General features: G+C 36.9%; 6 protein-coding genes and 1 pseudogene across 6 annotated transcripts; 4 read left to right on the forward strand and 3 right to left on the reverse strand.

The window, feature by feature from the left end:
* The first annotated feature begins 5,557 nt into the window (after nucleotides 1–5,557).
* LOC130462217 (uncharacterized) lies at nucleotides 5,558–5,658 on the forward strand (annotated as a pseudogene).
* A 24,716-nt stretch (nucleotides 5,659–30,374) lies between these two features.
* On the forward strand, nucleotides 30,375–37,305 carry LOC110798340 (GDSL esterase/lipase At4g18970). Its single transcript, XM_022003519.2, has 5 exons — nucleotides 30,375–30,733; nucleotides 31,705–31,829; nucleotides 35,854–36,096; nucleotides 36,182–36,413; nucleotides 36,855–37,305. The coding sequence occupies exons 1-5, from the start codon at nucleotides 30,502–30,504 to the stop codon at nucleotides 37,127–37,129; spliced, it is 1,107 nt and encodes a 368-aa protein (XP_021859211.1). The 5' UTR covers nucleotides 30,375–30,501; the 3' UTR covers nucleotides 37,130–37,305.
* Nucleotides 37,306–54,908: 17,603 nt separating this feature from the next.
* On the reverse strand, nucleotides 54,909–57,620 carry LOC130461559 (protein FAR1-RELATED SEQUENCE 5-like). The gene is made up of 3 exons (XM_056829706.1): nucleotides 56,788–57,620; nucleotides 55,230–56,685; nucleotides 54,909–55,124 (listed from the first exon to the last, which is right to left on the reverse strand). Exons 1-3 carry the CDS (start codon nucleotides 57,618–57,620, stop codon nucleotides 54,909–54,911), a joined length of 2,505 nt encoding a protein of 834 aa, XP_056685684.1.
* Nucleotides 57,621–59,120: 1,500 nt separating this feature from the next.
* Nucleotides 59,121–62,081, forward strand: LOC130461560 (uncharacterized). The gene is made up of 5 exons (XM_056829707.1): nucleotides 59,121–59,155; nucleotides 59,244–59,291; nucleotides 59,591–59,671; nucleotides 61,402–61,518; nucleotides 61,819–62,081. Exons 1-5 carry the CDS (start codon nucleotides 59,121–59,123, stop codon nucleotides 61,979–61,981), a joined length of 444 nt encoding a protein of 147 aa, XP_056685685.1. The 3' UTR covers nucleotides 61,982–62,081.
* On the forward strand, nucleotides 62,005–68,765 carry LOC130461561 (protein FAR-RED IMPAIRED RESPONSE 1-like). Its single transcript, XM_056829708.1, has 6 exons — nucleotides 62,005–62,048; nucleotides 62,394–63,279; nucleotides 63,734–63,982; nucleotides 64,544–64,856; nucleotides 66,193–67,075; nucleotides 67,301–68,765. Exons 1-6 carry the CDS (start codon nucleotides 62,005–62,007, stop codon nucleotides 68,763–68,765), a joined length of 3,840 nt encoding a protein of 1,279 aa, XP_056685686.1.
* A 1,281-nt stretch (nucleotides 68,766–70,046) lies between these two features.
* Nucleotides 70,047–71,026, reverse strand: LOC130460684 (uncharacterized). The gene is made up of 3 exons (XM_056828090.1): nucleotides 70,979–71,026; nucleotides 70,590–70,793; nucleotides 70,047–70,195 (listed from the first exon to the last, which is right to left on the reverse strand). The coding sequence occupies exons 1-3, from the start codon at nucleotides 71,018–71,020 to the stop codon at nucleotides 70,073–70,075; spliced, it is 369 nt and encodes a 122-aa protein (XP_056684068.1). The 5' UTR covers nucleotides 71,021–71,026; the 3' UTR covers nucleotides 70,047–70,072.
* A 1,720-nt stretch (nucleotides 71,027–72,746) lies between these two features.
* On the reverse strand, nucleotides 72,747–81,537 carry LOC130461562 (uncharacterized). The gene is made up of 9 exons (XM_056829709.1): nucleotides 80,926–81,537; nucleotides 80,809–80,843; nucleotides 80,673–80,720; nucleotides 80,293–80,373; nucleotides 76,682–76,835; nucleotides 76,147–76,202; nucleotides 74,914–75,799; nucleotides 74,212–74,460; nucleotides 72,747–73,643 (listed from the first exon to the last, which is right to left on the reverse strand). The coding sequence occupies exons 2-9, from the start codon at nucleotides 80,841–80,843 to the stop codon at nucleotides 72,747–72,749; spliced, it is 2,406 nt and encodes an 801-aa protein (XP_056685687.1). The 5' UTR covers nucleotides 80,926–81,537.
* Nucleotides 81,538–144,179: the final 62,642 nt, after the last annotated feature.

Raw genomic sequence — 144,179 nt, forward strand, 5'->3', positions numbered from 1 at the left:
CAGCTCCTGGACACTAACTTCCAAAGATGTCAAGGCTTCAGAAACATTCTCGATTATAGCCCGCTCAGCCTCGAAGGCATAGGCAATGGTGGGAGACGGACTACTATCATCAACTGGACTAGGCACTGTTTCTACAGGCGGCTGAGCCTTCCTAACCCATACATTGTTCCGGCGACGATCTCCGCGAGAGCTTGCATTTCTTTTAACAACAGCAGGCCCCTTCATGTTAGGCATCTTTTTAGGCCTGACACTGGAACGGGGAGGAACTTCCTTTCGCTTTCGATCAGGACGAGCTTTCACAGTCTTAAAACTATAGGTGCGAGGTCTGGCAGAATCAGGACCCTCATACTTAACACGAATACGAGGTATCAAAAGCTCAGCCGGCTCCCCATTTCGAGCCTCGGTCCTCACATCTTTGTCATCGGAACTCATCCACAACTTATAGTTTGCAGAAAGACCCACAAAGCCATTTGTAGCTACGGCCCAACGCGGGAGACCATCATAATACCTAGCCCACGCTAAGACCCGTGTTTGTGAAAAGGCCGCTACCTTAGGTGGTACCGTATCAGAAAAGGGAATAGTCTGCCTTAAACCATATTTACGCATGACTCGGTAAGGGAAAATATAAATGGGACAAGATAGCCCCAACAAAGAAACATAAACCGATACATCAGACCCCCCTGTCATAGTAGTCAAACCCCACCATGGTACCACCCACTTAATAGAACAAATGCCATAAGTAAAAAAGGAGGTCCATTCGGCCTCGTCCTGGCCTTGGTGCAAGTATTTTCGGTTACCCAAAGCTATAGGGCGGTAATGTTTAGGATCGGCAGGAGCTTCCAAAAGTCTAAGCCGTTCCGCAAGCCAAATCTGCAAAAACAGGTACGATCGAATCAAAAGAATGAAAAGAAAGAAAAAAGGTTCCTGGGGCGCAGTTTCAACGCCCAGGACCAGGCGCCGAATATTCCAGCGCCCAGCCCTGGGCGCTGAAACTCAGCCCCAGGCAAAAAGAAATATATAAAAGTGGCGTATGTGTGCGCAAAGAAAAAATAGATTACCTGCAGTAATAGGGGGCTTCCCTTAAAAATTTCGGATTTGGCATCCTTCTTCAGCTCATCCGCACTCAGCAAAGTCTCAGCAACAACCAACGGCATAATAGAATAGCAACTTCCAATCTGGCTAATCAAGGGGATCAGCCTTATGTCACCGAACTAACCATTATTATTCGACAGCAAATAATGATTCAACAAGCAAAATACAAGGGCTCGAATGTTCAATTTTTGTTCGGTCATATTCTTACTAGGCCTAAAGTGATGTTTTACAAGTTTTGCCAAATTAACCTTATCATCTACAACAATCTCAGCAAACATGTTATCATCTAGCCCTAGGAAAGCCCTTATGGTTGTTTTACCCTCTTCTACAGTGCCAGGGGTAACAGGAGTAGCATTAGTAGGATAACCAAGGATCGCAGCAAATTCATCAGGCAAAGGACATATTTCATTGCCCCGAAAGGAAAAAACATGATGATCGGAGTCCGAAAAGCTTAGGGCAGCATGCAGAAAATTATAATCAATATTAATTTGTTGTAAACCTAAAAGTGCCTCTAAGTGGTATTCTTTTAACAAAGCTTTTTCTGTGGGAGTAAGGGCTCGTAACCAACGCCTAACAGTCCGTTGGAGTGAGAAAGTAGGGATCGACATGGCAAAAGCAGTAAATAATTAGAGCACAGCAAAAAGAGAGATAGAATTTGAGAGTGGTGGAAAATAAGGACGTACCTAGCCCTATATATAGCTGAACGCACCCAATAACATCCTGATCCCATTCTGAAACGTGTTTAGGAATCCGAAAATCAAATATTACCAGGAAAGAACTTTCAGCGCCCACCCCTGGGCGCCGAAATGTTTAACGCCTGAGCTTGGGCGCTGAAAATGCAGCCCAAGGCCCAGATTTCACAAAACACGGAACAGGAAAGGACTTAAGACCGTGTTACTAAAACACGAGGCCCCATTGCAAGTAAGATCAAGCCCAAAGCACCTTTAGCTCCCAAATATTAAAAAAAAACAATAAACATTAAAAGCTTAGTCGAAACTTAGACTCGTCTCAGAAAACGCTCATGTACACTTTCCAAAAAAAGCAAGTTAAAAAAATCATGGTCATTCTTCGAAACACCAAAAATACGTCGTTAAGTCATTGGTTTTCCAAATAGAAAATGTCTGTCTGTCAAAGGGATAATCCGGGCCAAGCCAAAACCGGATGTCGCCTGAAAACTAAAAGTCGCACTCCACGGCTTCGCTAAAATAGCACACTACTATAGGAGGTCGCTCGCACATACGAGCGTGACCCCAAACATGATTACAAGATGCAAAAAAATAACCGACGAGCCCCAACGCTTGGGGGCTCGCAAAAAGTGGACTCCAACAAGGAGCGCGCAATCAAAATCACATTTCCAGACTGCGCCACACACCATATCATGTTTAGATATCTCAAAAAAAAATATTGTTAAACAAAAATATACACATTGTGGACCCACTTATAGGACACATCTAATCAGGAAATATTACGACCCACCAACTGGTTGTAATCACAAAAGCCCTTCTACATAGGCAAAATAAGAAATTCAAAATGGGCTCGCCCACCCTCAGCGGGCGGGGTCTGCGTCACTAGCCGCGCAGGTCCTCAGTTTTCGAAAAATAAAGTCTTCAAATTTAAAATAGGCTCACCATGGCTTGTGTGGCGCACTCCGTCTAGTACTTTGACCATCGTCTTATGCCAAGACTCAGTCAAAGTGGGGGCTAACTGTAGACACCTACATTTGTCCCCGTTCCCGCAAGGGAAAGGTTCGATGATGAAAGCATAAAAACTCCACTTGACAACGCATCTCCTATAAAATAAACGAATCTCGATTCCCCATTTCATTTCACCCGAAACCTGCTATTTATGGAAACCTGCTAAAAATAGTAACTGCCGTAAAAGGTAGCGTCTAAAAGTGGCAAATCATAAAAGATAGAAACCTGTCAGAATTAGGTGTTGCACTCCAACATAAATCCTAAATGAGATAGAAAACCGCGAGAATCCTATTCCTAATAGGATTCGGAAATAGGAGTCACGTATTAATTAAAATCCTAACGAACCTAGAGTTCGTAACGGGCCCAGACGCATTCCGTCATAAAATTGATACGCGCTAAAAGACTCGAATTAATCTCAAACTCTACGGATTTTAGGAATCCGAATCTGACTAAACAAAACTGCCCAGACCCTATTTTCAACGCCTGGCTCTGGGCGCCGAAATCTTCGGCGCCCAGGCCTGGGCGCTGAAAATACCTGGGTACGTCTCTTTTCCTAATTCTTTGTGGATTAGAACTCTGCAATCCTATCTTTCCGCGAACTCTTCCCTATAAATAGGCCCCTAGTTTCGACGTGAAACAACACACAACAACACATAATTATATTCTGAGTATTGACTCCAACCCTTAGCCTAAGCCTCTCGCTGCGAAACTGTTCATGCGTTCTGTCGCAATCGATCCATAAATCGAACAGAACGTATCCTGTCCCATTATTGAGATTCGTTAAATAAAAAGGAGAAGTAGCAAAGTCAAAGTGGTTAGTTTTCTGAGAACCGTGACGCACCTCTCAAGGGTGCGTCGTAATGTGTCCCTTTTCGATGATTTAACTGCTTTCCTCGCCCTTTATATGAACTGTTAAACTAACATAATTTGATTGTTCTATCACGCCTAAAAAATATAATATTTTTGGGAAATCGGATTATCATGCTAGGTTCCTTAATGTTATTTAAATCAGATAATCATGATCAAATTAGTATTATATGTTGCATATTGCTAAAATCAACGTAAATCAGATTAGTTTAATAGTTAACGCATGTCCCTTCAATTATTTATGCTGAGCTAGTAAGGATATCCTGCCTCTGGAGTTATCGACGAGCGAATTACTCCTCTCGGTAGTTACAGTCCCCCGAACCCTCAATCTCTACCTTGCGGGTGTATATTGAGAGATCCCCACACCAGGGATCACAAGGGAACCTACGGCCGTCGTGGTCAAACATAATTGCACTCCCTTTATGTCACGATAACCGGGTTTTGTAAGTTTTTCTCATTGTCGTTCAAAACTGAATGGCGACTCCTATATTACTAGTCAATTGGGTGTATACTCACAGGAAATCCAATTACACTTGATTGAATAAAAAGAATCGTCACACCCACGAGGGACAAGGTCACGCATTAGCCTCGCGCTTTTTCGACCCCCTCACAGGTATCACCCACATTATCGATGGGAGGCTCCTCTTCTACCACATCATTGTCGCTAGACTCAACGAATCCCTCTTGATCCTTCCCATTGGACTTAGAAACCTCATTAGCTCTAGGAACATCATCTAAAGTCTTCCCACTCCGTGTCGTGATTGCATATATTTGCTTAGGAGGTTGACCTTGGGGTGGGAGACTAGTATGAACTTGTTGTTCCTTTAAGGTATTAGCGAGTTGAGCTAATTGGGTCTCAATCATTCTCATATGATTATTGGATTGCTTGAATTCATCCTCAAACTCAACATTCTTTTTGACTTGCGCCCTCACAAACGACTCCATGAGAGCCTCAAGATTAGACTTGAGAGGCGGGAGTGGTGGAGGTGCAACGCCATAACCACTAAGGTTTGCTTGATATTGGTTGCCAAAGGTCCTCGGTCCATTGAATTCGGGAGGTGGCAATTGAGATGCACCATAAGGACCTCCCGAGTTCAAAGGATAACCCCCACTTGAGGCACCCCTAAATTGCCCATAAGAGTAGTTATAACCCCCTCACCTTGATGGTTGGGATTATAACTCCCTTGGTTGTATTGTCCTTGATTGCCAAAACCTTGAGATTGATCATAGGGCGCTTGGCTTTGATAGCCTTGTGCTCTATAGCCACCTCGATTTTGGCTATCATACCCACTTCCTTGGCCATAGCCTTGGTGGGGACCATACATGGAGGGCCCTCTAGGTTGCTTAGAAAAATTAGGATTGTTAGGGTTATCATTCCTAGACCTCTCATTTATGGCATTAGCATACTGTACATCAAACTCGCCTTCATACGAAGGGCCATAATCCACAAATGACAAGTTATGAACTAAGGGGCATGCAACGGGGGAATGACTATAGTCTTGGCAATTTTCACAAAAGAATGTGCCCGGAGGCATTGAGCCATAAAACTAACCTTGCCCTTCCCCTTAGAGAGAAGAGTGGTCGAGGGAGGAGGGATTGTAGACGGCGATGGCGATTGGCTTGGTGTATTTTCGAGCTTCTCTAAGCGTGAGGTAAGCTTCTCTATCATCCGTGCTTGCTCTATGGCGTACACCGAACCCTTACCATCTTCACTTCTACCTTTCCCATCATAATTCCTTGTGCCTACATGCCAAGATTGGTAGTTTTGAACTACATCCTCAATGATTTCCTCTATTTGATCCTCAGTTTTATTCATAATGGGGCCTCCCGCGCCCGCATCAAGACTTGTCTTCGAACTTGGACTCAACCCCAAGTAAAATGTTTGGAGCAACAACCATTTAGGAATCCCATGGTGTGGGCATTCCCTTTGGTACTCCTTGAAACGATCCCAAGCTTCGAAGAGTGGCTCATCTCGCTTTTGCTCAAAGGATTGGATCTTGTGGCGACACTCCGCCGTCTTCCCATGCGATTAGAACTTGTTTAAGAATGCACTTGTCACTTCGGTCCAAGTGCGAAGTGAGTTGGGCTTGACCTCCTTGTCAAGCCAATCACTTGCTCGCCCAAGTAGAGAGAACCGAAACAATGTCAACCTCACATAATCCAATGTGACACCATTGTGCTTGATTGTGTCACAATAGTGCTCGAACTGTTTGAGATGTTCGTGAGGTGATTCATTACTCTTCCCACAAAAGGGGTGGCTTTGCACCAAATTGATCAAGGCGGGCTTGATCTCAAAGTTGTTGGCACCCGTTGTTGGGGCTTGAATACCACATTTAACCGGGAGCGCCATGTTCTCAAACACTTGCTCACTCTCTTGTTGTTCCTCACCAACACTCAACGATGCGAATCTGTTATTGCTTGATGAGCTAGACCGTACACGCCTTTGTCTCCTAAGTGTCCTCTCCAATTCAAGGTCAAGAGGATGGAGGATCCTTTGACGAGCACGCCCCCTAACAAGCATACAAACTCAAGAAAAACCATGAGCAATGCCAAGGAAAAAGAAAGCTAAGCGAAATTGCAATGTTTTTGTATTTTCTAATGATGAACTAGTCTCAACTAAAACACAAAAACAACAACTGTTCCCCGGCAACGGCGCCATTTTGATAGGTGTATTTTCCGTCGTTGATAGAAAACAACCTATGCAAACAATATTTATAAAACCACTCAACTAACCGGCTAGCGGTAAGCAAAGGGATCGTCCCAAAGAAACGGTGGTTATCGAGTTTGAAAGTCAATCTAGTTCGAACAAGAATTTGGTTTTGAATTGTCACTTTTAAGAATCTAAAAACTACGAATTATGCTAAATTGAATCAAGAAAGGGAGATGTTAGGGAGTCGGGGATAGACTAGGGAAATCGGGGGAAATGAATTCAACTATCTATCAATGATGATCATGCAACGAAGTGACGATTAGGCAAATAGCACCTAAAGACGAACCCGCCACCTCTCGGATAGGGAACGCTAAGCGTCTAATCCACGGAAGAGTTTTCGCCTAATCCTAGATTAAACTAACTAGCATATAATAGGCACCGCCATTTGATCACACAAGATAGGCCCACAATCTCTTGCCAAACCTAACCTATGGTTCCACGTGATTCTAATCGAATAGCATTTGCAACTACCAATCAATTAGCATGGATGTCCTATCATCAAATCATATTTAATCACATGAATCAATCAACAATCAATCATCAATTTCCCCTAATTAAGCCCCTAGATTCTCCCCTTTCCCTATACTAATTCTACTCACTAATCATTCTAGAAATTAAGCAATCCATTAATTCTAATCTAGCAAGCATGAAATTGAAGGAGTAAGAGAAGAGAATTTAAGAATTTAATTTCACAATCAACTAGGAATTAAGAATCAAAGTAACTTCAATCAATGAAATCAAGAATTCAAGAAATTAAGGAATTGAAGAACAATCAACAACAAAGCAAGAGCAAGAATTAAGAAACTAAGAATTAAATTCCAAAATTGAAGAAGAGTTAAGAAGGATTACAAATTGAAGCTTGAATGGAGGAGAGTTTCTCTCTCTAGAATGGCTGAAAATCTACTTTTAGAATCTCCAATTATCAACTAAAATTCTTCTCTTCACAAAATAAATCGAAAAATCTATTTATAAGTTTTCTCAAATAGAAGCCAAAGTTCGAAAAAGAGCAGCCCGCGCAGCGATTCGGTCGCACGTACCCACTGTGCGACCGAACGTAAATGACTTTGTTCGACCAAATGCAGTCCTGTGCGAGCGAAGACAGCGAAGATCATTTCCTTCGTCCTGTGCGACCGAACGTAAAATCCTGTTCGGTCGAATGGGGTTTCTTTGGCTCAAGTCTCCTTTGCAGCTCTATTCGGTCGAACAAGAAGAACTAATCGGGCGCACAACTTTTGTGCGGTCGAACTCAAAAAGTTGTGCGGTCGAACAAATGTTGTGCTGTCGAACATAAGGCCTTGTGCGGTCGTTTTCCAATTTTGGGGCATTCTGTCTCAGAAATCCATTTTGTGCGACCGAACAACAGAGGGCATTCGATCGCACAAAACTGGAAATTCCATGAACTCCATTTGCACTACTCTATTCGGGCGCACAAACCATCACTCGATCGCACAAGCCCTGTTTTGGCTCAAATCTACTTGTTTTCCACCACTTTTCATCATAATCACCTGTAAAGCATAAGATGGAACGAAACTTATAAAATGCACACAAAAAGCTATAAAAACTATAAAAAAAAAGCATAAAAACTAACATAAAATCCTAAGCTAAGAGCGATATAAATGTCGCCCATCAGCGACGAGCTCCCTTGCTCGTCGTCGCGTGCCCGCACTATACAACACCCCTTAAGGGTAACACGTAGCTAGGGATGGCAATGGGTAGGGTCTGGGTAGGGTCTAGTAATACCCGGACCCGGACCCTAACTTTTTGACATATACCCATACCCTACCCTTACCCTATAGGGTCTAAAATTTTAAGACCCTTACCCGGACCCTATGGGTCCGACAGGGTATGGGTAGGGTCTAGGGTCTTATGCGGGTCCGCGTTAAACTATAACTTTTATTTCATTTTTTGTATGCAATTATATGTAATATGCAAAAATAATACAAGAACAACGATTAATAAGACATTTTAAAACAAATAAATAGCTAGTCTTCAAAAATTATCCTTATCTTTCCTTAAACACAATACATTTTAAAGTACGAAGCTCATAAGTTACAAAATCCCACATTCTTAACTACACAACATTAATGTTAATAAATAGTCAGTACTTTAGTAGTAGTTATCGTCCATATCATCATCTACTTCATCATCAAGATCCTACAAAAAAAAGTGAAGTACATAAAAATAACAAAATTTAAGCGGGTCTACATATAGGGTATGGGTAGGGTATGGGTCTTAAGGGTCTGCGGGTAGGGTATGGGTAGGGTACGGGTCTGAAAAATTAAGACCCTTACCCTACCCTAAAAAAAACAGCATATGCCCATACCCTACCCTTACCCTATAGGGTCTAAAAAATAAAAACCCATACCCTAATTTTAGGGTAGGGTCCGACAGGGTCCGGGTAGGGTCCTGGACCCGCTGCCATCCCTACACGTAGCGTCCTTTACTTTGTGCGTGCAACATTTATGAGCGTTTTTCATAAAAATTTAAAATTTTTAATTCAAAATTAATGACAAATTAATAAATCATAATAATTTCATAATTTTAGGGCGAAAAATCGAAAATTTATTAATCAATTAATTTCCGATTAACATGGATTCAAGTCTAGGTCATAAAAATTTAAAATTTATCACAAATTAACAATTTTTATGGTGGTTTTTAATCATGGATACCTAATTAAATTATTAATTAATTATGAAAATCAAATCAATTCTAAATTATTCGAATTTCAACAAATTAATCATAATTACAAATTAGGTTGTATAATTAACAAGTCTAGGCATTCAAATTTGTTAAACATATACAGTAGGTCAATCAAAAATTCAAGATTTATCAACAAGAACCGCAAATATTCAATTTAACATCGTAAATTTACAAACTTTTGCGTTCAAAAAACTAAAACCTCCGAAAATTCATAGTTAGGCTTCGAATTTGGGAATTCTGGGTTCGACCGAAAAAAATTATTTTTGTCAAAATTTTAGAATGCCTTTTACATGCGAAATTGACACAAAAATCACTCGATTTGGATGAGTAACGAAAAACTGCCGAAAAACTGCGTACATATAATTAAATAAACGCAATTTGCAATTAATTAACAATGACGAAAATTAATCACCCCTTTTTAATTCTTTGCAAATTTGTAAAATTTAACCATGTTTAAGCAATTATAGATCATGCAATTAATAAGGGGCTCTGATACCACTATTAGGTTATGATACATATGAACAACATAAATCATGCGGAAAAACCCTAATGCCAGGAATCATATTAATTGCACATAATCATATAATTAGTCTAGGATGCATACACTTTGTAGCGTGCCCTCCCTAGCTGCGCCCGAACCGAACAAGAACAAGCCTTTAGGACTCCAAGTGTCGTCCCTCCGAAGAAAGTCCACATCACGTCCGGATCCGCCTTAAGATTGACCAACTAGAATCGCCCTTAAGGTACTATTATTTTCGGCTAGATAGGCAAGGTTTATGGCTGATTTTTCTGCTTAAAAATCCTAGCTTTTAATGTTTGAATACTTATTAAACTCGCGTAAAAATTTGTGACCCTAGGCACATATTTATAGAATCATGGAAAAGGATTTAGAATCCTATTAGAATACTAAATTATTTAATTAGAATCCCTTTAGAACTCTATTTAATTAATTTCTATCTTCTAGGATTAGGATTTAATCATAGCACGAATTCCGATAGTTTTAGGATTCGTATAGCACACGAGCACGAGCACCGCACAGCCCGCGCGCACGCCTTGCGGCCCACGAGAGCTGCACGGCGCGCAGCCCATTGCTCGCAGCCCACTTTGTTCCGCGCGCGGGCCATGCCTTGCTGGGCCTGGCGAGGCTTTGGCGTGTGTGTTGATGCGTATGGCTTGCCGGGCGAGGGGCTGTCTTCGTGCTGGGCCTTCGTCTAGCAAGTCTCGTCCGTTGCTTATTCGTACGATACGCTTCCGATTAAATTCTCGATTCCGGAATTCATTTCCGATACGAACAATATTTAACATTTCCGATTCCGGAATTAATTTCCGTTTCGAACAAATATTTAATATTTCCATTTCCGGAATTATTTTCCGATTCCGATAATATTTCCGATTCTGACAATATTTCCGATTCTGACAATATTTCCGTTTCGGGCAATATTTCCGATTCCGGTAATATTTCCATTTCCGATAATATTTTCCGATACGTACCATGTTTCCGTTTCCGGCAACATCTACGACTTGGATAATATTTATATTTCCGATACGATCCATATTTCCGTTTCCGGCAATATCATCGTTTCCGGAGTATTCATTTACTTGCCTTTGACGATCTCAGCTCCCACTGAAACCAAGATCTGTCGATTCCGAATATCCATAGATGGAGTATTTAATGCCATTTCAATACTTGACCCATTTACGTAGTATTTGTGTAACCCTACGGGTTCAGTCAAGAGTAAGTTGTGGATTAATATCATTAATTCCACTCGAACTGTAGCGACCTTTAGCTAGGCATTCAGCTCACTTGATCTCACTGAATTATTAACTTGTTAATTAATACTGAACCGCATTTATTAGACTTAACATTAAATGCATACTTGGACCAAGGGCATTATTTCCTTCAGTTCACCTATGAACTTCCTTAGTCAAATAACTTCCTTTGCTGCTTCATGTACAGCAATCATGAACTTTTCCAGCTTACTGCACCTCCGTTGAGGCATAAGACAAACCCAGATTGTGATCTGAAATCATCCTTTTCGGTTTGGAAACTTGCGTCCGTATAGCCTTTAACAATTAATTCATTATCTCCACCATAGACCAGGAAATCATCTTTGTGTCGTTTCAGGTACTTCAGAATATTTTTGGCAGCATTCCAATGTGCCTCTCCTGGGTCTGAATAGTATATGCTCGTAGCACTGAGTGCGTACGCAACATCCGGGCGTGTACATATCATCGCAGACATTATTGATCCAATCAATGATGCATATGGAATCCCATTCATTCGTGTACGCTCATCCAGTGTTTTTGGGCACTGAGTCTTGCTTAGAGTCATTCCATGAGACATGGGTAGGTAGCCTCGCTTGGAGTCTTCCATATTGAACCTTTCAAGAACCTTATTGATATAAGTGCTTTGACTGAGTCCAATCATATTTTTAGATCTATCTCTGTAGATCTTGATGCCCAGTATGTATTGTGCTTCTCCTAGATCCTTCATCGAAAAACATTTCCCAAGCCAAATCTTGACAGAGTTCAGCATAGCAATGTCATTTCCGATAAGTAATACGTTGTCGACATATAATACTAGAAAAGCATTTTTGCTCCCACTGACCTTCTTGTATACACAAGATTCGTCTGCATTCTTGACGAAGCCAAAGTCACTGACTGCTTCATCAAAACGTATATTCCCGCTCCTTGGTGCTTGCTTCAATCCATAAATGGATTTCTTAAGCTTGCATACTTTTTAAAATTCTTTGGATCCTCAAAACCCTCAGGCTGTGTCGTAAACACAGTTTCTGTTAAAACGTCGTTCAAGAAAGCGGTTTTGACATCCACCTGCCATATTTCGTAATCGTAATATGCAGCGATTGCTAGCATTGCAACTGGTGAAAAGGTTTCATCGTAATCCACACTATGGACTTGCCTGTAACCTTTTGCAACTAATCTAGCTTTGAAAACTTCTAGTTTCCCATCCTTGTCCTTTTTCAGTTTGAAAACCCATTTGCTTCCTATGGCTTGGTAGCCATCTGGCAAATCGACCAAATCCCAAACTTGGTTTTCATACATTGAGTCTAATTCAGATTGCATGGCTTCTTGCCATTGCTTGGAGCTAGGGCTCGTCATAGCTTGTTTGTAAGTCGCAGGTTCATCGCTTTCTAGCAATAGAACTTCATGGCCCTCGTTCGTCAAAATACCTTAGTATATTTCCAGTTGAGACCTATATCTCTGCGATCTACGCGGGGTTACATTTCTAGTTGGTTCTTGATTCTCACCAGATACTTCTAAAGATCTCTGAGTTTCAACGTGAATGTTATCTTGGGCATTCTATAGAGTTTGTTGTTCGACTCGAATTTCTTCGAGGTCTACTTTTCCCCCACTTGTCATTTTGGAAATGTGATCTCTTTCGAAAAAGATACCATCTCGAGAAACAAACACCTTGTTCTCAGATGTATTGTAGAAGTAATACCCCTTTGTTTCCTTTGGGTAGCCCACAAGGATACATTTGTCAGATTTTGGTTGAAGTTTGTCTGAAATTAATCGTTTGACGTATACTTCACAACCCCAAATCTTAAGAAACGACACATTTGGAGGCTCTCCAAACCATAATTCATATGGAGTCTTTTCGACAGCTTTAGACGGAGCTCTATTTAGTGTAAGTGCAGCTGTGTTTAGTGCATGTCCCCAAAATTCTATTAGAATTTCGGCCTGACCCATTATTGATCTAACCATGTCTAGCAAAGTCCTGTTCCTCTGTTCTGACACACCGTTCCATTGAGGTGTTCTGGGAGGAGTCAATTCTGACAAAATTCCACATTCTTTCAAATGGTCATCAAATTCATAGCTCATATACTCACCGCCTCTATCAGACCGTAGTGCCTTAATCTTCTTGCCTAACTGATTCTCTACTTCAATCTGAAATTCCTTGAATTTGTCAAAGGATTCAGACTTATGCTTCATTAGGTAGACATAACCATATCTACTGAAGTCATCAGTGAAAGTGATAAAGTAGCTGAAACTACCTCTAGCATTTGAACTCATTGGTCCACATACACCTGTATGGATTAAACCCAATAGATCAGTTGCTCTTTCTCCAACTTTAGAGAAAGGTTGCTTTGTCATTTTGCCAAGTAAGCATGATTCACATTTACCATAATCCTCTAAGTAAAATGGTTCTATAATTCCTTCCTTTTGAAGTCTTTCTATGCGCTTCATGTTAATATGGCCTAATCGATAATGCCACAGATAGGTGAGATCTGAATCATTCTTTTTGGCCTTTTTGGTATTTATGTTATAAACTTGTTTGTCGTGATCTAGTAAATAAAGTCCATTGACTAATCTAGCAGATCCATAAAACATCTCTTTAAAATAAAACGAGCAACTATTGTCTTTTATTAAAAAGGTAAATCCCTTAGCATCTAAGAAAGAAACAGAAATGATGTTTTTAGTAAGACTTGGAACATGGAAACACTCTTCTAGTTCCAAAACTAGCCCAGAGGGCAACGACAAATAATAAGTTCCTACAGCTAATGCAACAATCCTTGCTGCATTTCCCACTCGTAGGTCGACTTCACCCTTGCTTAATCTTCTACTTCTTCTTAGTCCCTGTGAATTGGAACATAAGTGTGAGCCACAACCAGTATCTAATACCCAAGAAGTTGAATTAGCAAGTATACAGTCTATAACAAAAATACCTGAAGATGGAACGACCGTTCCGTTCTTCTGATCTTCCTTATATTTGGGACATTCTCTCTTGTAATGGCCAATTCCATCACAATAAAGACCGCTTGATGTGGACTTGTCCTGCTTTGTCTTCTTTTTGGGAACTGACTCAACATTTCCCTTGGACTTTCCACCTTTCTTGATGGGTCTCCCTTTAGCCTTGAGAAAATCTTTGGCTTCACAATCGAGTACTATTTCAGCGTTTTTTAACTAGCCGAATAAACTCACCGATTGTCTCATCTCATGGTTCACTCATGTAGTATTGCCTGAAGCGTCTAAATCCTTCATGAAGTGAATTGAGTAAGGTAGAGACAACCATCCTTTTGCTTATTGGTGAACATAGCAGACTCAAGTGATCAAACAATGACAACATGTAGTTCACATGATCCCTAAGTGGTTTACCAACTCTTTGTTTAGTGCAAAGGATTTGGGCATGTGTTTCCTGGACTTCTTGCCTGCAACATCTGTTATGCAGATCAACCTTCAGCCCTTTCATCGATTCAATCAACTCGTGGACATTAGGTCTCTTTCTTCCGTGCTTCCACGACGGATATCCCTTACATGACCGAGAAGCATATATGGTTCGTAAGCTACAAACCTTCTATGCCAATCGTCAGGGATGTTGCTCAGCATGAGACTCATGACCTTCTTGAGATTCGCATCCCAGGCGGCGTGTCTTTCAGGAGTCATGTCTCTTGCATAATAGCTTGGCATGGGTTAGAATAATGCATACTCAATTCCATTGAGTTTCACTACTTCAACCAGCTTGTCTTGCCATTCAAGAAAATTTGTTAGGTTCAACTTGATCATATGTTCAGAACCCTTGATGATGTTTTGATTGTTGTTTGCCATAGTTAAAACTACAATTGAAAAGAATAAACAAATAAATAACCATTCATACTTTCTCTTAATAAACTTAAATTCTAGCATTCATGCATAATTCAATATTTGTTAAGCATTTTATTCGAGTTATGTGTTCCGACAGGTGTGAATAAAATGAATCCAATATCCTTAAATCTTTGAAGAATTAAGCACATTATGTATTTAGACTCAATTCTAAAATATTTTAGGTAAGCAAATCCTTTGCTAATAGTCTAGAAACTACTCTTGGTTGATAGGTACGTCCAAGAACTTATTAGGTAAACCTATCTGTTTTGCCACGACATAAAAGGACTCCTTACTTATATCGTTGACTTTTACCAAAACCAACATGTACTCACAATTATTTGTGTACATTACCCCTTTAGGATCAACAAATAACACCTCGCTATGGCGAAAAACTATTACTTAGATTGATGTAAAGGTTATCCAAGTAAGTGTTATTTTGGCATGGCACCTTTTAACTCAATTTTTAAAATTTGGAACTTAAGGCTCTTACTATGTTGGTTAGATTTTAAGTGAACTAAAATCCTTAATCATGCAACATAATCAAGCCATAATCTCATGCATAATTAAGACATATTTAAAGCAATAACTAACTTGAAGCATGCATAAGATATAAATGTGATCTAGTATGGCCCGACTTCATCCTGAAGCTTCAACTTCAAACTCCGTCTCGAAAATGGATTGGAAACTCCGTCTTGAATTTCACCATGGGAGGCGCCTTTTCTTCAAATAGGATATGCTATAATTAAAACTAATTACAACTATTTGATGGTACGCAGATCATATTTAAAATAAGACTTTGGTGCATTAGACCAATATTACATTCAAATTAATGGTACGCAGACCATATTTTCTATCCTATTTGGGCAATACTAGTCACTTTCCATAACCTGCAAAACTGTACATTTACAATGTACCATTCACCCATTCATTTATCAATGAATGGCCCATATAGCAAGTTAGTAGAACATATTATGCATCACATAAACATTTGCAACAACTAATCAAGGGTTCCAATAATCTACAAATTATTCAATCCTTATTAGTTTTATTCGAGTTGTTTTAACCTTAAAGGAATGTAGATCTAATCAAGAGCTTAATGAATAAAAGTTCCCACTAAAACCAAGAAATTTACATGCTTTACAAATTTTAAACATAAAATTGTATTTCCTAGTCCAACCGGACACTTACAAACTAAATTAAAATTTAAAGCTCATATAAAATAATATTTAAATCCTTTAATTTTATTTTCAGGTGATTAAAATTAATTAATTTAAATTTTATCAAGGTTTAAAATAATTAGTATAAATATATTTATAATAATTAAATTAATCAAAATTAAATTCCGGGAAAAAATTAAAATACGAATTTAAATTTAATTAAAATCGTTTTCAACCGAAAAATAAATAAAACGGCCCTTGCGTACTAAGGCAAGGCCTTAGGCCAAAGCCCAAGCAACAACAGCCGCAACGCCATGGGTCGCGTGCAAGAAGCAGCGCCCAGGCCCGCGCTGTGTGGCCGAGTGATGCCCATCTCTGCGCACAGCCTTGCGTTGTGCTTGCTGCTCGCATGCTCGATGGCTGCTCGCTGCAGCGATGGCTGCCGGCGCTGGGCAGTGGCATGCGCAGCGGCATGCGAGCTCCCTTGCTCGTATGCTGCTGCCTTGCCTCGTGCCTGGCGCTACGTAGCATCTTTGCCCATTGTTTGCTCGACCATCCACACGGCACACACGGGACAACCAATGCCTTCCGCAAATGCCTCGTTGCTCATTGCCTCGTATCGCATGGGCGACGAGCTCCTTTGCTCATCGTCGCATGCCCGCACAATGCATCACCCATTAAGGGTAACACTTAGCTTCCATTGCTTCGTGCGTGGAACATTGGTGATCGATTTTATAAAAATTAATAATTTTAATACTTTAATTTATTTGACAAATTAATAAATCATATTAATTTCATTAAATTTGGGCAAAAATCGAAAATTTATTATTCAAATTAATTTCCGATTATATTTATTTTCATGGATTCAAATCTAGGTCATAAAATTTTAAAACTTTTCAATTTTAACAAATTTTATGGTGTTTTTTTTTTTAATCATAGGATCCTAATTAAATTGCTAATTAATTATGAAAATCAAAACAAATTCGAAATTATTCGAATTTCAACAAATTAATTACAATGACAAATTAGGTTGTATAATTAACAAGATTAGGCTTTAAAATTGTTAAACATATACAGTAGGTCAATCATAGATTCAAGATTTACATACAAGATTCGCAAATATTTAATATAACATCATAAAAATTACAAATTTTGCGTTGAAAAAACTAAAACCTCCGAAAATTCATAGTTAGGCTTCGAATTTGAGAATTCTTGATTCGGGGACAAAATCTTTGATGTTTGTCAAACTTTTAAAACGTCGTTTACATGCGAAATTCACTATAAAATTATAAGATTCTGACCATTATTGACAAAACTGCCGAAAAATCTTCCGAACATATAATTAAATAATCGCTCGAATTTGCAATTAATTACATACACGAAATTAATCACCCCTTTAATTCATTGCAAATTTATAAAATTTAATCCATGTTAACTATAATTGATTATGGAATTAATTAGAGGCTCTTGATACCACTGTTAGATTATGACAAATATAAACGTGGACAATGTGAGACCGGAGCAAGATCTCTCCACAATGTTAGGAACACACCTAATGACAAGGTGGAGAGAGAGCACGTGGGATACGCAGCAGAGAGCTGCACAGCAGCCAGAGTGGTTCGCAACACCGTCTCCAACACCGCAAGCTCTCCAAAGTGGAGCAAGTGATCGCACTCGGATCCGAAGCTCGGACCATAGCAGACTGCGACCTTCGGTTCATGACAGGCTGGGTAGCCCCTGTGGATCCAGCAGACAACCCGAAGGCAGTGGCCAGTCGAGAAGGAGAAGGAGAAGTGACCGAACTCCTAGCCCCCTACACGCCCCCGAGCAGTCCCTTAGAGGAAACTCGAAAAGCGAAGGTATCAGGGCGAGGCTAGGAAAGAGAATCATGACTCCGGCATCTTCCCCATTCTCGGACGATATTGTCATGGAGACAATTCCCAAAGTAAGACTGCCAGCACACCTGACATACAGCGGGACTACGGATCCGAGGGATCATGTCATCTCTTATGAACAACAGATGTTTCTGAGTCCCTACTCCGAGGCCTGTTGGTGCAAATACTTCCCAACCACGCTGACAGGAGTTGCAGGAGAATGGTTCAGATCGCTGCCGAAGGGGTCGATCAAAAGTTGGAAGAAGCTGAAGAAAAGGTTTTGTGTGCAGTTCGTGAGCAACAATCGCCCATCACGAACCACAGCCGAGCTAACTTCTATACAACAAGAAAGGGATGAAAGCCTGCGAGACTTCATGGCCAGATTCATGAAGGAATCCACCAACATTCCAAACCTACAGCCAGACGTGGCAATCTTCTCTTTAAAGCACGCGCTACGAGAGGGAAAGTTTCGAGAGAAACTGACAATGAAAAACCCCTCCAAAATAGCGGGCGTGCTTCAAATGGCAGATGCGTTCATCAGAACAGAAGAGTTCAACAAAGCCGCAGCAAGGCAAGGAGGATCCTCGGATCCGAAAGATAACAGAACAAATCAGAGTAAGCCCGAGGGCAACTCAAGAAAGGGGAAAGAGAAGGTGGGTGCGAGAGAGGCAAGCCCCAAGAAAGATGGGAAGAAGGGTGAATTTCAACCCAAGTACACCAACTACACTCCACTCGCCATACCCCGAAGAGAAATTTTCAATCTCCACAAAGATGATGAAAAGTGGAAGCTACCAGACAAGCTCAGATCCAACCCTCTCCGTAGGAACAAGAACAAGTGGTGTGAATTCCACGATGACTTCGGCCATACCACTGAGGAATGCAACTCGTTGAAGGACAACATCGAGGACCTCATTCGCCGAGGCTACCTAAAGCAATACTTGCTCGACCAAAGAACGGAGAGGGAAGAAAAAGAGAAAGAAATATCTGGAAAGCAACAAGAGCAAGCCCAGAGAAGAGTCCATGAGACCGAGGGGCAAAAGAAGAAACCAATTCTAGTGGTGTTCGGAGGGCAAAGGTCCGGCCACGCCAGCAAGAAACATTTAAGGGCTCTCTCCCACCGAGTCAATTTCAGCAATGTTGGGGAGAATCAGCCCACCCCCCCCCCCGAACATGACCTGCACTGCTGATGACTGCCTCGGGACCCAGTACAAACATGACGACCCGTTGGTGATCGAAATGGATCTCAACAACCACAATGTCCACAGAGTACTGGTCGATGGAGGTAGCGCCGTCAATATCATCTTCAGGAACTGTTTTGAGCAGCTCATCCTCGAAGAGGGAGAAGAGTCACTGACCAAGGTCAGCTACCCATTGATCGGATTCAACGGATCCGCAGCTATTCCCCGAGGAAAAATCACCCTACCCGTCACAATCGGTCAAGGCCTGGCAGCGAGAAACGTCCGAGAGGAATTCTTGGTGATGGACTGCGACTCAGTGTATAACGTCATCATGGGACGAACCATGATCCACAAGATACAAGCAGTTTCATCCACATACCATCAGATGATGATGTATGTCTCGGATGCTGGCTTCGCCGAGCAGATAAAGGGCGACCAAGAGGTGGCAAGGTCAACCTGTCACACGGCCATCCGAAAGCCGAGGCTAGGAGACAGTCCCGAAGACAAAGATGAGAAGAGTTCTCCCCCAGGTGGAGAAAAAGATGCCAAGAGGAGAAAGGCGGGGCCGAGCAGCTTGATAAAGCCCGCAGAAGTTGATGCTCGACCAGAGACCCTTTCCCTCGAATCAGACCAAGAGATGGAAGACATTTCCCTAGAGGATGAGTCAGACAGAAGTGTCCGAATAGGCAAAGGCCTAGGCTCGGGACTTCGAATAGAGTTGATCCAGCTGCTGAGGGATCACAAAGACATCTTCGCGTGGTCGCCGGCTGACATGCCAGGGATAGATCTGAAGATGATATGTCACAAGCTGGATGTCAGTCCCGAAGCTCGACCAATCAAACAGAAAAAAAGAAACTACTCTTCGGAGAAGAACAAAGCTATCGCCGAAGAGGTGCAGAAGTTGCAAGAGGCAGGCTTCATCGAGCCGTGCATGTACCCCAAATGGTTGGCCAATGTGGTCATGATCAAGAAAACGCATGGCTCATGGCGCATGTGTGTCGATTTCACAGATCTGAATCGACCCTGCCCAAAAGATTGCAATCCCCTCCCGAGGATAGATCAGCTGGTAGACTCCACCAGTGGCCACGCATTGCTGAGCTTCATGGACGCCTTTTCAGGATACCATCAAGTATTCATGCACCCCGACGATAGAGCGAAGACCGCCTTCATCACGAGCGCTGGAGTGTTCAACTACAGAATGATGCCCTTCGGATTGAAAAACGCCGGAGCCACCTACCAAAGACTAGTTGATCACGTCTTCGCCGATCAAAAGGGAAGGAACGTCGAGGTTTATGTGGACGATTCCATAGTAAAAAGCGTGAAGGAGGAGGATCACATCAAAGACTTGGCTGAGACCTTCGCCAACCTGAGAAAATACAAAATGAAACTGAACCCGAAGAAATGTGTCTTCGGGGTAAAATCAGGGAAGTTCCTCGGATTCATGGTAAGCGAAAGGGGAATAGACGCGAACCCGGACAAGGTCCAGGCTGCGCTAGATCTACCCGAACCGAAGACAAAAAGAGACGTGCAAAGGCTAACGGGCAGGTTAGCCGCACTGTCAAGGTTCATATCGAAAGCTTCGGATAAAGGGGCACCCTTCTTCAAAGCTCTCAAACCCAAGACCCTCCCAGGAGGAGAAGCAGAACCCATCAAAAAGAAAGGCGTCCCGAGGAAGGTGGACCCCGAGCTGACATGGGAACAAGAGCAAAGAGACGCGTTCCAACAGCTCAGGGCTCACCTAGCTCAACTGCCGACGCTAGCCAGACCCAAGGAAGGGGAAACTCTGTACTTATACGTCGCAATCAGCCCCGGGACCGTAAGCACAGTGCTCCTCCGAGAAGAAGAAAAGAAGCAATAGCCAATCTACTTTACCAGCCGAACCTTGACGGATGCCGAAACTCGGTATCCACTCATTGAGAAGGTAGCATACGCAGTGGTGGTAGCAGCTCGGAAACTAAGGCCCTATTTTGACTCCCATCAAATAGTGGTACTAACTGACCAGCCACTGGAGAAAGTGCTAGACAAGATAGAAAGGTCGGGAAGATTGGCTGCTTGGGCTTTCGAATTGTCTGAATTCGGAATCAAGTATCAGCCGAGGACGGCCATTAAAGCACAGGCACTCGCAGACTTCTTGGCCGAATGCTCATATCAAGAGGTACTAGATGACACCAAGAGAACATGGGAGGTCTACACTGACGGATCCTCCACAGTGAACGACTCGGGAGCCGGAGTTGTGCTGATACCCCCAGTGGGAAAAAGCATAGAGTACGCCCTAAAGTTCGGTTTCAAAGCAACCAACAATGAGGCCGAATACGAGGCAGCAATCGCAGGGATAGAGCTATGCTTATCTCTTAAAGCCGAACATGTTTGTCTCAAGACTGATTCTCAGCTTGTAGCCAACCAGATCCGAGGGGAGTACGAAGCCAAATGGTCAAGCATGACAGCTTACCTAGCAAAAATCAAATCCTTACCGTCGAAGTTGAGATCCTTCTAAGTCATACTCATTCCCCGAGGTCAAAACGCACAAGCAGATGCGCTGTCCAAACTTGCAAGCTCAACGCTCTCTGACCTAAACAGGTCAGTCCATGTGGAAGTACACCAAGAAAGGAGCATCGACATTCCACCCCCTACAGTTTGCAATGTACGTCCCGAGCCAAGTTGGAAGGACGCAATCATTGCATACAAGGAGAGGGGAGAACTTCCCGAAGACAAGCTGCAAGCAAGGAAGCTGAAAAGGTTCAACCAGTGGTTCATCATTGACGCTAACGGAGAGCTCATGAGAAACTCATTCTCAGCCCCACTGCTGAAATGTGTAGGCCCAACCGATGCCGACTATATCCTAAGGGAAATCCACCTCGGCATATGTGGAAATCATATTGGAGGCAGGGCACTGGCACACAAGGCACTAAGGGCCGGATTTTGGTGGCCCCCCATGGTTTCCGAAGCAAAGGCGCTGACAAGAAAATGCGAGAAGTGCCAAAAGTTCGCACATGTAATCCACCAGCCAGCTCAAACCTTGCAAGCAACACTGTACCCCTTACCATTTGCGCAATGGGGTTTGGATATCATTGGTCCGTTCCCCTCGGCTGTCAATCAGAAGAAGTGGTTGATTGTAGGGGTCGACTACTTCAGTAAGTGGATCGAGGCAGAGGCAGTCTCCTCCATCACGGAGCAGCAGGTCCGCAAGTTCATTTGGCAAAATATCATCACAAGGTTCGGAATACCGAGGCTAATGGTCTTCGACCATGGGAAGCAGTTCGACAACACACCACTGCAAAGATGGTGCAAACAGTTCGGTATCCACCTCGCCTACTCAGCAGTGTGCCATCCCCAAAGCAACGGCCAAGCCGAAGCCGCAAACAAACTCATCCTTAATGCACTCAAGAAGAGAGTCGAGGATGAAAAAAGCAAATGGCTAGAAGAGCTCCCAGGAACACTCTGGTCCCTTCGGACCACTGAGAAGGAAGCCACGGGACAAACGCCCTTCCACTTGGTTTACGGTTCCGAGGCTGTCATCCTTGTAGAGATCGGAACAGAAATCTTGAGGGTCCAGGCATACAACAGGTATGATAGAGTCCATGGTCAAAGCAACGACCAACTTCTGTCCGAATCCTTGGATCTACTAGATGAAGCTCGGAACAAGGCCAGAACTCTGAACGCAGCCTATCAGCAAAGAGTCAGCAAGCACTACAACCGAAGAGTCAACGCCAGACCTCTGAAGGTCGGTGACCTAGTGCTCAGAAACGCTGCTGCAGTTCAGAAGGGAAAGATCCACGGGAAACTCTCGGCAACATGGGAAGGACCATACATCATCCACTCTGAAAAGAGGACTGGCACCTTTATGCTTAAACAATTAGATGGAACAATCTTGAAGAACCATTGGAATGCCGATGTTCTCAAGAAATATTTTGTATGATCTAACTTCCTTCCTTTTGTAATCCAAGTAAGTCGTTTAATGAAAAGAGGAAAGCCACTGGCGCCATGTGTTTCATTAAACATATCCTTATGTCCTTTTTATTCTATCACTATGCATGCAACTTCGGATCTGATCAATCCGAAGCTAAAATCAACCCGAAGTAGCCATTCCTTGGGTTCCAAAGGCCCAAGAAATAGCTAACTCAAAAACGACCCGCAAGGTACCGTCCAGAACCTCCGGATTCGCGGTACCTAGGGATACTCCGTTCGCAACAAAGTCTCTCGAATACAGTTATAGCAAGCACGGCTCAAATCCACGGATTCCCGAAGCTAATAACTAAGAGAAGACTTGCGATTTCTTGCCCAGATTTCCGAACCACAAGAAATCGGAAGAACGGAAGTAGACACTGAAAGAGCTCAAAAGTAGACTCAACAGATCCACGGATCTGATGAGCTCAAAAGAAGACTCTATACATGTCTACAAACGACAAAGAGCTCAAAAGAAGACTCTTAACAGATCTACAGATCTAGAGAGCTCAAAAGCATACTCTAATGTCAAATTCCAAAGAGCTCAAAAGCAGACTCTTAACAGATCCGCGGATCTGGAGAGCTCAAAAGCAGACTCTAATGTCAAATTCCAAAAGAGCTCAAAAGAGGACTCAACAGATCCACGGATCTGGTGAGCTCAAAAGCAGACTCTAGACATATCTACAAACGATAAGAAGCTCAAAAGCAGACTCTGAACAAATGTTCAGACCCTGATTCGGCAAGGCCCTGATAAAATCAACAAAAGAACGAGTCTCTTAGCAGATCCATAGATCTGAGGAGCTCGGAAAGACTAAAAGAGATCCGAGGACGCAAACAGAATCCAGGGACCCCAAAACAAGTTAAATACTTCGGAAGGGCAAAAGAGACAAAACGAAACAGCGAAGTCATTTTTATTCAACGTTTGGGGAGCAAGTGCGATTACACCAACTAAAGCTCGGATCAAACCGAGGAATCCTCAAAAATTGAAAGAAAAATAACTTAAAGCTAAATCGGCAGCCATCAGCAGACAAAACATCGGCCTACCGAAGTACACAGAAAAGAAAAAAATTATTTAAAGTACAGCGCAGCACCGAGGCAAAAGAGGGAAAGGCAAGCACATATTCGGAGGCCCTCAACTGGAACCAACCGACTCTGAAGAAGACGACTGCCCGAATCCCTAGCTCTTGGGAGCCTCAGAACCATCTCCCTGAGGAGCATCTTTGGAGGTACCACCAGCAGTGGTATCACCTTCGGAATCCGCCTTACGAATCCGAGCCTCCTCAAGAGTCCTTAAGCGCTCAGCGTCGGCTTCATCACGATCAGCCTGGCACTCCTCCAGATGGTCCTGGGCCCTCATCCAAATTGGAATCTTCTCATTCCAAGGGAAGTGAGGCATATGCTTCGCGAACATTCGCCGAGCACCCAGGATGCCATTCCAGTACTGCTCCCTACACTGATCAGCAGTGTAGAGGTCGGCCCTATTCTGCTCCAGCTGCCGAATGTACTCATTCTTCTCCCGGATCACCTGCTGAAGAACAGGTACCTTGTTGGCCTCACTTTGGATCATCTCCCGATTTTTTACAAAAGTTTGGAGCCTGTCCACCGCCTCTGGGCGCTCGGATTCCTTGCCTTTAAGCTTGGACTCCATGTCTTTGAGAAGACTGTCTTTCACCTCAAGATCGGCAGCGAACTTGGCAGACATATCTGCTTTCTCCTTCTCAAAGCCGGAAATCTTTTCGGCATCCTCCTCGACTTGGAAGGCGAGCTTACCGACTTCTTTACCAATGCCCTCGGATAAATCCCAAGCTTCGCGATTGTACTTAAGATACAGCTGCTTTACTTCGGTAAGCTCCTTCAGAATTTGCTCAGCCTTCCGATCCAAGACAGGAATGTCACGAGCATAAGCTTCTTGGTACTTCTTCAGCTTCCTCTCCTCCACCATGCTGCACTCAGCAGCAAACGAGGACCAGTAAACGGCCTGGAGAAAAAGACAAGCTAAAACAAAAAATCCAACGGAAACGAAGGAAAATGGCAATAAGCAAATGCATAAACCTAGTTACTCACCTCACCCAGGAAGAATTGGGCCATCATGGTAGGATTCCTCTCCTCGGCCCCAGGAACTCTCCACTGAGGATTAGCCCGAAGAAGATTCTCCCTAGCAGCCTCAGGACCAGCTATAGAGCCAGCATGGACCAAAAGATCCTCTCCCATGGTCGATGGACGAGCGAACCGAGCCATCGTTTCCCTCACCTCCTCGGGAATTCGCTTCAACGGAACGTCCGAGCAGGGATCGGCATAGATCAGTCTATCCAAGGACGAAGTGGAGGTAGAGCCGAGAGTCTCACGAACTCTCTTCGTTCCCCGATGTTGCTCGGCTTGCTCCTTCGCGAAATCCGCAGAAAGAGTAAGCTTCCCAGCATCCGAAGCTACTGGGACCTCAACATCGGGACCAGTGAGGTCCACCGTCACCTTCTCTGGACCCTCCCCCTCAAGCGGGACATCAGCAGATTTGTCTTCCGCTTCGGCCATGAAAATGACATCCAAACCAAGAACGGAGTCATTCTCAAGCGCCTCCACCGCTTCGGTAATGTCCTCGACCATAACCTCAGAAGGTGTGATCGGCTTCAGCGGAGAAGGAATAGCAGCCTCCTCAGCGAGCGGCTGATCGACAGGCGGCGGCTCCACAACCACCACACTCTTCAATTTTTGCCCTGCCAAGGGCATGAAATGAAGAAGATTTTTGGGAGGTGGCATGTCTTCCGAAACCGTTCCCTACAGAAGCAACCAAAGGTCAGCTTCGAAAAAATAAAAGCACAGACACAAGAAATATGCACCAAGGAAAAGAAATTACACCTCCTCTGAAGTATGAGACGCTTTTGCCTTCTTCGGATGCGCAGAAGACCTTAAAAGAGTACTTCCTTTCCTCTTCTTCTGATCCTAGAAAGGAGACTAAACGTCAGTGGACCAGAAGAAACCGAGAAAGAAAGAATCAAGACAGAAAGCGAAGTACCCGGCTCCTCAGAAGAGTGCTATCTATCCGAGCCGGGGACGAAACCGAAGGAACGGCACGCGGCGCAGCGTCAGTTCCAGGACCCTAAAAAGACGGGTCAGGACCAGGACGTTAGCCGACGGCCAACCCGAGACATGAACAAAAAGAAACAAAAACCGGAGTTAGAAACACATACCGGATCCGAAGTTGTCTGGAGAGGACGCAGCACTGTCTTCACCGGAACAGCCTCGGGAGAAGAAGCAGAGTCCCACGGATCGGCCCGAACTTCGGAAAGCCGAGCAAGGGCGGAGGGAGACAACACGTAATCCTTCAGTCGAGGATTACGAGGATTCTCTTTCCCGAACTTGTACTCGGGGGCCGAATCGTAGATGGTGCGCAAGTCCAAAGAGATGCCCAAAATCTTGGGGTCGATACGCTCGAAACCGTACTCTGCAAAACAAGTTGGAAAAGCAGTCAGGTAAACCGAAAAAGGAAAGGGAGGACGAACTCACTAAAACACGGTCCCAGCCGAAGGAAACCTACCCCTGTCAAAAACCCTGCTGAGACCGGCGCAAGCAAGAATGTCCTCCCGAAGAATGTAATGAAGGTTCGGAAGCCAGTTGGCGGGCAGTTTATAATTATCCTCCCGAGCCAGAAACCACTGCAGGAGGTCCACATAATGTCGGTGCCTCCGATCCGGAGCAGGCACCCCCGACATGTCAGGATCGGGCGTTACAAACCACTTTGGAGGGCGGTAGAAATTGGGGTGCTTCGGATCCGTGGGAACACGAACGAGCAACCATTTCGTCTTCCAATTATGGTCGAAACTGAGATACGAATAAGCGGTGATGTAGTTAGGCTCGCCCTTCTTCCGAGACCTCTTATTAACAATAGTCCACCAACCATACCTATCACCCTTGGAGGCATGGTTGAAGGACAGATCATGAAGATCTCTGAAAACGGCCACAGAGCAAGGGAAGTTCACGAAATTGCACACCCACCGAAATCCGATGATGTGCCGCATAGACTTGGGCGTGAGTTGAGCCAAGCTGATGTTGTACGACACCAAAAGCTCGGAAATGAATGGATCTAGAGGAAAACGGAGACCATTTTCCAGTTGGTGAGTGTACACAGAAATGAAACCCCTCGGCGGATGAGTCACCCAAGGACGCTCTTGATCAGGAAGTTCGCACCAATACCCCAAGGCATGCTGGATCCCATACAGCTCTTCGGCTCTCCGATGATAGGCTCCCAGCTTCGCCTCCACCAGCCAGTTACCATTCACTGCCTTCTCCAACGGACCATCTATTTTAGTGGTCTCATGCAAAATCGGAGCAAACTTGCCCTTCGGATCAGCCTCAGTCCAGTGAACAGGAAACTCAGGATAAGACTGGCGGTGACCCGAAGAGCCAGCTTTCTTACCAGAAGCAGCACGCTCGGATCCACTGGATCCCCCAGTAGCGCCATCTTTCGAGGCGTCCCAACCAGCTGACGCTTTCTTCACCGGCTTTTCCGAGGACCAACCCCTCGAAGAATTTCGCGCCTTCTCCGAGGGAAAATTTCCCCTCTCCTTAGAAGGACCACCAACAAACTTACCTTTACCCTTATCCCTAGCCATGGCTGAAGAGCTTAAATCTAGGGTTCAGAGGGAGGAGTAGAAGAGAATGCAAGGAAAAGAGCAGGATTCGGAAAAGCAAGAAAAAGGACAAGGCTCGCAAGCAAATTACCTTCCTCCGACGCGGAATTTGCCGACAAAGCGAACAAAGCAAGTTCCCGAAGACCAGAGATAACCGAAAACCGTAGATCTGAAGATATGTCAAGGCAGCGATTCACCAGAAAATGGAGAGCTTTTGAAAAGAAAGGGAAAGTAAAGGTTCGAAAAGAAGTCGCGTCCAGTATTTATAAGAAAGAAGGAAGGCGCGTCGACTTCCTCAAAACCCACGATCCCCACTACTCACAACAAGTCCCAACACTTGTCATCAATGCAAAAAATAACTTCTTTTTGAAAAAAGAGAGGGAACCCTTTTGACTTCCGACAGCTGGAAACCCACCCATTTACTCCAAAATGGGCCGGGTCTGGGGGGCATGTTGTTTGGGCTCCCAATTGAATGCCAATCGGGCCATTAAGTCCAAAGCCCAAAGGCTCACAACAACAACATCAAACCCACTACAGTCCAAAAGGCTATTCAACCATCAATCAAGGCCCAAGGCCCACTTGCAATAAATAACCTAAGGGCATTTATTGTACAAACACTATAAATAAGCCGTCATGGCTCACTTACCAAGGTACGTCCATTTCACGTCTTAAGACTACTCTTCTAGAGAACTTCTCTCTCTAGAATCCGAACATCGTTCTTACTTAGGCATCGGAGGGGCTTTCCTCGGAAACACCCCCGAAGCTAGTAACTTGTTTATTGTGCAGGTTGGTTTGGACACAAAACATTCGAGCTAGCAAGATCTTCAACACACACAAAAAGGGCCTTCATTCGAAGCCCATTGTTTCATCCACTTCAACACCGGAACAGTTGGAATTATTAATGATAATTTTTCCAATCTTATATAATGCAACAGGGCAATTTAGTCGATTTGGACTAAGTAAATCAAGGGCACAATAATAAACAGGTTCCCTAAACCTACCAGAAGAATTATATCCTATGTTACTAATTCATTATACTAACATGACATTAGTTAGCGCATAGTAACATTTAAGAACAAGTTCAAATACAAAGCTTGTTATTATTATATGTTAGTTATCTAACAGATAGCAAATTACTTTTGTTTAGTTCCCAAGCTATTATGTTAGTCACTTAGACAATGTTTGACAACACTAGCTGATATTGAGCTGAAACTGATAAGGTAACTGAAAATACTAAGGTATAAATTGAAACTGATAAGATACATGTTGTATTACTCCCTCCGTATTTATTTAAGGGATACACTTGCATTTTCCGGCCGTATTTATTTAAGAGATACACTTGCCATTTTTGGTAACTTATCAACCCCGCCATCTAATTAAATAATCTTATCTAATATATCATATGTCCCACCACCCTATTAAACAAATAATTTCAGAACTACACCTCACCCCCACACACTAAAATGACATGGTCCCCACTTGCTTTACCTATTAAATTATCTACACAACCCCACTTGCTTTTATTAATTTATTTCATTCAATTGTTCTTCTTAATACCCGTATTCGGCCAAATGTATCCCTTAAATAAATACAGAGGGAGTACTTGTTTGATACAATTAGTTTCTTAAGTGCTTGAAACTTTTAGTAGTTTAATCAACACCCTATGTACCTTAACACCTATAACTATTTTCTTTTTAAGAACAATTATAATTAAAAAAATAAATATGATTTAAGATTTTTAAATGTTACGGAGTAGTAGATATTATATGAACGATAATGCCCTTAATATGATATTTACATATAGCTAATACCATATCTGTTTCAAAACGATCTTTACACTTTTCGTTTTATAATATTTTTTACCCTTTGTCTTATTCTATTTTTGAAAATAAAAATTTATTACCTTTACTCTTCTTACCCCACAATATTTACGATTTTCACTCATCTTTTCTTACTTTTTTTTTTTTTTTTTTTATTACACTCACCGAATTCTTTACTCAGTTCTCTTACTTTACCCATATTTTCTTTATTATATTCATTCAATTTTTCTACTTTTGTCTTAATATTTGGACAAATAATAACCATAAATATTTTTATAAAATGGAGGTAGTAGTAAATTTTTTAATGAAGCCAATACCTTTTTTTTTGCTATCTGATTAATCATTATGAAGAGAGGAGAATGGAGTGAGTGATATATGCAGGAGTACACCAGGTGCGTGTTAATTGGCTAAACAATAGTGACATGTGGAACTTAGGAGTTGTTTGGTTGACATTTAAAAATGGGGGAAGTGAAAATTCATGGGATTCATAAATTGGATAGTTGTTTGGTTGACATAAAAAAGTAAAAATGGAGGAAGTTGAAATTCATGGGAATTTCGAATTCCTACAAAATATGGGAAATAAATTACCTAGTTTCTCCTTGGTCAATCAAAGTTCATACGAATTTCTAATTCCCATGTTGTCAACCAAACAATTTTAAGAAATTCCCATGAATTGAACATGGGAACTAATTTCCCTTGAATTACAACTTGTATGGGAATTTAATTCCCATGTCAACCAAACAAGTCCTTAAAATGTATAAACATGTAGAATAATCTTAAGAATTTCAGCTATTGAAACCCAAACGTTAATTACTCTGAATTACGTTTCAAAATCAGTGAATTATGTACCTTATATTTTTATTTCAGCTAATTATTAAACAATTTTAAATATTTAAGGTGACTTATAATATTACCACCTAATGATTTAAGTTAACCGAAAATACTTACCAAACAAAGTGATAGCCTACATATAAGCGGTTTTACTTTCCCATTGAAAAGAACACGTGAGGAATAAGTGGTTGCTTTCCAATTTCCAAATCATCCTAAACAAAGACAGATACAAAGTATTCACGGCCTTACAACATGACCTCTATAAAATGTGGAAATATGCTCCATAATATTACTACTTCGTATAATAAAGCTTCAGATATAGAGCTGTGTAGCTTCTAGCTCTATATAATAAGTTAATAACCAGCTCCTTCAATTCACATTTCAGTAACAAGCTAGCTACAATATAAATGATGAGGGGAGCAGTAGCAGTTCTTACCCTACTCATCATCATAACAATTGTTCGTTGCGAACCACAAGTTCCATGCTACTTCATTTTTGGTGACTCTCTGTCCGATGTTGGCAATAACAACGACCTTGTTACCAAGGCCAAAGCCAATTATCCACCTTATGGTATTGATTTTCCCGGTGCCATTCCCACCGGAAGGTTCTCCAATGGCCGAGTTTTCGTCGATAGAATCAGTAAGTTTAACTTATTCTTATGTGCGTTCATAATTTCGTAATGTCATTACTTGTTACATACTTACATATTTACATAATTACATACAAGCGTGCGATTGTTTGAAATGAAGTTTATTAGGCTTTTATAATGGCAAGCGTGCGATTGTTGATTTCTTGGAACTTGGAAATCAAGTTTATTAAGCTTTCATAATGGTTACAACGTATTAGTGGGTTCATACCATATTGTGAAGAAAAAGGTAATAAAATATTAGTGAGTCCATATCATATCAAAAATATGACAATTTAATCAAATACTTAAAAAAGAGAAGTGTGACAATTTAATTGAGACGGATGGACTACTAGCTAGTCGTAGTAGTCGACAATGACATGATTTGAACCCGTCACCTCGGATGGAAATTATATAATGATTAAGTCGACAATTAGACTCTAAACCGTTCCATGCAAAAGTGGTTAGACTAATGTCTCCAAACAACTTATGTGAGTGTTCTACGTTAATAAAATAAAAGAATTGAGTTCACTTTATAATGCTAAGGGACTATTCTCCTTAATTAAGCTAGTTCTTATTAACATACTACCTTCGTTTTATAATGTTCTTTAAAGATAAAATAAAGGACAATGTGAAAAACATTGTGAAACAGACTAAAACGGTAAATGTAAAGATAATTTTAAAATGGAGGTAGTATGATCTTAAGATGAAACCTAAATTTGTCGGGTGTTGAGAATACCCGTATATAACCACAACATATATTTAAGGGCAAGAAAACAATCTACTACGAAAGTAACTACGAGTAACAGTTTAAGAGTAGCATACATATATTTTAGTACAATTAAGAACACATCATACTAGTAACAAGCAACTTGATTTTCTTATATATAACATCCAACTATAAGATTGTTCTTATTATATCTTTTATTCAATTTTGGCCTTATAAACAAAAATTTAAAATGACATTTTGGTTGGTACGTTGCAGCTGAACTTTTGGAATTCGATAACTACATTCTACCATTCAGCTCAGCCAAGGGAGAAGAAATACTCAAAGGTGTGAATTATGCTTCCGGGGCCGCCGGTATTCGCTATGAAACCGGACAACATTTGGTAAGTACATAACTCTGAGAGCGCTCTACTTTTTTTTTTTTTTTTTTTTTGAGTTTGAGAGGTCTATATAAACATATAATACCTTTGTTTTAAAAAGATATTTACACATACTATTTGCACGGACTCCGGTACAATGATTTACCGTTAATACATCCAATTCTGTACGACAAAAAATTATAAAAATTTGATATTTATAAAATACATTTTTAGACAAATCTAACAAGATATCAAGTGATAATTTTTAATAGAAAAAATAATAAGAATTTATGGTCAAATTTTTTATTATTTGATACATTTTTCAAACCGTAAAGAATTTAATGAGACGGAGGTAGTACGAAATACGAAGTAGTACATTAATATAGAGATGCATGATTCAATTACAAACTAATTAGACAATATATGTCGATAAAATATCTATCATATTTTATTTTGAATATCTAGTTAATTGGCCGTCGTATTTTCGTATGTATTGGAATGGATGAAAGGGGAAACTCGCTAAGGTGATCTAAAATAAATATTGTGTGATTGTTAAAGCATCACTTTCGCTGACTGAGAGCCCCACAAATTAAGCGTCGTTACTTAAGGAACTTTTCCAAGCTTCTCTTATGTTTAGAACAACAACTAGATTAGATCCGGTACATACAAGAATAGTCAAAAATTATTATTTAACCATGCATCTTTTTAATAAAATATTTTTCCCTTAAAGCTAAAGCGTAATTATAAATCTTCAACGTACTCATTTAATCATCTCATGTATTTTATATGCTTAATATGATAATTTGACCAAAATATTCGATATTTTTAATATGTTAATTTGACTAAAATATTGATTATTTTTATTTTCTATTATTGATATGAATATTTGACTAAAATATTACCAAAACCGTCTAATACTGAACCCTAATATTTGTTTTTCCAAACATAAACAATTTATACAAAATCAGAGAAAATAAAAACTTATTTTGGGAAAGAGTTTTTTGGTGGAAAAATTTTGCATTCGGAAGTGACATTTATCATTCATGTTGTCTGTTTTAATATAATATAATAGATAAGGGAGACTCTTTAGTGGGTTCTAAATCTTTCTCTTATGTCATCTATGTACCAACTTAAAACAAGAGTCTCTTTCTAAAAATCGTTGAAAAATTTGTGAAAATGAACTAACACTTAACACTAGCTCTTATTCTCTCTTACAGTCTTACCCTATTTTATTTTATTTTATTTTATTTTATTTTATTTTCATAAAAAAAATGAGGTGGCACTAGCTCTTATTTCTAAGAGCTAGCTTTTATTTCAGAATTTTATTTCCCCCCCTAAGAGCGAACTCTTGTTTTTTCTCTCTTCTTAAGGGCTCTTAAGAGACTCCCCTGAAGAAATAATCAAGCATGGACTGGCACATATGTAAAATTATCATCGTGCTACTTGAATTCTAAACATATAAATGTACTTCTTCATCCGATTATTTTAAGTGAAACATTTTGACTTTACACTATTAACATATATACTTAGCTTACATATTTTTGCTAATACGTTTTGTAGTATGTAAAAACAAATGTTACTATGTAAATAGCAGTAGCATTATTCACGATTTATGATTCGTAAATAAAAAAATTTCAATACTAATACGGAGTACTACCTTTGTTTCTTAAAAATATATTCGATTACCATTCAAGTGGTAGAGGTTAAATATAATATTGAAAGTCGTGTGACTCGTGTCAAATATGATTCCGTATGCTTAAAGAACGACATATTCCGATATAATACCAAGGGATTTAAAAAGCTACCTCAACAATAAGGGGAAAGCCATACAGAGATAGATCAATGTGACCTAAGCATTAGCAATTTAGCATGGTAGCCCATCTTTTCCAAATATCAATTTTGTTGATGACAAGTTGCGTATTTGTAACTTCCACAAGCCAAAATACGAAAGAGTTGCATTTTACTTTTTACTGCACGTGAATAGAGTCCATCTTTTAATACACGATGGATTCATCATGTACTAGAAAATATGGTACTCCGTATATTGTTGTAATTAAAGACATACTTCCTCTGTCCTTTAATACCCGAATTATTTTGACTTTTTGCAATATTCACGTAATTCACTTTAACCTTATTTTATTTCTAGTATATGAAAATAAAAGTTAGTACATATTATGTTGTTGGCTTTATCTTAATATACATTTTCAAAATATTAATATTTTTTATAAATTTTTATAATAAGTATTTAAAGATATTTTTGATCAAAGTTATGCATTGACAAACATGTCCAGTTAAAACGGTGCGAGAATTAAAGACAGAGGGAGTACTGTTGAGAGAAGACGTGGTTACCGTTTAGGTTTATTTATTTCTATAAAAAGTAAAACAAATAAAATGATGCAAAGATATATATATTATAAGATGTAACACCTTTCTGTTAGAAATCATTGTCAAATTCTAATTAACTTTTGCAGCCATATTCAATTATGTTACCATTCTTCATGAATTAAATTTTGGATAACTAAAAATCTAATTAATATACATATATAAAGGAGGCATATTTGCTGAACTATTAGAGCGCCACCTAGGATTACTAATGGTTTCGGCCAATGAAAAATAAGATTTCTAATTTATTTTTGAATTAAAAATCGAGTGTCACGTAGATAATTAATTAGGTGCCACGTAGATATTTAAATTAATTAATTAATTACTAATATATACAATTCCATCCAAAATCAAACGCTCTAATAATTAAAAAATAAATCTAAAATAAAATTCATCCAAAATCAAACACTAATCTAAAATAAAATTCAATCCAAAATCAAACATTAATCCAATATTAGAGCGCCATGTAGGAAATCTAATGGTTTCAACCAATAAAAAATAAGACTTCAAAATTAATTTTGAATTAAAAAGTCGAATGCCACGCAGATAAATAATTAGGTGCCACGTAAATATTTTTATTAAATAATTATTAATATTTCTTATATACAATTTCATCCAAAATCAAACACTATAATAATTTTAAAAAAAAATCTAAAATGAAATTCAATCCAAAATTAAAAAAAAAATCAATTTAGTCTAATATTCTAATATACATATATAAAGGAGGCATATTTGCTGAAAGATTAGAGCGTCACCTAAGATTACTAATGGTTTCGGCCAATGAAAAATAAGATTTCTAATTTCTTTTTGAAATAAAAAAAATCAAGTGCCACGTAGATATTTTAATTAATTAATTACTAATATATACAACTACATCGAAAATCAAACACTCTAATAATTAAAAAATAATCGATTGCCACGTAGATAATTAATTAGGTGCCACGTAGATATTTTAATTAATTAATTAATTACTAATATATAGAACTCCATCTAAAATCACTCTAATAATTAAAAAATGATTCTAGAATAAAATTCATCCAAAATCAAAAAATAATCTAAAATAAAATAAATAAAATTCAATTTAAAATCAAACATTAATCCAATATTAGAGCGCCACGTAGGAAAATCTAATGGTTTCGGCCAATGAAAGATAAGATTTAAAAATTAATATTGAATTAAAAAAAGTTGAGTGCCACGTAAAGAAATGATTAAGTGTCACGTACATATTTTTTATTAATTAATTATAATATTACACATATACAATTTCATCCAAAAACAAATTAAACACTCTCATAATAAAGATGGTATGCTTTTTGAAACAGGGCAAAAGTTAGATTATTTTGTACAAATTTTGCCTTATATTTTTAGCTAGATCAAGGATAAATGTCTGTCTACATTATACTTTTTTTTCGTCTATGTCATTACTTTTTTGTGTCTCTGTACACCAGAAAAAGACTTGGAAAATTAATTAGATGAAACTAGAGATATACGTAGGAGTACATAATAACATAAAGAATAAAGTAGCAATAAATTTGTATGTTAAGTATGTTATTTGTACAACTTTGTCTCATCAACAAACTCAAAACAAATTAAACATTCGATCAGTCGCTCACATACGATCGACCGTAAATATTAAGGATGGTTAATTTACTTGATTTTATTTCAGGGTGAAAGAATAAGCATGTATGATCAGATAATGAATCACAACGAGACAGTTGCAAAAATTAAAGAGATTGGTAAAACTTCAGCAGTGCCAAAGCTAGAAGAATGCCTATACACTGTCAACATTGGAAGCAACGACTACATAAACAACTACTTTAAGCCAGGATACTACTACATTTCGAGCTCCCTCTACAACCCTGATGAATTTGCTGAAGAACTAATTAATCAATATGCTGCAAATCTCAAGGTCAGAAAAACTACTTCCTCTGTTTTTTCTTTTAGTCATTTCATTTTGTCTAGAGAAGTTTGAGAATGTAAAATTTTGAATGCAGATTTTACATTCTCTTGGAGCAAGGAAAATAGCGGTGTTTGGACTTGGTCTCATTGGGTGCAGTCTAGGAGAAATATACACCTTTGGAACAAATGGATCACTATGCGTGGACAAGATCAATGCTGCTGTCCAACCTTTCAACCAAAAGCTTGTTAATATGGTGGATGATCTAACTATGGAGCTTTCTGATCTACAACTTACATATATTGGTTCCGCAGCAAGTACTGACACAGGCACGTACACGTTTTAATTTTTCGCTTATTCTATCCCCAATTGACATAATTGTACATTAGAGCATCATCAGTCCCAAGTCTTAAGACTTGAGTTGTGCTGACGTGGCATACGATTCATCACAGTGAATTGTAATATTGAAGTGGACGAGTCTTAATAAAGTCTTAAATTGAGTCTTAAAACACTAAGACTCAACTTTAAGACTTGGTGTGTGAGTTGAATTAAATAATTAAATAATTAAATAATAAAATAATATATACATAAATTTACAAAGTCTTATATCAGTTTGATGGGTGAACAACTAAATTTAATTGAATTTTAAGGAGCCTTAACAACAATCTAATTATTAAATATTAATAAAATGCTACATGACAATTAACAAAAGTCTTTAGACAAGAACCCTTTGATCTTGCTCTTATATTTTTGTGGGTTTTTTTGATCAGGTTCTGCTATAGCAGATGCTCCTTGTTGCAAAGTTAGGGATGACTTCCAGTGTATCGAATTCGAAGCAGCTTGTGAAGGCCGAAACAATTACATATTCTGGGATGGTTTTCATACCACTGAAGCTGTGAATGTACTTACAGGAGAAATTGCATACAGTGCTCTTGATACGAAGCATATACATCCAGTGGATATCAAAACTCTTGTTTCTATTGATCGAGAATCAATGATCAACCAAGTGAAAAACAGTATGTCTTCTCTTGTAAGCAGTGCATAAGAACTACTACGTACATTTATTTATGGGCTTCCACGTCTAATTGTTGTTCCTTGTATCCTAAAAACTATCCTAAGCACATTGTTGCAAACAAATTGTGCATTGTGGGTATGCTAGTTATATGCATGTTGAAACAATGTTTCTTAATAAAAATCCTTGACGTTTATCGTGTATTAGAATTATGGGTGAAACTTTAGACTACTCATAATTATAGAAGATTTGCCAAATACAACGCCCATAAACTTTCCTTTTGACGGGTTACAACCTCAAATTGGGGGCTAAAGGCTCTGGGCCGGATGGCATTCCGGCTACTTTTGATCATAAAGCATGGGATATTATGGGCCAAGAAGTATCGGAAGCAGTTCTGAAATTTTGTAGTTCGGATACCTTTTGAAAGAATGGAACAAAGTCTCATTTCTCTTATCTCGAAAGTAGATAGTCCCGAGAAGGCAACCCAATTTTGGCTCATAAGCCTTTACTAAAGCCCATTATGAAAGATATTGTGGGACCATTTCGAAATTCTTTTGTACCAATAAGATATATGGGAGATAATTGTCTTCTAGCTCATGAAATATGACATATATACATTGAAAGAAGGAAGAAAGGGTTGGAACGTAACGTTTTGCGGTTCTAAACATTGACATGAATAAAACGTATGATATAGTACGTTGGAATTTTGTGGAGTGGATGCTAGATAATATGCAGTTTCTGGCAAGATGGAGACATTGGATTATGCAATGCATTACAACAGTGTCATATTCGATTCTTATCAATAGTGATCCAAGTCAGCCGTTCAAAACCAAATGTGGGTTACGTCAATGTCTCCATATATCTTTATCCTAGTTATGAAACTCCTCTCGCGAATGCTACTCAACTTAGAGCGTGAAGGCCAGGTTAAAGGGGTCAAAATTTTGAGATTAGCTCCTTCAATTCCCACTTGTTTTTTGTGCAGATGATTCTCTATTCTTCTTCAAATCTAGTCTCCGTCGGTTGTTGCCCCCATCGCCAGCTGTTGGCGAGGAACCACTAGTCTCCGTTGTTTTCTTCCTCGTCTGCCGTGAATTATACCGTAACGCCACAAGCCGCGATGGCAGCAATCAATGCCCTATTTTTTTTTTGATTAAGGTATGTTTAGGTTCGTTTAATTTGTTTCAAGTATTTTTAAATTGAAAATGCGAATTCAAAATCAAAGTATATTTGAGTTCATTTGATGTTGTTAATATGTATTGATGGTGTTGTTAACTTATTATCATGAATTGTTTATTTTTGTATGTTATTTCGTTAAACCGCCAATTGAATTGGCGGTTTCCTTTAAAACCAAACCGCCAATTGAATTGGCGGTTCAAAGTTGAACCGGAAAAAAAAACTATTCTCTATATTTTGCTGATGTGGACGGTATTTTGGAAATTTATATAACACTAGATTATATCCCGTGCAAGCACATATATTCTAAAATTATTATTTGACCATATTTTTTATCTCTCTCCCTAAAACTAATGTAGAATTAATAATTTTTGAACATGCATATTTTATTAATCATCTACCATAAAATTGTCTTCCTACTACGTATACATATTTTATAGGCTTTAATGTGCTAATTTGATCAAAATAATGAGTAAATATATTTTTCATTATTGATATACCGATTTGACTAAAATATTTCCAAAATAATTTTTAACAAATTATTATTACGTGATATCTATTATTGTCATATTCTGTAATCCAATATTTTTTTCGTATATATAGAAAATAACAAAATTAATAAAATAGATGTATTTTAGGAAACAGATTTTTGACGGGAAAAAATTACACTAGGAAGTGACATGTGTCATTCCTAGTGTCTATTTTAGTATAAAGTAATAGATTGAGCGTATTTTGGGAATTTGTGCAATTTCTAGAATTATTGACAGAAGTCTCTCCGCCAACAAGAGCAAAGGAGAATGTTTACGCAAAGGCTATGGATACACAGAGGGTAAGTGGTCCCTGTGTACCCTGGCCATATATTGGTTCAATCCACCTCAGCATCGCCACATCATCCCCCAATTTCAATTTGAAATTTCAGCTTCACTTTGAATTTGAAATTCAAATGGCTGAGGTTTTTTTTTTCCTTTATTTTCTGTCGATGATACCAAAGTTAGAAGGATTTTTTTTTTTTCCATTTCATCTCATCTCTGTCAATGGTAGGTGATGAAAGGCGATACACCATTTTAATTAAGGTCACCATGTTAATATCGCTGTAGATTGCAATTTCCGTCGTGTTTTTGGATTATTTTGTTCGAATTAAGAGCTGTGCTGTAGATTGCAATTTCCGTCGTGTTTTTGGATTATTTTGTTCGAATTAAGAGCTGTTATGGGCACGAAATCAATATTGTCGAATTGATTAATGTTTAATTTGTGAAAAAAAAATTCTGCATTTCAGATTTGATAAGATCCAATCGGAGAAGATGACTGCGGAGTTTCCAAAGTAAATATCTGTTTTAAAAAGCGCCCAAAAAAAAAATTGAAAAATAGTGGTTGTCAAGGCTCGAACCCCGTACCGCAGCGTGGATGAATGAAAGAGTTATTGATAATGCTAGTAACCATTGTGACAGTGAGGCAAAGCCATTGGCAATTGTCATGCAAATTTCTAGTTAAGCACTCCTTGTAGTTCTAAACGTTAATGAGTAATTAATTTTACGTTGTATATCAATATTGACTCCCCATCATTGTGTTGTACGTTTTTATATAATGTATGATGATACCTCCCCTATTATGTTATACATTTGTATGTCTTATAAAAATGATGCCCAAATTTATTTTGTATTTTATTATTTTATTTTTTTGAACCGAAGTTATAATTTAAATCAATCATTTCATTAATAAACTATAATTGCAAGTTATAAGAATACTCAATAATTAAAATTTCTTGTTAAACAAATAGTACATCAAAATAACAACTTATAATATATATCCTTTAGTCCACAGTCGTACGTTGTTATATACTAATTGCGTACACAAATGTTACATCATAGTACCGTACACAAATTCAAAAGTGTCATACCAAAGTCCTAAACCCCTCCGAAACAGTATTAAGTACCGTTTTTACTACTTAAATTAGACACTAATAAGTAACGATAAACAAAATGTTACATATTAGTCTATTGCCGAAAACCTATTCCTCAGCGAACAACCTACGCAACGACTCCCCGTAATCGTCGTCGTCCCAAATACGTTTCCATTCCTTGCAAACAGCTCGAATTATTTTCCCTTGACGGGCCGAAAAAATCGGGAAAATATGAAGAGCTAAAATGAGTTCGTTATAAAACACATCATGCGCCTACAACATTGAACATTTTAGTTAGGAATTGTTGTTTAACTAAAACTAACATTACGCAACCTAAATTAAAATCAAAATAAAGACCAAAACATAATTTTCAAAATTTCGGAATAATAACACTAACAAACATAATTAAAACTTCTCACCTAAATTATGTACCAAAACCAAAAATAAGAATAGAAAGTAACTAATATTTTCACCTTAAATTTTGTACAAAATATTATTTTCAAGTCAAAATTAACAATATAATTTAACTAAAATTAACACTCATTAAGCCTAATTGACCCTAAATAGAATTGAAGTAAAATTAACAAAAATAACCCTAAGTTTAGTGGTAAATTTGTTACGAAAAAAACTTGCCAAAATTACCAAAAAATGACTATTACTAAAAAAAATCGAAATCATGATCTTACAACCTCCCATTTGAGTAACTAAAAAAAAGAAAATGTTTAATTACCTTGATCTCCTCCATTGTTGAGTGGTTTTTGGTGGAAACTTGAGGGTTTTGGAGAGTGTTGGGTGGAAGAAAGGTGAAGTAGGATTTTTCAAGTGAACTTGAAGATCCTATTTATAATGTGTTTCCAAGTAAGTGTTTTAGGGCAATGTAAACTATAATGTGAGGCTTGAATTGTTATTGTAATACGAGAAACTTTTGAACTTCCGGATTTTATTTTCACACTGCCAAATGAGTTAAGTTGTATTGAGATGTTAGAGCATTCCCCAGCTGTGAACAATTAATTGTTGCTATTTACAGTTTTGTTGTATATGATTTTGAACAAATTTACTTTCGTTGAAAAACGAAAAAGTAAATCAGCTTTATTGATATAAGTGAGACGCGTGGTGCATGTAATAAATTAGAGGAAGCCAGCGCAATAATGCAATAAAAGTGGGTTCATTTTTATGTATTTTCTGAAAAAATTCGTAAACAATTTTGGTAAATTTTTTCACAATTGTGTAAAATTCATTTGGTTTATTTACTAGTAAAAGAAAAAATCAGATAAGTTGGTATAAATATTGTTTTATTTCGCATGTTAGTTTTATAACGACATTAACAATATTAGATAGATATAACAATGTAAATTATCGTAAAAAACTCATATTTTAAAGAGTGGTAATGAAAAATTTATTGATTTAAATAAGTATATAATTTATAATATATCTATCTAATATTGTTATCAGATCTTTTTGCATGTTATGTCAACGAGCCGAGCTCAACCGAGTATTTCGGTGTTCGACCTAGGATTAGGCTTGATGAGAAATTTCCGATCTCGAGCTCGAGCGGAGCTTAAATGAGCTTTCATTTTTCCGTTGTTTTAGCTTAGGTCACGAGTAGCTTGTTTAAGTTCAAGCTCGAGCCTAGCCGAGGTATTACCAAACGTGCCTTAATAAACGAGCGTTTAACAAACACGCCTTAAATTACCAATATCGAATTTAAATGATCATATGAATAAATTAAATATTATTTAAAAATATTGTAAAACATAAAAACATATCCAAATTAAAAGGTAGCACAGTATCCTATTTATATTTTGTTAGCTGAGAAGATTAATAGGACTAAGTTACATTTGCTGTGAGGCTTAAATTATCACTGCATGGCTCGTGTATTAGGGCAACTCGAGCAGTGTAAAACCCTTCGTAATGTAAATATTCAGTTTTAAAAGGTGCCCAAAAAAAAATTGAAAAATGTATGATGATACCTCCCCTATTATGTTATACATTTGTATGTCTTATAAAAATGATGTGTATTTTATTATTTTATTTTTTTGAACCGAATTTATAATTTAAATCAATACATTCCATTATTCGGTAATTAACAATAAAACTAGAATAAAAACCTGTAACCAAAAAAATAATAAAGAAATATATTGCGTCCAAAGAAACCCCTACTTTATTATCTACTGTTACACTCTCCAAGTATTTAGAGAAAAAAATAATACAAAGAATGTCAAAATAACGCACATTCTAAAACTTAGTTTTTCATTTGATTTTGATTCATAAAAGCGTAGCATGATATCCTCATTCCTTGCCTCCAAATATGCAACTTTTTCCAACAGCATTTTATTTTCTAGAAATATCTTTTCAACTTGGAATTTCAAGCGCACAGTTTCTTGCTTGAGATTACAATTCTCATCTTGTAGCTCATCTAGAATGTTACCGTTTACCTCACTTTCCCAAAAGAAAAAACCACAAGTATCATCCTGTAAAAAAACCGATCATCATTCTGAAAACCAAAATGTTGGGAAAAAGTGATTTAAATCTACCTAATGAATCGATTATATTACCTTCCATACCGGGCAAGAGTAAAATTGTTGGCCCTTGTTTTTTGTGTGTTTGCATGTTTGTAGCTTGGCCTTGTAACCATGGTAACATTGAACTTGCTGTGCCTTACAAGAACTGCCTCGCGAAGAATTTGCCGAATTGGGTGTTCCTTGCTCAATAGCCATATATATTCTTACTAAATGTTAATTTTTGTTTTTTTTTTTTTTTGGCACGTAATGTAAGTAGATATCCCACAGAAACGGTCATTATATAGAAGTCCAGATTGTTACCGTTGCAATGTAACTTGAATAAAAAAATAATAATCTAATAACAATACAACGAAAACCTAACCTAGTTAAATAATAAAAAATTAAAAAATCTAATCGTGGGAGATAGGATAACTAAAATGAATACAACAAATTAATAAAACTATAGGAAAGTTATTTGGACACATACTTGAAAATTGTTTGCAAACAAAGTCGACGACAATTATTAAATATTCCCATACACAAATTCTTCAATGACGGGTCCAAATCCGTAATCACCATTTGGTCCTTGATCTGCTTTTAATGTCCTGTCAATGTCCTGTTGGTCCCATACTCGTACGCGGCAGGCGTCGGGTGCCATGTTCAGATCAGCTCTGGACGATGCTAGCCTATCGATATATATGATCTGTTATTTTTAAGGGAAATAATTGTTGTTAGGTACATGTATACCTATGGTTTTCATAAACAAACGAGTGTTTGTTATTAATGTTGTTATAACTTACAAGCAGTAGTAGTGTGCATCCACCATAGCCCTGAATTGAATTTTTGAATTTTTCCCCGTATTTGACAAGCCAATCCAACACATATGCTGCCCAATTATACTTTGTTGCCTCTGAAGCTTTGTCTAAGACGGTGATATGTATCGGGCTTATCCAACCACATTTTTGTGTAGGACAAAGGAGAGTTCCTAAAGCATATAGTAAGAAATGTTTTTTGAAACTATTCTTGTCTATATGACAGTCGATTATTTTTGAATAAACCTCAGATTCTGTAACCGCACCATAAGATGTGTTTTGTTTATACTGCCTCTTTGTGTGAATATCTACAAGTTTTGAAGAATTATTTGGTAGCAAAAGGTGCTTCCCCGAATTTAAACCTAAAACCCAACTAATTGTTTCCTCGTCTATTTTAACGTAGTAATTGTCCCGTATCTTCAGCTCTAAGTTGTCCGGGTCAAACCTAGACATGATCCAATAACCAAATGTTGCGTCAATATGATTGACCCTTATATACAATAGTTCCTCGAAACCCATTTCCACCACCCATTTTTTTTGTGGTTCTGTTAATTTTGCAAGCATTTGTGCAAATTGACTTATACCACAACCCATTCCAGGAATCTGACCAAAAAAAAAAACAATACAGTACATGAATTTAGTGATTTATTTAAAACTATAAACATTTTAATTAAAAAAAAATCCATACATTTCTAATTATACAATCCCTATTTCTAAAAACGTCGATCATATTTAAATAATATTACATATGTAACTCATAAAATGTCACTAACCGTTGTCGAACATTGACCATAGTCGTTATGTTCCCCTTCATTAGCCTCCGTATGCTGTTGTGCATTGATATTCGGCTATACAACAAAAATGAATTTTAGTTACTATAATAAGACAAACTTTAAAAATCTAAATACCTTAATCGGCATAAACATACCTTTTTAATTGGACTTAGATTTGTAACATTTTTCTTTTTTTTCCCAGTTGGATGAGTTGCCGCATAGTTAGTGTGTTGGATAATGATGTTAACCAATCTTTTCTTCAGACCCAAATCCACCATTGCCTGAAAGTCTTCTGAATTTGAAAGTAACCTCCCTTCGCTGTGAAATTTTTTAATGTCGGCGACATACCAGATCTTGTAGTCATAGTATCCCATAGATCTAATTATATTATGCAGATAGTTGAAGTTTAATATGGTCGTTGCTATCATATACAATTTTGACGACCCTTTTCTATATTGGCGGCGTGGATGGAAAACAATTTTCCCCTCACGCCAAACTACAAGCCATATTTTGGCGGTCTGTGTTATTGGTTCTCTGCGATAAAACGATTCAATTACAAAATATTCAACAAATTAAAAAACAAAAACAAACCCAGATAAAGGTAATCGATTAACATACCTTAATAGCGACAGTCCTCTTTGATTATTCATTATCTGCCAAAAAATTTGAACTCAGATCTGGTTGTGTAGATTAATTTGAAGAAAGGAGATTTTGGTTTCCGGTAAACTAAGTGTGGTTGCTGGTGATATTTACAAAGTATTCCCCACAATTCCCGTAAATGTCGAAATAGTATATGCAAAAGCAAAAGCAAAAGCAATACGACGAATATAAAAAAAAATTATATTTCAATACGAAATAAACAAAGACGTCATTGATTTTAATATAAAAACTTTTTCAAGCCGTACAACGTAATATTTAAGAAAGTGCATACGATAAACGTTGCATGTAACCACTTCTACAACAAAATTCCCTAGTCTTCTTGTGTTAAATCAACGAACACTATCTTTTTCTGTTTCCCTTCCTTGAGCAAAAATTCGTCCTCTTCTAAAGGTTCTCGCTTTAGTAGTCGATCATCCGCTTTTGCTACCGCAATTAGTCGATCTCCCTTCTGGTTTGGTTTAATTTTTTCAAAAGACCAATTCTCAACTAAGTAATAGTCACGTTCTTCCATAAATACTTCACTTACATTAGGAGCGCATCGTAGATCGCTTACTATCTTGGAAGTTTCAGAAGGTCCTAAACGCTTGATAATGAACCGCATAAATCTCCTCCAATCAATTTTGAATTGCTCCTGTTGAAGTTCCACCGCCAAGTACTTACACCAACGGGGTGTAGATGGTACATCTACAACAAACATGTCCGAAATCCATGTTATATTAGGCTATTTTAAGTGTAACTCGCTAATAATATTAAAACGCCGTTTTAGTAGGAGTTAGCTTACCTTTTCCACATACTCGAATTTTTGATATTTCCTTCATTCTTGACGAACTTGTGACGCCATGAGTTAGCTTACCTCTTCGATTCACCGGTGCCATTCCCACAATAGTTCTTGATGTACTTAAATGTTCAACAAATTGTATTCGTGGTTTGTTTGTAGTTGTTGAATTGCTATTTCATTTTGTATGTCTTATGTATATATATGCACCAATGCACCATATATGGATTTGGAGCACATGTGTTTTCTGGCGGGAAAAGTAGAACTAATTAGGCGTAATTTAGTGTGTTGTTTATCACGTCGTTATGAATTTTTCAGACCAAATTAATAGTTTTGTTGTTAATTACGTAGATAATCGTAGACAAACATGGTTGTATGTAAAGTAGTTTCGTTATATATTGAATAGCGTAGTTTTCCCGCCAGACATTTGCATTGGTAGTCCCAAAAGCTGAAAAGTGGTTGCATTGTAAAATGTGCTATATAGCACTAGCTTCGATACTTTGCATAAGTGAAGTTTAATGGGTTAAAGGTTTAAGTTGTATAATATTATGTATGACTATAATGGGTTAAAGATTTAATTTGTATAACATCAGATCTTTATTTTGTATTTAACTAAAGTGAAATGAATGTCTAAAGTCTTCGTCACTTTAACATGATTTGATTGGGTTCAAGAGTCAAATTAACCTAGACAACCTTGGTAACCAAGATCAGAATGAGATTTGATTCGAGTATTCAAGACCAGATTAACACTTGTAACTCTTGTTTGTTCCTAATCCGTCGATACAATTGGTTCTACTTTGATCGGACCAAATGGCCAACTAAACCTAATCACCCCGTATTGAAACAAACCGTCTAGTGATTCGATTTAAGTGAGTGAAGTGTTTATTGTTTTGTTCAAGTGGTTGACCTTTGATCGGAACGAATGTTCACCTAAACCTAATCACCCTGTGTGGAACGACACCATTTAATGAGATTTGATTCGAGTATTCAAGACCAGATTAACACTTGTAACTCTTGTTTGTTCCTAATCCGTCGATACGATTGGTTCTACTTTGATCGGACCAAATGGCCAACTAAACCTAATCACCCCGTATTGAAACAAACCGTCTAGTGATTCGATTTAAGTGAGTGAAGTGTTTATTGTTTTGTTCAATTGGTTGACCTTTGATCGGAACGAATGTTCACCTAAACCTAATCACCCTGTGTGGAACGACACCATTTAATGAGATTTGATTCGAGTATTCAAGACCAGATTAACACTTGTAACTCTTGTTTGTTCCTAATCCGTCGATACAATTGGTTCTACTTTGATCGGACCAAATGGCCAACTAAACCTAATCACCCCGTATTGAAACAAACCGTCTAGTGATTCGATTTAAGTGAGTGAAGTGTTTATTGTTTTGTTCAATTGGTTGACCTTTGATCGGAACGAATGTTCACCTAAACCTAATCACCCTGTGTGGAACGACACCATTTAATGAGATTTGATTCGAGTATTCAAGACCAGATTAACACTTGTAACTCTTGTTTGTTCCTAATCCGTCGATACGATTGGTTCTACTTTGATCGGACCAAATGGCCAACTAAACCTAATCACCCCGTATTGAAACAAACCGTCTAGTGATTCGATTTAAGTGAGTGAAGTGTTTATTGTTTTGTTCAATTGGTTGACCTTTGATCGGAACGAATGTTCACCTAAACCTAATCACCCTGTGTGGAACGACACCATTTAATGAGATTTGATTCGAGTATTCAAGACCAGATTAACACTTGTAACTCTTGTTTGTTCCTAATCCGTCGATACAATTGGTTCTACTTTGATCGGACCAAATGGCCAACTAAACCTAATCACCCCGTATTGAAACAAACCGTCTAGTGATTCGATTTAAGTGAGTGAAGTGTTTATTGTTTTGTTCAAGTGGTTGACCTTTGATCGGAACGAATGTTCACCTAAACCTAATCACCCTGTGTGGAACGACACCATTTAATGAGATTTGATTCGAGTATTCAAGACCAGATTAACACTTGTAACTCTCGTTTGTTCCTAATCTGTCGATACAATTGGTTCTACTTTGATCGGACCAAATGGCCAACTAAACCTAATCACCCCGTATTGAAACAAACCGTCTAGTGATTCGATTTAAGTGAGTGAAGTGTTTATTGTTTTGTTCAATTGGTTGACCTTTGATCGGAACGAATGTTCACCTAAACCTAATCACCCTGTGTGGAACGACACCATTTAATGAGATTTGATTCGAGTATTCAAGACCAGATTAACACTTGTAACTCTTGTTTGTTCCTAATCCGTCGATACAATTGGTTCTACTTTGATCGGACCAAATGGCCAACTAAACCTAATCACCCCGTATTGAAACAAACCGTCTAGTGATTCGATTTAAGTGAGTGAAGTGTTTATTGTTTTGTTCAAGTGGTTGACCTTTGATCGGAACGAATGTTCACCTAAACCTAATCACCCTGTGTGGAACGACACCATTTAATGAGATTTGATTCGAGTATTCAAGACCAGATTAACACTTGTAACTCTTGTTTGTTCCTAATCCGTCGATACGATTGGTTCTACTTTGATCGGACCAAATGGCCAACTAAACCTAATCACCCCGTATTGAAACAAACCGTCTAGTGATTCGATTTAAGTGAGTGAAGTGTTTATTGTTTTGTTCAATTGGTTGACCTTTGATCGGAACGAATGTTCACCTAAACCTAATCACCCTGTGTGGAACGACACCATTTAATGAGATTTGATTCGAGTATTCAAGACCAGATTAACACTTGTAACTCTTGTTTGTTCCTAATCCGTCGATACAATTGGTTCTACTTTGATCGGACCAAATGGCCAACTAAACCTAATCACCCCGTATTGAAACAAACCGTCTAGTGATTCGATTTAAGTGAGTGAAGTGTTTATTGTTTTACCTATTTAACCCTTAGTGAACGATAATGGACTTTTAGTTAGAAATTTACACATAATTTCTAATCGGGCCTAATACTCACCTAAAATATGTCTTGGCAAGTGAAATTAAACGTATACATACAATTTAAAGTTAACGGTGTCCTTAGCTATGTGTATTTATAATACAATAAAAAACATTAAGACCGACAAAAATTAAATAAATTTGAATTAAAGTTAAATAAAAAAAGGGAAAGATAATAGTGTAATTAATGTCAACAAAACTACATTTTGCTTTTCTTTTGTGTATAGGAAGAATCAAACGCGTGCCATTCATTGCAAAAAGTGTCTCCGTTTTGAAAATCTGCCAAAAAAAAAAAGAAGCACTCAATCTTCTCATCTCTGTTCACACTCCAAAACCCACCCCAACAAGGTGAACATCCGATATTCGTTCGCCGAAAACATAGGAAAATTCGTCAAGAGTTTCTTTGAGCCAATTGAAATGTAAGTTCTTAATTTGTTTCAACCATTACATAATTGTGTAACCGAAGTATTAAATTCGCCAAAAAGTGAAGTGTTGAAGCTATGTTTGAGTGTTGCATGTAGCTATTCCACATTAAAAACCCGGAATTTATTGATTTGTTTGTGTTGCTCCGTTGTTAATGTTTGAATTGTGTGTAATAAAACCCCCAGGGAGGCAGATCCGGCGCATACGCACTACGATTGCATTCTTAAACTAGCGGCGTGCTACAGGGATGACTCCGACGACGATGACTCTAACTCCGGCCAGCCGCACAAGTCCCAATCCACCCAACCTTCTCAACTCTCAGAGGTACAGTATCACTTAACTTGTAATTTTAGATTTATCGTAACTAATTATTGTTAGTAGCGCTTCTCTAATTAGTGTTCCTATAAAAACCTTTGTTAGCTCGAACAAGAAACTGTCGATCCAATTGGACAGTTCGTGGGCAATGAAACTGAGGTATTGTTTGTAAAACCAGTGAGCCTTGAGTATGAATTACATGTTTATCTTTTTTGAATTTTTTATTCACTATGTGGATTGATTTTAATTTGTAGGATTCTAATTTCATTGATAAGAACACCCAGAAAAGTAGTGGAATTAACAAGTCCGGTGATGATTTCACTAGCAATGAACCAATTTGTATGCAGCCCTTGTTGGGGGTAAGATTGTGTTGAACTGGTGACTAAAAATTATTTATTGGTTAACTTTTGTTTTTCGTTGTATAGTTATACCTTCTTTACCAAAAAAAAAACTCTTGTTTTTTTCTGTTATAGGAGTCAAACACAATTAATAGTGTCACTGATGTTCGCGGTGAATTTGAAAACCCCGCATTTGCGGTGAACAATAGTCAACCATTAAATTTCAATTTTGATGATAATTTAACTTTCGAAGATTTCTCACAGGTAATGACTGCATCCCTATATTGATTTGGTTTGATTTATCCATACGAAATATTTAAATCACTTATTAAGAAATAATCACAACACCGCTTGACAACACATTTTATGTTTTGTAGGACAACATATGGAACGACATTAACTATTCCAATCCTGACAACCAATGTGACATACCTTATGAGGCTCCCACGGGCACGAACAGAGGGGTAGGCAACTTTTCATATATTCGTTGCCATTGTTTGTGGGTACAAAGATGATTATCTTTAACCAAACTTTTTGTTGTAGGATATCGAGGGTCAACAAACTAATAATACAATTGAAAGCGATCCAATATTACCCAATGCGGGTAATGCTGCTTCTGGAGTAAACAATGATCTGCCGGTTGAAGAGGGTAAGGTTCAAAACAAGCATGGTCGTCCACGAACGGTTAAAACAGCAACAGTTCAAAAAAAAAAAACGGGTGGTAAATGGGTAAAGGGCGGACCAGGTAGACCACCAAAGGAACAGGGGCCACGAACTAAGGTATTGGTCGTACAACATTATCTGTACTTTGTGTAAATTTTTGATTGACATTATCCTAACTCATTTAAACTATTTTGATTGACATTGTGTTGTAATTTTTGAAATATTTCAGCACACTGCCCTACGGACGTACCCTGGCCTTGTTTGTGACATCCTAACCGAGTTGTGTCCTATAAGGAAGGATTGGGTCATAGCTGCTGGTTTTGGGTCTATTTTGAACCTAAAAATAAGTAAGGTAGATAGATATTTCATTACCTGGTTAGAGAGTAGGTGGGATTGGAAAAGACGAGTGCTTCGCATACGCGATGATTATGAGATAGTGATTGATGAGAGAATGGTTTCTTGGATCACTGGAATTCCTGTAGGGGTTTATAGAATCCCCTTTTTAAATAAGACCGATAAGGAACTTGGAAAATTGTTTAAGGAGTACGTCAGGGAAAAGGATGGAGGAATAGACTATGTCTGGTTGTATAACAAGTGTTTATGGGAGGTTCAGGATGAGATGGTTTTTCTTCGCGATTTCATACTACTGTCATTTGGTTGCTTGTTTTGCATGACCAAATACAACTTCATATCCATCAAATTATTGGCACTACTGAAATCAACATACTTTACAACACCCCGAGACTGGAATTGGTGTGGGTTTCTTTACGACTGGATTGCAGGTCATGAGAAGGAGAAGGGAAGACCATCTTCGATTATTTTAATGGTTAGTGAGGATAGACGTTGTGCGCATCGTCCGTGTTTTTTTTTTTTTTTGTAATTACTTATTCCTCCCCGCGAATGATAACTACTCCATCTTTTGGCAGATTGCTTACCTGGACAGGTTAAAGTATGGTGTTACTCCGTTGGCTTGGAAAACTGATACACCTAGATTAGGGGCATGGCTACAAGATGATGTCACAAACGCTATTGCACAAGATTTGGGACCGGATGGCGAATATGGCCATGCAGAGGTAAAAACCAATATCTAACTTTTTTGTTGTATTGAACAATATATGTTATTCAGTAGTGATCATTTATACGCCTATTTAGGTTGTACTGAATGTTGAGTATGGGAAACCATACCCCATTGGCAAGCCGTTAGAGCGGACCCCATGGGATGCCCTTGCTGAACGAACACTTCTTAGTAAGAGGACTGGTACACCAATGTTACCCTCTAAAGCGTCAACCAAAGCGGATAGTCGATCAAGGAACGTGGATTATAGATGCCGGGGCAAGAGGAAGAGGAAGGTACGAGTCTTTATTATATTATTGTTTGTTGTAACTGGTTTTTGTTACAACCTACTTCACCGTGATAATTATCACTAAACTACACAGGCCACACTTGAAGGCTCCGTACAACAAAATGCTTATGATACAAGGCGTGGACGAAGTTATAGAGCTGCCAATAAAAACATTGATGACCTTGATGGTCCTCATCAGGACGAGGAATACGCTACGGGGCCTGAAAACAGAAACCTGAATGAGGATGATGGTGTTGAGGAACCTCAAAACAACACGGGTGATGACATTGACAGTGTTGGAGTTGTTGATGATTACACAACTGGCAGCGATGATGGACTTTCCATGCCAGATGCTTTACAGCATAAAACTGTCATTGAACCAAGAACGTTAAAGATTTCAACTATGATTTTGACCGTGAACAAGTTTCCAAACCAAATGGTGTTTAAAGCTGGTGATATCACGATTGATCGGATCATGCTTCAAACGTCCTTTAAGTCCAAAGGCGAAGTACATGATAATGTATGGGGGTTGCATTTTGTAATTAGTTAATAGGTCTCTGGATTAGTTTTCTCATACTAACATTGTCTTATTGGTTAGGTGATGTCTGCATGGTGCGCGTGTTTGAATGCTGATACGACCTCCGGAGTTGGCATAAGGTCTTACGTGCTTATGCCAGATCTCATGGTAAGCTTATTATGCAAATACATAGTAGTAGACACCCATTAACCTTATATACGAAGTAATGCTATGGATGTTTAAAACGTAGGGTGAATTGTTAGACCTTGAAGAATCAAGTGAGAACTACACAGAAGCTTTGTTAATGAAATCAAAGCAACTACTTGAGGACATCAACTACTACCAGATTGATTTGGGTGCAACACAAAAGGTAAGTAGTCTTATTTTCGCACAGAAATGGTGGTTTACGGCTATTAACTCTATGTTGTGCAATCAGCTTTATGTCCCGATTAAACGCCGAGGACGGTGGGTGGTTGTTAAAGTGGACCGTGTTGCGCATAAGGAGGATCTTAACTCAAATATGTTGAAAATGACTATTTTTGCACCAAGGCAAAAGGTTATGGGTTTAAATGCTACGGATAAATTCGTATACAAACTGGTACGTACTGCTATTTTCGGGAAACATACTTCCGCCTTAATCTCGTATTAATTCGATATAACCCAATTGTAACAGGAACGTATGTTTTTGGGTTTTCAATCGCACTTGGGATTAAAAAATGATGAATTGACCTTAAATACTGCCTCTTTTGATCTATGGTCAAATGGACCAAAAGAGAAATGTCGCCAGGACGGGGGTGTACTGTGTATGATCTACCTCTTGTCATCCGTTGAGAACGTGGCAGAGTGGTTGGAGGTAAGACTATTTAATTTACATGTGGAAATAAGTTGTTTTAATTTTTTTTTATTAATCACTACACTAACCGTGTGTTCATTAATTATGACTAGGGCTACGTAGAGGAGGTGAGGGACGTCCGGAATTACATGCTCGGACGGCTAGTTACAAACCCACACAATGAAATCAAAGTGGACGAGCTAATAAGGAAATTGACTGACGGACAATGATGGTTATTGATTTGGTTGTATGGTAGGATTTCATTAACAAAAAATTTAGTAGCGTATTACTCGCAGCATAACTGCGTCTTTTAAACATGTTAAACATTTTCTAATGTTCATTGGTCTTATTGGCACAATTTCTTAGTATCTTTTAACTACAAACACCGACAATCCCCTCTTCAGTGATGTTGAACATACATGCATCTACCTCTAATGATGGTGAAAATGCAATGTTTATAAATCTGTCAATTTGTTGGGTAAACGAATTAAATCTTTTGGACAACATTAGACGAGTGCGTACATTGCGTGTCCATGAGGCGCCCAAAGCCGGACGGACCTTTCTCCCGGACGATATAATGAAATTTTGCGTTGTATCGTGATCAGATGGAAATACGTCAATCACATTGTTAGCCACAACAACGGCAACATGATTGGATGCGGCAATTGTACGTAACCCATAACCAATAGCTTGTATAAGATCCTTTCTTTCGGTTGAGCCAACAACATTGTTTTCAAAATGACCAGTGAACATACTACCTATTTAATCAATAACAACAACGCGGATTGGCATTGATGAATTTTGAGACATTTTAATAAGTTTTACAGTCCATTCTAGCACATCCGGTATTTCATGAGGAGTGTCAACTTGCTTTGTAGTTATGTAATCCAAAGGATTTCCATTTAATGTTTCAAGGTCCCCTAAAACATATGGAACTAATCTACTTAAACGACGTATGGGAAAGGGACCAAGTGAATGGATATATATAGCCGAGGAACAAATACCACCCCTTGAAGGCGGCAATTGACAAGAGAGACTAATTTGAAGGCAAAATTGAGTCTTACCTGATGCATTTTCGCCACACACCTCAGTCACTTCACCGATTGTTATTCCCCCACTCAACATCGAATCGATTTCACTGCATCTCGTTGTGATTTTGTTTACACTAGTAGCCATTCTTTGTGATGTAGTAATCTCTTATAATTACTTTTACTTTGAAATGGAGGGATTGAACACACCCTTATATTCACCTAGTTCTAACATGTCATTGATGGATCATGTTGTTTCCAATAAATAATATTCATATATTACAAAAAATAAGGGGCTGAGTTTAGCATGACATGGGAATGCATATTTTGACTACAATGACCAAACACATCATGTTTACATTTGGTAAGACTAGTATAATGAAGTCGTTGTTTTAATAATTGTTTCCCAGTGTAATAGATTCGTTGTATGTACATTATTAAGTAATATAAAGTATACAATAAATAGTATTGTTGCCCACAAATAGCACTGGCTTAGCCTCACTGTCACAATGGTTACTCTTTCCTCCTCATTTCCCATATTGTCTACCCGTTGGTTGTGGGTTCGACGCCTAATACAACTCATTTTGTATTTTTTTTTTTTTACACTGACAAAGTAATTGAGGTTACATCAATTACATATATGGACATAACGTAAAGTACATAGCAAAAAGGGAGGATTGGATTAAAAAATTCAATTCTTAAAATACCGTTTAAACGAAAATATATCTTTGAAGAAATCAAATTAAATTACATTTACACAAAACATTTACAATCTGGTGCGCCAATCGTTAATATCAAATTCAAATGACTGTGAATAATCCTGAGACAAATGTAATTGGGACGGGTGTGCTTGAGAACTTTGAGAAGGATGTACATTAGAACTTTGTGGGACGTTCTCCGCATATGTACCCCCAACGTGATTCGCGTGTTGTTGCCTAGCACGGTAACTTGGAAGATTTCCAAATGCGTTGCAAATAAGTTCCTACATTGCACAAACAACATTTAAGTAGAAAAGTAAAGTTATATTTCCTAATGAGGACTTGCATATACGATACGAATCACCAAACAAATAAAATATAAATTTTACCTCATTAGCAATAACTTCCTCTTCAGTAACCACTTTTTTGTTCTTAGAATTCCCACCGGCCTTTCCACCAAAAGGAGCATTCCTTTTTGTCTTTGCCCTACCAGTATGCCGTTTGTCAACCGGTGTTTTGATCCTGTTCTCGTCCACGACCGGTTCTACATCCCTTAATCTGGCTCTCTCACCAAATTCTCGTGGACGTAGCCTTCGACGACCAAATACATTTCTCGCATCTGGGTCCCACCAACATATAAGGTCGTCCCCTTTTTCCCCAGTCTTTCGTATTCCGACTACATCCTCCATTTTTAGCCGCACAACATCCATAGCCTCCTTGTACAACCGAAGTGCATCATCATTACGCATAGCTAATTCAGACAAGTAATTATGCCGTTGTGAAAGCTCTTTGGCTTTGCCCAATCTGATAGATTCAAGAGGGTCGAAGTAAGATACTCGAATGCTCTCGTACGACCTAACACACTTCATCCACCGTTGTAGTATGTACTTTTCTGGAACAAATTGAAAATCCTCTACATCCATTGCACGCATTATATGTCTACAAAGTATTCCCGTAAATTCAAACAAGTTACAAGAGCAATGTAAATCACCATTTTCCTTATCCACCCTAACATCATAACTTTTAAACCTTTTCCGCCAAAACGGTGAGGTTAGTTTTTCATCAGCTCTATACAACACCACTGATCCATGACATGAGGTTTTCGTGACATTTGTGTGTGTCAATCCTCTACGCTCTTTAACAACCTCAGCAAACTTCTCACTAGTGTACGTCTTAACCAATACATACTCAACTAAAACACTCTTATCAACATCAATCTTAGCAGGCTTATCAATGTTATCAAAATTATCCTGTTTCTCTTCCTCAGCTTTTATCCTCATACAATATTCATAATTATGAATGAACAAAACTAAACCACAATCTAAGTTCACGTGAGTTTTAAAAAATCTATTCATACCCTCACTCCTTTGTGTAGAAGACATACCTGCCCAAAACTTTCCTCTATTATATGCCGGAGCCCACTGACGCCTGTTATCATACGCGTCCTTCATCCACCCAGGACCCCTTAAACCGTACTCATCCATCACATGACACCAAGCTTCATCGAACTCATCTGGATCAATCAGATCATGTATTGCAGTTCTGATCAGGGTGTCTATTTTCTTCCAATCACTGAGACTACCTAGGTTCTTACTAGCATTCTGGAGCATGTGCCACAAACATAGTCTGTGACGGACGCCCGGGAAGACTAGCTCAATTGCTCTACAAATTGCTTTGTCTTGGTCGGTTAAGATGCCTAGTGGTGCCTTCCCCATACACTTCAGGAATTCTTCAAATACCCAAACAAATGAGGGAGTATTTTCATGGGAAATTAAGGCCGCAGCAAATATAATTGATTTGCCATGATGGTTTACACCAATGAATGGAGCAAATGGAATCCGATACCTAAAAAAATATAAATGTATTGGATATTACTTTTTCAAACAAATGGACCAAAGTACAATTACAAAGAATTTTAATCAATAAAAACTTAATTAAAACACGTACCGGTTGCATGCGAAAGTAGTATCAAAAGTAATAACATCCCCAAAATATTTGCATGTACCCCTACTACGTGCATCCGACCAAAATGCATTCGTAAAAACACCATCATCATCTACTTGTATTGAGCTATAAAACTCGGGATGCAAATCACGTTGTGCCTTAAAGTAAGCATCGAGTCCTGCGGCATCCGCAGCACTAAATCTTGATGAACGACGTTCGACGTTGATTGCGTTCCTCAAGTCTCTATTATTAAATGTAATATTTTCATAACCTCCCTTTTCAATTAGATGCGTACCAAAGTTCTTACTTATGCTAACACCACCCATGTCATTGATCATCGCCCTCTTAAATGTAGTACCGTCTATACATCTATAATTAACCATCAGTCTACTACAGTCAGGATTTAAAGGATGATTGTGTTGCAAGTCACAAGTCAATATAGTAAATAGCCCATCTCTACTTACACCGTAAATATTCATCTTACAACCGGTCACATTAGACCCAACACCTTTTTTCACCCCTCCCTTCTTGCATTTTAATCTAATAAGTTCCATCATATGAGGCTTTGCCTCATACTTTCCCACACCAGACTTAGATACTCCCTTTTCTTTGTACTCTTTTTTCAGCTTATTACTTTTGATAAACATCTCAAATCCTTCTTTGAAGGCATACAACTGACAAAATTCGAAAAACTCATGGCCCGTTGTAAAACACATCCCTACACTAGGAGGGTTAACGATAACTTCTTGTCCATCAGTTATTAATCTATATTGTGAGCTTTCAGGAACATTTTCATTCAGATCAGGGACACTTTCGTTTAGGTCTACCCAAGCCATACAGAACTCCCACGTATATCACTGTTGTACAAAATACGAAAAACGTTTAGGGTTTTATACAATGCTGCCATACACCGAATTATCTGGCACGGTATTTATATATAAAACATACAAACATAATATATACAAGGAAATTTATAATAAACTAACAATTTATTGTTTAACCATATGGGGTAGCATACAACTTATAACGTTCTTAATACTACGTAAATATAGAATTTGTTGAAATTATCAAAGAAAAACGCCTAGTTATCTCCGTCGTTCAGATCTACGTTCTCACCAACAACAAAGTATGATTCATCAATATCAAGCAACTACAACTTATCATCAATTCAAACAAATTTAATTACCATTAAAAACACATTCATATACCATTGTTTTTTTCAGGAATTTATGAGCTAGATTTGACAAAATCACTTGAACTAAAAACTTACATTATCTTCGATGCGGGATCTCGAAGCTGAATTTCGAAGCTGAATCACCATGTAGCAGTTCTACAGTTCTGCTAAAAACTCTCCTTTGTGTTTTTATTTGTGGCAAGCTAGATAACATGAGTCCAGCTTTGCCTAATTTTTTTTAAGAGTGATTTAGGGTATTAAAATCTTACCGTTGGGTTTTTGAAATTGGTATATTATGGTTTTTTTTTTTTTTAATTACTTTGATATATGGGCGGGATAAAATTAGGGGAAGCAAAGGGCGCATTATTTCCCGCTTAGCATCCCTAAATGGCGCAATCAGTGAAAAATTTTCCCCCTAAAACCAATTGCTTTTCCCCCTAAAACTGAATTCCTCTTTGCCTACTTGGACCAACAAGCTTGCAGTGTACCTGGGCCCCAGTTACACCCAGTGTAACTGTATCAGCTCCCGAATGTTTAGGATGTGCAAATTTATGGACGATCAACGAGATTAGACAATTAGGGAAGACCTTTGACTGGTGTGGTATCTACATCTCTGACCGCGACATAGTCTAGCAAGCACATGATCTTCCTAAGGAAGCATTTAAATTTCTTATTTCTTTTTGTAAACCTTTTTTCAGTTTTTTTCTTTTAGCACATGTCAACAATAATAATAATAATCCTATATATATATATATATATATATATATATATATTTATTAGGTTCCTATGTGAGTATACTACTTTATATGAGAATGAATCTAATCCGTAGGATTAGATTCAATCTAATGGCTAGGATTAAATGTGAGCAAACCCATCCACCTTCCCCATTAAAAGCCACGTCTCTATCACTAAACCCCACCCACTTTCTCTCTCTAAAACCTTTCCTCTTCTTTCTCTCTCCCGTTCGAGACTCTCTCTATTCTCCCTCACGATTTTCTCTCTCCTCTCGCGAAAACCGCCATCGCAGCTTCAAAAACGGCCGATCAACGTCCTTCGCCACCGGTGTATTGCAGATTTAAGGTAAATTCGAGTTCAATAGTTCTACATTTCTTCTCTCCTTCTACAATTTTTTCTAATTTTAACCTAATTTTTTCAATTGAAGATGACTGGAGTACGAAACCAATACGAACGACGAAGGTAAGCGAATTTGTAACCTAATGTCGAACTTCGTTCGTAGTATATATACATTAATTGAAGATAATTTTTGTTAAATTTCGATTTTCAGCAAACACAAACACGACAAACAAGCAACAAATCCAGTCGATACTGAAGAGTAAGAATTCGGTGCTTTAATTGTAGCGAATTTTATTTATTAATTCCGTAATTTTTGTAATTTTTTCGTAATTTTCGGAATTATTTTTGTAATTTTTAGTCTGCGAATTTTTGTATGTTTCTAGCGATGTTGATATTTTTTATGAATTTTTATTAACATCATCCTATATTATTCTGAAATTTTTTTATGAATTTTCAGTATTTTTTAAAAGAAATTAATTTGTAATTTTTTGAATTATTTTGAGAATTTTAAGATATTTTCAACATTTTTTGATATTTTTGATTTGAAATTTTAAACAGAAGGAATAAGAATGAACGCGCCAAAGAAACGGAGCCAGTTGTCCCGCAATCACTTCTGAACGACATCATGAACAATTTAGAGTAATACTTTATACTCTCAATACTTTAGAACATGAAGGTTAAGAATGTAGAACATCATAGATCATTGTGTAGAACATCATAGAAATTGGGTGCTTCTTGTTCTAGTTGAAGATATATCATGTTTGTTTGATGATAATATTGAGTAATACTGTTTTTCTATATAAGTTTTACTTCTTGATTTATATGTTTTCATCTACATAATGTTTCCAAATGCTTTCTAATTGCTCCTATCATCCAATGTTTAGGAATAATGGGGTGGTTTAATTGCCATAGTTTTCCTTTTGATATTGTTGTTTGTTGGAGTTAATTGCTCCAAACTTGACTTATTTATAACATTGTTAATCAGAAAAGCTTGGTGTTGATTCCCCGGTAGTTATAATGATGGATTTGAGGTTTTGTTATGGCGGTGATGATACTGCATTGTTGAAAGACTCAAAATAGAGCGGAGAGGCTGAGCCTAGGGGTATTATTAGGGTCTTAACAATATATTTGGCACTCCATTTGTTAGTTGCAATATTAGAGTCAATTTTCATTAGTTTTATAGAGCCGAATTTGTTGCGAGTGAGCCATTTATACGAAGGCATGTTACTAGTTGTGACTGGCTGTGTATGAAGGACTGTAGGTGCTTCTTTGTTCCTTTGTTCATCAAGGATTGATAGTAATAAGATTGAGATGTTATCCCCGATTGAATAATGTGTAGGATTACTAGGATATCAGTTTTCCAGATTTGAAGAAGAAGCTGCAAATTTGATAAATGAATATAAACTTGGCTATGGTCCTCTACCCACTTTCTTGTGGCCTATTTAGCTATCTTGATTCATGAAAAATAACCTTTGATTTTGAAGTTTTTGTGTTGCTGAGGAGTATTAAGTCATCATATTTTCTATTTTAGTATTGTTTTTGGGAGGTACATTCCTTGTGTTGCTGAATTTTGGCCTTGTTGCAAGGTGTGTGATTAGTATTTTATTTTAAGCTATTCGACGTCTATTTTCTCAACTCGGTCCCTGTCTTTGCCCAATTTTTTTGTCTTTTCCCTTCAAAATGGTTGTTCTATCTCCTATTTTCTTGTCTCTCTTTCAGCTTATTCCTTTTTAATATTCCCTCCATTTCCCTATTCTAACCTTGGTCTCGCATATATTCATAAATTCATCTCTTCTCTCAAAAGGAGTCAAAACCTACTACCTCTCCTCAGTCTTTGTCAAGCTGGTATCAGGAAGTCAGGGACTACTACACTAACCATGATGTTGCTAGTGTCTTACAAAAAATGAATAGGTATATGAGGATGCTATATTTTAGAGAATTTCTGTCAAGGGAAAGGAATTTTCTTGCTAAGCATGGGATAACTGTAGCGGATACAAAATGATAAGTTTGAGGAATGTAAAGTAGTTTTATGTTGAAGTGAATTGGCTGAGAATTTTCTTGTTGATGATGTATGTTAATTGGTAACCTTGATAATAGACAAGGTTAAATGCATGTCCAATTGTCTGAAACAATGTTGATTGACAACTATTTGGAAAGAGAGCATATCAGTTTAATGGGGTTAGCAAACAGGATTTACCGCTTTGCTATAGTACCATGGGAGATTGATTTGTGCAGAAGATTGATTTGTGCAGAAGATTCCCAAATCAATTTACAGAACATATAGGGTCACTTATTAGAACATATAAATTCAATTGTTAAAATATTTATACCTTTTTAAAAAAGAACTAATTTTGTTTCATATTTTGCAGGGATCCCGAACATCACACCAATCAAGAAACTGAAGTTAACACCAATGAAAAAAGCAATGATAATGGAAACCAAGAACAAGAGTCTGATCTCACTCAAGGACGGAAAGAGACTGTCAGGTTTAAGACAAAACATAATCTCTCAAATAGAAAACTGGTAGATTAATTAGACTTGAAATCAATAACATGTATGTTGAATGTATCTAATTTTTGTCCAAAGATTGGTATTCATGTGACATGACAACAAAATGACAATCCCGTACTAGGTTGAAAGACTTATTAGAACACCTAGCTTAATTGATTAGAACATATGGAACAATTTACAGAACATATAGGTTCACTTATTAGAACATATAAATTCAATTGTTCAAATATTTATACCTATTTAAAAAAGAACTAATTTTGTTTCATATATTGCAGGGATCCCGAAGATCACACCAATCAAGAAACTGAAGTTAACACCAATGAAAAAAGCAATGATAATGGAAACCAAGAACAAGAGTCTAATCTCACTAAAGGACGGAAAGAGACTGTCAGGTTTAAGACAAAACATAATCTCTCAAATAGAAAACAAGTAGATTAATTAGACTTGAATCAATAACATGTATGTTGAATGTATCTGATTTTTGTCCAAAGATTGGTATTCATGTGTATCAATATGCAATAAGCTGGGACCTACTAAACTTTTCTATGTTTTTTATATATAATTTGTACCATACCCATTCCCAAAATGGTTTTTAAGATTCTAATAATAGTTATAATCTGTGTTCATGTTGCGATGTTCCTATATTGTTGTTTTGTTTTGTAGTTCTATGACTTAAGTAGTTTTCAAGGTTTAATCCAAAATAAATTCTAAACATCACCTCTCACTGTGCTAGAACATATAAGAATAACGTACAGAACATATAGATTCACTTGTTAGAACATATAAATTCAATTGTTAGAACATATAAACATATTTATAACATTAAGTTAATTTGTTTCATGTGTTGCAGGGAAACCGAAACTCAAACCAATGCAGAAACTGAACCTATCATCAATGAAGAAACCAATGCCAATGTAAATAAAGAACAAGAGGAAGTGAATCAGAAGAATGACAAAAGAAGGAAACATATTGCAAAAAGGAAACAAGGGAATGAAATTGTTGTTAGAGATGTCAAGAAGCACAAGTCTGCAGTTGTTGTGCACTCGGGATCAAAAGACTGTGTAGAAGTGGATAACAAATCAAAACCGGTGGAGAAGAAAAAGGCTAGACTTTTGGTCCAAAGAATACCACCAAATTGGTTCATGGCACTTATTCCTAAAATTCCGAGACAACACAGAGCTGCCATTAGGAAAATAGGCTTTGGTGCCTTCCTTGATTTAGATATTGGTGCCCATAAGTCTGCGTTTTCTGCTGAACTTGTAACAAGCTTTGACGCCAACAGAGTTAATTTGGTGATGGATAATAAAGAAGAAATAGATATTCAGTTGAAAGACATACACCTTGTGTACGGGCTTCCAATAGGAGGAAGGAAAATAGTGGAACCGAAGAAGGAAGAAGATGAAGAATGGGTTTCATTTCTGAGAACATGGAGGGGATTCTTTAACATGGAAAGTGGAAGTCCATACCTGTCAAAAGTATTAGATAGGTTGAATGAGTTATGTGAAAAAGACTTGTGTGATGAATTTTTATGGCATTTCGTGGTGTGTGTAGTGAATACTTGTATATGTTCAACATCAAGACCGGAAGTGGCATACAAGTTTCTGTATAGCTGCATGGACATACAGAAAATTCATGAATTAGACTGGTGCCATTACACTTTTGTAAATATGAAGATAGCTGCTGAAAAATGGAAAGGAGGAAATGCTTATTTCACTGGACCATTGCCTTTCTTACTGGTATGTACACTGCCCATAACATATAGTTTAAAAGTATAGAACAATTATGTTAACTGGTTAGAACACATACTTAAATGTTTAGAACATATTCTTTTTCTGCTTAGAATATATATCTTAAGTTGCAGAACATATTCCTCAATAGGTTAGAACATGTTAAATAATTTTGTTAGAACATATTGATTAAGTTGTTAGAACATATTGATAAAGTTGTTAGAACATATAATTTTAATTGGTAGAATATCAATCTACAATGAAACATTTACTTAATTGAAATAGCCTATGAATTTGCTAGTTTGATCTTAAAGTCTTAAACTTGCTTGATTATTACAGATTAGGATTAAAAGTTGCCCTTCTTTGTTTTGAAAGTCGCTCTGCTTTTAGCAAAGATTTTTGTCATTGCGTATGTCTTAATTACTTGAAGAAAAATATTTATAAATATTCAAACTCTATACAGATTACATATTTTGACCGGTTGCAAAGGGAGAAGATTGTGCAACCAAGAGAGTTCCCTCTCCTTTCAGTCTGGAACAGTGAGAGGATAGAAGAAAGAATGAAGATTGAAAACAAGAGGGGCTTTGGAAAGGGGGTTGTGCTCAAAAGAATAGCTTATGAAGGATTACCAGAAGAACAAGTTGAAGAACACATATACCAGAAAGATCCTCACTTGCAAGCAGGCTCATCAACTTCATCCTACAACATTATGGTAAGTAACTGGAAACATAGAATTTAAATACTTACCATGCAAGTTAGTACACATGGTTAGAATATACAGAACATATTACTTAACTAGTTAGAACATATTGTTTGGTGATTCCAACATAATTGTTTTACCATAGAACAAGATAGTCTCTGGTTATGATTCTAGAATGCATTGCCGTCTATGAGATTTTGTATTTTCCATTTTTCTCACCCTTGATTGATGGTAATTGGTAATTTAGAACATATACAGTAACATGTTAGAACATATAGGAGTAATTAATAGAACATTTGGATTAAATACTTACAACATATTACTTAACTAGTTAGAACATATACAATAACAGGTTAGAACATGTAGGTTTAATTATTAGAACAATTAGATGAAATACTTAGAACAAAGTGTATTGGTTGTTGGAACTTATATTAAATGAATTCAAAAAATAGTTTTAGCACAGTTCCGAACATTGAATACATTCCTTAGAACATATTATAGAATATTTAGAACAAATAGACTTAATTCTTAGAACATATATCTAATTAATGAATCTGTTTTACTTGAATGAAGGGCTTTCTGGACAAATTTGGGGATTTGGCTAAGGCACTGGCTTCAAATATCAACGAGATGTATGTTATGGTAGATAAAGCATCTGACCTTTTCAAAGAAGGCGATACAGCAGAGGAACTGAAAAGGCTGGTCGATAATATTTGGAGCAAGTACACAAATAAGCCAACGGAGCCAATTTTGCCCGAAGCACAAGAAAAAGTCAAGAGTCCTTCAGTTCTTAGCCAGGACAAACAAATGTTTGATGAACCTGGATTCATTGAGGAATTGGACGTGGTAATGGCTAAGGCATGGGAAGATTACCAAGAGAGAATAGGTATGAGAATAGGTATGGGAACTATATATATATATATATATATATATATATATATATATATATATATATATATATATATATATATATATATATATATATATATATATATATATATATATATATAGAGGAAGGCTCTCGTGAGAACACCTCCTTTATGTGAGAACACAATCCTATGTGAGAATAGATCTTGACCCTTGAATCATCTCTAATCTAACAGCCTGAAATGAAGGATTATTAATGGCAATTTGGTAAATTCTTTTAAGATATATTCAGCCCATAAAATTCAGTTTTCACGTAATTAGTTTCTCTCTCTAATCTCTGCTTTCTCTCTCTGCTTTCTCTCTCTGCTTTCTCTCTCTTTTTTCACGTAAATTCTTTTATGCTGCCGCCATTACAGCACTTTAATCACGGTCCAATTCATCTCTAAATTCGCTTCAGAATTCAATTCAATTCTCGAATACATTCATCTACTTGATTATTTCAAGGTATTTTTTATCAATTTTCGCAATTTTGATTTGTGTATTTTGCTTGATAATTTCCCAATTTCTGACCTAGTTTTGATTATTTATTCCAATTCCATTAGTATTGAATTGAAATTATTAATTGTTGATTATCGAATTCTTTATTTGCTGAATTTCGTGAGCTGCTTTTATAATTTGAATTTGTGAGTTGTTTTTTATTACCAAATTGCACTCATATTTGGTGAGTTGTTTTTGTTTTGTGTTTGATATTCTGATTTGTTTTTTATTTTGATTTTTGATTTGCATTTGTTATATATTTTAGATTTTTGATTATCTATTTGTTCCTTTCAATTTGTGTTTTTAATTTATGTGTTCAAATTTTTATTCAATCATGTAGTTTTTGATTTACAGATCAGTATTCTTTCGAGCAATGGCATCAGAATTTCATCATAGTTCGTCCTCATCATTGACGGAATCAAGTGAGTTTTCTTATTATTGTGTCTGATTTGTTAACGTTCTGAATAATCGCTATAAATGTTCTGCATTTGTAATCCAATGTTCTATGTACATATTATACATGTTCTGAATTGTTTTTTAATTCTTTTTTTGATCATGTTGTGAATAATGTTCACCTCTAATGAACTGCAAGTTGTAAATTGTTTTTGATGATGTGAATGATTGCATTATATCTTCTGCATAGTCGTTTAAATTGTTTTGAGTAATACTTGCTTCTAGGGTTTTGTATAGTTCTCTATTTTCCTGTCACATTCTTTCTGATGTTCTGAATTATTCTTACATTGTTCTCCACTTTTAACCCAATGTTCTATGTAAACTTTATACATGTTCTGAATTATTTTTTTGTTATTTTTTTCTAGATTCTGTCGTGGATAATGAACAATATGCAAGTTGTTCTAATTCAAATGTGGCTGTTACTCCTGAAGTAATTCCTATATTAAGTCTAGGGGGAACGAGAGAATGGATTCCATGTTGTTCTGATGAGTTAAAACCTGTTGTAGGGATGAAATTTATGAGTGTCGAAGAGGGTATTTCATTTTATAAAGCATATTCAAAAGCTGCTGGTTTTGTGATGAGGAAATCTACTGCTACAAAAAGGAAGGCACTAGACGTTATTGCTTTTCAGTATTGTTTATGCAACAAGGCTGGTTTCAAAGAAAAGGCAATAGTTAAGGTTGGAGGCATGCCAAATGTTAAAAAAGGGGAAGGTAATGAAGATAAAGTACCTATACCTCGAAGAAGGCTAGTTACTCGTGTTGGTTGCAAGGCTCGGATGGTTATGAAGTATAAAAATGAAGGTTTTTATGTGGTGACTGAATTCCGAGAGCCACATGTTCATCCTCTTTACACCCCGGGTTGTCTAAAATTTCAGAAAGCGGGTAGGAAAATGAATATTCTTCATAAGAAGATGATTATTGATAATTCGAAGGTGAACATTGGTCCGGTTAAGACTTTTAGATTGATGAAGGAGTTAGTTGGATCGTATGATAACGTTGGTGCATCCAAGCAAGATTTCAAAAAATTTCATAGAGATTTGAAGGCTTACATTGAAGGATCGGATGCCCAAATGTTTGTGAATAACTTTCAGAACAAGAAGTTGTTATGGAGTGCATTTTTCTTTGACTATGAGGTGGATGAAGACGAGCAACTTTGTAAAGCTTTTTGGGCAGATCCTATATGTAGAAAGAATTATGCACTCTTTGGTGATATGGTTTCTTTTGACACCACATTTCAAACAAATAGGTAATTTCTTGTCATGTTCTGAATTCATCTAAATTTTGTTCTACATAATATTCATGATGTTCTAAGTTAAAATCTGCATGTTTTAAACATTACTCATCAAGTTCTGAATGCATGGTTATCTTGTTCTAATAACTGTACATATGTTCTAAATATTATTCAGCATGTTCTATATAACTATTCATATGTTCTGAACATTATACTGAATGTTCTGAAATTTGTTTTTAGGTATAATATGATATTTGGCCCATTTACTGGAGTTGATCACCACAAGAAGTGTGTTACTTTTGGTGCTGCTTTAATAGCCCATGAGGACATCGTGTCTTTTGAGTGGGGTTTTAGAACTTTCCTCAAGGCAATGGGAGGTAATGAGCCAGCTTGTTTGATTACGGATGAAGATCCGGCAATGAAAATAGCTATTCCTAAAGTGTTTCAGACCGCTGAGCATAGGTTTTGTATGTGGCATATAATGAAAAAAATGCCTGAGAAAGTCGGCCGTCAGATTACGCAAGATACTGAGTTTCTTAATAAAATTTGCAAATGTGTTTGGAGTGAAGAGATTGCGCCAACAGAATTTGAAGAGAAATGGGGAAAGGTTCTTGCTGAGTTCAAGCTTCAAGACCATGAGTGGTTGAAGCAGTTGTATGAGAAGCGTCAAATGTGGATCCCAGCATACTTTAGTGATTCGTTTCTATGTGGTATCATGAGGACTACATCAAGGTCAGAGAGTGAGAACAATTTTTATACAAAGATTACCAATCCCCATCTCACTCTAGTAGAGTTTTACATGAGATTTGAGAGTGCATTGGATGCTCAAAGACATACTCAAGGTCAATTTGACAATGATTCTAAACATAAGCATCCAGAATGTAAGACTTCCTTTGCATTAGAGAAACATGCTTCTAAAATCTACACTGTTTCAGTCTTTTATGATTTTCAAGAGGAGCTCGAGATTGGTTGCTTTCACTGTGGACTTGAGGAGTACAAGAAAGAAAATGGGTTTGAAATCTTTACCATTAGAGAAGGATGTAGAATAAGAAAGTTCGATGTTAGTTTTAACCCGGCTAACCTAGATAGTAAGTGTATGTGCAAGATGTTTGAGAGGTTAGGGATTCCTTGTAGGCACATGGTTTGGGTGTGGAAGGCAAAGATGATTGAGTATATTCCTGATGCTTATGTGCTAAATAGGTGGACTAGTTTGGCAACTAAAACGCCAATTTTTAATTTAGAAGGAAATATCTTGGAGGCATGTGTTAACTTTGTTGATTGTAAAAGAATGTTAAATGAGTTATGGTCAGAAATTCACACATGTGTGAGTTTGGCTCAGGGTAATGAAGAAGATCTTACTGATCTTGTGAAGAATTTAAAAGGTTTAAGGTTAAACTTGGAAGCTAAGAAGAGTTCTAACAATCATGAAAACAATGGTTCTCCTAGCAAAGCAACAGACATCGAGCTACTGATTGGAGCTACCCTTCCTACTGAAATTGTGGTTAAGCCGCCTAAAATTTCAAAGAACAAAGGCACGGGGGTTCATGTTCCAGGTACAGGTAGTGACAAACGATTGAAAGGTGACAAGGAAAAGGCAATTGAGCTAAGCCAAAAGAAGAAAAGGTTATGTAGAGGTTGTGGAGAGCTTGGTTACCATGATATCCGGAATTGCCCACATAAAGTGAAAGAAAATTGTAAGTTATAAGTTTTTATAACATGGTTTGGATGTAAAAAGTTCTATTACCTTGATGTTCTGAATAAATTATCATATATTCTAATTAATATACATGATGTTCTAAACTTATCACTATATGTTTTAGGGAATTCTGCATTCTGTTCTACACAATATTCATATTGTTCTAACCAATCTATATCATGTACTACACTTAAAACTGCATGTTCCAGGAAACTGTGCACTATGTTCTACACAATATACATAATGTTCTAAACTATAGAATTATAATGTTTTAATTTCAATGATGCTTTTTATTCATTATTTAGTTCCCTTGACACAATTTGTTTTGTTTTTTTTTTTCAGAATTGTCATTAAAAGCTTCTCGCCAAAGAATACACAATTTCATCATTCACCATCGCCACATAGATCCTCTCACTTTTTGAAGTGTTATTTTTTTATAGTTTTTTTTTTTGTGTTACGTTTTTGGACATTGTCATATTTTCCATGAACAATGTATATCTATATAGTTTTTTCATGGCTCTGAAAAATATACTTTATGTTCCTTTTGCTTAACTATTGTTTTCAACAATTAAAAGGTATCCCCATGCATCAGCGATATTGTTGATATTATTATTTTCGCCCGCATGACTTCTCATTTTAGCTTATCGTTGTACAAAAGTTCACTTCATTCATCTACAATACAAACACTAAACCAAATTTTAAGAAATAAAGTTAAAAGTTCGATGTTATGAGTAAGTAAAGTAATTGTTCTAATTCAACTAAGTAAATGTTCTGAATTCAAAGAGACAAAGTTCTTAATTTAAAAAGTTCTTAGTTCTTAAAAAAGTTAAAAGTTAGTGCACAAAATGTAAATTCTCTAAGTCAACTTACCATACGTTTTGAAATAACATAATATTTGTTCCGAATCACGTTCAACAAGAAAGGATTAAAAATTATTGGAATATATTTTATTTGTTCAATAGACTTGTTTCTATTTGCATTAATTAAATCAAGGATAACAACAAATTATGAAACAAAGTCATTGCATTGAATATTTAGTTTGACAATACTAAATATCGATAATACTAAATTTTGATAATGCTAATTCTCACATTTTTCAACTAATTATGCTAATACTCATAGTATTTATAATACTAACAAGAAATTCACATAAATGTTCTAACCACTTCAGAAATATGTTCTAACAAGAAAGCCAAAAATTCTAAGCATTTAAGCTACATCTTCAACACAACCTATTTATAACAAGTATGAAATTTGATGCTACATGTAAGCTACATGTTTCTAGCATTGATCTACAACTAGCTATTACAATTTCCTCAAATTTTGTTTTCTAGTGCCCATGTTCTTGATTTTGAAATCATTGTATGATGTTCATCATTCTCTTTGTGCGCCAATAACTTTCCACAATATTCAACTCTCAATCTCTTCATTTGCTCAAACTGCAATGACATCAATTTGAAGGTTAGAACAAAAAAATAGATGTTAAATACACTTTGTTTTAAGCATTTAATCCAATTGTTCTAATAACTAACCCTATATGTTCTAACAAATTCAATAATATGTTCTAAATATTTTCTGAACTCATTTAATATAAGTTCTAACAATCAATACACTTTGTTCTAAGCATTTCATCTAATTGTTCTAATAATTAATCCTACATGTTCTAACCTGTTACGGTATATGTTCTAACAAGTTGAACATGTTCTGTATCAACAAGTATATGTTCTAACTAGTTAAGGAACATGTTCTGTATAACCAAGTATATGTTTTGAGTGTATTCCAATGTTCTAAACTCATGAGGCTTAGCATTAAATTTAAATTTTAAACACTTACGTTGTCTTTTTCCAGTCCCGGATTCCATTCCTTTGCACTCTCTCCATAATAAGTTTCCATGTGCTTCAGCAAAAACACTCCACAATCATCATAATTGGCGTTGCTTTTCCATTTCATATTCAGGTTTCTTGTTTTGAAATCAGTTACAGAACTTTTGTTTCCTCCATTGTGTCTTGCAAAATAATATTCTGCGAAGCCTTTCAACTGTGAAATTGTCAAAGTGAGAAACATTATTTTTTCTGAAGTTTAGGAATATGTTCTGAATTTGTAGCACAATGTTCTAAATATTCTTTCTATATGTTCTGAATTTGGAAAATTTTGTTCTGACAATAATTAGTTAGTTAAAATCTATGTCATCACTTTAACACAGATTTAGATAGAAAGCGTACCATATTTCTTGGTTCATTCTTGTATTTTCCCAAATACGTCATAGGGGGTGTAATGCATCGGTTGTCAATCACGTCCAAACTGCCATTCATGAAGTTAATGCACAATAGATAGTAATGACCACCATTAACTATCGGAAAAAACACCTGAAAATTTAATGTTTAGAGTTATGTTGCTGTTTGTGAAAGTAGTATAATATTACGTCAACACTGTCACACATAATTAGAATCATACCAATTGAACTCTTTGCAAGCTTGTTACTTTAGCATGTGCTAGTTCTTCATCCATTCGTTTAAACAAAGCAGGATATCTTTCACTGAACTTGATACTCGAAAGAAAGTACTTATCTTTGCATAAGATGAGCTGAAAATGTTTAAATATTTGTCAAAAAAAAGTGCTACTCGAATTTTAATTTAGACATCATTTTATATGTATTAACTTACATATGGCTTTGTGCTGAAGAAAAATCTACTTTCTGTTCCTACACCTCGCCTTCTGTTTTCAACATTTAAAAGGTATGCCCATGCATCAGCTATATTGTTGAGCATATGATTTTCGCCCGCAAGACTTTTCATTTCTTCTCTTGTGATTTTGTTTAGCTTATCGTTGTACAAAAGCTCACTTCATTCAACAAAAACACAAATATTATATCAATTTTTGAGAAATAAAATTAAAAGTTAGATGTTCTGAATCAGGAAAGTAATTGTTCTAATTCAACTAGGTAAATGTTTTGAATTCACAAAGATAAAGTTCTGAATTCAAAAACTATGGAATGCACAAAATGTGAATGTTCTGACTTAACTTAGTAATTGTTCTAATTCAACTAGGTAAATGTTCTGAATTCCTAAAGATAAAGTTCTGAATTCACAAAGATAAAGTTCTGAATTCAAAAACTATGGAATGCACAAAATGTCAATGTTCTGACTTAACTTAGTAATTGTTCTAATTCAACTAGGTAAATGTTCTGAATTCACAAAGATAAAGTTCTGAATTCACAAAGTTAAAGTTCTGAATTCAAAAACTATGGAATGCACAAAATGTCAATGTTCTGACTTAACTTAGTAATTGTTCTAATTCAACTAGGTAAATATTCTGAATTCACAAAGATAAAGTTCTGAATTCACAAAGATAAAGTTCTGAATTCAAAAACTATGGAATGCACAAAATGTGAATGTTCTGACTTAACTTAGTAATTGTTCTAATTCAACTAGGTAAATATTCTGAATTCACAAAGATAAAGTTCTGACTTAACATAGTAATTGTTCTAATTCAACTAGGTAAATATTCTGAATTCACAAAGATAAAGTTCTGACTTCACACATATAAAGTTCTGAATTCACAAAGATAAACTTCTGAATTCAAATAATATATAAAATCTTAATAATGAAAGTGAAAATTTATAACTTACTCAATTGGTCCTTCAGCAAATGCATAATCAGCCATCCTTCTTTTAGCAACATCTACTCTCTTGAACGCTGCATCATGTTTGACCATGAAAGGCGATCTTAAATATTGCGGGAGCTTCTCAATGCATCTTTGACTCTTTCTACTTTCATCATTTCCCCTGTACAAATTATCACACAAATATATAATAAAATCAAAGTTGGTGTTCTAAATCATAACACTTTGTGTTCTAAAAAACATTAAGCATTCGAATCTTTAAACAATTCTGAAAATAATAATTGTTCTAATCCATCAAAATACCAAAATACAATTATTTCATTGTTTCACGGTTTTTCCAAAATAGGAATTACAATAAATTATGTGTAATTACCCCTCCTGCTCATCTATTTTCTGTTTTGGCTCCTCATATTTTGGCGAACCAGCTTGCTTTCCATCAATATCTAAACCAGTTGGTGTTTTAGTAGTTTCTGTTCCCATTTGCTGATCATTGTTACCCAAAGTAGCCTCTGTTGGAACAACATCAGACGCTCTTTCCTTAGGGTCATCATCTTTACCCGAACTTGGCTTGTTTGTTGCATTTTCTGTGTCTGTTGGTTCTTGGCTTTTGACATTGTTTGCTGCATTTTCCAAGGATTTTTGAACTCCAAATGCCAGATCCAAGTCCAAATCCAAATCCATATTTTCAAACGATTCAGCACTGTCGAGAGAAATCACTTCTGTTGGCTTTAATGCAGATGAAGATGGAATATCACTAAGGATCACTGGTGATTCTGGTGATTCTGATTCTTGAACAAAGATGTGTGTCGTTGTTGTAGCAAATGGGAGGGGTTGCTCTTCTTCTTCATCGGTTTGGCTTTGGGTCAACAATTTGAAGCCTAATATATCAGATTCATCTCTTGCCTTCTTTTTCTTTTTTGTTGGACGTGGCTTGACAAATTTCTTACTCATACCTATTCTCTCTTGGTAATCTTCCCATGCCTTAGCCATTACCACGTCCAATTCCTCAATGAATCCAGGTTCATCAAACATTTGTTTGTACTGGCTAAGAACTGAAGGACTCTTGACTTTTTCTTGTGCTTCGGGCAGAATTGGCTCAGTTGGCTTATTTGTGTACTTGCTCCAAATATTATCGACCAGCCTTTTCAGTTCCTCTGCTGTATCGCCTTCTTTGAAAAGGTCAGATGCTTTATCTACCATAACATACATCTCGTTGATATTTGAAGCCAGTGCCTTAGCCAAATCCCCAAATTTGTCCAGAAAGCCCTTCATTCAAGTAAAACAGATTCATCAATTAGATATATGTTCTAAGAATTAAGTCTATTTGTTCTAAATATTCTATAATATGTTCTAAGGAATGTATTCAATGTTCGGAACTGTGCTAAAACTATTTTTTGAATTCATTTAATATAAGTTCCAACAACCAATACACTTTATTCTAAGTATTTCATCTAATTGTTCTAATAATTAAACCTACATGTTCTAACCTGTTATTGTATATGTTCTAACTAGTTAAGTAATATGTTGTAAGTATTTAATCCAAATGTTCTATTAATTACTCCTATATGTTCTAACATGTTACTGTATATGTTCTAAATTACCAATTACCATCAATCAAGGGTGAGAAAAATGGAAAATGGAAAATACAAAATCTCATAGACGGCAATGCATTCTAGAATCATAACCAGAGACTATCTTGTTCTATGGTAAAACAATTATGTTGGAATCACCAAACAATATGTTCTAACTAGTTAAGTAATATGTTCTGAATATTCTAACCATGTGTACTAACTTGCATGGTAAGTATTTAAATTCTATGTTTCCAGTTACTTACCATAATGTTGTAGGATGAAGTTGATGAGCCTGCTTGCAAGTGAGGATCTTTCTGGTATATGTGTTCTTCAACTTGTTCTTCTGGTAATCCTTCATAAGCTATTCTTTTGAGCACAACCCCCTTTCCAAAGCCCCTCTTGTTTTCAATCTTCATTCTTTCTTCTATCCTCTCACTGTTCCAGACTGAAAGGAGAGGGAACTCTCTTGGTTGCACAATCTTCTCCCTTTGCAACCGGTCAAAATATGTAATCTGTATAGAGTTTGAATATTTATAAATATTTTGCTTCAAGTAATTAAGACATACGCAATGACAAAACTCTTTGCTAAAAGCAGAGCGACTTTCAAAACAAAGAAGGGCAACTTTTAATCCTAATCTGTAATAATCAAGCAAGTTTAAGACTTTAAGATCAAACTAGCAAATTCATAGGCTATTTCAATTAAGTAAATGTTTCATTGTAGATTGATATTCTACCAATTAAAATTATATGTTCTAACAACTTTATCAATATGTTCTAACAACTTAATCAATATGTTCTAACAAATTATTTAACATGTTCTAACCTATTGAGGAATATGTTCTGCAACTTAAGATATATATTCTAAGCAGAAAAAGAATATGTTCTAAACATTTAAGTATGTGTTCTAACCAGTTAACATAATTGTTCTATACTTTTAAACTATATGTTATGGGCAGTGTACATACCAGTAAGAAAGGCAATGGTCCAGTGAAATAAGCATTTCCTCCTTTCCATTTTTCAGCAGCTATCTTCATATTTACAAAAGTGTAATGGCACCAGTCTAATTCATGAATTTTCTGTATGTCCATGCAGCTATACAGAAACTTGTATGCCACTTCCGGTCTTGATGTTGAGCATATACAAGTATTCACTACACACACCACGAAATGCCATAAAAATTCATCACACAAGTCTTTTTCACATAACTCATTCAACCTATCCAATACTTTTGACAGGTATGGACTTCCACTTTCCATGTTAAAGAATCCCCTCCATGTTCTCAGAAATGAAACCCATTCTTCATCTTCTTCCTTCTTCGGTTCCACTATTTTCCTTCCTCCTATTGGAAGCCCGTACACAAGGTGTATGTCTTTCAACTGAATATCTATTTCTTCTTTATTATCCATCACCAAATTAACTCTGTTGGCGTCTAAGCTTGTTACAAGTTCAGCAGAAAACGCAGACTTATGGGCACCAATATCTAAATCAAGGAAGGCACCAAAGCCTATTTTCCTAATGGCAGCTCTGTGTTGTCTCGGAATTTTAGGAATAAGTGCCATGAACCAATTTGGTGGTATTCTTTGTACCAAAAGTCTAGCCTTTTTCTTCTCCACCGGTTTTGATTTGTTATCCACTTCTACACAGTCTTTTGATCCCAAGTGCACAACAATTGCAGACTTGTGCTTCTTGACATCTCTAACAACAATTTCATTCCCTTGTTTCCTTTTTGCAATATGTTTCCTTCTTTTGTCATTCTTCTGATTCACTTCCTCTTGTTCTTTGTTTACATTGGCATTGGTTTCTTCATTGATGATAGGTTCAGTTTCTGCATTGGTTTGAGTTTCGGTTTCCCTGCAACACATGAAACAAATTAACTTAATGTTATAAATATGTTTATATGTTCTAACAATTGAATTTATATGTTCTAACAAGTGAATCTATATGTTCTGTACGTTATTCTTATATGTTCTAATCAGTTAAGCTAAATGTTCTAAGCAGTTAAGCTATATGTTCTAGCATAGTGAGAGGTGATGTTTAGAATTTATTTTGGATTAAACCTTGAAAACTACTTAAGTCATAGAACTACAAAACAAAACAACAATATAGGAACATCGCAACATGAACACAGATTATAACTATTATTAGAATCTTAAAAACCATTTTGGGAATGGGTATGGTACAAATTATATATAAAAAACATAGAAAAGTTTAGTAGGTCCCAGCTTATTGCATATTGATACACATGAATACCAATCTTTGGACAAAAATCAGATACATTCAACATACATGTTATTGATTCAAGTCTAATTAATCTACTTGTTTTCTATTTGAGAGATTATGTTTTGTCTTAAACCTGACAGTCTCTTTCCGTCCTTTAGTGAGATTAGACTCTTGTTCTTGGTTTCCATTATCATTGCTTTTTTCATTGGTGTTAACTTCAGTTTCTTGATTGGTGTGATCTTCGGGGTCCCTGCAACATATGAAACAAAATTAGTTCTTTTTTAAATAGGTATAAATATTTTAACAATTGAATTTATATGTTCTAATAAGTGAACCTATATGTTCTGTAAATTGTTCCATATGTTCTAATCAATTAAGCTAGGTGTTCTAATAAGTCTTTCAACCTAGTACGGGATTGTCATTTTGTTGTCATGTCACATGAATACCAATCTTTGGACAAAAATTAGATACATTCAACATACATGTTATTGATTTCAAGTCTAATTAATCTACCAGTTTTCTATTTGAGAGATTATGTTTTGTCTGAAACCTGACAGTCTCTTTCCGTCCTTGAGTGAGATCAGACTCTTGTTCTTGGTTTCCATTATCATTGCTTTTTTCATTGGTGTTAACTTCAGTTTCTTGATTGGTGTGATGTTCGGGATCCCTGCAACATATGAAACAAAATTAGTTCTTTTTTAAATAGGTATAAATATTTTAACAATTGAATTTATATGTTCTAATAAGTGACCCTATATGTTCTGTAAATTGATTTGGGAATCTTCTGCACAAATCAATCTTCTGCACAAATCAATCTCCCATGGTACTATAGCAAAGCGGTAAATCCTGTTTGCTAACCCCATTAAACTGATATGCTCTCTTTCCAAATAGTTGTCAATCAACATTGTTTCAGACAATTGGACATGCATTTAACCTTGTCTATTATCAAGGTTACCAATTAACATACATCATCAACAAAGCAATAAATGTTTACCATTGAATAGTCGAGTCAACAGAACACCACAACTTTGTAAAAAACCATGGAGAAGAGATCATAAGAAGCAAAAGAGCAAGGATTCATACACATGTCTACATCCAATCTAATCCAATCAAGATAATTCGAACACGTTGAACAATTCAGAATATTGTTTGTTGTAGTGATGTATTAACTAGTATGATTACACTAGTTAGCTTTCAAATTCAGAACATTTGCACTCATATTTAGAACATATGCAATTATGATTACACTAGCTAGCTTTCAAATTGATCTATGATGTTCTACACAATGATCTATGATGTTCTACATTCTTAACCTAGAATGCTCATAACTAGGAAATTGGTTGAAAAACAAGAAGCAGTGTATCTTAAATTATGCAATTCAACTAATGTTTTATTACCCCCTCACAGGGCTTAAGTGTCATGAAGATATATACACTCGCACATTAACAGTTAAAACCATACAACTACATAATTCAATCTTACTGGCTTTATGCAGAACACATTTGTCATCACCAAACTACATCTGATGCAGTATCTTTTCAATTATAATCAAAACACAAGCTCACTTTGACATTCATTTAAAGGTAGTTTTATTTTAATAAAGGCTGGAAAGGATAAATAGAAGGGAAGGGAAGAGACAGGATGAATATTCCTTTTCTTGGTTTACTAGGTAACAACTGGATAGAATCCCTTGTTGGTTAGTTATGCAAGGACTTTATGTAATCAACTTTCCAAAAAAGTCCACACTGTATCTTCTTTTCCTTTCCCACCAATTCCATTACAATCTAGGGGAAGATCTAGTTAATTAGGATAAGATGTATTAGTCCAAGAAGAACCGGGGCATTGGTAGGTGAGATATCGAGCTTTTTACAGGGCCCTGTTAGCAATGATGGAGTCTCTTGTTAACCAACTGTCTTAGCTATTGAACTCATGCTCTTAAGCACGATCCCACGTTAGTTGAATTTGGCCAAGAATGCCATCAGATGATCAGATAGTCAATCAGTCTTAACTGATTCCCAAATATCGTAAAACTTGTCTCATTGAAATATTTTAATAGATAAATAAAGACTCATTAAAACTAACATACTCATTGATTATAAAATAATCATTGTTCTAACTATCGTTTAAAATACTCATTAGAACGAATTGGCTGCATATCAAAGAGAGCTTTCTCAATGATCCCAGTGTTCTGTTGTCCCTACCCCCTACCCCCAGCCCCTTTCTCCGCCAGCTATATCTCCTATCCTTTTGAAGAAAGATCAATATCAATAAATTAGGTGATTGTTGTTGGTCAATATGATGGTCATGAATGAATGAACTTGAGAATCAGCAACTGATTTATGAGCCTACTTAATATTAATGGCGGCATATTTAGAGGTTTATGAGCCTGATTTATCTGCATATTTAGAGGTTTCACTTTAGTCCAGCAACAGCAAATAGAGCAAACATTTTTTTCTTTCCCAACCACTAAAAGCTGAAATGACCTTGGTTTTGCCTATAAAGTAAACATGGCAGTAATGAATTGTATGTAGCAGTAGTCAAGGTGATGTATGGATTTTTTTACAAACAGGCAGCAGCTATAGTGAAAACAAAACTTGGACTCTATTATTGACATACGAACATAGTAGAACTGTAGAAGGGAGGGGTGAGAGGCGAGAAGAAAACGAGAAAAATATTAAAGGAAAAGAGGAGATGGTAAGTTCTTTATAAATTCTCAGCCAATTCACTTCAACATAAAACTACTTTACATTCCTCAAACTTAGCATTTTGTATCCGCTACAGTTATCCCATGCTTAGCAAGAAAATTCCTTTCCCTTGACAGAAATTCTCTAAAATATAGCATCCTCATATACCTATTCATTTTTTGTAAGACACTAGCAACATCATGGTTAGTGTAGTAGTCCCTGACTTCCTGATACCAGCTTGACAAAGACTGAGGAGAGGTAGTAGGTTTTGACTCCTTTTGAGAGAAGAGATGAATTTATGAATATATGCGAGACCAAGGTTAGAATAGGGAAATGGAGGGAATATTAAAAAGGAATAAGCTGAAAGAGAGACAAGAAAATAGGAGATAGAACAACCATTTTGAAGGGAAAAGACAAAAAAATTGGGCAAAGACGGGGACCGAGTTGAGAAAATAGACGTCGAATAGCTTAAAATAAAATACTAATCACACACCTTGCAACAAGGCCAAAATTCAGCAACACAAGGAATGTACCTCCCAAAAACAATACTAAAATAGAAAATATGATGACTTAATACTCCTCAGCAACACAAAAACTTCAAAATCAAAGGTTATTTTTCATGAATCGAGATAGCTAAATAGGCCACAAGAAAGTGGGTAGAGGACCATAGCCAAGTTTATATTCATTTATCAAATTTGCAGCTTCTTCTTCAAATCTGGAAAACTGATATCCTAGTAATCCTACACATTATTCAATCGGGGATAACATCTCAATCTTATTACTATCAATCCTTGATGAACAAAGGAACAAAGAAGCACCTACAGGCCTTCATACACAGCCAGTCACAACTAGTAACATGCCTTCGTATAAATGGCTCACTCGCAACAAATTCGGCTCTATAAAACTAATGAAAATTGACTCTAATATTGCAACTAACAAATGGAGTGCCAAATATATTGTTAAGACCCTAATAATACCCCTAGGCTCAGCCTCTCCGCTCTATTTTGAGTCTTTCAACAATGCAGTATCATCACCGCCATAACAAAACCTCAAATCCATCATTATAACTACCGGGGAATCAACACCAAGCTTTTCTGATTAACAATGTTATAAATAAGTCAAGTTTGGAGCAATTAACTCCAACAAACAACAATATCAAAAGGAAAACTATGGCAATTAAACCACCCCATTATTCCTAAACATTGGATGATAGGAGCAATTAGAAAGCATTTGGAAACATTATGTAGATGAAAACATATAAATCAAGAAGTAAAACTTATATAGAAAAACAGTATTACTCAATATTATCATCAAACAAACATGATATATCTTCAACTAGAACAAGAAGCACCCAATTTCTATGATGTTCTACACAATGATCTATGATGTTCTACATTCTTAACCTTCATGTTCTAAAGTATTGAGAGTATAAAGTATTACTCTAAATTGTTCATGATGTCGTTCAGAAGTGATTGCGGGACAACTGGCTCCGTTTCTTTGGCGCGTTCATTCTTATTCCTTCTGTTTAAAATTTCAAATCAAAAATATCAAAAAATGTTGAAAATATCTTAAAATTCTCAAAATAATTCAAAAAATTACAAATTAATTTCTTTTAAAAAATACTGAAAATTCATTAAAAAATTTCAGAATAATATAGGATGAGGTTAATAAAAATTCATAAAAAATATCAACATCGCTAGAAACATACAAAAATTCGCAGACTAAAAATTACAAAAATAATTCCGAAAATAACGAAAAAATTACAAAAATTACGGAATTAATAAATAAAATTCGCTACAATTAAAGCACCGAATTCTTACTCTTCAGTATCGACTGGATTTGTTGCTTGTTTGTCGTGTTTGTGTTTGCTGAAAATCGAAATTTAACAAAAATTATCTTCAATTAATGTATATATACTACGAACGAAGTTCGAAATTAGGTTACAAATTCGCTTACCTTCGTCGTTCGTATTGGTTTCGTACTCCAGTCATCTTCAATTGAAAAAATTAGGTTAAAATTAGAAAAAATTGTAGAAGGAGAGAAGAAATGTAGAACTATTGAACTCGAATTTACCTTAAATCTGCAATACACCGGCGGCGAAGGACGTTGATCGGCCGTTTTTGGAGCTGCGATGGCGGTTTTCGCGAGAGGAGAGAGAAAATCGTGAGGGAGAACAGAGAGAGTCTCGAACGGGAGAGAGAAAGAAGAGGAAAGGTTTTAGAGAGAGAAAGTGGGTGGGGTTTAGTGATAGAGACGTGGCTTTTAATGGGGAAGGTGGATGGGTTTGCTCACATTTAATCCTAGCCATTAGATTGAATCTAATCCTACGGATTAGATTCATTCTCATATAAAGTAGTATACTCACATAGGGACCTATTTTCACAGGATCTCTTCCCTATATATATATATAATTAAATTAGGCTAAATTGTAGTAGCACGGACATTGCGAGAAAATTATAGTCTACATAGGAATTCCGTAACCTATCTCGAACTATATCGAAAATGTTCTATGAAAATAAAAAAGAGGTAATTGTGTTACGCATAAAATACGTACTTTGGTAATTAATATAAAGGGTGAATGTTTTCTATTATTGTCCTATGTCAAGCGAACTTAATTATGGATTTCATATTTTTATGTAACATATTTTAAACTATTGCTTAAGTATTATATAACATTGCATTGGTTCCATATTTTATAGACCGGTAGATTATGTAAATATTCTTATGTATATGTAGTATATAATGTTCGGATTTTTCATGAAATGCCCCTGAGGTTTGTGTTAATGCACCAAATACCCTTAAACTTTCCAAAATGCACCAAATACCCCCGAGATTTAGTATAAATACACAAAATGCCCACAAGGCTAACGGACGTTAAGTCCCCGTTAGCGTATGTTTACATTTTTGCCCTTAATAAACCGTTTTCTTTATTTATCCTAACATTAACCCTTAATTATATTAATTAACCCTTAATTACATTAATTAACCTTTAATTATATTAATTAACCTTAATTACATTAACTAATCCTTAATTAAATTAATTAATCCTTAATTAAATTAATTAACTATTATCTGAAAAAACCAATTACCCCAAAAAAATTTGGATTCTCCATTCCAACCTTGTTGTTGCCTTTGTTCTGTCTCCTCAAGTCCCACCACCACCATGTCAAACCCCTAATTCCTCTCTCTCCATTATCAACACCAACCATAGCTCCATCCTTGCAACCACCTCCATCCTCACAGAATCAACGAATTAGAGGAGAGAGAATGCAGCCATGCCGCCACCACCAAACCCCACCACCGCCATGCCACCACCATCAAACCCCACTCCCCCTTCCTCACCGGCGGCGTTTCCCTCCCCTCCCCCACCTTACCCACTGCTGTCGCCACCACCAAACCCGCGTTTCCCTCCCCCTCACTTCCCCCACCTTCCTCATTCCCCACTGCCGCCGCCACCAAACTCCACTTCGCCTTCCTCGCCGGCGTCGTTTCCCTTCCCCTCACTTCCCCCTCCGTTACGGTCAAGGCAACTAGCAACAATGGTTGATTAAAATCCCCCATTACTGATTTGGGGATCAATTTTTTGGGATCTGGATTTTGAGAGAGGAAAATCGATGTATGTGTTTGTCTGGCGGTGGCGGTGTGGGGTGGTGGTGGTGAGGAAGAGAAGGGGTTAGCATGGCGGTGTGTGGTGGTGGTGAGGAAGAGAAGAGCTGTCATGGTGCTTCCAACCCAGAAAAATTGGCTGCCATTTTTAACAGGGAAAAAGGAAGGGGGGAGAGAGAAAAACAAATGAAAAAAGAAGAAATTAAAAGGAAAAGAGAAAAATTAAATTAAATTAAAGTTAAAGTTAACGGATAAGTTAACGGAGTAACGGAAAATAGTCATTTGGGGCATTTTGTGTATTTATATCAAACCTTAGGGGTATTTGGTGCATTTTGGAAAGTTTAGGGGTATTTGGTGCATTAAGACAAACCTCAGGGGCATTTCATGAAAAATCCGTATAATGTTTCTTATGTTACAACTCAATTTTATATATGTGATGGCCGTGATGCAACACAACGGCCACGACATAACTAAAAGAATAAGGGTAAAATGTATGGAGTAACAAACTAAATGTAAGATCATATTTTAAGATAAAGATTTCCCTGAGATTAAAGATAGGATGGAACTATATTAAATAAAACTTAAGTATATATATATATATATATATATATATATATATATATATATATATATATATATATATATATATATATATATATATATATATATATATATATATATGTGTGTGCAAATGAGCCACAAAAGCGGGGATGAGAATCGATCCCAGGATCACCTGAAATCGGGATGGAAGTTCTAACTAACTGATCGAGCTATCCATCACTCTCAAAAACTTAAGTATATTGTTCAAACTATCAACAATATAATGATGTAGGCAAAGTTTGTTATTCATTTACACTAGAGGACAAGGGTAATAAAACATATGGACATTGACTTAAAAGATAAAGGGGAAATTTTAGTTGTAAAATAGGTATAATACTAATTTCTATCATAAATATTAAAAAATGATGAAATCTATTATTCGATTAGCATGGTAGATCTGTGCATCCGTGCTTAATTTAATAAATAAATAAATCGAGAACAAAAAAGGGAATTATCGTTACTTTAAAAGAAGTAAACAACAGTTCATTGTGAATGGTCGATCATGTAGTAATTGACTTTAATTGTTACTCTGTAGAAAGTTAGGTAGTTAATTATTGACAACTTTTAATACCTTATTATCCCATTTAAAATCATCTTTACATTTTTCGTTTTAGTCTTTTTATAATATTATTTACATTGTACTTTGTTCTATTTTTGGACATGAAATTTTACTATTTTGTCCCTTTTATCCCACAACATTCACAATTTTTTACACACTTTCTCTTACTTTATTCAAATTATATTTTCTTATGCTCAGCCACCTTTTTACACATTTATCTTACGTTTTTCATATATATTATTATATTTATCCAACTTTTCACACAATTCCTCTTTCATTTCTTATTATTTGTGCAAATAGTTAGTGTAAAGATTATTATAAAAGGGAGGTAATAGGTAGTAATTGATAAACTTCCAAATAACTTATGAAGTACTTCTTCTGTTTTCAAATAATAGGGACAATTTACCTTTTCGTGTTTGCCAATAATGTAAATGTTAGTCATTAATATCTCTAATTTTGTATTCGTAAAAATTATAAAAAGTTGATATTCCAAAAGTACATCGAGATGAATCAAACAAGATCCCATACGACTATATTTTCTTTTACCTATAAATCACAAATGATGGTCAAAATGAAATTTATGAATAGTGTCAGAAGTCAAAGTGTCTCTATTATTTCGAAACCGGGGTGGTAATTGACAATTTTTTTTTCTTTAAACAGAAGAAAAGAAAAAGTAGTGTTTACAATATTGGGGCGATGTATTACTGAGTGCAAAAATGGAGTTACTCCCTCCGTCCCAGATTAGTTGTTACATTTTTCTTTTTCCTTCCGTCCCAGATTAGTTGTTACACTTCTAAAATAAGAATGACCTCACAATTATTATATTGTCTCTCTTTTCCCACTAACTTCTTTTTTGTCCTCACATCCTCTCTCATTCAATTAAAAAAAAATACCCCACTAACTCCTTTAACATCTACTTTTTAAACAAAATAACAATTGATAACTAAACAACCACTCATCACCTAAAATTTTGTGCAAAGGTAAATGTAACAACTAATCTGGGATGGAAGGAATATAAATTAAGAATGTACGTACCATGCATGACACCACCACCTCCACCGGAGAAAAGGAACCAATCCAATCCATAACAATGGATTCAAGCTCAGTGGCAGCTGGCGAGGATATCCAATTAAAACCAACGACATTAAGTCCTGAACAAAGGATATCTCCGATTAAACCAGCATTGCTTACGTTTGCTGGAAAATAAGCAAAGAAGTTAGGGCTTTGCCAATGAGTTAAGCCAGGCACAATTTTTGTATCAACATCTTCAAGAATCTGCTCTAGCGACTCAGGTAAAGCTGGAGCACCTTCATGTATGAGCTTTTCAAGATATCCCGGTTCGACTTGGCCACTTGGGATCGAACTGGGTAGTTATGTATGTTTTCATAGTAACGTGAAATGTAGTTGATGGCTTGGGAAGCCTCATCTTGTAATGTTTTTGAGTCTAGTGGATAAAATTCCATGGATTATGACTTATGAGTTTATGAATCAAATTTCTTTTGGTATATAAAGAATTGATAAAACGCACGAGCTGAGGTGATTTTCGTGAAATGAAGTGGTACGTATATATAAAGAATTGATAAAACGCACGAGGTTATTTATTGTGAAATGAAGTGGGGCGTCAGTGCGTATATCTGTAATTTATAAGGTTTATAAAAGATATTACTATTCGACACCCGTTTTTACTCCAAAAATTTGTTTTTCTAAAGAGAAATTACACAATCTTTAATTCATGAGTACTCCCTCTGTTCTCGAATATTAGTTATTTTTAGAATTTTGACACTATTCACAATTGAAGAGAATATTCTAATTTCCTTCCAATACGTATTTCAAAACATATTCATTTGAGATCTTATTTTGTTCGTCTTAATGTATAATTTAACAATATCAAATTTCTATATTTTTCTAACATACGTAATTGAAGATATTTAAGTTTAAATATTGAGTTGAAACAAGTTGAAAAATCAAAACATGACTAATATTTAAGAACGGAGGGAGTGATTCAAGTTTCGAAGGGTTTCTTTCCAAAACAGTATTTGACCTGTTGATAACCCACTTTTTCATTCTCTCTTCTCCCCCCTTTCCATGATAGCCTCTCTCCTCCTCAACAACCATTTACCTTTAAAGGAATAAAAGTTAATCGGCTACTAAGGTTTTAGTTAAAATATATGGTTTAGGAAAGATATCCCCAAAGCTAGGATTATTCCAAAGTAATGTACTTGTATAATTATACAATTATATTAAACTAAGTTATATACTTCGTATACAATACTCACTAATTCTACTGATCTTAAATTTTTAACATTTTTAAAAGTTAGGTATCGTCTTTATCCTTTAATTAAGGAATCGATATATTAATTTAAATGGTAGAATTTGCGAATTACTACCTAGATTGCGTGTAACTTTGTGAATTACTATCTACGTCTTTAACAGTTGCGAATTACTACCTATATCTTTAATTATTGATGTCAATTACTACCATTTGTCATTTATGTTCTCACCAATTAGTCAACTAATAATACTACAATCACCCTAATTATTTAAATTAATAAATTAAAATTAAAATTACCTAAAACTTAAAAAAGAAACATCACATCAAGATCTTGAACCGATGGCGTCTTCAGCCGAATTTCAACCTGCATTTTCTGCGAACTTCGGCTCTGATGTGGATCACTTGGCGCCGACTCCTCTGGGGTGCGGTGGAAGTGGGGCTGAGTTATTGGGCCATTCGATTGAGTCGACTAAGACCGAGTTGGTCCAGAGTTATACCACTACCAACAACAAACAACAGCAACAATGGCGGGAGTTTGTCGCTTTCTGTGGTTCCACAAAGTGCAGAATTAGTCAACATAGTATTAACTTTTAGGTGATTTTAATTTAATTTAAATAATTAATATTTAATTAGGGTCATCATGGTGTTATTAATTGACTAATTGATGAGAAAACAGATCAAAAGACAAGTAATTAGTAATTGACATCAACAATCAAAGAGGTATGTAATAATTCAAAACTTGTAAAGATGTAGGTAGTAATTTACAAACTCTCAAATAAGCTAGGTAGTCATTTGAAAAATTTCGTTTTAAATGTTATTGAAAATTGTAATTTTACTAATAACACGATAGGATTTTATAATTTGGAACTGAATTGACCTGACCTGAAGTTCAAACTGCTACCCGTATCATCCAAATAGTGACTTATTCACACGATATGAATCTAAACCGATAAGAACCAAAATAATAAGAATTCGAACCGATAAGAATTGAACCTAAACCCGAAATAACCCGACTAAAGTTGTTCAACCCGACCCATTTAAGACCGTTATCCGATGAACACAACCCGATATGATCCGAATCCGTTACAATCTGTCTAAACTCATTTACATCTCGACACGTTCCAAATTGACCAAACTATAACTCTTCCCGTTTAGAATCCGATCATAGATGAAATTAACCCACCATATATGAACTTGTGCTTAAACAACTCGAACCGACCCGATCAATTAATTTGTAAATTCGATTCGATCCGACCTGTTAACCAAGTGAATTCGTATCAACAAGAACTAATGACCCGACCTAAACTTACTCTGTCGACCGAATTGATACCCTAATTATGGATACATAAAATCTCTGATATATCGTACAACACAACACAAAAGCTTTTGTGTAAGACCGTCTAACGGTTAGACCACTTTTTTGGTACTAACTAAAATAGTGGAAAACATAACTATAAGTAGTAAAATCTTAACTAATTGAATAACAAAATAGTTAAGGTATAAAGACAAATAGTTAAATTTATGAGTTGAATAGTTATTATTTTCGAACAAACTTATTAATAACTAAAACTCATAAAATCTTAACTAATTGATCCCATTGCTTAACTAATCAGTTTCATTGTTTAACTAATTGATTCAGTGCTTAACTAATTGGTTCCGTTGCATAACTAATTGGTTTCGTTCCTTAACTAATTGAATTTCAAACTTAACTAATTGGTTTCAGCGGTTAACTAATTAGTGGTCTAACCATTAAACCGTCTTTCTTAAAAGTTTGTACAACACATTATAGGCATATAGCCATGTCGGTTGGCCGTTCGCAAGCATAATATATTAATATATACTTGTAATTTTCACGTTACCTGAGCTTACGGTTAATTAAACATAATTGCCATGGTCCGTTTTTGAAGTTCTAAGAGATTTTAAGCTTACGGTTATCTCCATTATCACATGTCTATATATAAGACTATAACAGTATGTGAGATCACTTACCATACAACTGCAGATTTAGAGACTGACTATTCTTATCGTCTTCTTTCCTCAATTTATTAATTTTTGTTTTCTGGTATATAAGAGGGGCCAACATACGTCCCAATCTAATATACATATATAAAGGAGGCATATTTGCTTAAAGATTAGAACGCCATCTAGGATTACTAATGGTTTCGGCCAATGAAAAATAAGATTTCTAATTTCTTTTTGAATTAAAAAAATCAAGTGCCACGTAGATAATTAATTAGGTGCCACGTAGATATTTTAATTAATTAATTATTAATGTATACAACTCCATCGAAAATCAAACACTCTAATAATTAAAAAAAATAATCGATTTCCACGTAGATAATTAATTAGGTGCCACGTAGATATTTTAATTAATTAATTACTAATATATACAACTCCGTCTAAAATGAAACACTCTAATAATTAAAAAATGAATCTAAAATAAAATTCATCCAAAATAAAACAATAATCAAAAATAAAATAAATAAATTTCAATTTAAAATCAAACATTAATCCAATATTAGAGCGCCACGTAGAAAAATCTAATGGCTTCGGCCAATGGAGGAATATTTGCTGAAATATTAGAGCGTCACCTAGGATTACTAATGGTTTCGGCCAATGAAAAATAATATTTCTAATTTCTTTTTGAATTTAAAAAATCAAGTGACACGTAGATAATTAATTAGGTGCCACGTAGATATTTTAATTAATTAATTACTAATATATACAACTCCATCGAAAATCAAACACTCTAATAATTAAAAAATAATCGATTTCCATGTAGATAATTAATTAGGTGCCATGTAGATATTTTAATTAATTAATTACTAATATATACAACTCCATCTAAAATCAAACACTCTAATAATTAAAAAAATAAATCTAAAATAAAAATCATCCAAAATCAAACAATAATCTAAAATAAAATAAATTTAATTTAATTTAAAATCAAACATTAATCCAATATTAGAGCGCCACATAGAAAAATCTAATGGTTTCGGCCAATGAAAAATAAGATTTCAAAATTAATTTTGAATTAAAAAAGTCGAGTGCCACGTAAAGAAATGATTAACTTTCACGTTGATATTTTTTATGAATTATTTATTAATATTACGCATATACAATTTTATCCAAAAACAAACATTTTCATAATAAAAAAATCTAAAATGAAATTCAATGCAAAATCAAAAACTAATCTAATCTAATATATAAAAGTGGTATATACATAAGATTTTTATTTAAACATAACAATTTAATAGAAAAATTATTATAAGGGGAACAAGATACCTGCAAAAACTAATTAATGGGTAATGACTAGTAGAGCTGTCAAAAATTGACCCGATCCGAGAAACCGACCTGAACCGACCTGTATTTTTAAGGACCCGGACCCGATCCGAGACCCGAAATTTTGTTAAAATAGGAAACCCGTAACCCGACCGTAGCAAACCCGTTAAAACCGACGACCGATTTTGACCCGTTAATGCATGACCCAGACCCGAACCTGACACCCGATCTAAATATAACCGATAACAAAACTGAGTCAGCTTACCCGACCGAAAAATGACCCGAACCCGATTCAACACCCGACCAGATGTCAACCCGAAACCGATTATAACCCGATGAAACTTGTTCTTGACTCAATTCGTGACAATCCATTACCTGAATTTACGCGACCTGTTGACAACCCGATTTGTCATTGACCTAACTAAATAATTACTTAAATCAAGTTAATATTATTTTTTATAATTACCTAATCTAGAACAAGTGAAAAGAGTTAAACCAAATTTAACCAAATTTATAATAGTTAATTATAAGGTTAAAACTTGACTAAACCTGATAGCTATCGTACCCGGTCTTAACCTATGCCCGATGGTGAACCCAACCTGAATTTTAACCGACCCGATAATTATCCGATTCGAACTTGACCTGACTCGTTAAGACCCGAACCAGTAACTGAACCCGACTAGAAAAAGACCCAACCCGAACCCGAACCGAACCCGACCTATACCGAAATAGAAAAATAACCCGACATGACCCGATAAATTTTCAACCTGACCGAACCCGACCTGAACCCGACCTACACCCGGTGATAAAATGACCCGACACGACCCGACCAGATCATGACCCGTGACCCGAGATGACCAGACCCGGACCCGACTCGAGTAACCGTTTTTCCCCCAAATCACTCAATTAACATATACACAAAATTTAGGAACAAATTAAGAAATCGTAGTGGGTAAATCAAATAAACTTATTATGAACAGGTTTAATGCAAATAGAACTCCATTAATACTTAATAATAATTATCATAATTCAAGTTTATGATATGAATTGATCCAAATATCAAAATTTTAATGTAAATAAAACTCTATTGCATACTTGATAATTATCTAAATATAAATTAATCATATTATGCGTATGTTAATAATGTATACTTGACGTAAAGTTATCCGAAAACAGGTATTATTTGGAATATAGTTTACGTATGACTTTGTTCACTTAATTACTAATAAACTATTTAGTACTCTGTATACGGATCTAGGAAATTGGTGTGATAACATTGTATTGGTTGGATAAGTTAAGTTGAACATAACTTTTTAATTCTAAAAAAATGTTATTTATTTTAAGTATGACTTTATTTACTTAATTACTAATGTAATATTTTAGAATACAATTTTATTATTTGGTTATTTAGTTTAAGTAGGACTTACCAGCTTTGAAACCTATTATGCGTATATTATGTTAGTTTAAGTAGGGCTTACCAAATGTTATGCGTTTAAGTAGGATAAATTAATCGTATATTATGTTATTGTATAGAATGAAACCTATATACTATCAATTTGACTATTATATCTATTCTATTGTTTTAGCTTGAGCTTAAACACTTTTGCCATAATATTGGGGCGATCTTCCGACTAGGATATGTAAACCATTCGAGTTGAGCTTATGATACATATATTCAAACTCGAGCCAAGCTGCAACTTTTTTCAACTTAATTTTTAATGTTCAATTTTCCCGAAGACTTGATTGATTTTGAATTAGAAAAGCACCCCCTTTTCCCTGTAATAATACTCGCAACTAAGTTTTTATTATTTCTTTAGATATTTTCATCAAAAAATACAAATTGTTAATGAATTTTAAGTTGAATGCTTCTATGGTTAAAATGTTTTAAATTCACGTACTTATACAATTGATCTTAGGTTGTCTAGTTCGTCACAATTAATTCATGAGTCAATTAAGCTCAAACGAAAACCCTTAATCACCACCCTAAAACTTCCTTAGATATCGTTATCTTCACTTGAATTTCACTTATATTATAAGTAGTATTATATTATCTTATTTACCATCACTTATTTTATCTTATCTTATTTTGTATATTATTAAATTTTCTCCATTTTTAATACTCACAACGTTGATCACTTTAACACATACCTATGCAAAACTTTGATCATCAAAAATCATAAAAAGTCAATATTTTGAAAATACAAATTGAGACGAATCTAACAATATTATACACGATTATGTTTTATCTTACATATTAATCACCAACCATAATAAAGTAGAATATGTGAACGTAAAATATTCAAACGTTGCGAGTAAAAAACGAAGGAAATATTATATTATCTTATAAAACAAGAGGAAGGGAACATAGCCTTAATACAGAGGAGTAATAACCATCCACCGACGGTGCACCACCACCACCAAATCCTCCTTTTTGTAACCCAATTACTTCATATAGTACTACACATATTCTATCCAAGCAATTGGTATAGAAAAATTAAAACCCAAATGGCCAAATCACCCAACGTCCCTCGCGGCCGCTTATATGCATATTTATACAAAAAGTAGAAGAAAAAAAGGATAATTTTTAGTTGGAGTCTATCTTTATCATATCATCTACCAATTTAATTATGGCAAAACTCTAATATTTTTTTTTAATAAACCTAAAATATTAGTTAATGATATGGGATAACGTGGAAATCCTACGTGGACGCTCTAAATACTCTCCAAAAAACTCCCTTTTATATATTATATATATATATATATATATATATATATATATATTAGATTGTTGGGGATAAAATATCTCTAATTATTGGTGCTTATGTGGCAACATATGAGTGCATGAATATGAGGAAGATGCATTAATGATGTGTCAAATCCCATCACCCTCGATGACTATTGTGTCAAGCCATCTTCTTTTAAAAATTGTACTTTCTAGATGCATTTTCACATGATCACCCTTTAAAATACGCAAATTTTTGGCTATATCAGGGTACAATTAGTTTTGGCTGTACCTCCATCCAAAACGATGTCGTTTTGTGTTGTTTAAAATGAACATTAATATACTGGTACAAAAATGAACATTTACTATTTCAGAAATGAACATTTATTTATTTATTTGAAATGAACATTTACTATTTTGGAAATGAACATTTATTTATTTATTTGGAAATAAACTACAAAAATGAACATTTACTATTTCGAAAATGAACATTTATTTATTTATTTGGAATGAACATTTACTATTTTGGAAATGAACATTTATTTATTTATTTGGAAATAAACTACAAAAATGAACATTTACTATTTCGGAAATGAACATTTATTTATTTATTTGGAATGAACATTTACTATTTTGGAAATGAACATTTATTTATTTATTTGGAAATAAACAATATAGGCACTTGTAAAAACATAAAAGACCAATGAAGTGAACAATTTCATTATGAACATTAACCATATATTTATTGTGAACAAACAAATAAACAAGAAAGAACAAATAATTCAACAAAAAAGAACAAACAATATAAAAAAGAACATAAAATTCCAGAAAAAAGAACAAACAATACAACAATTATGAACAATTTTATGATGAATTTTAAAGCCAACATGAAAGAACAAACAATACAACAAGAAAGAACAAACAATACAACAAGAAAGAACAAACAATAAAGCAGATAATTATTATGAACAAACAAATAAACAAGAAAGAACAAATAATTCAACAAAAAAGAACAAACAATATAAAAAAGAACATAAAATTCCAGAAAAAAGAACAAACAATACAACAATTATGAACAATTTTATGATGAATTTTAAAGCCAACATGAAAGAACAAACAATACAACAATAAGTTTGATGAATGAATTTAAAAAACAACAAGAAAGAACAAATAGTACAACAAGAAAGAACAAACAATACAAAAAGAAAGAATAAAAGATTAATGAAGAGTTTAATTATGAACATTAACCATATGATTATTACAAACAAATAAACAAGAAAGAACAAACAATATAAAAAAGAACATAAAATTCCAGAAGAAAGAACAAAAAATACAACAATTATGAAAATTTGATGATGAATTTAAAAAACAACATGAAAGAACAAACAATACAACAAGAAAGAACAAACAGTACAACAAGAAAGAACAAACAGTACAATAAAAAAGAACAAACAGTCGACAAGAATGAACAAACAATAGCTCTGGCTGTACCCGGGTACAGCAGTTAGCTAGCTCTTAAAATAGGCATTAGAAGAATTTGTTGATGTTGAAGAACCGATATCAGAGTACAAGAAGTTTTTGACATGCTCAAAACTGCTCAGAAGCCTTTATATGATGGATGCAAGTTGTCTTTATTATCTATTGCCGCAAGGATAAAAAAAAATACTATGAAACTTTGGTAGCGGATTATTGAGCAAAGACTGAGGAGAACTATGAAAATTTCGGAGAACCAGTTTGGATTTATGGTTGGGATATCGACTATGGAGGTCATTCATCTTATAAGGCAACTAATGGAGAATTATCGGGATAAGAAGAAGGATTTACATATGGTTTTCATTGATCTGGAGAAGGCGTATGATAAGGTACCAAGGGAAATTCTTTGGTGGGCATTAAGTAGGAAATGAATTCCGAGTAAGTATATTGATATCATCAAGGACATGTATGAGGGAGTTAGCACGAGTGTGAGAACTAGTGTTGGTATGACCGAAGAATTCCCCATTACGATTGGAGTGCATCAAGGTTCCACACTTATCCCGTTTCATTTTGCTATAGTCATGGACGAATTGACGAGGTCAATCCAAGATGGTATACCCTAGTGCATGATGTCTGCAGATGATATTGTGTTGATTGATGAAACAAAAGAAGTAGTGGAAAGTAAGTTGGAGTTATGGAGACAAACTTTGGAATCTCGGGGTTTTAGGCTGAGTAGAAACAAGAAGGAATATATGGAGTTTAAGTTTAGTGGAGTCCAAGATAGAGAGACATGGGGGATTACCTTAGATGGGAAAATTGTCCAAGGCTCTGAAATGTTCCGTTATTTAGGATCTATTATCCAAAAGGATGGAGAATTGGCTGGCGATGTGGCCCATAGAATCAAAGCAGGTTGGTTGAAGTGCAAAGGTGCCACAGGGTTCCTATGTGATTCAGGCATGCCCCAACGATTGAAGGGAAAATTTTACCGCACGGCAATTCGACCGACTTTTTTATACGACACGGAATGCTGGGCAGTGAAACATTGTCACGTGCACAAGATGAATGTGGCGGAGATGCGCATGTTATGTTGGATGCGTGTGAAGGAAATAATGCCCTTGGTCCAAGTATGCATTTAATGCTAAGTCTAATAAATGCGGTTCAGTGTTAATTATACAAGTTAATAATTCAGTGAGATCAAGTGAATTGTATGCCTAGCTAGAGGCCGCTTCAGTTCAAGTGGAATGAATAATATTAATCCACAGCTTACTCTTGACTGAACCCGTAGGGTCAAACAAATAGTACGTGAACGGATCAAGTATTTAAGTGAATTAAATACTCCATTTATGGATATTCGGAATCGACGGATCTCGGTTCTAGTGGGAGCTGAAATCGTCAAAAGGCAAATTATGGATGCTCCGGAAACGATGATATTGCCGGAAACGAAAATATGGATCGTATCGGAAATATAAATATTATCCAAGTCGTAGATGTTGCCAGAAACGGAAACATGGTACGTATCGGAAAATATTAGCGGAAATGGAAATATTGCCGGAATCGGAAATATTGTCGGAAACAGAAATATTGTCAGAATCGGAAATATTATCGGAATCGGAAAATAATTCCGGAATCGGAAATATTAAATATTTGTTCGAAACGGAAATTAATTCCGGAATCGGAAATATTAAATATTGTTCGAATCGGAAATGAATTCCGGAATCGGAAAATTAATCGGAAGCGCGTAGTACGAAATAAGCATCGGACGAGCTTGCTAGACGAAGGCCCAGCACGAAGCCAGGCCCACGCCTAGCAAGCCCAGCGCGCAAGGCATGAGCAACACAGGAGCCAAAGGCACGCAAGGCCCAGCGCGCCCTTGGGCTGCGAAGCAGCACGCGGGCTGCGAGCAAGGGGCAACGACCTCGTGTGGGCTGCGAGCCTGCGATGGGCTTTTTGCGCACGCGGGCATGGCCTACTCGCTTGTGGGCCGTGCTCGTGTGTGTGTTGAAGTTTGTGCATGAATAGAATCCTTAAGCAATTAGGATTAGATTAAAAGATTAATATCCTAAGTTACTAGTTTTAAGTAAACTCTAATTCTAATAGATTTAGAATACTTGAATCCTAGTAGACTTCTAATTCCATTATTCCTACTCTATAAATATGTGATGGCATTCACAAATTTAAGAACACATAATTTCAATTATTCACCTGGTTTTAAGGATTAAAACTAAGTCTAATATTTGCCTAAAATATTCGAACATATTCATAGAACCTTAGGTGCAATTCTAGTTAATTAAATCTAAGGCGGATCCGAACGTGCTGTGGACTATCTACGGAGGGACGACATTTGGAGTCCTAGACTTGTTCTTGTTCGGTTCTGGCGCAGCTAGGGAGGGCACCCTACAAAGTGTATGTGTCCTAAATTATGCTAATTGTTATGTGACAATTAATTGGGATTCCTAGCTTTATGGTTTTTCCGCATGATTTATATTAAATTATATGTATCATAACCTAACTGTGGTATCAGAACCTCTAATTAATTCCATAATAATTAGTTAACATGGTTAAATTTTATAAATTTGCAATGAATTAAAGGGGTGATTAATTCGAAATTTTCAATTTTTGGTAATTAATTGCAAATTCGTGCGATTATTTAATTATATGTTCGCAGAATTTTCGGCAGTTTAGTCAATAATGGTCGGAATCGTATAATTTTATAGTGTATTTTGGATGTAAACGACATTTTAAAATTTTGACTAAAATAAGTGATTTGATGCCGAACCCAGAATTCCCAAATTCCAAGCCTAACTATGACTTTTCGGAGGTTTTAGTTTTTCGAGCGCAAAATTTGTAATTTTTAAGATGTTAAATTAAATATTTGCGATTCTTGTTTGCAAATCTTGAATTTTTGATTGACCTACTGTATATGTTTGACAAATTTATATGCCTAAACTTGTTAATTATACAACCTAATTTGTAATTGTAATTAATTTGTTGAAATTCGAATAATTTAGAATTTGATTTGATTTTCATAATTAATTGACAATTTAATTAGGCATCCATGATTAAAACCACCATAAAAGTTGTTAAGTTTGATAAATTTTAAATTTTTTTGACCTAGATTTGAATCCATGATAATCGGAAATTAGTTGAATAATAAATTTTCGATTTTTCGCCCTAAATTTATGAAATTAATATGATTTATTAATTTGTCTATAAATTTGAATTAAAATTTTTTAATTTTTATATAATTCGCTCATAAATTTTGCACGCACAAAGCAATGGACGCTACGTGTTACCCTTAAGGGGTGTTGTATAGTGCGAGCATGCGACAACGAGCAAGGGAGCTCGTCGCCCATGCGGTACGAATGCAGCGAGCAACGAGCGTGGCATGCGCGCAAGGCAGTGGGCTGCCTGGGCGGGTATGCTGCGAGCCATGGGCGACGGGCGAAGAGGCAAGGCACAAGCCGAGCAGGCAGGCGCTCATGGGCAGCGAGGGATGCTGCACCACAGCGAGCGCTGCTGCGCTACAACGAGCGAGCTGCTGCTGCGCCTAGGCGTGGCTCGGCTTGCTGCGTCTAGGCGTGGCTGCATGCTCGTGCCTTGCTATGTGATCAATCGAGGGGCGCTGCTGCCTCGTGCACTCGACGGGGCATGGGCGCAAGCCCATTGCCTCGTCTTGATCCGATTGATGCGTTTTGAAATTAATTTTAAATTTTCAGTTCGAAAACGATTTTAATTAATTTTAAAATTCGTAATTAAATTTTTCTCGGAATTTAATTTTGAATAATCTAATTATTATAAATTTTATTTATACTAATTATTTTACTAAAATTAAAACCTTGAATAAATTTAAATTTATTAATTTAATAAACTGAAAATAAATTAAAGGATTCAAATATTAATTTATATGAGCTTTAAATTTTAATTACATTTGTATGTTTCCGGTTAGACTAGGAAATACAATTTATGTTTAAAATTAGTAAAGCATGTAAATTTATTGGTTTAAGTGGGAGCTTTTAGTCATAAACTCTTGATTAGGTCTACATTCCTTTAAGGTTAAAACAACTTGATTAGAATTAATAAGGATTGAATAATTGGTAGATTATTGGAAGCCTTGATTAATTGCTGCAAATATTTATGTGATGCATAATATGTTCTACTAACTAGCTATGTGGGCCATTCTTGATAAATGAATGGGTAAATGGTATATATTGAAGGAAATAATGCCCTTGGTCCAAGTATGCATTCTATGTTAAGTCTAATAAATGCGGTTCAGTATTAATTAACAAGTTAATAATTCGGTGAGATCAAGTGAGCTGAATGCCTAGCTAGAGGCCGCTTCAGTTCAAGTGGAATTAATGATATTAATCCACAGCTTACTCTTGACTGAACCCGTAGGGTCACACAAATAGTACGTAAACGGATCAAGTATTTAATGGCATTAAATACTCCATCTATGAATATTCGGAACCGACGGATCTTGGTTTCAGTGGGAGCTAAGATCGTCACAGGCAAGGAATGAATACTCCGGAAACGATGATATTGCCGGAAACGGAAATATGGATCGTATCGGAAATATAAATATTATCCAAGTCGTAGATGTTGCCGGAAACGGAAACATGGTACGTGTCGGAAAATATTATCGGAAATGGAAATATTGCCAGAATCGGAAATATTGCCGGAAACGGAAATATTGTCAGAATCGGAAATATTACCGGAATCGGAAAATAATTCCGGAAACGGAAATATTAAATATTTGTTCGAAACGGAAATTAATTCCGGAATCGGAAATATTAAATATTGTTCGTATCGGAAATGAATTCCGGAATCGGAAAATTTAATCGGAAGCGCATCGTACGAATAAGCATCGGACGAGGCCTGCCGGACGAGGCCCAGCACGAAGCCAGGCCATCGCCCAGCAAGCCAAGCGCGCCGCACAAACAGCCATGCCAGGCCCAGCGCAAGGCCAGGCCCAGCAGGCTGCGCGCAGCGCGCAGCGCGCACAGCACGCGCAGCGCGCAGCGCGCGCGGGCGCTGAGTGGGCTGCTGCTCGCGCGCACGCATGGGGCCCATCGTGGCTGCCGTGCGTGTGTGTGCAAGTGTTTGTGTTCGTGCACGTTTCCTAAAACATGCAGAGTTCGGTTAATGATTAAATTCCTAATTCTATTTGATAAATTAATTAAATTAGAGTTCTTGTAGGATTCTAGGTTTAATTAATTTGTATCTGAATAGGATTTCGATTCCCTTTCCATACCGCTATAAATATGAGGCTAGGGCTCACAATTTATAACACAAGTTTCAAAGTATTCAAAGTGAGTTTTTGAGAGAAAAATTCAGTCACACATTTGCCTATAAAGTGCCGAAAATAATAGTACCTTAAGGGCGATTCTAGTTGGTCAATCTTAAGGCGGATCCGGACGTGCTGTGGACTATCTACGGAGGGACGACACTTGGAGTCCTAAAGACTTGTTCTTGTTCGGTTCGGGCGCAGCTAGGGAAGGCACGCAACAAAGAGTATGCATCTAATCTATGCTAAATGATTATGTGTAAATAATATGTTTTCCTGGGTTTATGGTTTTTCCGCATGATTTATGAATTGTCATATGTATCATAACCCAACAGTGGTATCACAAGCCCCTTATTATTTTCATAATCTAAATTGCATGAACATGGTTAAATATTACAAATTTGCAAGAATTAAAAGGGGTGATTAATTTTCGTAATTGTTAATTAATTGCAAATTGCGTTTATTTAATTATACGTACGCAGTTTTTCGGCAGTTTCTTCGTTACTCATCCGAATTGAGTGATTTTTGTGTCAATTCCGCATGTAAAAGGCATTCTAAAATTTTGACAAAAATATTATTTTTCTGCCGAACCCAGAATTCTCAAATTCGAAGCCTAACTATGACTTTTCGAAGGTTTTAGTTTTTCGAATGCAAAATTTCGTAAATTTAAGATGTTAAATTAAATATTTGCGATTCTTGTTGATAAATCTTGAATTTTTGATTGACCTACTGCATATGTTTAACAAGTTTGAATGCCTAGTCTTGTTAATTATGCAATCTAATTTGTAATTATGATTAATTTGTTGAAAATTAGAATAATTTAGAATTAATTTGATTTTCATAATTAATTGTAATTTAATTAGAAACCTATGATTAAAAACCACCATAAAAATTGTAAATTTACGATAAATTTTAAATTTTTATGACCTAGACTTGAATCCATATCAATCGGAAATCAATTGGATAATAAATTTTCGATTTTTCGCCCTAAAATTATGAAATTAATAATATTTATTAATTTGTCATTAATTTTAAATATAAATTTTAAATTTTTATGCGATTCGTTCATATAACTTGCACGCACAAAGCAATGGACGCTTCGTGTTACCCTTAAGGGGTGTTGCATAATGCGGGCATGCGACGACGAGCAAGGGAGCTCGTCGCCCATGCGGCACGAATGCAATGAGCAAGGGCGTAGTGCACGAGCACAAGGCAGCAGCCCTGCCTTGTGTCGTGTGCCACGACCAATGGACGAATGGGCATGGGCGTAGGGCGAGCCAAGGCAGTCGCGTGTGGGCAGCAAGCGAGCTGCGCCACAACGCGCGCTGCCTCGCACAAGAGCGCGCAGCCTCGCGTGCAGCGAGCGCAAGCTCGCGTGCCACGAGCGCTGCGCCTAGCATTTCTCGCACGCACAGCGAGCGATGTCACCCGCCCAGCGAGCGATGGCTCGCGCGCACAACGAGCGATGTCGCCCGCCCAGCGAGCGATGTCGCGCGCCCAGCGAGCGATGGCTCGCGCGCCCAGCGAGCGATGTCGCGCGCCCAGCGAACGATGTCGCGCGCGCACTGCGAGCGATAGCTCGCGTGCGATGAGCGCTGGCGCGCGCAGCGAGCACCAATGCGTGCGGAGGCTTGCGATAGGGATGCAGCAGCTATGCGACGAGCGCATGGGCTGCGCGCACATGGCCAGCAATGGCTGTGTGCGTGCGGCCCATGGGCGTGCAACGCATAGGGTGTTTGCGTTACGATTAGATCGTTTTGAATGTTTAATTTGAAAATTTCAGTTCACGTAATTTTAATTAATTTTAAAATTAATAATTTAAATTATTTTCTTGGATTTTAATTTTGAATATTATAATTATAATAAATGTAATTTATTCTAATTATTTTACTAAAATTAAAATCATGAATTAATTTAAATGCGACTGAAATTAAATTAAACTTTTTGGATTCAATTATAAATTTATATGAGCTTTAAATTTTAATTAAATTTGTATGTTTCCGGTTAGACTAGAAATACATTTTTATGTTTAAAATTGGTAAAGCATATGAATTTATTGGTTTAAGTGGGAGCGTTTTTTAGTCATAAACTCTTGATTAGGTCTACAAATCCTTAAGGTTAAAACAACTTGATTAGAATTAATAAGGACTGAATAATTGGTAGATTATTGGTGCCCTTGATTAATTGCTGCAAATGTTTACGTGATGCATAATGTGTTTTACTAACCAGCTATGTGGGCCATTCATGATAATGAATGGGTGAATGGTATATATTGTATATGTACTATTTTGCAGGTTATGAAGTGACTAGTATGGCCCAAATAGGATAGAAAATATGGTCTGCGTACCATTAATTTGAATGTAATTGGTTTAAAGTACCAAAGTTATTTTTCAATTCAAATATGGTCTGCGAACCATCAAATAGTTGTAATTAGTTATAGCTTATCCTATTTGAAGAAAATGGTGCCTCCCACTGAGATTTTCAAGACGGACTTTGAAGTCTAAGCTTCAAGATGAAGTCGGGCCATACTAGATCACAAATATCTTATGCATGTTTTAAGTTATTTATTGTTTTAAATATGTCTTGAAATGCATGAGATCAAAAGCTTGATTATGTTGCATGATTAAGGATTTTAGTTCACTTAAAATCTAACCAACATAGTAAGAGCCTTAAGTTCCAAACTTAAAAAAATTGAGTTAAAAGGTGCCATGCCAAAATATACACTTGCTTGGATATCCTTTACATCAATCTAGTAATAGTTTTCGCTCAGCGAGGTGTTACTTATTGGTCCTAAAGGGGCAAGGTACACAAATAATTGTGAGTACATGTTAGTTTTGGTGAAACTCAACGATATAAGTAAGGAGTCCTTTTATGTCGTGGCAAATTCGATAGGTTTACCTAATAAGTTCTTAGACGTACCTATCAACCAAGAATAGTTTCTAGACTATTAGCAAAAGGCTTTTGCTTACCTAAGATGTTCTAGGATTAAGTCGACAAACTGTGCTTAGTTCTTCAATGATTTTAGGATCTTGGAATCATTTTATTCACACCTGCCGGAACACATAAATTGAATAAAATGCTTAATAAACATTGAATTATGCATGTATGCTAGAATTTAAGTTTATTAAGAGAAACTGTGAATGGTTATTTATTTGTTTATTCTTTTCAATTGTAGTTTTTAATATGGCAAACAACAATTCATTCAACATTCGATCAATTCTCGAAAAGGAGAAGTTGAACGGGAAAAACTTCCTTGACTGGCAAAGGAACTTGCAAATAGTTCTTATGCAGGAAGAAAAGGAGTATGTCCTAGATGAGGCGATGCCCGAAGCTGCAGGCGACGGGGTCACTCAGGCAGCCCTCAATCGTTGGATTGATGCCAACAAGGATGTGAAATGTCTAATGCTCGCCACCATGAGTGCGGATCTGCAGAAAACGTTCATCAACTCAGATGCTTTCACAATCATCAGTGAGTTGAAGAACATGTTCCAAGATCTGGCTCGAGTCGAAAGATTCGAGACTCATAGGCAAATTCTTGAGACCAAGCTTAAGAAATGCGAGCCCGTAAGTCCACATGTTCTCAAAATGATTGGACTCATTGAGAATATGAGTCGGCTGGATCAACAATTTTCTCAGGAAATGGCTATAGACACCATCCTCCATTCTCTTCATAGCGGGTATGATCAGTTCAAACTGAACTACAGTATGAATAGTCTGGACAAAACGCTCACTGAGCTTCACGGTATGCTGAAGACCGCTGAAAAGACGCTCAAAAGTGATAAGCAGGATGTGCTTATGGTGCGTGGGGGCAAGTTCAAGAAATCTGGAAAGAAGAGGAATGCTAAGAAAGGTGGCAACAAAGCCAGCCCAACTAAGCAAACTGGCGCCAAATCTGCAAAGAGAAAGGTCAGTCAACCCACTTCTGAATCCGAATGCTTCTACTGCAAGAAGAAGGGGCATTGGAAGAGAGATTGCTTGAAGCTAAAGGAAGATCAGAAGAACGGAACAGTCGTTCCATCTTCAGGTATTTTCGTTATAGACTGTATACTTGCTAATTCAACTTCTTGGGTATTAGATACAGGTTGTGGCTCACACTTATGTTCCAATCCACAGGGACTAAGAAGAAGTAGAAAGTTAAGCAAGGGTGAAGTCGACCTACGAGTGGGAAATGGAGCACGGATTGCTGCATTAGCTGTAGGAACTTACTATTTGTCGTTGCCCTCCGGGCTAGTTTTGGAACTGGAAGAATGTTTCCATGTTCCAAGTCTTACTAAAAACATCATTTCAGTTTCTTGCTTAGATGCTAAGGGATTTTCCTTTATAATAAAAGACAATAGTTGTTCGTTTTATTTTAAAGAGATGTTTTATGGATCTGCTAGATTAGTCAATGGACTTTATTTATTAGATCACGACAAACAAGTATATAACATAAATACCAAAAAGGCCAAAAAGGATGATTCAGATCTCACCTATCTGTGGCATTGTCGATTAGGCCATATAAACTTGAAACGCTTAGAAAGACTTCAAAAGGAAGGAATTCTAGAACCATTTGACTTAGAGGATTATGGTAAATGCGAGTCATGTTTACTTGGCAAAATGACGAAGCAACCTTTCTCTAAAGTTGGAGAAAGAGCAAATGAACTATTGGGTTTAATCCATACAGATGTATGTGGACCAATGAGTACAAATGCTAGAGGTGGTTTCAGCTACTTTATCACTTTCACTGATGACTTCAGTAGGTATGGTTATGTCTACCTAATGAAGCATAAGTCTGAATCCTTTGACAAATTCAAGGAATTTCAGAGTGAAGTAGAGAATCAATTAGGCAAGAAGATTAAGGCACTGCGGTCTGATAGAGGCGGTGAATATCTGAGCTATGAATTTGATGACCATCTGAAAGAATGTGGAATTCTATCAGAATTGACTCCTCCTGGAACACCACAATGGAACGGTGTGTCAGAACGGAGGAACAGAACCTTGCTAGACATGGTCAGGTCAATGATGGGTCAGGCCGAACTTCCATTAGAATTTTGGGGACATGCACTAAATACAGCTGCACTCACTATAAATAGAGCTCCGTCTAAAGCTGTCGAAAAGACTCCATACAAATTATGGTTTGGAAAGCCTCCAAATGTGTCTTTTCTTAAGATTTGGGGATGTGAAGTATACGTCAAACGATTAATTTCAGACAAACTTCATCCAAAATCTGACAAATGTATCCTTGTGGGCTATCCAAAGGAAACAAAGGGGTATTACTTCTACAATACATCTGAGAACAAAGTGTTTGTTGCTCGAGATGGTGTCTTTTTGGAGAAGGATCACATTTCCAAAATGACAAGTGGGAGAAAAGTAGACCTCGAAGAAATTCGAGTCGAACAACAAACTCTAGAGAATGCTCAAAATGACATTCGGGATGAAACTCAGAGATCTTTAGAAGAATCTGGTGAGAATCATGGTCAATCTAGAAATGTTACCCCGCGTAGATCGCAAAGATATAGATCTCAACCGGAAAGGTACTTAGGTGTTTTGACAAACGAGAGCTATGACGTTCTATTACTTGAAAGTGATGAACCTGCGACTTACAAGCAAGCTATGACGAGCCCTAGCTCCAAGCAATGGCAAGAAGCCATGCAATCTGAATTAGACTCCATGTCTGAAAACCAAGTATGGGATTTGGTCGATTTGCCAGATGGCTACCAAGCCATTGGAAGCAAATGGGTTTTCAAACTGAAAAAGGACAAGGATGGGAAACTTGAAGTTTTCAAAGCTAGATTGGTTGCAAAAGGTTACAGGCAAGTCTATTCGAATAATGTTAGCAATCGCTGCATATTACGATTACGAAATATGGCAGATGGATGTCAAAACTGCTTTCTTAAACGGCGTTTTAACAGAAACTGTGTTTATGACACAGCCTGAAGGTTTTGAGGATCCAAAGAATGCTAAAAAGGTATGCAAGCTAAAGAAGTCAATCTACGGATTGAAGCAGGCATCCAGGAGCTGGAATATACGTTTTGATGAAGCAGTCAGTGACTTTGGTTTCATCAAGAACGCGGACGAATCTTGTGTATACAAGAAGGTCAGTGGGAGCAAAATTGCTTTCCTAGTATTATATGTCGACGACATATTGCTTATCGGAAATGACATTCCTATGTTGAACTCTGTCAAGATTTGGCTTGGGAAATGTTTTTCGATGAAGGATCTAGGAGAAGCACAGTACATATTGGGCATCAAGATTTACAGAGATAGATCTAAAAGGATGATTGGACTTAGTCAAAGCACTTATATCAATAAGGTGCTTGATAGGTTCAAGATGGCGGACTCCAAGCGAGGCTACCTACCCATGTCTCATGGAATGACTCTAAGCAAGACTCAGTGCCCAAAAACACTTGATGAGCGTAGACAAATGAATGGGATTCCATATGCATCATTGATTGGTTCAATAATGTATGCTATGATATGTACACGCCCGGATGTTGCGTACGCACTCAGTGCTACGAGCAGATACCAGTCAGACCCAGGAGAGGCGCATTGGACTGCTGCCAAGAACATTCTGAAGTACCTGAAAAGGCACAAAGATAACTTCCTGGTCTATGGTGGAGATGATGAATTAATTGTTAAAGGCTATACGGACGCAAGTTTCCAAACCGACAAAGATGATTTCAGATCACAGTCTGGGTTTGTCTTCTGCCTCAACGGAGGAGCAGTAAGCTGGAAAAGTGCTAAGCAAAGCACCATTGCGGATTCTACAACTGAAGCGGAGTACATTGCTGCACATGAAGCAGCAAAGGAAGCTATATGGCTAAGAAAGTTCATCGGAGAACTTGGTGTAGTCCCCTCCATTAAAGGACCAATAGCCCTGTATTGTGATAATAACGGAGCTATTGCACAGGCAAAAGAGCCTAGACACCACCAGAGAGTCAAGCATGTACTTCGTAGATTTCACCTTCTACGAGAGTTCGTTGAAAGAAAAGAAGTCGAGATAAGCAAAATTGGAACTGATGACAACATATCAGATCCATTAACTAAACCTCTGCCGCAAGCGAAGCACAACTCGCACACTGCAGCTATGGGAATCAAGCATATTGGAGAATGGCTTTGATGTCTCTGTTTAATGTTTTAAAGTTTTAGAGTTTAAATCTTTGTAAAACATTATTGGTTAATCATTCACAATAAATGAAATGAATTCATTTTTCCATTTAATTTGTGGTTTATTAAATGATGAGTCCCTTCAATTTGACGATATATTCAAGATAGACTGTCAGGACCAGTCCTGTGACTAAGAAATGTCTATCAAGTGAACTTGAATGTCAAAGGTTGAAAAAGGTCCCTAATCGGAGTTTTCTATAAAATTGGACGCATAGAAAACGTTAGACGATTAGAATGCAAGATGACTAGTAGTTCTGTTTCTTGAACTATGTGGACATGGCAATGTCATAATCATTTGCATAGATACTTACTTTGGGAAGACTAGTATCGGACAAGACCTATGAAACTTTACTGTAAGAGATGAAAGTCTGTCATAAGTAAATTTCATTAAATTATTAGACACTAAATCCTCAATACCTGAGTGATTTGAGATTACTTGTTTGAGAACTGGTTGCTTTGACGTTGACCAACCGTCGCACCGTAAAAGGAGGCTATAAAGGCAACGCTCAGGTAATCACCTATCAAACGAAGTCTAATCTCAAGATCGCAAGATTGGGATTGTCCTCCCATAAATCGGGATGAGATGCTTAAAAGTTGTACAAGGCCACTCGGAGAGCTAGAAACTGTGAAATGCATGGCCGTGCTCGGATGAATCATAGGCTATGATTATCTGTTTATTTGATCAGTTGAACTCTGAAACCGAGGAACACCTCTGGACATAATAAGGATGACAACTCTTACCTTATGTTCAAGAGCAAGCATCGAGTGACAAAGGAATTAGGAAATGCACACTTGTCCCTAAGGACAAGTGGGAGACTGAAGGAAATAATGCCCTTGGTCCAAGTATGCATTCTATGTTAAGTCTAATAAATGCGGTTCAGTATTAATTAACAAGTTAATAATTCAGTGAGATCAAGTGAGCTGAATGCCTAGCTAGAGGCCGCTTCAGTTCAAGTGGAATTAATGATATTAATCCACAGCTTACTTTTGACTGAACCCGTAGGGTCACACAAATAGTACGTAAACGGATCAAGTATTTAATGGCATTAAATACTCCATCTATGAATATTCGGAACCGACGGATCTTGGTTTCAGTGGGAGCTAAGATCGTCACAGGCAAGGAATGAATACTCCGGAAACGATGATATTGCCGGAAACGGAAATATGGATCGTATCGGAAATATAAATATTATCCAAGTCGTAGATGTTGCCGGAAACGGAAACATGGTACGTGTCGGAAAATATTATCGGAAATGGAAATATTGCCAGAATCGGAAATATTGCCGGAAACGGAAATATTGTCAGAATCGGAAATATTACCGGAATCGGAAAATAATTCCGGAAACGGAAATATTAAATATTTGTTCGAAACGGAAATTAATTCCGGAATCGGAAATATTAAATATTGTTCGTATCGGAAATGAATTCCGGAATCGGAAAATTTAATCGGAAGCGCATCGTACGAATAAGCATCGGACGAGGCCTGCCGGACGAGGCCCAGCACGAAGCCAGGCCATCGCCCAGCAAGCCAAGCGCGCCGCACAAACAGCCATGCCAGGCCCAGCGCAAGGCCAGGCCCAGCAGGCTGCGCGCAGCGCGCAGCGCGCACAGCGCGCACAGCGCGCACAGCACGCACAGCGCGCAGCGCGCACAGCGCGCACAGCACGCGCAGCGCGCAGCGCGCGCGGGCGCTGAGTGGGCTGCTGCTCGCGCGCACGCATGGGGCCCATCGTGGCTGCCGTGCGTGTGTGTGCAAGTGTTTGTGTTCGTGCACGTTTCCTAAAACATGCAGAGTTCGGTTAATGATTAAATTCCTAATTCTATTTGATAAATTAATTAAATTAGAGTTCTTGTAGGATTCTAGGTTTAATTAATTTGTATCTGAATAGGATTTCGATTCCCTTTCCATACCGCTATAAATATGAGGCTAGGGCTCACAATTTATAACACAAGTTTCAAAGTATTCAAAGTGAGTTTTTGAGAGAAAAATTCAGTCACACATTTGCCTATAAAGTGCCGAAAATAATAGTACCTTAAGGGCGATTCTAGTTGGTCAATCTTAAGGCGGATCCGGACGTGTTGTGGACTATCTACGGAGGGACGACACTTGGAGTCCTAAAGACTTGTTCTTGTTCGGTTCGGGCGCAGCTAGGGAAGGCACGCAACAAAGTGACTATTATGGCCCAAATAGGATAGTAAATATGGTCTGCGTACCATTAATTTGAATGTAATATTGGTATAAAGTACCAAATTTTATTGCTTTAAGTATGGTCTGCGTACCATCAAATAGTTGTAATTAGTTTAAATTATAGGTTATCCTATTTGAAGAAAATGGCGCCTCCCATGGTGAAATTCAAGACGGAGTTTCTAATCCATTTTCAAGACGGAGTTTGAAGTTGAAGCTTCAAGATGAAGTCGGGCCATACTAGATCACATTTATATCTTATGCATGCTTTAAGTTATTTATTGCTTTAAATATGTCTTAATTATGCGTGAGATTATGGCTTGATTATGTTGCATGATTAACGATTTTAGTTCACTTAAAATCTAACCAACATAGTAAGAGCCTTAAGTTCCAAACTTTAAAATTGAGTTAAAAGGTGCCATGCCAAAATAACAGTTACTTGGATAAACCTTTACATCAATCTTAGTAATAGTTTTCCGCCTAAGCGAGGTGTTACTTATTGATCCTAAAGGGGTAAGGTACACAAATAATTGTGAGTACATGTTAGTTTTGGTGAAACTCAACGATATAAGTAAGGAGTCCTTTTATGTCGTGGCAAATGAGATAGGTTTACCTAATAAGTTCTTAGACGTACCTATTAACCAAGATCGAATAGTTTCTAGACTATTAGCAAAGGCTTTGCTTACCTAAAATATTTTAGAATTGAGTCTAAATACATAATGTGCTTAATTCTTCAACGATTTAAGGATCTAGGAATCATTTTATTCACACCTGCCGGAACACATAACTTGAATAAAATGCTTAATAAATGATAAATTATGCATGTATGCTAGAATTTAAGTTTATTAAGAGAAACTGTGAATGGTTATTTATTTGTTTATTCTTTTTCAATTGTAGTTTTTACTATGGCAAACAACAATCAAAACATCATCATGGGTTCTAAGCTTATGGTCAAGCTGAACCTAACAAATTTTCTTGAATGGGAAGCTAAGCTAGTTGAAGTAGTCAGACTCAATGGATTTGAGTATGTACTGTTCCATCCCATGCCAAGCTACTATGCCAGAGACATGAACCCTGAAAGATATGCCGCCTGGGATGCGGACCTCAAAAAGGTTATGAGTCTCATGCTGAACAATATCCCTGGTGAATGGGCTAGAAGATTTGTAGCTTACGAACCTTTTACGCTCATCAAGAATCTGCGGGATATCTGTCGTGGAGACACGGAGGACAGGGACCTAAATGTCCATGAGTTGATTGAATCAATGTCTGGTCTAAAGGTTAGTTCTCATAACAGGTGTTTTAGGATGGAGGTCCAAGAAACACATGTTCAGCTCCTTCGCACTAAACAAAGAATTGATGTCCCACTAAGGTTCCATGTAGAGCTTATGCTTTCATATTTTGATCGCCTAAGTCTGCTAGGAACACCAATAAGCGAAAGGATGGCAGTCTCTATCTTGCTCAATTCACTGCACAGTGGGTTTGGTCGCTTTAAGCAACTATACCTAAGTGAACCAAGAGAAGAAAGAGTTGCAGAGTTTGTTCACCTTGTCAGAAAGGATGAGATAGTACTCGACTGTGAAGCCAAAGATTTACTCAAGGCTAAAGGGAGACCCTTCAAGAAAGGTGGAAAGTCCAAGGGCAATGCCGAGTCAAAGAAGAAGAAGACAAAGCAGGACAAGTCCACATTAAGCTGTCCTTATTGTGATGGAATTGGCCATTACAAGAGAGAGTGTTTAAAGCTTAAGGAAGATCAGAAGAACGAAACAGTCGTTCCATCTTCAGGTATTTTCGTTATAGACTGTATACTTGCTAATTCAACTTCTTGGGTATTAGATACAGGTTGTGGCTCACACTTATGTTCCAATTCACAGGGACTAAGAAGAAGTAGAAGGTTAAGCAAGGGTGAAGTCGACCTACGAGTGGGAAATGGAGCACGGATTGCTGCATTAGCTGTAGGAACTTATTATTTGTCGTTGCCCTCTGGGCTAATTTTGGAACTGGAAGAATGTTTCCATGTTCCAAGTCTTACTAAAAATATCATTTCTGTTATAGATGCTAAGGGATTTTCCTTTTTAATAAAAGACAATAGTTGCTCGTTTTATTTTAAAGAGATGTTTTATGGATCTGATAGATTAGTCAATGGACTTTATTTATTAGATCATGACAAACAAGTTTATAACATAAATACCAAAAAGGCCAAAAAGAATGATTCAGATCTCACCTATCTGTGGCATTGTCGATTAGGCCATATAAACATAAAGCGCATAGAAAGACTTCAAAAGGAAGGAATTCTAGAACCATTTGACTTAAAGGATTATGGTAAGTGCGAATCATGTTTACTTGGAAAAATGACAAAGCAACCTTTCTCTAAAGTTGGAGAAAGAGCAACTGAACTATTGGGTTTAATCCATACAAATGTATGTGGATCATGTTAGGTTATGATACATATGACATTACATAGATCATGCGGAAACAACCATAAACCCAGGACAACATATTATTTACACATAATCATATAGCATAATTTAGATGCATACTCTTTGTTGCGTGCCTTCCCTAGCTGCGCCCGAACCGAACAAGAACAAGTCTTTAGGACTCCAAGTGTCGTCCCTCCGTAGATAGTCCACAGTACGTCCGGATCCGCCTTAAGATTGACCAACTAGAATCGCCCTTAAGGTACTATTATTTTCGGCACTTTATAGGCAAATGTGTGACTGAATTTTTTCTCAAAAACTCACTTTGAATACTTTGAAAACTTGTTATAAATTGTGAGCCCTAGCCTCATATTTATAGGGGTATGGAAACGGAATTGGAATCCTATTCAGATACAAATTAATTAAACCTAGAATTCTACAAGAACTCTAATTTAATTAATTTATCAATTAGAATTAGGAATTTAATCATTAACCGAACTCTGCATGTTCTAGGAAACGTGTACGAACACAAACACTTGCACACACACGCACGGCAGCCACGATGGGCCCCATGCGTGCGCGCGAGCAGCAGCCCACGCAGCGCCCGCGCGCGCTGCGCGCTGCGCGTGCTTGCGTGCTGCGCGCGCTGTGCACGCTGCGCGCGCTGTGCGTGCTGCACGCGTTGTGCGCGCTGCGCAGCCTGCTGGGCCTGGCCTTGCGCTGGGCCTGGCGTGGCTGTTTGTGCGGCGCGCTTGGCTTGCTGGGCGATGGCCTGGCTTCGTGCTGGGCCTCGTCCGGCAGGCCTCGTCCGATGCTTATTCGTACGATACGCTTCCGATTAAATTTCCGATTCCGGAATTCATTTCCGATACGAACAATATTTAACATTTCCGATTCCGGAATTAATTTCCGTTTCGAACAAATATTTAATATTTCCGTTTCCGGAATTATTTTCCGATTCCGGTAATATTTCCGATTCTGACAATATTTCCGTTTCCGGCAATATTTCCGATTCTGGCAATATTTCCATTTCCGATAATATTTTCCGATACGTACCATGTTTCCGTTTCCGGCAACATCTACGACTTGGATAATATTTATATTTCCGATACGATCCATATTTCCGTTTCCGGTAATATCATCGTTTCCGGAGTATTCATTTCTTGCCTGTGACGATCTCAGCTCCCACTGAAACCAAGATCCGTCGGTTCCGAATATTCATAGATGGAGTATTTAATGCCATTAAATACTTGATCCGTTTACGTACTATTTGTGTGACCCTACGTTTTCAGTCAAGAGTAAGCTGTGGATTAATATCATTAATTCCACTTGAACTGAAGCGGCCTCTAGCTAGGCATTCAGCTCACTTGATCTCACTGAATTATTAACTTGTTAATTAATACTGAACCGCATTTATTAGACTTAACATAGAATGCATACTTGGACCAAGGGCATTATTTCATTCAGTCTCCCACTTGTCCTTAGGGACAAGTGTGCATTTCCTAATTCCTTTGTCGCTCGATGCTTGCTCTTGAACATAAGGTAAGAGTTGTCATCCTTATTACGTCCAGAGGTGTTCCTCGGGTTCAGAGTTCAACTGATCAAATAAACAGATAATCATAGCCTATGATTCATCCGAGCACGGCCATGCATTTCACAGTTTCTAGCTCTCCGAGTGGCCTTGTACAACTTTTAAGCATCTCATCCCGATTTATGGGAGGACAATCCCAATCTTGCGATCTTGAGATTAGACTTCGTTTGATAGGTGATTACCTGAGCGTTGCCTTTATAGCCTCCTTTTACGGTGCGACGGTTGGTCAACGTCAAAGCAACCAGTTCTCAAACAAGTAATCTCAAATCACTCAGGTATTGAGGATTTAGTGTCTAATAATTTAATGAAATTTACTTATGACAGACTTTCATCTCTTACAGTAAAGTTTCATAGGTCTTGTCCGATACTAGTCTTCCCAAAGTAAGTATCTATGCAAATGATTATGACATTGCCATGTCCACATAGTTCAAGAAACAGAACTACTAGTCATCTTGCATTCTAATCGTCTAACGTTTTCTATGCGTCCAATTTTATAGAAAACTCCGATTAGGGACCATTTTCAACCTTTGACATTCAAGTTCACTTGATAGACATTTCTTAGTCACAGGACTGGTCCTGACAGTCTATCTTGAATATATCGTCAAGTTGAAGGGACTCATCATTTAATAAACCACAAATTAAATGGAAAAATGAATTCATTTCATTTATTGTGAATGATTAACCAATAATGTTTTACAAAGATTTAAACTCTAAAACTTTAAAACATTAAACAGAGACATCAAAGCCATTCTCCAATATGCTTGATTCCCATAGCTGCAGTGTGCGAGTTGTGCTTCGCCTGCGGCAGAGGTTTAGTTAATGGATCTGATATGTTGTCATCAGTTCCAATTTTGCTTATCTCGACTTCTTTTCTTTCAACGAACTCTCGTAGAAGGTGAAATCTACGAAGTACATGCTTGACTCTCTGGTGGTGTCTAGGCTCTTTTGCCTTTGCAATAGCTCCGTTATTATCACAATACAGGGCTATTGGTCCTTTAATGGAGGGGACTACACCAAGTTCTCCTATGAACTTCCTTAGCCATATAGCTTCCTTTGCTGCTTCATGTGCAGCAATGTACTCCGCTTCAGTTGTAGAATCCGCAATGGTGCTTTGCTTAGCACTTTTCCAGCTTACTGCTCCTCCGTTGAGGCAGAAGACAAACCCAGACTGTGATCTGAAATCATCTTTGTCGGTTTGGAAACTTGCGTCTGTATAGCCTTTAACAATTAATTCATCATCTCCACCATAGACCAGGAAGTCATCTTTGTGCCTTTTCAGGTACTTCAGAATGTTCTTGGCAGCAGTCCAATGCGCCTCTCCTGGGTCTGACTGGTATCTGCTCGTAGCACTAAGTGCGTACGCAACATCTGGGCGTGTACATATCATAGCATACATTATTGAACCAATCAATGATGCATATGGAATCCCATTCATTCGTCTACGCTCATCAGGTGTTTTTGGGCACTGAGTCTTGCTTAGAGTCATTCCATGAGACATGGGTAGGTAGCCTCGCTTGGAGTCCGCCATCTTGAACCTATCAAGTACCTTATTGATATAAGTGCTTTGACTAAGTCCAATCATCCTTTTAGATCTATCTCTGTAAATCTTGATGCCCAATATGTACTGTGCTTCTCCTAGATCCTTCATCGAAAAACATTTCCCAAGCCAAATCTTGACAGAGTTCAACATAGGAATGTTATTTCCGATAAGCAATATGTCGTCGACATATAATACTAGGAAAGCAATTTTGCTCCCACTGACCTTCTTGTATACACAAGATTCGTCCGCGTTTTTGATGAAACCAAAGTCACTGACTGCTTCATCAAAACGTATATTCCAGCTCCTGGATGCCTGCTTCAATCCGTAGATTGACTTCTTTAGCTTGCATACCTTTTTAGCATTCTTTGGATCCTCAAAACCTTCAGGCTGTGTCATAAACACAGTTTCTGTTAAAACACCGTTTAAGAAAGCAGTTTTGACATCCATCTGCCATATTTCGTAATCGTAATATGCAGCGATTGCTAACATTATTCGAATAGACTTTAGCATTGCAACTGGTGAAAAGGTTTCATCGTAATCCACACCGTGGACTTGCCTGTAACCTTTTGCAACCAATCTAGCTTTGAAAACTTCAAGTTTCCCATCCTTGTCCTTTTTCAGTTTGAAAACCCATTTGCTTCCAATGGCTTGGTAGCCATCTGGCAAATCGACCAAATCCCATACTTGGTTTTCAGACATGGAGTCTAATTCAGATTGCATGGCTTCTTGCCACTGCTTGGAGCTAGGGCTCGTCATAGCTTGCTTGTAAGTCGCAGGTTCATCACTTTCAAGTAATAGAACGTCATAGCTCTCGTTCGTCAAAATACCTAAGTACCTTTCCGGTTGAGATCTATATCTTTGCGATCTACGCGGGGTAACATTTCTAGATTGACCATGATTCTCACCAGATTCTTCTAAAGATCTCTGAGTTTCATCCTGAATGTCATCTTGAGCATTCTCTAGAGTTTGTTGTTCGACTCGAATTTCTTCGAGGTCTACTTTTCTCCCACTTGTCATTTTGGAAATGTGATCTTTCTCCAAAAAGACACCATCTCGAGCAACAAACACCTTGTTCTCAGATGTATTGTAGAAGTAATACCCCTTTGTTTCCTTTGGATAGCCCACAAGGATACATTTGTTAGATTTTGGATGAAGTTTGTCTGAAATTAATCGTTTGACGTATACTTCACATCCCCAAATCTCAAGAAAAGACACATTTGGAGGCTTTCCAAACCATAATTCGTATGGAGTCTTTTCGACAGCTTTAGACGGAGCTCTATTTATAGTGAGTGCAGCTGTATTTAGTGCATGTCCCCAAAATTCTAATGGAAGTTCGGCCTGACCCATCATTGACCTGACCATGTCTAGCAAGGTTCTGTTTCTCCGTTCTGACACACCGTTCCATTGTGGTGTTCCAGGAGGAGTCAATTCTGATAGAATTCCACATTCTTTCAGATGGTCATCAAATTCATAGCTCAGATATTCACCGCCTCTATCAGACCGCAGTGCCTTAATCTTCTTGCCTAATTGATTCTCTACTTCACTCTGAAATTCCTTGAATTTGTCAAAGGATTCAGACTTATGCTTCATTAGGTAGACATAACCATACCTACTGAAGTCATCAGTGAAAGTGATAAAGTAGCTGAAACCACCTCTAGCATTTGTACTCATTGGTCCACATACATCTGTATGGATTAAACCCAATAGTTCATTTGCTCTTTCTCCAACTTTAGAGAAAGTTTGCTTTGTCATTTTGCCAAGTAAACATGATTCGCATTTACCATAATCCTCTAAGTCAAATGGTTCTAGAATTCCTTCCTTTTGAAGTCTTTCTAAGCGTTTCAAGTTTATATGGCCTAATCGACAATGCCACAGATAGGTGAGATCTGAATCATTCTTTTTGGCCCTTTTGGTATTTATGTTATATACTTGTTTGTCGTGATCTAATAAATAAAGTCCATTGACTAATCTAGCAGATCCATAAAACATCTCTTTAAAATAAAACGAACAACTATTGTCTTTTATTATAAAGGAAAATCCCTTAGCATCTAAGCAAGAAACTGAAATGATGTTTTTAGTAAGACTTGGAACATGGAAACATTCTTCCAGTTCCAAAACTAGCCCGGAGGGCAACGACAAATAGTAAGTTCCTACAGCTAATGCAGCAATCCGTGCTCCATTTCCCACTCGTAGGTCGACTCACCCTTGCTTAACTTTCTACTTCTTCTTAGTCCCTGTGGATTGGAACATAAGTGTGAGCCATAACCTGTATCTAATACCCAAGAAGTTGAATTAGCAAGTATACAGTCTATAACGAAAATACCTGAAGATGGAACGACTGTTCCGTTCTTCTGATCTTCCTTTAGCTTCAAGCAATCTCTCTTCCAATGCCCCTTCTTCTTGCAGTAGAAGCATTCGGATTCAGAAGTGGGTTGACTGACCTTCCTCTTTGCAGATTTGGCGCCAGTTTGCTTAGTTGGGCTGGCCTTGTTGCCACCTTTCTTAGCATTCCTCTTCTTTCCAGATTTCTTGAACTTGCCCCCACGCACCATAAGCACATCCTGCTTATCACTTTTGAGCGTCTTTTCAGCGGTCTTCAGCATACCGTGAAGCTCAGTGAAAGTTTTGTCCAGACTATTCATACTGTAGTTCAGTTTGAACTGATCATACCCGCTATGAAGAGAATGGAGGATGGTGTCTATAGCCATTTCCTGAGAAAATTGCTGATCCAGCCGACTCATATTCTCAATGAGTCCAATCATTTTGAGAACATGTGGACTTACGGGCTCGCCTTTCTTAAGCTTGGTCTCAAGAATTTGCCTATGAGTCTCGAATCTTTCGACTCGAGCCAGATCTTGGAACATGTTCTTTAACTCACTGATGATTGTGAAAGCATCTGAGTTGATGAACGTTTTCTGCAGATCCGCACTCATGGTGGCGAGCATTAGACATTTCACATCCTTGTTGGCATCAATCCAACGATTGAGGGCTGCCTGAGTGACCCCGTCGCCTGCAGCTTCGGGCATCGCCTCATCTAGGACATACTCCTTTTCTTCCTGCATAAGAACTATTTGCAAGTTCCTTTGCCAGACAAGGAAGTTTTTCCCGTTCAACTTCTCCCTTTTGAGAATTGATCGAATGTTGAATGAATTGTTGTTTGCCATATTAAAAACTACAATTGAAAAGAATAAACAAATAAATAACCATTCACAGTTTCTCTTAATAAACTTAAATTCTAGCATACATGCATAATTCAATGTTTATTAAGCATTTTATTCAAATTATGTGTTCCAGCAGGTGTGAATAAAATGATTCCAAGATCCTAAAATCATTGAAGAACTAAGCACAGTTTGTCGACTTAATCCTAGAACATCTTAGGTAAGCAAAAGCCTTTTGCTAATAGTCTAGAAACTATTCTTGGTTGATAGGTACGTCTAAGAACTTATTAGGTAAACCTATCGAATTTGCCACGACATAAAAGGACTCCTTACTTATATCGTTGAGTTTCACCAAAACTAACATGTACTCACAATTATTTGTGTACCTTGCCCCTTTAGGACCAATAAGTAACACCTCGCTGAGCGAAAACTATTACTAGATTGATGTAAAGGATATCCAAGCAAGTGTATATTTTGGCATGGCACCTTTTAACTCAATTTTTAAGTTTGGAACTTAAGGCTCTTACTATGTTGGTTAGATTTTAAGTGAACTAAAATCCTTAATCATGCAACATAATAAAGCTTTTGATCTCATGCATTTTAAGACATATTTAAAAGCAATAAATAACTTAAAACATGCATAAGATATTTGTGATCTAGTATGGCCCGACTTCATCTTGAAGCTTTGACTTCAAAGTCCGTCTTGAAAATCTCCGTGGGAGGCACCATTTTCTTCAAATAGGATAAGCTATAACTAATTACAACTATTTGATGGTACGCAGACCATATTTGAATTGAAAAATAACTTTGGTACTTTAGACCAATTACATTCAAATTAATGGTACGCAGACCATATTTTCTATCCTATTTGGGCCATACTAGTCACTTCATAACCTGCAAAACAGTACATATACAATATATACCATTCACCCATTCATTATCATGAATGGCCCACATAGCTGGTTAGTAAAACACATTATGCATCACGTAAACATTTGCAGCAATTAATCAAGGGCACCAATAATCTACCAATTATTCAGTCCTTATTAATTCTAATCAAGTTGTTTTAACCTTAAGGATTTGTAGACCTAATCAAGAGTTTATGACTAAAAAGCGCTCCCACTTAAACCAATAAATTTATATGCTTTACTAATTTTAAACATAAAAATGTATTTCTAGTCCAACCGGAAACATACAAATTTAATTAAAATTTAAAGCTCATATCAATTTATAATTGAATCCAAAAATTTAATTTAATTTCAGTCGTATTTAAATTAATTCATGATTTTAATTTTAGTAAAATAATTAGAATAAATAAAATTTATTATAATTACAATATTCAAAATTAAAATCCAAGAAATAATTTAAATTATTAATTTTAAAATTAATTAAAATTACGTGAACTGAAATTTTCAAATTAAACATTCAAAACGATCTAATCGTAATGCAAACACCCTACGCATTGCACGCCCATGGGCCGCACGCACACATCCATTGCTGGCCATGTGCGCGCAGCCCATGCGCTCGTCGCATAGCTGCTGCATCCCCATCGCAAGCCTCCGCACGCATTGGTGCTCGCTGCGCGCGCCAGCGCTCATCGCACGCGAGCTATCGCTCGCAGTGCGCGCGCGACATCGCTCGCTGGGCGCGCGACATCGCTCGCTGGGCGCGCGACATCGCTCGCTGTGCGCGCGAGCCATCGCTCGCTGGGCGCGCGACATCGCTCGCTGGGCGGGCGACATCGCTCGCTGTGCGCGCGAGTAATGCTGGGCGCAGCGCTCGTGGCACGCGAGCTTGCGCTCGCTGCGCGCGAGGCTGCGTGCTCTTGTGCGAGGCAGCGCGCGTTGTGGCGCAGCTCGCTTGCTGCCCACACGCGACTGCCTTGGCTCGCCCTTCGCCCATGCCCATTCGTTCATTGCTCGTGGCACACGACACAAGGCAGGGCTGCTGCCTTGTGCTCGTGCACTACGCCCTTGCTCATTGCATTCGTGCCGCACGGGCGACGAGCTCCCTTGCTCGTCGTCGCATGCCCGCATTATACAACACCCCTTAAGGGTAACACGAAGCGTCCATTGCTTCGTGCGTGCAAGTTTTATGAACGAATCGCATAAAAATTTAAAATTTATATTTAAAATTAATGACAAATTAATAAATAATATTAATTTCATAATTTTAGGGCGAAAAATCGAAAATTTATTATCCAATTGATTTTCGATTGTTATGGATTCAAGTCTAGGTCATAAAAATTTAAAATTTATCATAAATTTACAATTTTTATGGTGGTTTTTAATCATAGGTTTCTAATTAAATTACAATTAATTATGAAAATCAAATTAATTCTAAATTATTCTAATTTTCAACAAATTAATCATAATTACAAATTAGATTGCATAATTAACAAGACTAGGCATTCAAACTTGTTAAACATATGCAGTAGGTCAATCAAAAATTCAAGATTTATCAACAAGAATCGCAAATATTTAATTTAACATCTTAAATTTACGAAATTTTGCATTCGAAAAACTAAAACCTTCGAAAAGTCATAGTTAGGCTTCGAATTTGAGAATTCTGGGTTCGGCAGAAAAATACTAATTTTGTCAAAATTTTAGAATGCCTTTTACATGCGGAATTGACACAAAAATCACTCAATTCGGATGAGTAACGAAGAAACTGCCGAAAAACTGCGTACGTATAATTAAATAAACGCAATTTGCAATTAATTAACAATTACGAAAATTAATCACCCCTTTTAATTCTTGCAAATTTGTAATATTTAACCATGTTCATGCAATTTAGATTATGAAAATAATAAGGGGCTCGTGATACCACTGTTAGGTTATGATACATATGACATTACATAGATCATGCGGAAACAACCATAAACCCAGGACAACATATTATTTACACATAATCATATAGCATAATTTAGATGCATACTCTTTGTTGCGTGCCTTCCCTAGCTGCGCCCGAACCGAACAAGAACAAGTCTTTAGGACTCAAAGTGTCGTCCGGATCCGCCTTAAGATTGACCAACTAGAATCGCCCTTAAGGTACTATTATTTTCGGCACTTTATAGGCAAATGTGTGACTGAATTTTTTCTCAAAAACTCACTTGGAATACTTTGAAAACTTGTTATAAATTGTAAGCCCTAGCCTCATATTTATAGGGGTATGGAAAGGGAATTGGAATCCTATTCAGATACAAATTAATTAAACCTAGAATTCTACAAGAACTCTAATTTAATTAATTTATCAATTAGAATTAGGAATTTAATCATTAACCGAACTCTGCATGTTCTAGGAAACGTGTACGAACACAAACACTTGCACACACACGCACGGCAGCCACGATGGGCCCCATGCGTGCGCGCGAGCAGCAGCCCACGCAGCGCCCGCGCGCGCTGCGCGCTGCGCGTGCTTGCGTGCTGCGCGCGCTGTGCACGCTGCGCGCGCTGTGCGTGCTGCGCGCGTTGTGCGCGCTGCGCAGCCTGCTGGGCCTGGCCTTGCGCTGGGCCTGGCGTGGCTGTTTGTGCGGCGCGCTTGGCTTGCTGGGCGATGGCCTGGCTTCGTGCTGGGCCTCGTCCGGCAGGCCTCGTCCGATGCTTATTCGTACGATACGCTTCCGATTAAATTTCCGATTCCGGAATTCATTTCCGATACGAACAATATTTAACATTTCCGATTCCGGAATTAATTTCCGTTTCGAACAAATATTTAATATTTCCGTTTCCGGAATTATTTTCCGATTCCGGTAATATTTCCGATTCTGACAATATTTCCGTTTCCGGCAATATTTCCGATTCTGGCAATATTTCCATTTCCGATAATATTTTCCGATACGTACCATGTTTCCGTTTCCGGCAACATCTACGACTTGGATAATATTTATATTTCCGATACGATCCATATTTCCGTTTCCGGTAATATCATCGTTTCCGGAGTATTCATTTCTTGCCTGTGAGGATCTCAGCTCCCACTGAAACCAAGATCCGTCGGTTCCGAATATTCATAGATGGAGTATTTAATGCCATTAAATACTTGATCCGTTTACGTACTATTTGTGTGACCCTACGGGTTCAGTCAAGAGTAAGCTGTGGATTAATATCATTAATTCCACTTGAACTGAAGCGGCCTCTAGCTAGGCATTCAGCTCACTTGATCTCACTGAATTATTAACTTGTTAATTAATACTGAACCGCATTTATTAGACTTAACATAGAATGCATACTTGGACCAAGGGCATTATTTCCTTCAGATCAATGAGTAAAAATGCTAGAGGTGGTTTCAGCTACTTTATCACTTTCACAAATGACTTCAGTAGATATGGTTATGTCTACCTAATGAAGCATAAGTCTGAATCCTTTGATAAATTCAAGGAATTTCAGAGTTGAGTAGAGAATCAATTAGGCAAGAAGATTAAGGCACTGCGGTCTGATAGAGGCGGTAAATGTTTGAGCTATGAATTTGATGACCATCTGAAAGAATGTGGAATTCTATCAGAATTGACTCCTCTCGGAACACCCCAATGGAACGGTGTGTCGGAACGGAGGAATAGAACCTTGCTAGACATGGTTAGATCAATGATGGGTCAGGCCGAACTTCCAATAGAATTTTGGGGACATGCACTAAATACAGCTGCACTCACTATAAATAGAGCTCCGTCTTAAGCTGTTGAAAAGACTCCATATGAGTTATGGTTTGGAAAGCCTCCAAAAGTTTCTTTTCTTTATGTTTGGGGTTATGAAGTATACGTCAAACGATTAATTTCAGACAAACTTCAACCAAAATCTGACAAATGTATCCTTGTGGGCTACCCAAAGGAAACAAAGGGGTATGACTTCTACAATACATCTGAGAACAAGGTGTTTATTGCTCGAGATGGTATCTTTTTTGAAAGAGATCACATTTCCAAAATGACAAGTGGGAGAAAAGTAGACCTCGAAGAAATTCAAGTCGAACAACAAACTCTAGAGAATGCTCAAAATGACATTCAGGTTGAAACTCAGAGATCTTTAGAAGTATTTGGTGAGAATCAAGGACTATCTAGAAATGTAACCCCGCGTAGATCGCAGAGATATAGATCTCAACCGGAAAGGTACTTAGGTATTTTGACGAACGAGAGCTATGAAGTTCTATTACTTGAAAGTGATGAACCTGCGACTTACAAACAAGCTATGACGAGCCCTAGCTCCAAGAAATGGCAAGAAGCCATGCAATCTGAATTAGACTCCATGTCTGAAAACCAAGTTTGGGATTTGGTCGATTTGCCAGCCATAGGAAGCAAATGGGTTTTCAAACTGAAAAAGGACAAGGATGGGAAACTAGAAGTTTTCAAAGCTAGATTGGTTGCAAAAGGTTACAGGCAAGTCCACGGTGTGGATTACAATGAAACCTTTACACCAGTTGCAATGCTAATGTCTATTCGGATAATGTTAGCAATCGCTGCATATTACGATTACGAAATATGGCAGATGGATGTCAAAACCGCTTTCTTAAACGACGTTTTAACAGAAACTCTGTTTATGACATAGCCTGAGGGTTTTGAGGATCCAAAGAATGCTAAAAAGGTATACAAGCTTAAGAAATCAATCTACGGATTGAAGCAAGCATCAAGGAGCTGGAATATACGTTTTGATGAAGCAGTCAGTGACTTTGGTTTCATCAAGAACGCAGACGAATCTTGTGTATACAAGAAGGTCAGTGGGAGCAAAATTTCTTTTCTAGTATTATATGTCGACGACATATTACCTATCGGAAATGACATTCCTATGTTGAACTCTGTCAAGATTTGGCTTGTGAAATGTTTTTCGATGAAGGATCTAGGAGAAGCACAGTACATACTGGGCATCAAGATTTACAGGGATAGATCTAAAAGGATGATTGGACTGAGTCAAAGCACTTATATCAATAAGGTGCTTGAGAGGTTCAATATGGAAGACACCAAGCGAGGCTACCTACCCATGTCTCATGGAATGACTCTAAGCAAGACTCAGTGCCCAAAAACACTAGATGAGCGTAGACGAATGAGTGGGATTTCATATGCATCATTGATTGGTTCAATAATGTATGCTATGGTATCTACACGCCAGGATGTTGCTTACGCACTTAGTGCTACGAGCAGATACCAGTCAGACCCAGGAGAGGCACATTGGACTGCTGCCAAAAAAAAAATATTCTGAAGTACCTGAAAAGGCACAAAGATGATTTCCTGGTCTATGGTGGAGATGATGAATTAATTGTTAAAGGATATACGGACGTAAGTTTCCAAACCGACAAAGATGATTACAGATCACAGTCTGGGTTTGTCTTCTGCCTCAGCGGAGGTGCAGTAAGCTGGAAAAGTGCTAAGCAAAGCACCATTGCGGATTCTACAACTGAAGCGGAGTATATTGCTGCACATGAAGGAGCAAAGGAAGCTATTTGGCTAAGGAAGTTCATAGGTGAACTTGGTGTAGTCCCCTCCATTAAAGGACCAATAGCTCTATATTGTGATAATAATGGAGCTATTGCACAGGCAAAGGAGCCTAGACACCACCAGAGAGTCAAGCATGTACTTCGTAGATTTTACCTTCTACGAGAGTTCGTTGAAAGAAAAGAAGTCGAGATAAGAAAGATTGGAACTGATGACAACATCTCAGATCCATTAACTAAACCTCTTCCGTAGGCGAAGCACAACTCGCACACTGCAGCTATGGGAATCAAGCATGTCGGAGAATGGCTTTGATGTCCTTATTTAATGTTTTAAAGTTTTAGAGTTTTATACTTTGTAAAACGTTATTTGTTAACCATTCACATTAATGAATAGAATTCATTTTTTCCATTTAATTTGTGGTTTATTAAATGATGAGTCCCTTCAATTTGACGATATATTCAAGATAGAGTGTCAGGACCAGTCCTGTGACTAAGAAATTTCTATCAAGTGAACTTGAATGTCAAAAGTTGAAAATGGTCCCTGGTCGGATTTTTCTATAAAGATGGACGCATAGAAAACTGTAGGGGAACACAGTTAAACATAATAACATGTGCGGAAACAATCCCCAAAGCCAGGAAACATGTATAAAGCACAGATTAAGCAAACTTCTCGAAGCGTGTTTTCCACAATAATCTGTCAACGAACACGAACTTAGAACTCCAGTTGTCGTTCCTCTTCTTGGTTCACCGACACGATCAGATCCGTCTTGATTATCGTAGCTTAGACAATCGATCAAGAGTTTGTGCTTTTGGGATGAACACACTATGGAGGCACAGAGAGAATTAGGGTTCTCTATTTTCTCCTAGGGTTGTGTGTATGAATTGTGTTATGTTGGAAAAAAGGTTAGAAGGTTATTAACATAACCTTACTAACCGACCAAGCCATAAGGCAAGGCCGGCCAGCAAACCCCGCGTGAGACAAGCACAGCGAGCAGGGCCATGGGCCTCGCTGCTGTGGTTATGTCGCTGCTTCGGCCCGCGCGCACACGCGCAGCTTGCTCGGCCATGGGCCAGCGCTGCCGTGTTGCCGTGGCCTTGCTTGCTTGCCCAGCGCGCGCCCATGGGCCTCGAGTGCTTCGTGCACTTGGCTCGTGGGCCGCTCTTCGTATCCGCGATTAAATATATTTCCGATATATTATTTATCGTTTCGTATACGAAGAATCACCGTCGTACGATACGATTTATTCGTTTCGCCTAGCTTACGAATATTCGCGATACGATATACGATTCCGATGCAAGGTCGTATCGTATAATACGTTTTCCAACTAATTCCCGAAAAGCTATTAAATGAATTTCCGATTCATTTAATCCGGTGATCTGTTACGTGTCATTGGTGTTACCTTGTAGGTTCAGTCAAGAGTAAGCTGTGAGTTCAATATCCATTAGAACTCACTGATCGGAAGCATTGCTCCAGCTAGCTGTTCCGATCATTTGATCTCACTGAATTAATTGTTTGCAATTAATCTGAACCTTGGTATTATACTTAATGCACCTTGGGTGAAGGACATATTTCCTTCAATCTCCCATTTGTCATTCAGACAAGTGTGCATCCACATTCCTTTGTCACTTAGTGTGACTTACTGAACATAAGGTAAGATCCAAGCCATCCTTATTAGGTCCAGAAGTGTTTCTCGGATTACAAAGTTCAACTGTCAAACTTTTGCCGAAGGTTAAGCCTAACCATTCTGAGCATGGCCATGCATTTTACAGTATCTAACTCTCCGAGAGGCCTTGTTACACAACAACACCATATCCTATCAAAGATAGGAGGACATTCCATTCTTGCAATCTATGAATACTCACTTTGATTCATAGTACGCCTGATAACTGCTTTTATAGCCTCCTTTTACGGTGCGACGTTTAGCTAGCATCAAAGCGAACTAATTCTCAAACGAGCAGACATAATCGCTCATGTTCTGAGGAACGGTTTCTAATCACCATTAATGAGAACTACCTATGACATAACTTTAATCTCTTAAAGTGTTCTCATGGTCAATCCGATACAAGATCCAATAAGTATCTATGCAAAAGATTCTGACATCCAGTCACTCTAGTTAAAGAAACAGAACTAAGTAATCTACTTGCAATCTAATCTTCATTAGTCATTGGTCGTCCACCTTTCAATGACCTGGATTAGGGATCCTTTGTGACTTCAATATTCAAGTTCACTTATGGGTGTTTCTTTGTCGAAGAATCCATCTTGACATCCCATTCGAATGATTTGAATCACATGGACTTATCATTTAATACTAAACCAAGATTAAATGATCTATGAAATATGATTTCATAAATGAGAAATGTTTAAACCAAATGCTTACCAATTTGTGGGCCTCTAACCCAAAATCAAGCATTTAATGTCTTACAGATATAGGTCTTTCACCCAATACTTAAAACATTCATGGAACTCAAACTTGATTCCATATCTGGATATGAATGTTGTGTATCATTCAATGCAGAGGTTTAGTTTATCATACTTTGCTATCCGTAGCATCTTTTCTATCGAAAGCCCTTCGATGTAAGATGAAAGGATCTTTGAATATGTTTCTAGAATGACCTAGTCTTTCGTTGCTGTTTAGAATGATAATCATATCTAAAATAGAAAATCATCCAGGTAGCAGACTTGTGATCAACCTGAGTTCATTGAAGAACTCCCACTAAAAACAATTCCCTTTTATTGCTTCTTAGGCAACAATGAATTCATTTCAATTATGTAGAATTTCAAATGATGCTTCCCTTTTGGAATACTCCAACCAGTTCACATAGATGTGGGAGACACATCTTTCAACTGAGAACTTGGAAACTAATCATTGATTCAGTTTCCCATGCATCACATATGGTTTAGAACCTATGTAACCACCTTTTAATCACGACGCCTAATTGCCCGTGTTTATTTGTGGTTTGCCTAACAACAAGATTCAACTTTTGCTTAGGCAAATGCATGTAGAATCAAAACTTTAGTTATCTTCACTTCCTCTTATCAAGTGCTCATCCTACATATCCAAATGTATTGGATGTTCTTGATACTGTTCCAATGATCTTTGATCCAGATCAATAAAGATTGGTATAAACTCGTCACGATCCAATGTTCACGAGTTATCTTGGCGATCTATATATCACATTACACATGATTGACTGTAATGCAAAAACCATTTGCATTATAAAATCCATCCATGTCACTTTTAACTTCATTTTGTTTCAAGAGATACTGAATCTTGCTAAAATCTTGGCATTGCCATGTGACATAAGGTGAAGGCACCTCTTCAAGGTCCTTCATGCTTAACTCTAGTGATAACAGCCTAGCTTTATACTTAGTTAAAGCATTCATAACTTAGATTTACTCATATGGGTTGAGAGTCTCTTTTGAGTCTCTCCATTGTGTTTGATTTAGTAATTACTTTTACAGAATCCAAACAACGCTTTAGATCCTATCCAATAGATCTTTAACCCAATATGTTCTAAGTTTCGCCATGGTTCTAATATTGACAAATACTTTCAAATCTAACCATTTAGAATTTGAATGTCATTTTCAATACAGAGATATATATCTCATATATAGAACCAATAAACTTGACCTAGCTCCCACTAAACTCCTCATCTATAAGATGATCCATATTTTCATAAAGCTATGATTGCTCAATAGCCTTTTAGACAAATATGGTCCAATTCCCACTTGCATGCTTTAATCTACGAATAGATTTCTTAAGCTTGCTCTTTTATCTAGCATCCAAAACTTTTACATTGTGTGATGTACACAATTCCTTTCTACAAGTCCAATTGAGTAAGGCATTTCATTTTCCAATTGCCATATTGCCATATGCGATGATTGCTAGATTTATCCAAAATAGTTCAAGCATTCCGACTTGGTGAAAAAGATTTCAACATTATCAACACCGTGAAGTTGTTTACAATCTTTAACCACCAATCTAGCTTCTCTTTTGTATGTGTATACAATATCATCTTTGTATGTTTTGAAAACATGTTTGCAACCAATGGGAGTGAACCCTTTATGCAAATCAACGTTCTATGTTTAGAAAACATGTTTGCAACTAATGGGAGTGAACCCTTTATGAAAATCAACCAAATCATAGATTTGATTCTTCAAGATGAAGGTACTTTAGATGAAATGGCCTCAAACCATTTTGTATGGCCTTGAACCATACTTATGTTTCTGATGGCCTCAAACCATACTTGGGAATTTTTAATTCGTCGTAGCTAACCTGTAAGTCGTATGTTTTTGAAGCACTTTCAAAAGTCTTCATAGTTTTCATTCCTCAAGATATCTATGCATCTATCTTGGTTGAATTCTATTCCTTATACGATTTACTTAGGTATTGAATCATCAAACGTTAGTGTCTATAAAGACATTACTCAAGTCCTTTGAGTATTAGGATTCTCTTGAAGCACTTCTAAAGTCTTCATGAAGCTCTTCCAAAGGTTTATAAGTACGGAGCTTTTCCAAAGACTCTTAAGTATCCTACATTTGTTTGTTGCTTGACTCGAAGTCCATTCGAGGTCATTTTTCTCCCACTTGCCTTTTTGGAAATATGATGGTTTCCTAAAAGACATTATCTTAAGCAACAACCATATGTCCTCAGATTTGTGGTAGAATCAATACCTTTTGTTTCTATGAGTCGCTCATAAAGAAACATATATCTATCCTTGAGTTTGTTTGATGTAAACACTAACTCCCACTGGTTTCGACAACCTTAGATATATATATGTACTGAAAAGATGTACTGAACCGAAGTTCAATCCTTATGACATCTTATCCTTAGCTTTGACAACCTTGTTTAGTGTGATAGTCACTTGAGAGTATCATTTGGAAACTATATAGGAAAATAGTCTTGATTATCGTTAATCGAATGGATTCCGATTTCTCCATTTGGACATACCATATTCTTATGGAGTTTCGATTGTTATAATGCCATATAAACAATCTAGATAATCTTTCTTGGCTCATGCAAATATCACCTTGACCCAGCCTAGATGTTCCAAAATTCTTGCCAAGTTGATTTTATACCCTTTTGTGAATTACATTGAAGCATTTCACACATTTCACTTTGAGTAAATATAGCCATATTTTCTCAATTTCTTGTGAAATAGATAAGTCATAAAATCCATCTTTGGCCCATGAACTTCATTGTCTAGAAACTTCTAACAATAGTCCATTTCTATGTCATGTTCAACAAGCAAGACCCACGTGTCTTAAATTAACCAACTTTCAGAAATCCATGCCATGGAGTCTTAGAATGTTGACTTGTTGATATGGTCGTATGACATGGCCAAAGATATGTGGAACACAAATCAAAATGTTTGATTTGAACCTTCTAAAGTTTGAGTGTGAAGAGATTCGTTTGTTTATTAATCAATCATATGACTTAACCCTTAAATGACCATTTCATTCAAATAAACACTCAACGAATGTTTTTGTTTACTTTGAATGTGAGTCTTTCCGTTGTCCAAACAGAAATTGGTTATGATGATTAATGGAACATAATACCATTAAGTTCGAGCCTTTAGAAGGACTTTAAAACAAACATGATGACCCTACAATTAATGTAGCACAACTTTGCTTCATTTCCCACTTGTAGGTCAATAATCAGACTTAGCTCCCGGAATTTGAGTTCTTAACAAGAGTTTAGAACCTCAAGCGGTAATCTAATACCATAGGAGTTTATTTGCTAAGTCATTTCTCTTTAACACAAACTTTTAGGTAGAAATTGAATATTGAATTCATTTCTTTTGTTCCCCTTTCCTATCCTTTCTAGCACGTTTTCTTATAGTCCTAAAGATTTTACTCTTTGCTTGATCTTCTTACTTTGTTACGCTTACAAAGTCCCATTCTTTTGTTCACTTTGAATGACAACATCCAATGAGTCTAATTCATCATCGAATCAAAAGAAAATTGGTTTTTAACCATTGGTTATACATGAGTCTTTAACTCAATACTTCATTATTTCAAAACTACCCAGTATTCTGAATATATGAGGTCCAATTGGTCTACCATTCAAATTCTAGTTTGAAAACAACCATGAAGATCACTATAAGAAAACAACATTCAAGATACGCTCTCACTCTCCTTTTCTTGAGAATCGCTCTCAAAATAGTTACCAATCGACCGAGGAAACATCGCAGTTCTATTGTCCGAACGCAATAAAGTTGAAGATTTACGATTCTACAAAATGAACTAGCAAAGAAAAACACTTATCATACTTTAATAACTTGAAATAAAAGCATTCACGCAATCATCAAAGCTATTAAACATTTCATTCATGCAAAAAGAAAAAACATGGTCCAAAATGAATGAAACGATTCCAAGACCCCAAAAGTCCTAAATCCTTAAGCAGCTTTAGCATGTCTTAAGTATTTTAAGATTTTAGGTAAGCAAAACCTATTGCTAGTAATCTCCAAATTACTCTTGGTTAATAAATTAATACCATAATTTATCCCATTGCCACAACATAATGCCATTGTTGTTTGAGTTGAAATCACAATCAACGTGCTCTTTTAGGACGCCTTACCACCTAAGTCAACTAATAGCACCTCGCTTTAGCGTAAACCTACTATCTTAGATCCTTAGATTTTTGTAAGTGCTTTATTTGGAAGGCAATTTTTAAACTCAATATTACTTGGACCTAGTTGTTTCTATGTTGGTTCGATTATTTAGTGAACTTAATCTAATCGATTCATATGAAACAATCTGTTCATGCAAAGCATTCATACATTCATACATTCACGCATAATATATATATTAAATTGCATAAAGAAATGGTGATCTAGTATGGCCCAAAACATCTTGTCTTGAAGCATCCAATCTTCATCACCTCCTTGTTAGCTTGGCATCGTCTTGAATCTTCGTTCAAATGCTAACTTAAAATTCTAAACTTAGAAATACTTGAAAATAATAAAATTACATCAAAATTTCCATGGTACGCAGACCATATTTAAAACTTTACATTCAAAGATAGAACGGTACGCAGACCGTATTTAACTATCCTAAATGGCCATACTAGTCACTTGGAGTACCATTCGTATGCTGAAACGAATGGCCCATATAAATATGCAAGTATTTACGTGAATTAATTAAAATTCACGTTCACATAAACGCGTCCTAAAAGATTAATCAATTTCCAAATTATTAATCCTTAGACTTTATTCTAATTAAAATCGAATTTAATTAAAATAATGCGACCTACGAAAATAATTAAAAATAATTATTTCATTTTAATTTCATTTAGTGGCTCCCACTCAAACCAATAATTATTCCGGATAATTAATTATGAAATATTAAATTAAAACTCGCGGCCCGGCCCAAGCAAATAAAATATTAAATTAAATATCCCGTTAACCCAAATTAATGAAAATATGCGAAGCCCGACAAAATAAACAATTTTCAACAAAAAAGTTCAATTACGTAGTTGGGCTAGGCTTGCGCCCAACCCAATGCCCTTGCGGTTGCCTACGAGGCGACGAGCAAGCTCGCACACCCCAGGCCCTCGCGCGCGCGCGTGCTCGCAGCCATCGCTGCCCCTGCGCTGCGTGTTGTGCGTCGCTGCGCTGGACGTCGCAGGGCCTTGTGCCTTGCTTCGTCGCATCCCCTTGCAAGCATACGCCTGCCCCTTTCCTCGCCCATCGCGCACGAGGCACGCAACACGCTTGCTGCTGCCCGTGTCGCTGCGGCTCGACCATCGCATAGTAGCCCATATGGCTCGTCGAGCCATATGTCCACCACACTTGTGTTCGTGCCTTTGGTTCGTGATACGGACCAACTTAATTAAAATAAATTTAATTTCACGAACTTGCATTATTATTATTTTTCAAAAAGTTACGATTTTTATTTTCGAAAAACAACGATTTTGAACGATTTAATAAACACCAACGACAATCCAATTTCATAAAGTTATTAAATCAAGGGCTAACATTATTCAAACTTTTAAGAATGAACGAATCAACATTAAAGTTTGAACTTTTAATTAATAAAACCCGAAGCTTTAAATCGTTCATTAACATTTAAATTTCAGATTTTTAAAAATTTGGTTTAAGTGCGATTAAAATTAACGAAACCATTCAAAATTTTAATCCAGTAATTTTTAAAATTAGCCACTGACCCATGAAATTATATCCCCTTTCCCATTTAACCGAATTATTAAACCAAAATTAATTAAAATTCAATTAGGGTTTCAAATTTTACGAATTAGGGAAAGGCAAAATTGGGATTTATACTTATCGGAAAAATCTGAAAATTTCATCATAGATCAAGAATATACCCAGTAGCATTTTTTCAAAATTTCAAGCAATTTCGAGTGGCTTAGGTCGACCTTTTAATTGAATTACTGTCCGACACTTTTAATTTTTAATGAAAAATTATCAAAAATGCCCAAAAAACGACACTTCAAGGCCTGTTTTTGCAATTCCGTTCGCATGAGTTGATCGTAGAAAATCCTTTTCAATCAGATTAGGGTTTTAAAACTCGAAAAAACGAATATTTTTGATTTCGGAAGAGCTTATTACGCAATTCATCCAATAATTCGTAAAAATTCCGAAAATTCAACAAAAAATTCAAAATTTTCGACAGATGCAAAAACAAATAAATCATGCTAAAACATGCTTTGAATACATAAGGATCTGATACCACTGTAGGGGAATACAGTTAAACATAATAACATGTGCGGAAACAATCCCCAAAGCCAGGAAACATGTATAAAGCACTGATTAAGCAAACTTACATTCAAAGCGCGTTTTCCACAATAATCTGTGAACGAACACGAACTTAGAAATCCAGTTGTCGTTCCTCTACTTGGTTCACCGACACGATCAGATCCGTCTTGATTATCGTAGCTTAGACAATCGATCAAGAGTTTGTGCTTTTGGGATGAACACACTGTGGAGGCACATAGAGAATTAGGGTTCTCTGTTTTCTCCTAGGGTTGTGTGTATGAATTGTGTTATGTTGGAAAAAAAGGTTAGAAGGTTATTAACATAACCTTACTAACCGACCAAGCCATAAGGCAAGGCCGGCCAGCAAGCCCCGCGTGAGACTAGCATAACGAGCTAGGCCATGGGCCTCGCTGCTGTGGCTGTGTCGCTGCTGTGTTGCCGTGGCCTTGCTTGCTTGCCCAGCGCGCGCCCATGGGCCTCGAGTGCTTTGTGCACTCGGCTCGTGGGCCGCTCTTCGTATCCGCGATTAAATATATTTCCGATATAATTTTAATCGTTTCGTATACGACGAATCACCGTCGTACGATACGATTTATTCGTTTCGCCTAGCTTACGAATATTCGCGATACGATATACGATTCCGATGCAAGGTCGTATCGTATAATACGTTTTCCAACTAATTCCCGAAAAGCTATTAAACGAATTTCCGATTCATTTAATTCGGTGATCTGTTACGTGTCATTGGTGTGACCTTGTAGGTTCAGTCAAGGGTAAGCTGTGAGTTCAATATCCATTAGAACTCACTGATCTGAAGCATTGCTCCAGCTAGCTGTTCCGATCACTTGATCTCACTGAATTAATTGTTCGCAATTAATCTGAACCTTGGTATTAGACTTAATGCACCTTGGGTGATGGACATATTTCCTTCAAAAACGCTAGACGACTAGGATGCAAGATGACTAGTAGTTCTGTTTCTTGAACTATGTGGACATGGCAATGTCGCAACCATTTCCAATGATACTTACTTTGGGAAGACTACTATCGGGTAGACCTATGATTCTTTACTGTAAGAGATGAAAATATATCATAAGTAAATTTAATTAAAATTATTAGACACTAATCCTCAATACCTGAGTGATTTGAGATTACTTGTTTGAGAACTGGTTGCTTTGACGTTGTCAACCGTCGCACCATAAAAGAAGGCTATAAAGGCAACGCTCGGGTAATCACCTATCAAACGAAGTCTAATCTCAAGATCGCAAGATTGTGATTGTCCTATCATAAATCGGGACGAGATGCTGTAAGTTGTACAAGGCCACTCGGAGAGCTAGAAACTGTAAAATGCATGGCCGTCCTCGGATGAATCATAGGCTATGATTATCTGTTTATTTGATCAATTGAACTTTAAAACCGAGAAACACCTCTGGACATAATAGGGATGGCAACTCTTACCTTATGTTCAAGAGCAAGCATCAAGCGACAAAGGAATTAGGAAATGCACACTTGTCCCTAAGGACAAATGGGAGACTGAAGGAAATAATTCCCTTGGTCCAAGTATGCATTTAATTCTAAGTCTAATAAATGCGGTTCAGTGTTAATTATACAAGTTAATAATTCAGTGAGATCAAGTGAACTGTATGCCTAGCTAGAGGCCGCTTCAGTTCAAGTGGAATTCATAATATTAATCCACAGCTTACTCTTGACTGAACCCGTAGGGTCACACAAATAGTACATGAACGGATCAAAGTATTTAAGTGAATTAAATACTCCATCTATGGATATTCGGAATCGACGGATCTCGGTTCCAGTGGGAGCTGAAATCGTCAAAAGGCAAATTATGGATGCTCCGGAAACGATGATATTGCCGGAAACAGAAATATGGATCGTATCGGAAATATAAATATTATCCAAGTCGTAGATGTTGCCGGAAACGAAAACATGGTACGTATCGGAAAATATTAGCGGAAATGGAAATTTTGCCGGAATCGGAAATATTGCCGGAAACGGAAATATTGTCAGAATCGGAAATATTATCGGAATCGGAAAATAATTTTGGAATCGGAAATATTAAATATTTGTTCGAAACGGAAACTAATTCCGGAATCGGAAATATTAAATATTGTTCGAATCGGAAATGAATTCCGGAATCGGAAAATTAATTATAAGCGCGTCGTACGAAATAAGCATCGGACGAGCTTGCGAGACGAAGGCCCTGCACGAAGCCAGGCCCACGCCTAGCAAGCCCAGTGCGCAAGGCATGAGCAACACAGCAGCCAAAGGCACGCAAGACCCAGCGCAAGGCCAGGCCCAGCGCGCCCTTGGGCTGCGTAGCAGCACGCGGGCTGTGAGCAAGGGGCAGCGAGCTCGTGTGGGCTGCGAGCCTACGATGGGCTTCTCGCGCGCGCGGGCATGGCCTGCTCGCTTGTGGGCCGTGCTCGTGTGTGTGTTGAAGTTTGTGCATGCATCGAATCCTTAAGCAATTAGGATTAGATTAAAAGATTAATTTCCTAAGTTACTAGTTTTAAGTAAACTCTAATTCTAATAGATTTAGAATACTTGAATCCTAGTAGACTTCTAATTCCATTATTCCTACTCTATAAATATGTGATGGCATTCAAAAATTTAAGAACACATAATTTCAATTATTCACCTGGTTTTAAGGATTAAAACTAAGTCTAATATTTGCCTAAAATATTCGAACATATTCATAGAACCTTAGGTGCAATTCTAGTTAATTAAATCTAAAGCGGATCCGAACGTGCTGTGGACTATCTACGGAGGGATGACATTTGGAGTCCTAGACTTGTTCTTGTTCGGTTCGGGCGCAGCTAGGGAGGGCACGCTACAAAGTGTATGTGTCCTAAATTATGCTAATTGTTATGTGGCAATTAATTGGGATTCCTGGCTTTATGGTTTTTCCGCATGATTTATATTCAATTATATGTATCATAACTTAACAGTGTGGGCATACAAGAAAGGATCGTTTGAGGAATGAGATTATTGGGAAGAAAGTAGGGGTTGCACCGATTGAGTTTAAGATGATGGAAAATCGTTTAAGATTGTTTGGACATGTAAGCAGAAGATCAAGTGATGCCCCGGTTAGGAGGATAGAAGTGTGGCGAAATGATAATTCCAAGGGGTTAGGGGAAGACCTAATAAAACTTGGAGGAAGGTGGTTGAGCACGATATGAGCTTTCTTGGGATTAAGAAAAATATGGCGTTGGATAGGACAGAGTGGAGGGAGAGAATATATATTGATGACTTCATTTGACTTATAACACTTTCATGTTTCTGTTTCTTTCTATTTTTAATTTATTTTTTATTCTTATTTTTATTTTTTATTTTATTTTTAAAATTCTTTTGATTTTTTTTATATTTTTACTTGCTATTTGAAATGTACTTATTTTACTTAATCATTTATTTTAAACTTTACTTATTTTTTTATTATCTCTTACAATATTTCTTCTATAATATATATACATTTTTCTCTATCTTACTTTCATTAATTCCACCCTCTCTTCGTTGCTTTTTTCTTTTTACTTCCTGCTCCTTTCTGGTTTGATTGGTTACAATGACGATCTCCTACGACGATTCATGTTAGAAAACCCCAAATCATTTTGGGACTAAGGCTTTGTTGTTGTTGTTGTTGTTGTTGTTGTTGTTGTTGTTGTTGTTGTTGCAAGGATAAAAAAACCTTAAATGTGAGTACAAGATGCCCCCAAAAGCCATAGACGGTGTTGCGTCATTGATAAAGGATATCTATCCCAAAATTAACAACATGATAGACACCATACCTTCTCTAGAACTCGAAAATTACTTGATTGACTTGAGCTGCCTCACCATAAGATAGATGCACTAGTAGAAAAAACCCTTATTGCAGCGTGCTTTTAGACCCCTATTGCAGCGTACATCGTATGCTGCAACTGGGGGGCCTGCAACAAGTCTGAACTTGTTGCAGCGTACAATGTTTACTGCGAAAAGTGCTTTTTTACAGCGTACATATGCATGTACGCTGCAACAAGTGTCAAAAATTTTGCCAAATTCTTGACTTGTTACAGCGTACAAATTCATGTACGCTGCAAAAGACCCCACCTGTTGCAGGGTACATCTATTTGTACGCTGTAACAAGTCTGAATTTTGCCAAATTTTACACCCTTGTTGCAGCGTACACATATATATGTACGCTTCAACAAAGCACTTTTGGCGGGAAAATTTTATTTTTGTTTAGGAATACCTAGAGTGTCTTGCACCAAATATAGAAACCTGTCACAACAATAATAGAATATCGCAACCTGTATAACAAATATAAAAACAATAACTGTTGTTTTGTATATATCACAAAATCAAAGTGCACGTACCAAATACATTTAAATATATGTACGTTCCAATTGCAACGTACGCATACATTTTAATATAAAATATTGTTCTATAACATCTAAACCTACTCGATCAAGCGCGCTAAGGCAAATAATAAATATTTCCTGGTAATAAACTTATCCCATTGCTCACGAACCACTTCAATTTCCTCACTAGCATAAGGCGCACTCCTCGGAGTATAGACCTTTACAAAAACAAAAATTTGATGGGAGCATTAGATTAAATGCAAATTAAATGTCACATTTTAACATTCAAGCAACTAATGACAATGTACTAATAGTCTAGAGTACGACTCAAGAGTAAGGAAAGTTAAACCTATACATATTAATCATATAATAAGAATCAAATGAGTCCTTAGGTTCTTTAGTTCAAAGTTGGGAGCGGAAATGTCCTTTTAGCTCTAAATATGACCTATAACGACCCAATGAGCCTTAAAAGTGCATAAATAGATTCGAATGAGTTTTAGAAAGTTAAACTATGCATATTATTCATGTAATAAGAGTCAAATGAGTCCTTAGGTTCTTTAGTTCAAAGTTGGGAGCGGAAATGTCATTTTAGCTCTAAATATGACCTATAACGATCCAATGAGCCTTAACTGTGCATAAATAGATTGGAATGAGTTTTAGAAAGTTAAAAATATGCATATTAATCATGTAATAAGAATCATCGAGTCCTTGGGTTCTTTAGTTCAAAGTTGGGAGCGAAAATGTCATTTTAGCTCTAAATATGACCTATAACGACCCAATTATCCTTAAATGTGCTTACATAGATTGGAATGAGTTTTAGAAAGTTAAAACTATGCACATTAATCATGTAATAAGAATAAAATGAGTCATTAGTATCTTTAGTTCAAAGTTGGGAGCGAAAATGTCGTTTTAGCTCTAAATATGACTTATAAGGACCCAATGAGCCTTAAATGTGTATACATAGATTGTTATGAGTTTTATAAAGTTAAAAATATGCATATTAATCATGTAATAAAAATCAAATGAGTCCTTAGGTTATTTAGTTCAAAGTTGGGAGTGTAAATGTCATTTTAGCTCTTAATATGACCTATAACGACCCAATGAGTCTTAAATGTGCATACGTAGATTGAATTATGTTTTAAAAAATTAAAAATATGTATATTAATCATGTAATAAGAATAAAATGAGTCCTTAGGTTTTTTAGTTCAAAGTTGGGAGTGTAAATGTCATTTTAGCTCTAAATATGACCTATAACGATCCAATGAGTTTTAAATATGCATAAATAGATTGAAATGAGTTTTATAAAGTTAAAACTATGCATATTAATCATGTAATAAGAATAAAATGAGTCCTTAGGATCTTTAGTTCAAAGTTGGGAGCGGAAATGTCGTTTTAGCTCTAAATATGACCTATAACGGCCCAATGAGCCTTAAATGTGCTTACATAGATTGGAATGAGTTTTAGAAAGTTATAACTATCACTACCTAAAAAAACCTAAAAGAAACCACCTAAAAAACACATAAGAGACCTCCTGAGAGGTGGTCTCAGAATCACAGGGCTCTTAAGTTAAGAAACCACTTTTTGGAGGTGGTTTTTTTGTTAAAAATAAGAAACCACCTGCCCTAGAAAGGTGGTTAGTTATGTATTAAATTTATTATTAAATTACCCTATATAAGGAACCACTTATTCCAGAAAAGTGGTTTCTTAATAAAATAAAAAAGACCACCTCTATTCGAAAAGGAGGTTTCTTTAATTTTATTTAAGAAACCAACTTTCCAGAAAAGAGGTCTCTTATGCGTTGCAGGACATAAATAATTAATGAACCTAAAAAACCACTTTTTTCCGGAAAAGAGGTTTCTTTGGTTTTATTTATTTTTTCTTTTTTTGCGCTGGTGCTTTTTTTTTATTTTTTATTCTCTTGTTTTTTTTGACCCTGCATATCAGGTTCAAGTCTTCCTGATAGCTGGTAGTATTATTGTTTTATAAAATTAAAGTATAACATTTTTTTACGGGAAACTTTGAGCTTTATTAAGTAACCAAAATGCATTTTTGTCTGCTGTTACAAAGGAAAGAGATAACCTATCATGGAATGTGCAGCCATGTTGCAATTTCTATTGATAAAAACTTACAGTAATGGAATTTCTAGCTATAGATTTAATGTCAGCAATCATAATCTGTAGTGCATTCCTCCCCTTTGTCTTGTCTAACAGCAGGTTCCACCTCTAATCTTCTGAACATACTGCAAACCAAAAAGGATGGCCTGAGGTTCTGCTTTGCTAACTGATCCTGTGCTTGCATACGGTTCAACATCACACATCATTACCTCTCCAATGCTATCTCGTACCACCATTCCAGCTCCAACCTTCCCTTCTATCGTTATTGCAGCATCGTTCAGCTTGTAGTTCCCAGCCACTGGTGCGCTCCAAGTTGTAGCAGTACCAGGAAACCAGAACTAGCCAGCAAAGACTAGTTGAACTAGGAAACCAAGTCAGTAGTAGAACAACTGCAAATAGCAGAAAACCTGCCAACAACACCATCTGCATTCCAGCAACAAGCCATCGTACTGGCCTGCATGCATCTGAACACCAGAACCAGGGAGCAAAAACCAGAATGCAGATACAGCAGTACAACACTAGCAGCCTGCAAAACCCATAGTAGCCTGCTACCAGACCAACACTACCCAACAAGCCCTGCTGAGCAACAGAACAAAGTCTGTATCCGCAGCTAAACACAGAAGAAAACAAGAGCAGAATAACCAGCAGAGCAATTTTTTTTTATTCCTGTTATACTTGTGGACCAGAATCTGGACCTCAGATTGTATCAGGTCCATATTGGCATAGCTAGGGGGGTTTCTCGTTTGGTCGCTGCTTCATAGTCACCCCTTGAGCACACTATCTCTTCCTCTCATGCACCCACATGTTTTGTTGGTTCCAAATCTACCATATTAGTCATCACCACCTCCCAACTCTTCTCAAACGTACTTATAATACCAAAATAATCCAAATATTTCATTAATAGAAAAAAAATATTACAAAAAATGTTAACGTTTAAAGGTACTTGATGTTTCATCCTATAATCTTCTCCACAAAGAAATACCAAATTCTAAAATAAAATGAAGTAATAATCACCTATGCCATATCATCATCTTCAGAATCTTCATCTAGTTCTTTATGCTCGCACACATAGGCAACCCATAAGTCCCTTAACTCGTCAATCTTCGCTTGAGAATAAGTAGTAGATACTCCACTGTAGTACTACAAAACATCAAAAACTTTGCATTACTATAGTGTTAATTGGTGTCGTTCTAGGAAAATATTGATAATAGTTGAGGTTTTAGCAATATTGGTTGGTGTAATGTATGTGTACTGCAAGAGAACTTGCAATTGACGAGAGGAGAAGTCATAGAAAAATACACAAATCACTAATCACTAATCAAAAGCTACTGCCATCAGCCACCAGAATCTACTGCAAGTTCTAAGTTCTAAGCTTCTACTGCAAGTTCAAGTTGTTTCAAGTTGTTTACAGACCAATGCTGACTATCATCAGGTTTATAAGATGGTGTTGAGCTTTTCTGTTGTGTACTTCATATGGGAGGGAAAGAAATTACAGAAAGTTTCATACAACGCGGCAACACAGCCAAATTCTGGTGAAGCAGATTCAAGTTACCCATTTACCTAGCTTTTGGCCATTGTGGTTACCCATTTTACATGATAGACTTGTGGCCATTGTGGATCTTGTTCCTGTGCAGAATGTGTAGGTTATTTGGTGTCATCTGTTCTATATCACATGATCCTATGGACAATTAACATGCTATTAGGTTGTTGATTACTTGATACTTTATGTATTTCATTTTTTATAATTAACAGATGGAAGAAACTGATGAGGCCAGGAAGAAGTTCTCAAATGCTAAATCAATATCCTCTGCTCAATATATGGAGATCAGAGCAGAGCTGGTGACACGGTAGCACGAGCTTCCTTGCAAAAGTTTTCTGTGAGTGCATATATTATTTATTTTTCTCAGATAATTGCTTGCTAGAATGCTGGATGTCATTTTAACAATGAATATTTGTATCTGGTTTTAGTTTCTGCCTTCTATTCCATCTTAATTTACTGCAGAAATTAAATTATGCAGTACCTGACTCGATTTGTGGACTTGACACTGTCAGCGTTTACAAATGCAATAAAACTGCTTGTAGGGATTTGAGAGAAAGGTGTAGCACAAAAAGGCTATACATGCAACAACAGCCACAAAACTATACAACATTGAACCTACTGCGTATTTCGTGCTCAGTGCTGTAGTTTCAGATTCAGCCACACTGTAGTTTCTAAGGTGTTAGTTGTGCGAAGTTTTTAAGGTTTTAATTGTATGAAATTCTCCTATTTTACACTATGTGGAACTTCCCTTACTGCACTTAATCGAACAGTGTGCACACATCAAAGAAAAGGGTATCTGCCAATCCAGAAGGAGAGAGCAGCAGGAAGAATAAACTTAGCAGAAAAAACACAGAACAGCAGGAAGAAACACAGAACAGCAGGAAGAAACCCATTTAAACGATACCTGATCGGGAATAACTTGTCGTCTTTTTTCTATAGTCTCAAGCATGTAGCGGCATATATAATATCCACACTCGTATGAGTTTAGGGGTTGACGAGGACACTTGCAAAAGAAATAAAGCAATAAAAATGTTACGAGATTATACATATAGTCAAATGTATACATAAAGAAAAAAATTTTGTTAAACATACCTGTGGTTTCTTCCACTTTATCCCTGGATTATTCTTTTTCACCTTGATATCCTTCCGATATTTCTTGCTAAATTTCGTGATCCCGCTGTGGAATCGTAAAAATATTAGATTTAAAATACAATATTAGACTTAACAACACAGACATGTATTTTGAGCATAAAAAATATAATAGTACATACTCATTGATGATCTTTTGAGCATATTCACGAATTTCATTGGACGCTCCGGCTGGATCAAGCCAAAATACTACTCCATTCCAAGGACTTATGAACGCAACCATCCAATGTCGACTGTTTGGAATGTATTTGTTAGAACCACTTGACATTATTTTCATTGTAAGGTGCAACTAATAGTTTTGTAATAATAATTCTATCTACACTTACTTCTCTTTATAAGGAGCAAAGAAAAGTTGATTTACATTTTTCCCTTCATTTTGACCGAAAACCCCCGCTAAATAATCAGATCTTTTTTCTTCTCCATCAATTGGTGTCAAAGGAGATAAGTAATTACAATCGCAAAATCCATACATTCCGGCTACACTATCTTTTTTACACATTTCGCTCAAGTACCTTGCACAACAATATGCATATGCATTATATATATCATATAACGAAAATAAGAAAAATATCTCAAAAAGAGGAAAATAATTAGGCATTTACTTCATAAAGATGGACAAGTGAGTAGCTCCAATCTCTCTTTGGAAGCACCAATCAAACATATTCTCATAATCAATACTAAGTTTTTGCTCATGACCAAACACACTTGTCGGGATTGTTATGGTTATGCACTCCTCATTAGCTTTCATTTTCATAGCTTGGATCTTGAATTTACGCAACAAACTAGTGGTTAACTTGGCACGATCCTCCTCAGATATCACATACTTACTAGTGGTTGATCCTTGTGATGATGGCGTTTGTGGGGATGGGGAAGACAAAGGTTGTGTTGGCTGTTCATCATCTTTAATATAAAAAAATTGACTAGTTAAAGCATGTAAATATGGTATCAATGCACAGTTGAATTTCAGATTGAAAAAATTTACTACCTTAACCTTAGGAAAAATCAAGTGACTTGGCCACGGAGCAAAACTATTCTTAGTTTGAGACACATAAGTGAATTCTGAGGTTGGACATGGCACATGTGCTGCTGGCATCATCACTTGGTCAACCGAGACTCGAAGAAGACCATTCTCAACCTTAATACCATGAATAATTATCACTTTTGTTCCCCTAGATATCTCCACCTTTCCGGTGGCAGCAATTTGGAGCTCTTTGTCACTTTGAATCGCCAAATAACAATCACTCCAACCCTTAAATGCATGCAAATAAGTTATCATACCATTAGAACACGTCAATACAGAAAATGGTATGTTCAAGTAAAATTCTACCATCTACTGATTTCACATAGTATATAGATGAGCAAAGTAGAGAACGGTAAAACAGTTTAACCTTTCATGTACTATTGTTACTTAGCTAACTATTTAACTGTAGAATATGTGTTTCTAAACTGTGAAGGGATTTGTGTCAAAGTTGTTTCGCCTAGCAGATTCTCCAAATGTTTTCTCCCAGGCTTGTTCTGTACTCGTGGATGTGGATACTCTGCTTTTTTTTCGATTTATCACAGGCCTAGGCTATATGGGTTTTTGGTTGTATATCAGCTTGATAAAAATTATGTAACTAAGCTGTTATATGGATCAAAATCAGCAAGGGTTCAACTTCTGGTTCAATATATAAATGAGTAAAGTAGAGAATGGTAAAACAGTTTAAACTTTCATGGACTATTGTAACTTAGCTAACTATTTAACTGAAGAATATGTGTTTTTAAACTGTGAAGGGATTTGTGTCAAAGTTGTTTCGCCTAGCAGATTCTCTCATCTTTTCTCCTAGGCTTGTTCTGTACTCGTGGATGTGGATACTCTTCTTTTTTTTCGATTTATCACAGGCCTAGGCTATATGTCCCCTAAATAGCAGCTCTTGCCCAAGATAAGATCTTCAAAGATGGTAAGCTTTAGATTAAAGATAAACAATAACATTCCACAAGTTTAGTTAAACCTAACTTTGTTACTGAAAATTGCTCCAATGCATGAATGGCAGCTCATCAAGAAGCAATGAAGAGAGAAATAGAGAGGCTGAGGCAAGTTTATTACCAGCAGAACCTAAACAAGCCTGAAAACATTGTTCCACCACCCATTACCACTCAGTCTCAACCACCCGACACCACACTTCACCAGAATGAGCAACTTACAGGTTAAAATAATAAAAAGAACGTGTTCGTTCTTCAAGTTATACTGTACTATACCTCAATGGAGGAACATTTATGTCAGAAGCATTCTTTGTAATAAATTAATTCCTCTGGGTTTCTCCTTGTAACCATAGAGATATCATTATCTCACATGCCAATTTTCAAAGTGATGAGTACAATAACAGATTCACAGCCATGAAAAATTAAACCAAAACTCAAAACGCTCTTAGAATTTAATCACAAAGGATGCAACACTGAAAATGTTATTAAGAAAGCGTCATTTATGATTCTTTGCATCAATGGACTCCAAAGAAACTGTTGTTACTCAGTCCCAGGAGTACTAGCACTATCACCTTCCAGGGATATGGTACGTAATGGTGCAGATGATAGGATAAAATGTCATTTCTAGACAAAGCTCTAAAGCCATAGCACCAAATGGAACCAGAAACTAAAATAAACATCAGGTTAATCCAACAGACGATTTAGGTGATAGTGAATGCAGGCAACTTGGTGTACCCTTATTTGCAAATGCTAGTCTTCCCTTATATCCTCAACACATAACAAAATATTGCACTACACTTACACACATAACTCTTTATAAGTAGCCAAGCTAAGGTAAAAGGTAATATTCTAAAAGAGATTTTCAACTATAGTAGTCGAAATTTATAGTAAATTCTCCTGAATGGGTGACTTCTGTAGAAATATAGAATACGGAAACTGGTGATATATATAGTGAACTTCTAGACATTCGGAAGGAAAATCTGAGTATATGAAGGAAGGAAGATAAAGAGCGGCACAAATAAACTCAGTTTGCCATATTTTTCTACAAATATAAATGCAAGCATGTTATTAAAAACTGTCACAATGATTAAGCATAACGTACCTCAGGAAAAGTATGTTGTACACTACTCATGGGCTCATGCCTTAATGGATCACCACCACCGAGCTCATGCCTTATTGGATCGCCGCTGATAGGTTCACGACTTGTGTCATGGGAAAGACCAAAATTCTGATCTAGTTGTTGATCCCCTTCAGTTAC

The sequence above is a fragment of the Spinacia oleracea genome, chromosome 5, assembly GCF_020520425.1.
Source record: "Spinacia oleracea cultivar Varoflay chromosome 5, BTI_SOV_V1, whole genome shotgun sequence".
NCBI lineage: Eukaryota > Viridiplantae > Streptophyta > Magnoliopsida > Caryophyllales > Amaranthaceae > Spinacia > Spinacia oleracea.

Excerpts from the sequence above, each read along its gene's own strand:
- LOC110798340 (XM_022003519.2), top strand. The coding sequence starts at position 30,502 with ATGATGAGGGGAGCAGTAGCAGTTCTTACCCTACTCATCATCATAACA. Across the intron at positions 31,830-35,853 it reads ATGAAACCGGACAACATTTG|GGTGAAAGAATAAGCATGTA; the intron begins GTAAGTACATAA and ends ATTTTATTTCAG. Across the intron at positions 36,097-36,181 it reads AATATGCTGCAAATCTCAAG|ATTTTACATTCTCTTGGAGC; the intron begins GTCAGAAAAACT and ends TTTTGAATGCAG.
- LOC130461559 (XM_056829706.1), bottom strand. The coding sequence starts at position 57,620 with ATGGCTTGGGTAGACCTAAACGAAAGTGTCCCTGATCTGAATGAAAAT. Across the intron at positions 56,686-56,787 it reads ACTACTTTCGCATGCAACCG|GTATCGGATTCCATTTGCTC; the intron begins GTACGTGTTTTA and ends ATATTTTTTTAG. Across the intron at positions 55,125-55,229 it reads AGGAAGTTATTGCTAATGAG|GAACTTATTTGCAACGCATT; the intron begins GTAAAATTTATA and ends TGTGCAATGTAG.
- LOC130461560 (XM_056829707.1), top strand. The coding sequence starts at position 59,121 with ATGACTGGAGTACGAAACCAATACGAACGACGAAG. Across the intron at positions 59,156-59,243 it reads AACCAATACGAACGACGAAG|CAAACACAAACACGACAAAC; the intron begins GTAAGCGAATTT and ends TTCGATTTTCAG. Across the intron at positions 59,672-61,401 it reads GACATCATGAACAATTTAGA|GGATCCCGAACATCACACCA; the intron begins GTAATACTTTAT and ends CATATTTTGCAG.
- LOC130461561 (XM_056829708.1), top strand. The coding sequence starts at position 62,005 with ATGTTGAATGTATCTGATTTTTGTCCAAAGATTGGTATTCATGT. Across the intron at positions 63,280-63,733 it reads GACCATTGCCTTTCTTACTG|ATTACATATTTTGACCGGTT; the intron begins GTATGTACACTG and ends AACTCTATACAG. Across the intron at positions 67,076-67,300 it reads ACCACATTTCAAACAAATAG|GTATAATATGATATTTGGCC; the intron begins GTAATTTCTTGT and ends ATTTGTTTTTAG.
- LOC130460684 (XM_056828090.1), bottom strand. The coding sequence starts at position 71,020 with ATGACGTATTTGGGAAAATACAAGAATGAACCAAGAAATATG. Across the intron at positions 70,794-70,978 it reads AGAATGAACCAAGAAATATG|TTGAAAGGCTTCGCAGAATA; the intron begins GTACGCTTTCTA and ends ACAATTTCACAG. Across the intron at positions 70,196-70,589 it reads CGGGACTGGAAAAAGACAAC|TTTGAGCAAATGAAGAGATT; the intron begins GTAAGTGTTTAA and ends ATGTCATTGCAG.
- LOC130461562 (XM_056829709.1), bottom strand. The coding sequence starts at position 80,843 with ATGACTGGAGTACGAAACCAATACGAACGACGAAG. Across the intron at positions 76,836-80,292 it reads GACATCATGAACAATTTAGA|GGATCCCGAACATCACACCA; the intron begins GTAATACTTTAT and ends CATATGTTGCAG. Across the intron at positions 73,644-74,211 it reads CTTCATCCTACAACATTATG|GGCTTTCTGGACAAATTTGG; the intron begins GTAAGTAACTGG and ends ACTTGAATGAAG.